Source organism: Drosophila suzukii, chromosome X (genome assembly GCF_043229965.1).
Source record: "Drosophila suzukii chromosome X, CBGP_Dsuzu_IsoJpt1.0, whole genome shotgun sequence".
NCBI classification, from domain to species: domain Eukaryota; kingdom Metazoa; phylum Arthropoda; class Insecta; order Diptera; family Drosophilidae; genus Drosophila; species Drosophila suzukii.
The window spans coordinates 15,836,040-15,951,775 of NC_092084.1; the positions used below are offsets into that span (position 1 = coordinate 15,836,040).

The 115,736-nt window shown below is 37.1% G+C and overlaps 10 protein-coding genes, 1 long non-coding RNA gene and 2 other non-coding genes across 17 annotated transcripts; 4 read left to right on the plus strand and 9 right to left on the minus strand.

Moving 5' to 3' along the window:
* Positions 1-755: 755 nt before the first annotated feature.
* LOC118878171 (uncharacterized) lies at positions 756-52,797 on the minus strand. 3 transcript variants are annotated; one of them, XR_011604812.1, is made up of 6 exons: positions 52,565-52,797; positions 48,047-48,349; positions 47,471-47,681; positions 22,974-23,059; positions 1,345-1,648; positions 756-1,196 (listed from the first exon to the last, which is right to left on the minus strand). It is a non-coding gene; the product is annotated as an uncharacterized protein (transcript). The 3 variants fall into 3 exon arrangements; XR_011604813.1 differs by lacking the exons at positions 756-1,196; positions 1,345-1,648; positions 22,974-23,059 and adding an exon at positions 45,672-45,966; XR_011604814.1 differs by lacking the exons at positions 756-1,196; positions 1,345-1,648; positions 22,974-23,059; positions 47,471-47,681 and adding an exon at positions 45,672-45,966.
* TRNAQ-UUG (transfer RNA glutamine (anticodon UUG)) lies at positions 20,391-20,462 on the minus strand. Its single transcript has one exon. It is a non-coding gene; the product is annotated as a tRNA-Gln (tRNA).
* Positions 30,493-31,612, minus strand: LOC108018975 (uncharacterized). The gene has a single exon (XM_017086578.4). It carries the CDS (start codon positions 31,383-31,385, stop codon positions 30,810-30,812), a length of 576 nt encoding a protein of 191 aa, XP_016942067.1. The 5' UTR covers positions 31,386-31,612; the 3' UTR covers positions 30,493-30,809.
* Positions 52,798-65,239: 12,442 nt separating the features above from the next.
* LOC108018999 (uncharacterized) lies at positions 65,240-66,089 on the minus strand. Its single transcript, XM_017086612.4, has one exon. The coding sequence runs from the start codon at positions 66,022-66,024 to the stop codon at positions 65,422-65,424; it is 603 nt and encodes a 200-aa protein (XP_016942101.1). The 5' UTR covers positions 66,025-66,089; the 3' UTR covers positions 65,240-65,421.
* A 1,053-nt stretch (positions 66,090-67,142) lies between these two features.
* LOC108019005 (uncharacterized) lies at positions 67,143-70,268 on the plus strand. Its single transcript, XM_017086619.4, has 3 exons — positions 67,143-68,022; positions 68,391-69,091; positions 69,549-70,268. The coding sequence occupies exons 1-3, from the start codon at positions 67,212-67,214 to the stop codon at positions 69,933-69,935; spliced, it is 1,899 nt and encodes a 632-aa protein (XP_016942108.4). The 5' UTR covers positions 67,143-67,211; the 3' UTR covers positions 69,936-70,268.
* An 80-nt stretch (positions 70,269-70,348) lies between these two features.
* Positions 70,349-71,960, minus strand: LOC108019001 (E3 ubiquitin-protein ligase MARCHF5). The gene has a single exon (XM_017086615.3). It carries the CDS (start codon positions 71,789-71,791, stop codon positions 70,559-70,561), a length of 1,233 nt encoding a protein of 410 aa, XP_016942104.2. The 5' UTR covers positions 71,792-71,960; the 3' UTR covers positions 70,349-70,558.
* A 1,219-nt stretch (positions 71,961-73,179) lies between these two features.
* Positions 73,180-85,576, minus strand: LOC108018942 (glutaredoxin domain-containing cysteine-rich protein CG12206). The gene is made up of 5 exons (XM_017086540.4): positions 85,219-85,576; positions 82,323-83,859; positions 74,568-74,801; positions 74,439-74,504; positions 73,180-73,626 (listed from the first exon to the last, which is right to left on the minus strand). Exons 2-5 carry the CDS (start codon positions 83,607-83,609, stop codon positions 73,453-73,455), a joined length of 1,761 nt encoding a protein of 586 aa, XP_016942029.2. The 5' UTR covers positions 83,610-83,859; positions 85,219-85,576; the 3' UTR covers positions 73,180-73,452.
* A 1,019-nt stretch (positions 85,577-86,595) lies between these two features.
* On the plus strand, positions 86,596-89,822 carry LOC136117277 (uncharacterized). The gene is made up of 2 exons (XR_010654733.2): positions 86,596-86,848; positions 89,661-89,822. It is a non-coding gene; the product is annotated as an uncharacterized lncRNA (long non-coding RNA).
* Positions 89,823-89,862: 40 nt separating this feature from the next.
* On the minus strand, positions 89,863-97,128 carry LOC108019178 (sodium-dependent neutral amino acid transporter B(0)AT3). Of its 3 annotated transcripts, none has more exons than XM_017086945.4 (7): positions 96,583-97,128; positions 95,132-95,615; positions 94,507-94,805; positions 93,034-93,991; positions 92,554-92,757; positions 92,014-92,435; positions 89,863-91,953 (listed from the first exon to the last, which is right to left on the minus strand). In XM_017086945.4, the coding sequence occupies exons 2-7, from the start codon at positions 95,219-95,221 to the stop codon at positions 91,755-91,757; spliced, it is 2,172 nt and encodes a 723-aa protein (XP_016942434.1). In that variant the 5' UTR covers positions 95,222-95,615; positions 96,583-97,128; the 3' UTR covers positions 89,863-91,754. The 3 variants fall into 3 exon arrangements, with proteins under 3 accessions (XP_016942434.1, XP_065723667.1, XP_065723666.1); XM_065867595.2 differs by having other exon boundaries at positions 95,132-95,208; positions 96,583-97,127; XM_065867594.2 differs by lacking the exon at positions 96,583-97,128 and having other exon boundaries at positions 95,132-95,754.
* A 635-nt stretch (positions 97,129-97,763) lies between these two features.
* LOC108018946 (alanyl-tRNA editing protein Aarsd1-A) lies at positions 97,764-99,387 on the plus strand. The gene is made up of 3 exons (XM_017086548.4): positions 97,764-97,923; positions 97,986-98,752; positions 98,811-99,387. Exons 1-3 carry the CDS (start codon positions 97,885-97,887, stop codon positions 99,316-99,318), a joined length of 1,314 nt encoding a protein of 437 aa, XP_016942037.2. The 5' UTR covers positions 97,764-97,884; the 3' UTR covers positions 99,319-99,387.
* A 42-nt stretch (positions 99,388-99,429) lies between these two features.
* On the minus strand, positions 99,430-100,182 carry LOC108018990 (mitochondrial import inner membrane translocase subunit Tim29). Its single transcript, XM_017086598.4, has one exon. The coding sequence runs from the start codon at positions 100,085-100,087 to the stop codon at positions 99,512-99,514; it is 576 nt and encodes a 191-aa protein (XP_016942087.2). The 5' UTR covers positions 100,088-100,182; the 3' UTR covers positions 99,430-99,511.
* Positions 100,183-100,711: 529 nt separating this feature from the next.
* On the plus strand, positions 100,712-106,593 carry LOC108019172 (uncharacterized). The gene is made up of 6 exons (XM_017086932.4): positions 100,712-101,106; positions 101,938-102,956; positions 103,033-103,156; positions 103,215-103,405; positions 103,468-103,649; positions 103,715-106,593. The coding sequence occupies exons 1-6, from the start codon at positions 100,923-100,925 to the stop codon at positions 103,854-103,856; spliced, it is 1,842 nt and encodes a 613-aa protein (XP_016942421.2). The 5' UTR covers positions 100,712-100,922; the 3' UTR covers positions 103,857-106,593.
* A 172-nt stretch (positions 106,594-106,765) lies between these two features.
* Positions 106,766-112,982, minus strand: Gas8 (Growth arrest specific protein 8). The gene is made up of 5 exons (XM_017086593.4): positions 112,668-112,982; positions 110,892-110,934; positions 109,159-109,323; positions 108,713-109,016; positions 106,766-108,421 (listed from the first exon to the last, which is right to left on the minus strand). The coding sequence occupies exons 1-5, from the start codon at positions 112,668-112,670 to the stop codon at positions 107,497-107,499; spliced, it is 1,440 nt and encodes a 479-aa protein (XP_016942082.1). The 5' UTR covers positions 112,671-112,982; the 3' UTR covers positions 106,766-107,496.
* Positions 112,983-115,736: the final 2,754 nt, after the last annotated feature.

The following is a 115,736-nucleotide window of genomic DNA, read 5'->3' on the forward strand; positions in this document are numbered from 1 at the left end:
GAAAGCAAAGAAACAAAAAACAAAAAAATGCGAAGCGAACAAAAAAAATCTCATATTATTTTGGCCTTCAAAAATTTTTGGCGGGCAATGAACCAACAACAACAGAGAGAGCACACACACACACACACACACACGCACACACCCGAGCCCAGACGGGCAGAAAGAGAGGGAGATAGTCGGAGGCAGCAGTTTACATACAAATGAAAGAGATAAAAGGGCGCGGGGGTGGGTGGTATTGAGTGATATTGGCGGTTGGGGGAGGGGGCCACATTCCCCAGTGTCGAGTGTGCACTGGAAAAAATGCAGTCTTGAATCCGGATACACGTACATTGGATATCTGGCATTTTATAAAGGTAATTGTTAAGAAATTTTATTCAAAATATCTAAAAAATATACTTACTTATATGAAGAACTGTAGGTTTTTGATATTTTAAATTTTTGGTTTTCACATATTGACACAATACAATTTCTCTTAAACATTAAAAACTAGAACAATCATACATAGCGCTCCACTAAAATATCATTTTATAAAGGTAATTGTTAAGTAAAATAACTCAAAAGATCTAAAAAAACTTTTTAAAATGAGTTTAGGTTTTGGATATTTAGATTTTTTTAGTTTTAAAATGTTTTCACAATACTATTTCTCTTAAACATCAAATAAAAAATTTTTTTTTTCTTTTAAGAAAACACAAATTTTTTATGTTTTTAACATCCACTTCATGTGAACTAAACATTTTATTAAATAAAAAAAAAATTTTTACCTTCTTTTTAATAAAGAGTTTACAAAATTGTAACATTAATATATTGTTATCCCTTTTCTTGTGTTTCTTACAGTGTAGCTGAAAGTGGCTCCATCCATTTAAGCAGCTAGCATCGTTCCAAAGTGACTCCAACTGCTCCCACCTCGACCCCCTCTATGAACCCTCTAAGCCTCTGCTTTGCACACCCCACACCCCCCTCAAAACGCATTGCGTGCAGACTTCCAAGTAGACAACAACATTATAAAGGGAGAGGAAGAGAGACAGAAAGAAGCCTCCTTCTTCTTGGCCCCACCTACCGCCCAATACCCCCTTTTTTGGCCCATGCAGCTTTCACACACACTCACACATTTTGGGTATACCGTGTCGCAAAATCGCGCACATAGGAATACTAAAAATGTTAGCAACGCGAATTCTTCAGGAAACATTTGGAAAAGTCTTAAATTTAAACGGAAATAAGAGGGAGATATTTTATTTTTATTTGTAGGATGGAACTATTCAAAGTAAGTTTTAGTATAGCTATAAGTTAACAACAAATATTCTTAAAATAGGTGTTCAAAAGTAATTAACTTTTTATGACCCTTACCTTTTTCAATCGTCCTTGCTCCACTGTGCCTTTTGGGTGGGGCAGACAGACACAGACATGGCCAAAAGGCTGCGAAGTGGTTGTGTTGGTGGTGCACCAAGGAACTTATGCCATCTCCATAAAAGTACAATGTGTGGTAATGAATTAGGGGGGCAGACCGGGCGGCCAGGATCTTCGGACAGCAGACAGGGGCGCGGAAGCGAGGGGGGTGGAGAGGGTTTTAGGGGGAGCAACAGAGACAGACGATGGCGGCATCGTTTCACACGGTCATGCTTTACATGGTAAGTAAATTTTGAGTGATGCGCTGGAATGAAAAGGGACTCAATAAGTACACTGAAAAAAGCCTCACCTAATTAAAATATTTTATTTTTATTTAAGACATAGGGTAATGCGTTCACCCATCCATAAATAAAGATGTGTTTTTTTTTTAATTTTGTTACAACCTTAACTTACAATTATTAGAAATGCCTTTACTAATAATTAATTTTGGAATTAATTTTTTATTGTAGAATCTTTTTTTAATGTTTTATAAAAGGTTATTAATCTTATTTATAAAACATTAGAAAAGGGTTTGTACTTGAGATATTTGTATGTGTTTTTTGAATAGGCCTGAAGACTTAGGCAATTTGTTTGCAGTGTATCGGTTCTTGAGGCCTGCAAAAACAACATCATCATCGTCATCAACGGGGCAGTGTCTACGAGTCCATCGCTCATCGTCGGCTCCACTTCACAAACCGTAAAAATGTTTAACTTGTGTCTAATTTGTGAATACAAAGTGAAGGAACTCTACTCTTCCTGCCGTGCATTTAAAAACCCCGACGATTCCAGAAATTCAAGGAGGCCCCCAGGGGGGCGTGGCAGCTGCAGCAACCTGTTGCCTCCACTTGGCGACGTACCACCGACTTATATACCGATATACCCATACCGATACCGATGGATTCCAGCCAGATATAAAAGCCTGGCTTTTAATGGAGCCATTGAAGCTGCTGCTTTTTGGCACTTAATTTCGGGTTCAGTTGCCGATGCTAAATATTCTTCCCTTTTTTTGGTTCTAGATCGAGAACAAGTTTGAGCTGTAGTTAGAAAAGATAACTCTTAAAAACAGTCGAAGTCTTATACAAATATTATGAAATTATAGTAAAAATATTTTATGAACTTAAATTTTCCGTTTTTATATTAATAATTATAATAACATCTTTAAATTTTCCGTTTTTATATTAATAATTATAATCACATCTTTAAAATGTACTTACTTTTCAGCTACTCTTTTAATGTAATGTATATTTAATTTCCAATTTTCATTTCCTCTTTTTTTACCAACAAGGTAATAGTATTATACCTAAAATTAGTAATTCTTGTGTTTTGACAAGTTTGAATGCCTAAGAGCCAAAGAAATAGAACGGCAGCCAACTGGGTAAAAGAGTTAAGCCCGCAAAAAAGAATAAAGGAATCATCATATGAAAGTCGGGGCACGCTCTGCTGGGCAAATGAACTTAAAATTCCGCTTACGTTTTGCCTGCTTAATAGGATTCCCTTTATTTCTCATTTTTTTCGGACTTTCTGCGCCTTCCTTTAAAAAACTGAAGAACGTAGAGGAGGTGGAGTGATCACTTCCAGCTCAAACTGTGAACCCAACTCAACGTTTTTTCGTTTGTTGGGGACTTACCTACGAAATTATTTGGAATTTTCTAGCGATAGCTTTTGTCCTCCAAATTGTTTAAGATTTTTCAAATTACTTGGGAAATATTCAATTCAGCTTTGGCCGACATTTTTAAGGGTACGCAGATAATGCAAAAAAAGTATAATTCATTTTAGAACCAATTTAATGCATTTTTTAAGGTTTTTGTAAAGATAATACTGTTTATTTCATTCATGAATTCGTTTTGTTAAAATTATAATTTCTGTGGTTTGATAAGAAACTGAAGCCCGCATTTATTCATTCAACTACCATTAATTACCTTACTTATAATTATAAGATAGAGCCTGAGTTTCAGCATTTCAAGTGACCTTTATGCCCATCGATGTGTGGCCTATTTTATTTCTTAAATTATTAACCGACCTGAACTGATAATAACATTTTTTAGGCCTAAGCAATGTATGTAATGAGGTGTTTATGTTGTTAATTAAGTAATCAAGCAATTATTATTTAAAACCTATTGCTTCATATTATATATTAGGTTTTCTTAAAGTATACCTTAATTAAAAACAAGCATTTTGGTAACAGATTTGATGGAGAATGTGATTTTATAACACTGTATCGCCTAATTTCAGTCCATAAATTTGATGTTGAGCAATATTTAAATGGCAATCACGTACATTTCTGCTCGAGTATAATTTTCCCATGTGCCCAAATCGAATAAAGTGAAATAATTGCCGATCTTTGTTATGTATTTCTCTTACCCAGCCTCTATTATATTTCTTTTTTTTATGTATTTATGTATTTCTTTTTTGCCATCTTGTGAGTCGCCAAAAGTCTTTATCACAGAGTTCGGCGATTGTCAAAGGCGGCGAAAAATAGCTGAAAATCAAATCAAATGGGCAATTAATCAATCAAAGACTAGAAACTACAACTGCGAACTTTGGAACAATTGTCACTTGATTCGGTGCCCGGCAAAAATTCCGAAAAAAAGAGAGAGATATGGCCAAAAGCAATTCGCTGCGGCCCAAACGAACTTAGGCCCAACAATTAGTTGGCAATTGTGAGTTGCCTGCTCACCCCCGAAAAATGTCAGAGAAATAGGCATTATTTTCCTGATTGCCAAGCGTGTCTAAAGCGATATGCGATTCTTGTTTTAGCCACTTGCTTGTATTTTTTTTATCGCCCTGCTCTCGATCTGAATCTCAATACCGAACAGATTTCAGATCGATTTCCAAGCGATTTGATCTGACTTGTTGCCAGGCCAACTTAACGGGTCGATTATTAGGCAAATTAAGGAATTTCAATGCATATGCTTAGCATATTCATCGCAACAGGTTGGTTTTTTGATTTTTGCTCTTCTGTCGGCATAAATCCATTGAACTCGATTTCTAGCGGTGTTGAACATTCAATCCAAATCCAAATATTATGTATTCGTGACTTTACAGAGCGCGATTCCATATGAAGTCATTACAGGTGTTCCCAAAAAGTTTAATCACTTTTCAAATATAATAATATATATATATATTATCTATGCATTTTTATTAAGTACTTCTATAACTATAAATTACGTTGAACAAACCGCTAATGATATTAAATCTTAACATTATCTGTAATATAATATTTCAATAGTTAAATACATTTACAATGTTTGCTAATAAATGTTTATTATTATAATTTAAATAAAGGTACATTTTCCACAAAGAAAAACATGATAATAGTATTTATATTCAAATCGAAAAATCTCTATAAGTAATTATGTTTTTTTTTTACCATTTATAGGACCGAATACTTAAGAGTTCCAATTGCAAATCGTGTCACGCTACCATCTCCTTTTTCATAGCGTTTTGTGCCGAGAAAATACAACAACGTTAATTCAATTCGATCGCTCGGATTAGATTGAGATTTCATTAATTAGTCGATGTGTTTGAATGCCTGTCGCTGCGATTTCGCCCGATATGCTCACCCAGTTGTTGTTGCCAAGGGGTCTTCGGATCTTCAGTCTTTAATCTACAGTCTTCAATCTTCTGGGGAAGACTCGATCCACCTGAGTCTGCGCGTCTGACTGTTGTCAAATCAATGCCATTTCAAACATTTCGTATGCAAATGAATCGTTTGAGGCGTCGCATAAATTATGAGCATAAAATGCCAACTACGAGTCGGGCGGAAAGAGATTTCAAATATTATTAACTGACCGCATAGCAGCAGCACGTGCGGTTGGAAAACGAGTTTTTTTTGGAGTGCTGGGGGCTGTCCGGGGAAAATTGGCATTTTGCGTAGGCCAAAAGAAGTTACTTTCAAGATATATGTGCGAAATGTTGCCACAATTCCCATAAAATCCGGCCAGAACACACAAAAAAAATAACCGAGTCGTGATAAAAAGCAGGAAAGAATTTGGTTCTTGGCTGAAAACAATACTCTCTATACTCTTTTATTGGAATTCATTAATGTACCGAATATTATTGGTTAACAATTGTCACAACTAATTTTAGCAAGGCAATGTGAAATTTTTAGAAAATGTTTTTAAATTTACAACATTAATGTATGGTTTTATAAATAACTAAGTAAGTCCATTAATTATTCTGGCTGATTAGGTGAATTCCACATAAGTAACTGAGTTTATGACACATATGGTATCATAACCACCGAACCCTTTTCGCAGAGTATCGAAAAAGGGTCGGCGGTCCTCGAAAATATCGGGCTTAAAAGCCTCCAGCCGCGGCATCATCGTCTTCAAGTTCAAAAGGAAACGCCAGAAAGATATGCGAGGAGTTTTGCGTTTTGTCTTCTTTCTTTTATTTTTTGGGGCCTTTGCTTTTTAGGGCAACAAGATTTCATTTCATTTTAACTGGAATCAAATTACGAAACCGACGACAATCATGAAGACGATGATGAGGGCTAGCGGCGAGTCGCCAAATAAAAAATTGTGAATGGAGCGTATCAAAATGGAGATTGTGGGAAAGGAGTAACTGACTTAAAAGGTTTTTTTGAAATAGGGGGAACATTTTTAAGAACTAAACGGAAATATATTTTATCTAGTATTTTAAAAATAAAAAACTTTTAAGCTTGGTAATATACAAATTTATTAAGATTAAAATATTAATATATGGTTTTGTACTAACCCAAGTTCTACTAGGGATTATAATAAAAAACTTGGTTCTCGTAATTCTTAGAACATGGTAATTAGTTAAGACCTAGTTTAGAAAATACAACTCAAAATAAATAAATTCTATATTTTAAAATATAACCTATGAATTGAATACGTAACATAAAGATACTTACATTGGATTTTCCGAATTCACTTATGTATATCTAATGCTGATAAAGAAACCTAGATACATATTTTTTAAAAACCATATAGCTAAGTTCAGTGATTATATATCAAACATATTGTTTCTTTTTTATATTACACAATTCCGAAATCCCGCAACATCGCAAAACCCAGCCCTTTTTTGTGTTAATTTTTCACAAAGTGAAAGTCTCTATTGGGTTGCCAAAAAAGGGGGGAGGGGAAAAAAAGAGTATTTCATGGTAACCCCATAATGAGATTTACCTAGGCCGCATTATTTCGCAGATCATGTGAGAAACACAAAAAGGTTGCGAGCATCTTAGTTATTTTTTTGTTTAATTCTTTTTTGGGGCAGGAAGCGAACTAAGATCGAGTTTTGGGATCTGGCGACCGTCACACATTTTTTGGCATTGACAACGGTGGCGTTCCCCACCCGGGAAAAAAGGGTTAAGAATGGCCGGCCAGGGGGGGCCGTCGAGGGGTTAAGGGAAGTCGAACGCCACGGGCATAAAGTTCACACTCGTAAGTAAATAAATTTAAATGGCGGCACTTCTGTTAATCTTCTTCTTCAGCTTGTATTTATTTTGATCTTTTTTTTTTTTTTGCTTTTTGTCTCTTGAGTTTTATTTATTTCTTCTTTTTCTTGTCTCTTGTGTATTTTTTTGTGTGATTTTTTCCTTTTGGATTTCTGTGAGCTTCGCGAAACGTTTTTCATAAGAAATTCAACAGGCAAGCTAAAGATTTCGTTTCTTCGGCGAGCTGGACATTAAGATTTTTATGGTTATTAATTTGCTAAGTAATACGAAGACGTTAAGAAAAGATCGTTGGGGCTGTGCAAAAATAAGAAAAATGAAGAAAACCAGGTTGAGACCACAAAGGGTCCCGAAAAAACAAAACACAATAAAAATAAAACCTGGGAGTTCTGTGAATGGAGAGCACTTTGCATTGAAGACAGGCATTTTTTTCGCCCGAAAATATCGCGCAGGAATTGTGCCTCATAAATAATCAGGAATAACAGAGAGGGTTAGCAATCCTGTCTAAGGTCAAAATACTCCAAAAACTTTTTAAAAAAATGATTTTATTAATATTTATTTTTATTATATGAGTATACCCATACTCTATAGAGTATAAAGAGTCCTGTAATCTTGATTTAAACTTAAAACAAAGTTTTTAAAATGCCTGTACAAATAAATGGGTATTTAAGTACTGCATTTGATATATGATAGGTCAACCTTTTGAAAGATATTAACTATGAAGCCGTTGTAAACTTGAGTATTTCATGGCTTTATAGTAGTATAGTAGTATAGTATTTAAATAGTTCTTCTTGGAGTATTTCCCTTGATCTTTCGATTTGCCAGATAACCCTTAAACATCTATGGCCTATTCCAAGTCATTAAGTTTGGATCTGATGGTGGGGCAAAGTGGGTTAATCCACACACGGCCACAAATCAAGTTTAAGTGGTTTTCAGCACGAAGTCTATCTAATTAAATTCTGAACGCAAATAACTTTCAATTTCCTTCGGGCCAAAAATAATAAAAAATAAAAAAAAAACCAATTTGGAAATGTGTACAAACATGAGCAAACACACAACATCTGTCCATATAATGGACTCGCTTGTCGCCGATAATAAATACATAAATAATTAAGTCAAAATAAAAAAAAAGAGAGAAACATAGCCCGAGGCCCAAAGTCGAGCCCAAAAATCGAGCCCTTCATTGTCAACCCGCTGTCGTTTGATTAGACCCCCTCCTTACTTTTATATAGGTATATATATATATATATATGCGTAAACCTGACAAATCAAGTTGGCTCACATTCCAGCAGAAAACAGAAAACCGAAACATCGCATAAAACAAAATTAAATTCAAAAGCAATAAAAAGTCTTTTATACGCACAGTGCTTGTGCGACTTCCCCTTTCGATTTTGGCCATGTTCATGTGGCCACATGACGATACGATCCAATCCAATCCGATCCGTTCCGATCCGAACCGATCCCGAGACCCCCAGCGATCCACCAAAAAAAAAAAGAGCAACCCAAGCGATCCAACTATCCAACACCCCGGGCTCCCAGATCCCCAAAAACCCCCTCGGTCGATCCTCGTGTGTGTGGGTCGAGTATGTAAATGGGTGTTTTAAATATTTATAAAATTTAATTGCGTTTGTTATGCGTATTTGCCGACTGCCTCCGAATGCTAGGCTACCTCAAACACGCACATTCTTTCCATATTCACACTTTGTCTCTGGCCACAGGCGACAAAATCGACGAAAGCCAACTCATTATGAACTCTGCAGCATACATCATTTATTAAAATAGTATTAATCATTTATCAACTGTTTCATCAAATAGCTTTTAAAAAAGAATTGCATTTTTATTCAATTTTTGGGTGTCATACACACATATCTGAAAACTATGGATAGATTATGTAGCTACTTAACTTACAAAGTTCCTTTATAAAGACGATTAGTTAGAATTTAAAAAATGTGCAGTTAAAATATACTGATAAAATATTATATATTTAAGCAGACAAAATATTAGGATAAATATCTGAAATGAGATTACTCATATATTTTATATATATATTTGTATTAATATTATTTTAAATAAATTATGACGTTTATATCCCTGCTATATTTGTAGTAATTAATTTAAGTATCTTTTAAGTGAGTAAGTAAAGAACTCAGCCTATGACACCTTTGTCACCTCCACCAATGTGTTAGAGTTCAGGTTGTGAGACCCCAGAGCGAAACAGAACTTAGATAGACCCCTCGATCCCCTGGATTCCCGTTTCGATTCATAGGAACCATTCATGGAGCAAGCCAATCTACTCAACAGAAATTTATGTAACTGCGCAGAAAGATTGTATTTCTTTTGCCTTTTTGGTTTCGGTTTATTTTTTTATTTTTTGCTCTTTTTGGGTTCCGAACAGCTGAGCATACGAGTGTTTAGAATCCAGTAACCAGTAACCATTACGCAGTTCCTATTCCTTTTGTTAATTGTAAGTGGCACTTTTAATAGGCCTTTTTTTTTGCTGTCGTTCCGTTCTTTTAATTTAATTATAATTTTGATACCCGCTTTTGTGGCCATTGTAATTTTGGCCAGATGTTCAAGGGGTTCTCGTTGATAGTAGATAATGTTATTCTAATGTTATGTAAAATATGTATTGCCTAAAATGCATTTCTTTTCCATAGCTATATGATATTCCTTCAATTGATTTTAAAGTTCATTGGCAGTCTTAAATAGTTTTTTTGCGCCTATTTGATGACTAAAATATTTTATTTCTTCGCGTTGTAATTTATGCAACCCCTAGGCCGTTGGCAGAGTTATAGGCGATTTTTTGGAGGAGACCTCGACTACCCTAATGATGAATAATCGTGTTGGGGCTTTGACAAATCGAACTTTTTAGATGAACGCGTGTCGCGAAGAGGGGGAGATAAATAGGTGTTGCCGGGCAATTTGAAATTCAAATCATCGTTGGCTTTCCCAAATATATAAATAAATATATATATTGCAGACGATTGTTCGCCTAGGGCCGCCGGCTGTTCGTACCCGCAGTTGGAATTGGATGGATAGATGGATGGATGACGCCACCAGGTTGGTCTTCTGGCTCGGGATTTGGGTCTGGATTTTGGTATTGTATTTTGGTTTTGGGTTTTGGCTTGGTTTTGGGTTTTGGTTTGGGGGCGTGAACGCCATACACTCCGGTTAACGTATCGATATTCACACGCCGCTTAATTGACTGCCACAACTTCGCCGAAGAAATCGTTTTCCAATCATTAGTTGCGCGTTTTTCAGACCATTCGGGCAACTCCTCCTCAGCGATCTACTTACACCCAAAGAAATGCAACGCAAAAGTTCCAATAAATGGCATATTTCTACATAAAAATAGATATAGGATAAGAAAAAAGGTATTGCATATGCAAAATGTATCTGAACTTATACTATATATTGTGACAATATTCTTTTTTTTTAAGTAAATCCTTTATTATATGAATTTTGGTAGTTTTTAAAAATTTCTTTAATTTCCTTATTAAAATTGGCCACCTTTAATAAATAAAAATTAATAATATTGTTTTATAACGAAGACTTTAGATATGATTAAATAAGATTTCTGGCACCATAAAAATTAACTATAATAATTTAGATACATTTATTAATTAATTAATTTATGATCCTTCATTCAAAGTCTCGGATCATTATAAAACACTTATATTTGTTTACATAGACTGGACCTCCATTCGGTTTTCTTTGAGTGCACAAATGAAGCAAGTACATCTACTGGGAAATATCGAGACGATGGCAAAAGTGCCAGGTCGCTAATTGTAGTTGGGGAAATTAGAGCGGTTCGTCTCTAGGATTTGTGTTAATTTCAGCTCACCCAGCTCGATTTGATTTTATTTTACCTTATTTTATTGCAGGTCCCAAGTGCTACCTGAAGGTTTTTTTTTCGTGGATTTTCGGGTTTGTTTCGGCTCTTGTTGGTCATTAGGCCTAGTTCACAGGTTCGCCGGCTGTATCTGTATCTGCCAGCTTATCTTTGCCTATAAATGTATCGGTTTTGGTAAAGCCATATAGGCATAGGTATCGGTTCGTTCGCACAATGTTTGCTCAAGCAATTCATTAATCATTGATAATTACATTAAATGTAGGCCTACCTGCGCATGCGTCGCCTAATGAACATCAGCCTCAACTCGAGACTTGGACTTCGACATCGACTTCGGATTCGGATTCGGATTCGGTTAGTTCCTGAACGTTTAGTTTCTAATTTTTCAACTTGTTGCCAGGCCGGCGGTCCGAACTAAACCGGGCTTTTGTTGTTTTTTTAATTGCCCGTGAATTATAGAAACACGGGACACTCGGACAGGCCCGGTTTTTTTTAAGTTGGAGCGTGTTTTCTGCTACGTGCAGGGGCATTATCAAGTCCGAATCTATTTCAGGCCCTTTTCTGCGAAAAGCGTTTCAGTTAAAAACTCCAAAAAACACTCGAAAGATTCAGCGAAACGATCGTGAAGACATTCGCACTTGAATGAAATTCACACAAGCTTGAATGTTGAATGGTATTTGGAAAAACTTGACATTTTTATTTAGCAAGCATTTTAATTAAAGAAATTTTAGTTTAAATGATTTGCATTAAATATTTCAGGGGTGCAGAGATCACTACGGTTTTGAAAACACTTGATAATGTCATTTTAGGTGTCTATTTGGTGGGTATTTATACCCGTTACTCTTAGAGTAAAAGGGTATACTAGATTCGTCGGAAAGTATGTAACAGGCAGAAGGAAGCGTTTCCGACACCATAAAGTATATATATTCTTGATCAGGATCACTAGCCATGTCCGTCTGTCTGTCCGGATGAACGCTGAGATCTCGAAAACTATAGCTAGGCTATAGAGATTTGGCGTTTGGCAAGTTTGTTTCATTTGGTCAAATATATACATTTTTTAGTGGTTTTTCAGTCGTAGCTTAGTGAAATCAAGGCGTACAGCTAAAAGACCGACTGTTTTGAGCAGCTTGCTACAAATGCTATCGATCCCCATCACTTGAACGAACATTTATTTTTTGACCCATTTTCGCATTTTTTGTAAGGGGGTAACTCGCTTATTTTTGGGATTCAGATTTTGGTCAAAAATACTCATTTTTAGTGGTTTTTCAGTCGTAGCTTAATGAAATCAAGGCGTACAGCTAAAAGACCGACTGTTTTGAGCAGCTTGCTACAAATGCTATCGATCCCCATCACTTGAACGAACATTTATTTTTTGACCCATTTTCGCATTTTTTGTAAGGGGGTAACTCGGTTATTTTTGGGATTCAGATTTTGGTCAAAAATACTCATTTTTAGTGGTTTTTCAGTCGTAGCTTAATGAAATCAAGGCGTACAGCTAAAAGACCGACTGTTTTGAGCAGCTTGCTACAAATGCTATCGATCCCCATCACTTTAACGAACATTTATTTTTTGACCCATTTTCGCATTTTTTGTAAGGGGGTACATCGGTTATTTTTGGGATTCAGATTTTGGTCAAAAATACTCATTTTTAGTGGTTTTTTAGTCGTAGCTTAGTCAAATCAAGGCGTACAGCTAAAAGACCGACTGTTTTGAGCAGCTTGCTTCAAATGCTATCGATCCCCATTACTTTAACGAACATTTATTTTTTGACCCATTTTCGCGTTTTTTGTAAGGATGTACATCGGTTACTTTTGGGATTCCGATTTTGGTCAAAAATAAACATTTTGTAGTGGTTTTTTAGCCGTAGCTTAGCCAAATCAAGGCGTACAGCTAAAAGACTGACTGTTTTGAGCAGCTTGCTACAAATGCTATCGATCCCCATCACTTTAACGAACATTTATTTTTTGACCCATTTTCGCATTTTTTGTAAGGGGGTACATCGGTTATTTTTGGGATTCAGATTTTGGTCAAAAATATACATTTTTTAGTGGTTTTTTAGTCGTAGCTTAGCCAAATCAAGGCGTACAGCTAAAAGACTGACTGTTTTGAGCAGCTTGCTACAAATGCTATCGATCCCCATCACTTTAACGAACATTTATTTTTTGACCCATTTTCGCATTTTTTGTAGGGGGTACATCGGTTATTTTTGGGATTCAGATTTTGGTCAAAAATATACATTTTTTAGTGGTTTTTTAGTCGTAGCTTAGCCAAATCAAGGCGTACAGCTAAAAGACCGACTGTTTTGAGCAGCTTGCTTCAAATGCTATCGATCCCCATCACTTTAACGAACATTTATTTTTTGACCCATTTTCGCATTTTTTGTAATGGGGCACATCGGTTATTTTTGGGATTCAGATTTTGGTCAAAAATATACATTTTTTAGTGGTTTTTTAGTCGTAGCTTAGCCAAATCAAGGCGTACAGCTAAAAGACTGACTGTTTTGAGCAGCTTGCTACAAATGCTATCGATCCCCATCACTTTAACGAACATTTATTTTTTGACCCATTTTCGCATTTTTTGTAAGGGGGTACATCGGTTATTTTTGGGATTCAGATTTTGGTCAAAAATATACATTTTTTAGTGGTTTTTTAGTCGTAGCTTAGCCAAATCAAGGCGTACAGCTAAAAGACCGACTGTTTTGAGCAGCTTGCTTCAAATGCTATCGATCCCCATCACTTTAACGAACATTTATTTTTTGACCCATTTTCGCATTTTTTGTAAGGGGGCACATCGGTTATTTTTGGGGTTCAGATTTTGGTCAAAAATATACATTTTTTAGTGGTTTTTTAGTCGTAGCTTAGCCAAATCAAGGCGTACAGCTAAAAGACCGACTGTTTTGAGCAGCTTGCTACAAATGCTATCGATCCCCATCACTTTAACGAACATTAATTTTTTGACCCATTTTCGCATTTTTTGTAAGGGGGTTCATCGGTTATTTTTGGGATTCAGATTTTGGTCAAAAATATACATTTTTTAGTGGTTTTTTAGTCGTAGCTTAGCCAAATCAAGGCGTACAGCTAAAAGACCGACTGTTTTGAGCAGCTTGCTTCAAATGCTATCGATCCCCATCACTTTAACGAACATTTATTTTTTGACCCATTTTCGCATTTTTTGTAATGGGGCACATCGGTTATTTTTGGGATTCAGATTTTGGTCAAAAATATACATTTTTTAGTGGTTTTTTAGTCGTAGCTTAGCCAAATCAAGGCGTACAGCTAAAAGACTGACTGTTTTGAGCAGCTTGCTACAAATGCTATCGATCCCCATCACTTTAACGAACATTTATTTTTTGACCCATTTTCGCATTTTTTGTAAGGGGGTACATCGATTATTTTTGGGATTCAGATTTTGGTCATAAATACTCATTTCTTAGTGGTTTTTCAGTCGTAGCTTAGTCAAATCAAGGCGTACAGCTAAAAGACCGACTGTTTTGAGCAGCTTGCTTCAAATGCTATCGATCCCCATCACTTTAACGAACATTTATTTTTCGACCCATTCTCGCATTTTTTGTAAGGGGGTACATCGGTTATTTTTGGGATTCAGATTTTGGTCAAAAATACTTATTTTTAGTGGTTTTTCAGTCGTAGCTTAGCCAAATCAAGGCGTACAGCTAAAAGACTGACTGTTTTGAGCAGCTTGCTACAAATGCTATCGATCCCCATCACTTTAAGGAACATTTATTTTTTGATCCATTTTCGCATTTTTTGTAAGGGGGTACATCGGTTATTTTTGGGATTCAGATTTTGGTCAAAAATATACATTTTTTAGTGGTTTTTTAGTCGTAGCTTAGTCAAATCAAGGCGTACAGCAAAAAGACCGACTGTTTTGAGCAGTTTGCTACTAATGCTATCGATCCCCATCATTTTCAGGAACATTTATTTTTTGACCCATTTTCGCATTTTTTGTAAGCTGCCCAAAACAGGTGGTGTTCTTGCTGTACGCCTTAATTTGGATAAATTACGATTAATACCATTTTCCGTCCATAAAATTAGTGTTCTGAATGGCATAATGCAATTTATTTAGAAAGAGAATCTTCATCACTCACTGCATACCTTTAAACACCTTAAGTTACGTTTAAAAGTGATTTGAAAACCTTAGTGATTTCTATGTCATCTTCTTATATATTTTTGTAGATCCCAGCTTAGATTATTCAGGAACTCACAATATATTTAACTAATCTTATTGTCTTTTATATGATTTGAAGCAAATTTGACCACAATAAATAGCCTGCATGTTGCAGAATGGCGCCACAGCCAATCCCATTTTTAGTCGCCATCCCAGATATTCCGTAGATACATCCACTTGAACTCCGGCCAGACAATAAAGCACTTGAGGAATTAACATGGATTTTGGGCCTGGTCGGCGAATTGGGGCCAAATGCACTGGCAATGGGAAAATCCATATGCCGGGGGCTCTTCCACTTGGCATTTTCTTGGTCTTTTTTTTCCTTTATTTTTCTTTTGCTGTTTTTTTTTTCTGCGACTGCCAGGGCATGAATCATACGCTGCGGCTAATGCATTTTCACGAGGCTGGCCAAAAGGAAAAACCTGCACACCGGGCCGAGGCCAAAAACGCAGACGATGTTGGCCAAATGCGTCGACAACGATGTCTTTAAGCAGCTTTTTAGTGTCTTGAGAGGGGATGGTATTGGGAGGGGCGGTCTTGAGAAGGGGGCGTTACGGGGGCCAAGGAAAAATCAGTGACAGCGTAGTTGCCCACCAGATGGCGTCATCGTTAGCGTCAACGCCACCGGCCGGCTTAGTCAGACTTTGGACATTGAATCGATATTCGCATAGGGTACTTTCCCGCGTACCGATGGGTAGATCGGTATTTAGGGTCTTACCGAAAAACAACCAATGGTATCAGAGGTCTCCTGGTGCTTAATTTGCTTAGAAATGATTTAAAAGGTATGATAGTGAGGAGGGTTTTGTAATAACTGCTTTCAATTTTTAAATCTATATAGATTCTTAAAACCACTGAAGTCACCATAGCTTTGAAATCGTTTCTAATGGGGTTTAAAAGTATGCAATAAAAATATCATTGTCTTTTGAAGAAGAATCCATTACACTTTCCGGCTTGAAGTATTTTGTTGCATACTTTTAGACACCTTTGAATGATTTTAAAACTTCCGATTGCTTTTAAATTATATACCCCTATGGGTTTCTGCTATCTTCCTCTTCTAATAATTTTCCCATTTAAAAGGAATTACTGGGTATCACCCCATCGACCCTATGTAATACCCACTTGTTCAATGACTCGCTGCGAGTTCACCAACTGTGTGGGCAGCCTGCAGTTCAACCGAATTGCAAAGTCATCGGCAAAGCAACTTGTACATGTATATATATATATTTTATACACACATTTGTATCTACTAATTGGCCGCTTCTAATCAACGCTCTCCCGCTCACTAAATCTGTTTTTAGACCACGAAAAGGCCCAAAAAGCTACAAAAAATTAAATCTGGTACATTGCGAATATTATGACACCAATGTCCAAAAGCGAGACCATCGGGCGGACAATTGGCGCCGTCGCCACTGCGGTCAGCCACCGAAATTCAGAAATTCCGAAATTATCCATAAGTGGTGCCATTCGCCAGTCGCTTTTTGGAAATTAACGCTGCAGCCACATTATGAATTATGCATCTGTTAATTTGTCTGGGGCTTTTGGCCATATAATTGAAACGTCCGCCGAAGAAGTGTCAAAGTGCCTACGGTAGCCCCAAAAACCAAAAACTCTGATTGATTCGTGGCGTTTTCAAGGCAGAGGGGCTTCTATGTAGTTTTTATTTAACCTAAAGCTAATTTAAGTAGTTAATGTTTTTACAGAATATTTATTAGGTTAAAAAAAATGTTGAAGACTATTTTCATGATTTAACTGTTTAAAAATGGTTGGTTCCTAATAAATACCTTTTAAATTTTAAAACTAAGAATAAAGTATTGGTTGCGAATAGAGTTTTATGTAAATTACTGTGCCCTAGAAAAAATGGCTAATGACTAAGGATTTATAAGTACCAAATTAACGAATCTGGTAAATGTTTAAGTGGAGTATTAAATCAAAGTGACAGAAAAGAAATCCCCCAAAGACTTAGGCCCCATATTCTTCACAGGAAGTGGGGTCTTAAATCAAAGCGCCTAACAAGATCTATTTAGGAATCAATTTTGCCAACTCGTCCACAGCTACAACACCCATAAATACCTATCTGGGCAGTCCATCTTCGTGTTTGGATCATCTTTGTCATTTTGGGTCACTTAGTGGGCCATGTAGGCCTTTCTGGGAATATCTCTTGTCGTGTTGCGATCGATATCTCTCTCTTTTTTGGGCAGTTGTTTGATGGTTTTGTTCCTCGATGGTCTGACAATTTAATTCCCGATGCCTTCATTCATGACCAGACTAGAGTTCCCCTCCCCGTTTACTGTTTAGTTTCCATTTAAATTTTGTTTTAATTTTTTGTTTCCACTTTTTTTTGTGTTGTCGAACATTTTCGAGTTTTTCTAAATTTTGTTGCTGCCGGCAATTAACACAAAAACATTAATTAAGTTACGAACTAATGTCTTTTGGACATCAGTATACCCGGCCCTGACAGACAGCCAGACGACATGACTATAAGTTCATATAGTATATGTACAGCAGAGGTCAAGGAAGCAGCAGTTTTTTGCCTGAGGAACTTTAATTTAACTTTTAAACCCATTTGAAATGTGTTTCTTAAGGGTTAAAGCTAAGAATAATATAGATATTTAAACCATTTATTTTATACATTTACAGGATGAAAATAGCAGGGCTTATATATTTTAAAAAACTACTGTATACATTTTTGTAATTCTTAATTTTTTATTTTTGACCACTACTATTTTGTCCACTGCTGTTTCCATTTAAGTTGGTGTGAATGAGTGGAGATGAGGCAAGAGACATATGTACGAACGATTTGTTTTAGGCCTGGCTGCCTGTTCCTTCTGGCTGGTAAAACAAATTTAAACATTTCAATGTTGAAATTCGTTATAAATGAATGGACATTGTAACGGGCAGACGCCACTGGCCACCGAAAGGGGGTAGGGGGGCCCAAATGGACAAAGGGGGGACACACGCGCAACAATTGTCTCTCAAGAAGGCCAAGAAAAAACCAAAAAAAAAAGCCTGGCCAACAAGTGTCTGGGATGTGGAATGGGGATGCTGCCACCGGCTTCTGCTGTCCATTTGTTAGTTTTCCAGTTCCAGTTTTTCTGGCCAATATCCAGTCGAGGGATACCAAATAAAGGTATACCTAGCTATAGCGCTATGTTAAACCTCGAGATCAAAGATGATCCAAAGTTCTGTGTCTTCACAATGATATTTCAATTTAAGTAACGTTCTAAAAATTCTATAAAGAAAATATATTTGATTTAGTATTATGGATGGTCAGAAAACGTCACCATAAATACTTATTACTATATTATTGTCACTTGGCCAGGATTTCCAGGGACTGGGCCTACAAGGTATTGCCATAGTTGATCATACTCCTTTGGTAATGGACGTGTGCCGACTTATAGTAAATGGCACATCCATAATGACCACCATCCATGTCCATGTCCAGTGGGCCAAAACCAACTGCCAAAAGCAGCTCGTAGGCATTTCGCTAATTGAGCCGCGACAAGTCCCCGTAAATATAAAAAAGATATATATATATTTAACTAAGCCCCACGTCCATCTGGCCGTACATCCATCCATCCATCGCTTGTGAAAATTTGTGTTAACATTTCCGGCCCGAGTGTTAGCTTTTGGCCATCTGTAGAATCGGACAACTTTTACTTTTCAGTTTTGGTTTTGCGTATTTCTTTTTGTATCTACAATTAAATTTCTTAGACTGCGTTTAATTTTTTGGCAAAGCCCTTCATGGGCCTCTGTTGCCAAGCGCTTCGAGTTAGCCACCATTAAAGGGCCGCTTAGCCAGCAAACCAACAAAAACAAGGGAGAACGCTATAGTCGAGTACCTCGACTATCAGATACCCGTTACTCAGCTATATGGAGATATGCAAGCAGCAAAGCGAGATTAAAATGCGCCACCTACCGGCGGTATACAGATTTAAGCGTTATGGGCGTTAGAGTGGGCGTGGCAAATTTTTTTTTGGATCAATCGATAGGTATTGACGAGACCAATACATTTTAGTTAAAATTTTTTATCTAGCATGAAAATTGTGGGCGTCACAGGGTTTTGCGGTTTGTGGGCGTTAAAGTGGGCGTGGCAAACTTTTTTTTGGGTCAATCGATAGGTATTGATGAGAACATTACATTTCAGTTAAAATTTTCTATCTAGCATCAAAACTGTAGGAGCCACAGTTTTGGGCGGCTTGTGGGCGTTAGAGTGGGCGTGGCAGTCTACTGAAACAAACTTGCGCTGCGTAGGAAGCTCAGGAATCTGCACGCCAAATCTCAATAGCCTAGCTCCCATAGTTTCCGAGATCTCAGCGTTCATCCGGACAGACAGACGGACAGACGGACAGACGGACAGACGGACAGACGGACATGGCTAGATCGACTCGGCTAGTGATCCTGATCAAGAATATATATACTTTATGGGGTCGGAAACGCTTCCTTCTGCCTGTTACATACTTTCCGACGAATCTAGTATACCCTTTTACTCTACGAGTAACGGGTATAAAAATTAATAGAAAAAGCCTAAGTGAAGGCCGGCACAGTTTAGGCCCCAAACATTTGCGCGTGTGGTCAAAAAAAAAAAAAAGAAACACAGAAACAAAATTTATTACGGAACCGCAGATTTCCAAATGGAGCCAAAACCAAAAGGAAAAAAATGAACGGAAAAAGTTTTTGTTTGACAAGCAAACACGAAAGGAAGCTTGAATCGAACGATAGCGAAGATTAGATGCCCTCAGTGAATCTATTTTGTCATCTACAGATGATAGACTGACTTTTCAGAATGGATCTGTCTATTTTAGGTATCTAATATTTAAATTTATAACTATTATTATTATTATTTTTCTTATAAAATATTTTCAAATTTCAGGCTTATTAGTTTTCCCCTCAATTCGATTTCTTCTTTTTATAAAATTTAAGAAGAAAAGTTATTAATTACCCGGTCTAATACTACATCATAATATCAAATATATTTAGAATTAGATATAAATTTAATTTTTCCTAAGTGGTTTTTCCATAATTCCATGATACTTTTTTCGCCTCCCACCACGTTTCCCGCTGGGTTAATGCCCTGTATAGACGACACACTCCGTACTTCGTTCGATTCCCAGTCTCTCACGATGACCATTCACAAAGATGTCATATCTCGCCCCCTGTCATATCACGTGACACAAATCAAATTCACACCGCAGTCACAGAAAAAAAAACAAAATAAAATGAAAAGTCGAGCTGGAATCATTTCGATGGGTTTTCTATCGCTCGGGGAAAGGGAGATGAGATGGTTCCGGGGTTGGCCTATGGCAATTGTGCAAATAGACGGACAAGTTTGTCGACTTGATTAACGAGATAATGACCAATGAAGTGCCGACTATTGACCAATCTACTCCCCCCTTTTTGGGATTCCTCAGCTATATAGTCAAATATCATCACCGTTTATGAGCCGAGAGTCCAAACCGCTGTCAATCATTTGCCATCCGATAAGCGACCCTCACTTAAATAGAAATTGGAAAAAAAACCGAAAACCCAGGCGTAAAAAAATATATTAATCGGCGTAGGTTCTACCGAGATTTGAACTCGGATCGCTGGATTCAAAGTCCAGAGTGCTAACCATTACACCATAGAACCAGATATATGCGGTGCTGCAAAATCCCAGCCAGGCGAAAATCGGCGCATCTGGGAGAGGGAGAGAGATGGAGCGCAGCTCAGGCCTGCGGTTCTATAAATAGCCCGCTCCTTCTCGCTCTCTCGCATTAGGCCTTCGATGGGGGTTAATGCACGCAGCGAAAAAACGGGGTCAAAGTAATGGGAGTATGTAAAATTTAAGATTTCAGAAAACCAATACAAAGTACAAGTTTTTAACTCATTTGAAAAGATTTATAGTAAGGATAAATATCAGAAAGAGCTGCAGAAAAAGCACATACTGGGTATAAAAAGAAATATAATAGCCCATGAAACCTACAAGTTTTAAAAATATTTATTATAAACTAATTTATAGTACAGTACTTAAAGAATCAGCCAGAATATAGTATTACTTAAACACTTATTCCATATAAAGTTTAATGAATTATATGTATTTAATAAATTATTAAAAAGAAGATAGATAGATAAGATTGGTATTTAACAAATGATGGGTTTTTTTAAAGATACAAAATATTTTGAAGCAAAAATATTAAAATATTTATTTGGAAATGTAAAATGAATCGTTTGAATATGGGATAAAAATATGGGAAAACTAAGACAAGAAATTCTTTTATGTGTAGAGAAAGAGAGAGCATCGGAGAGAGTGAGAGAGGATTGCATGCAGGAGCCAAGGACGTCATCCCAGTGGGTGTCCAAGGTCCCAAGTGGGTGAATGTGTGGGTGCCTATGGATATGAATGTCCTGCTGTGTGGGTGAATTTCGCCATTGAAAATCGGTATAAATGCACCTGCAAGTGACTCACTCATTTTGTCATTATAATTGCTAGATAAGCGGCTTAATTCCATTAAAAAGTTACTTTCATTGAAATGTCACCTGGTCTGCATAGGGCATTCATTAAATAAGCCTTTGCAGATACGTAATATAATTAGATAAAAAGGGAGGCTAGGAAATTGCTTATCTAATGAGAACTTGCATTTTAAAAGCTTTAGTCTACAAGAATAAAGAAAGAAATATTAAGCCATAACTAGCCATCACTGAATTCAAGAATAAATATTCTTTGCTCATTTTTTGCACTATTTATTTATTTGTATTTTCCTTCTTCAAATATTTACATTCTTTATTCTTTGGCTCTTGACAGGATAAGGGTCTTAGTGATCGAAATGTCGAGATAACCCTGGTTTTTTCAATTTGAGTGAGAATCTGCAGGACCAAAAAGTACAACAAACTTAAGATGCCACTTAGGGGAGGTCCTCGGAACCAGGATATTTGCGAACATCACGCGAACAGAAAACCCCTGGGATAAATACTTACATACTATGGTGTCCAAGTTAATAGCAGTAATCGTAGCTTGAATTTCAGGCTTTTAAAATAAAAAGAAAACACAACCAAATCTATATCAATAATAAATGACAGCAAAAACCTTTCCTTTTTGATATATAAAACAAAGGTTCTTATAAACTAATTTTTAAAATGATTTTTAAAAGAGAGTTTTAAAAATATTACATACACTGTTTGAAATAGCTTTGGAAATATTTATTTTCGCTTTTCAATACATTACCCTACATCTATTATTTTCATCGCAGATGTGTGCAGAACTAGGGGTGGTTCGTGGCACCCTTCTTAAAGAGAGGGTTCTTACAAACCAGCAACAGGCTGCGACATGTCTGCCCCCTGACAAGGGTCAATTATGCGCATCAATTAAACTGTATTCAAACTGAAATTAACAATTATGTCTGGCTCCTGCATTTGCGTTGTAACCCAAATAAAAGTGGTAATCAAATGTGGGGAGGGCTAAAAACTTTTGTTGCCGAAAGGAACAACCTCTAAAAATACAGACAATTACAATTACATTTATGGCGTCGCAATAAGACGCGTTTTTCGTTGTCTACACATTATCATAGTCACCACGCCGAAAATCAGGGCGTTGAATTATCAAAAGGTCGAGATTCTAGGGCCGCCGACGATCTGGTTTTACAAATAAAAAAAAAACTAAAAAAAAAACAGCAGGGTTTCTGTTCACGAAATTCAGACACGTAACTGTGAAACATAAAAATTGACAAATCGAAAACGAGTTGTCCGCACGCACCTCAACATATTTACACCTGATCATAGCCCCCTTTTTTCGACGCTTAATGGGTTTTGCGATCACTTCTTGGGCCCCACGGTCACCCATTGAATTCCTGATTCAGCACGTTCTTTTCAAACCATCTAGGGTAATAAAAATTCTCTTCGATTCTGCGACCCATACTAAAGACGGTCATTAGCATTTGGAATGGGATTGCGTCATTTAATGCAATGGAAAATGTCTGGGTGTATTTTTAGGTTTTACAGGGGGAAAATATCAGATGTCTACCAATCAGAAATATCAATATACCCTTGCTTAATATATGCGAATGCGAATTTACGAACATTTGTTAATAAAACTTACAAAATCGAGCAATTCGTTACTTAATCTGGAAATGCTCATATTGGGTCATAACTCTATTTAATGTTTACCTGGCTAGACAAGCAAAGTGTTGTATCACCGAAATGCTACGAAAAATTCCGGTGCTATCTTCCCCGATTTCATTCAACGATCCGGGCTGTAAATAAGAAAATATTTATATTTAATTTTCGGGGCAACTCACTGATAAACGACGTCAACTATTTAAAATTGAAGTTCATATATATATATTTTATGGCCATAAGCATTGGGTGCCACCCTCAGAGTTTGTCTGGGTAATATTTACACTTCTGATCGCCGGGGGCGATAAGTCCTTCTACGGCCCCTCAAAAATAAGTGGTCAGTTGAAGTTTGTATTGCAACTACAGTGGCCATTCGATGGGGTGACACTTAATCTTATCTTTTATTTGTATACAAATAAAATGTATACCTTAAAAGCACTTTCCGAATCATTCTATAATAATATAATAATAATTCTATAATATATAATAATCAGTAGAGATTATCAACTAAATTTGTTTTGCCTTTGTATAATAATAGTTTAAATAATAATAATAATAATTTAAAATAAAAATTTAAGCAATATTTCCAAACTTTTTTTGTATTTAGTAGAAATTATTACCTGAACAAAATTGGTTTTAACATATAATAAAATATAATTTAATGTATAAAATATAAGCCATATTGTTACATTTCTAAAATCTTTAAAATTCGTCTTTTGGAACCCTCACTCTATCGATCAAATACTATGTGACAAACGCGAAAATTACAAGAAACGCTTCTCATTCTTCGTTTGGAATGCGATAGGCACTCGACACTCGACTAATCTCCCGATAGACTTCATTTAGAAATAGAAGTTTATAAATTTCCAGCCAAAGACAAATTAATGGCTACCGGGGAAAATATTTGCCGCGTCACTCTGTCAAGTGGTATCCGATCTCAAAGCCTTTGGTGGGACTGTACCTTTTGATATTACTTACTTCTGGGCTTCCAAATTTCGGTTACCTACTCGATGCTACAAGGACAAGCTTCTCCTGTAAGAAGGATGAAAAGAAAAGGGGGTTCAACCACCTTTTTCGCCGAATCTGAATCTTTTTGTTTCCCGGGCCATTCATTATGCTTTGATTATTGTTTGCCTCCTGAATGAAAGTTTGTCCTTTTGAGTAGCACTTCAACTACTGGGCTCTACAGGTAAAAAGCCAGCCTTTGTCTTGGCTTTTTTAGGATTTTTTTGGTTTTTCGGGTTTTGAATTTCAGCCACGAACTTTGATTGGGATCGCCGAGAAGAGCGGTTCACAGGCCCGGCATTAAGACGCATATTATTCTATATATTATTTCGCATATTCTGTATTATTCTATACTATACCCGCGACCCACAAAACTGACAACTGAAAATGCTTTTCAAATGTTTTCCCCCTCCCTTTTTCCCTGGCGCGCTTTTCCGCTTTTCACATTCGTTTCTCTCTAAGTGCCGGCGAGTGGAAAATGTGTCAGACGACATTTGTGTAATGCCTAGCGACAGAGAATCGCTCGCAAGCACCGTCACTTGCCATATATAGTGCCGTCCAGAGCTAAAAAAAATCATTGCGAAATATTCGGCGAAATATAGGAGAATTTTCGGGTTGATTTGGGATACTTAAAACCTGATACTATTTAAGACATCTGTAAATAAATGGGATGTCTTTTCAGGTCTTCATTTTGGAATATATCATTATTATAGATAGATGTAATAGAATATAGTTCTTGAAAAAACTAAAAAGAAGACAAAAATCTTAGAAGTACAGACATTTTATGGACTAGCATATTTTATGGCTCCTCCAGATGACAGCCAAAAATTAAGATTTTATCTGTAAATAAGCAAATGTCCATCCAACCAAAATTTAAATACATAAATGCAGCACATATGCTAATAAAAACGTTTGAGAGGCTCGTCTGCCGAAGAGAAACCTAAACCTAAACCCAGCAAATCCAACCAAAGTCGGGTCAGCATTCTTAATGTGACAATCGTGGCGAGATAACTAATTTAATTAATGCATAACCATAACGATTATTATTATAATTATATACACACTCAGACGCCGATGAATATGCAAGAAGATGTGGCCAAAAAAAAGAGACTAGACAAAACTGGATATATATCTATGGAACTATAAAACCATAAAACTCGTTTGCTAAGTGTGGCCAACTAATGACGAACCGACTTTCAAGTTTAAGCCAACTTGGCGACAGGTGCAGGGCCCATCCCAAATCCTCTATAATCATGAAGTCATGCCCATCGCCGATTGTCAAAAAAGAAATACGTACACCCAGAGAAATACTGCAGACTTTTTCGGAATTTATGGATGTAGTATAACTTCTGTTATGGGACTAAAATGCAAAGCGTCGAAAACGATGTCTAAAGTAGTGTTTCATATTTTTTTAATGGTATTTGGAATCATATAGCATTATTATCATTTATAGGCACATAATATTTATTATATCTAGTACAACTATAATCTAGTATATATCTTATATATAATACTAGATACTAATATATATATTAATATATACTAAGTTTTTAGACTTCTTTTTTAAAGACTAAGAACTTGTTTTAAACGTTTTCCTTTAATATGTTTAAATATTTTTGATCTAGCAAGGAATAAGAAGTATAAGAACGTAAATGAAGTTGTATGAATTTAAACTTTAAATTTAAATTTAATTATTTATATTCATAAAATGATTTTATATGAATATATACAAAAAATGTTTTTATATCTTAAACGAAACATTTTAAAAACCAAATCGTGAAAAGTATTGATTTTCTCTTTGCTTACCTTTTTTATAGATCCAGTTTTTTTTAGTGGACTTTTGAGAAAACTTTTTTGAGCGGCCAATTCAAATAGGCATTCAGATATGAATTAAGTTTAATCAATGCAAATGATTTGCACTAATTTAGCAACAAGTTTTTCGGTGTCAGTTTGCTTAACTTCCTAGTTTGCCGAGCACAGTGTTCCCTCGTTAACGGGCCCCTCATAATGAGCTACGGAAATGTTTGCCAAGCGAAGGCGAAGTGGAGATCGCAATTAACAAGTTCTTATTGCCCGGACCTAACTCATCTGCTAATTGGCAGTGCATTTCGCTCAGCGCCTTTGTTTTTTCGATTTGGGAATCGACAGCGCTTTTCAAGGACCAAAAAGGTATCGAGTATCTGGTTTCTGGGGTCCAAAGATCCAGAGATCTCGAGAAAAATGTGATTCACCGTCGCTGTGTAACAAGCCGCTTGGAATTTCTTAGAACCATTTCGCGTTGTTGTTTATTCAGCACAGCCAACAAATCGAGCGAATCTGTTTCAGAAAAATTCTCTGATTCATCTTTCTATGCCGTAGAATATTAGCATATAAAGTAATAGCAAAACGCATCCTGTTTGTAAATAGCTGAATTTTTAATCTTTTGTTTCTATGGAGATTTTTATTGAAACGGTCAAACCCAAATTTGTTGAGCAAACATTTGATTGAAAATTAATTCAGACTTAAACTATAATTTTGTAGAGGTATGGCACTTTGAAATAAGTCTAAAATGAATAGAGGTATGGACTTAGAAAGGCAGTTTTATGGTTAACCTTTTAGAAAACATATATAATTTACAAATTTTAACCCAAAAGCAAAAATATAAACCTAAATGCAAAATATGTGTGCTTTATGAGGCTTTAAACTAAATATCTGGCCAACATTTTTAACATTTGCAAATCTATCTTTTAGCAAATCTTTTTCATTCGTCAAAAAGTTAAGATCATTAAAATGGCCAGAAATAAAATCAAAATTAAATTTATAATGTAGCTTATTAATGAGCAGCACAGTTTAGTGAATGATTCATGGCCATTATCGAGATCGAGACTTTACAACCGATTTTTCTGGGCCGGGCAGAAATACCGCATCGAATCGGTCAAGTTAGTTGACCCACAATTGGACTCATTCGCCGCATTGCCATTCCATTCACAATCACCTAAAGTAATCCCCCGAAAACCGTTGCACACAGATCCATATCGGCACTATATAGATATAGTGGCCCATTCACTTGCAATTGCCAGTTTGCCGGCATCGTGATCTGACAATCAATTTAGCTGCATTTCGTAGTTCTGCGAATCGAGTGATTCACTCGTATTCTCGTATACATATAGTATTATATCGTACACATCATTCATACGAATGCAGCTCTAGTTTTTGGTCTCTCCCACGCCGCCGGGAATGTCTGAATGTGTGTGTTTGAGTCACTGCGGCTGTAACGGGTTTTCAACACTGCGAGAAAATATTCAACGAAATTCGTAGTGCCAAAAAGCTTAAGTTCTTATTAAGGAATTTTTCAAAGGTGTTCATAAAACAAAGTAAGATTCATGCAAGTTAATTAATATTGAATATTTTTGCTATGAAAAATTATATTTTATAGAAGATCCCATACTCTTTAATAGTCTTTATGGTTTCATTAAACATAGATCATATGTTTTTAGAAAAAATTCATTCTTATTTTGTACTTAACGTTGAATTCATTAATATATTGCTAAAATCCTTATGACATAGCATTTTGTTTAATAATTATTATTTCTTATATAATTAACGCAAAAATGCATTTTTATTTTATATTTTACGTTGACATAATTAAATAAAAATTGCAAGTTTCCATACATTTGATTTTAAAATTTTAGAAATTTTATAACAACTATCTGATGATTTTTGCTCAGTGCAAGTTCGATCATTTCGCAATTATTGATTTTGCCCATGCAAATAGATGGCGAGCTGTGATTTCTGAGCCGCGTTTTTGTGTGTGCGCACAATATTTGAACGGACGACGCCTTTCGTGGTAATTTAAAACATTTTGTGTACACAGTTTGTTAAGATTCGTAAACAAATCACGTTCAACAACAATGCGCAGGCGCAGCAGCGTCAGCTTTGCAGCTTTTTTGAATTTCGCGCCGTTGCCAAACATGCAATACAGATGCGATCGAGCATATATATATATATTTATGTACTTTATGGCTATATGTACCATATATCGAAAGTTGCCGGTTGCGTTGGCGTCGCCTCGCATTTTGACCGTTTCTTTTTGAACACATTGGCGGGCACTCATTAAAGATATGGCGACTACTATAGGGAAAATCGGGGTTTATCCAATATACGGATCAGTTGGTGAAGGTTAAAAAGGAACGCATTATTTGTCATCTGATAATGTGACCTTTGAAACTAAATACAACAAATAATTGAAAATAAGGTGTTACAGAAATTTATAAAAATAAAGAATTAAAAAAATTTTATTTTTTATTTTTTTATTTTTAAATAACTTTTTTATTATTTTAGGTAAGTTGAATGTCATAAACATTTGTCTTTTTTTCAATATCAAATTCGATTTAAAATTGATTTTTAAATACATTTTATTTTTGAATTCGAATACCTATATTGTATCTCAAAGTTTTATCTTTTTTTTTTGAGTTTATAAAAAGGTAAAGATTACTCAGACTTTGTAAGAATCAATGAATGGATATTAATTTTAGTTTTTGCTGTTTATGAAAGAGTGTTTAAAGTGAGTGGCTAGGCTTTTGAAAACTTTGCATTTGTGGTCTCTGTGTTCCATTTCGCATTCATTAGCAGTATTCGCACTCTTTTCGTCTCTCCAATGTCCGCATTCATTTTGCATGCATCGTTTTTTTTATTTTATTTTTATTTTATTTTGTATTATTCTTTTTGCTTAACGACGCCGCTGTCTGCCGATCGGTTTTATTTTTTTTTTAATAAACACGCCAAGACGACAACAGAAAAAGAGCAAAAGGTGGCAGCGCCGGCAACAGCGGAAAAAATGCAAAAATAAAATAAGAAAATAAGAGGAATAAAAAAGCGGAGACTGCGCCAATGCCGGCCGGCTTTTTTAGCCGACTGAGTCACTGCAGGTTTTTGAACTTGCTAAAATCGCTGCGCAGGCGCATTCGGCGTGCAATTTCCAGCGCGCGCTTTTTTATTTGGTTTTTTAGGCCGCTTCCTTTTTGCGGTTTCTGTTTTGTTTCGTTGCTTCTCGCTGTTGATTTTTAGTTTGATTTTTTTTTTTAAACATTTTTTGAATGTTTTAACGTTTACAACCGTCTAAATACAGGGCTCAGTCGATAGAGTGGAATTCCCTTGAGGCAGACACAAAAGTATCTACGCCGTGCATTGTATTATTGTCGGTTGGAAAATGTCATGTATAATGATTTACCATTTATTTAATGTTAAAAATTCTTATTTTGCTTGAGTTGAAAAGCTACAAATTATATAACATTTTCGTATTTATTTATTTATAGGAATTCCTGGAGCAACAACCTCATGCTTATAATTTATAGAACTAGTCGTTAGATAGTGACTAAAATCTAATTTTATAAATACTTTCAATATGATTTCCTTAATTAAATGTTACAAATTGTAACCCTTCACAGTCTAATTTAAATAAAAAATCCATTATGAAAGACTAGCTACTTTGAATTTTTAATAAATATAAATAATAAGTATACGAAGTGTAGGCACAGAGCATATTTTCAGACATTAAAGTTTTTCGTTTAGAACCATATTTTTTCTATTGAATAAATTGTGTTATTATTTATTTATTTTTATAAATGTAATATTAAAATAATATGTTTTAATATTTTTAAAATCCTAACAAATTAAAGGCAATACTGTATTTCCTTGGCATTATCTGCGATATTTCCTCTTTCACTTTTTCGATGCGCCGAGCTTTGATTCATAAAATAAATGGATCGTCTTTTAACTGCACAAATGAATTTGTCTGTTGTGCCGAGCATCCGCATAGTCCCCCCGATTTCCTCGGTATCCCCTTAATCCCCGTGAAATGCAAATGACGACATGATTAGCCCCAAGGGGGGGCCTCAAGGGGGGCTCTACAATCCGATCTCCGATCTGCGATCTCTCAGAGCCATCATAAAAACCCGGCGACGGGGTCCCACAACTGGCAATTAATTAAAATGCATAAATTATAACCCATCCGCCGTGTTCGCGGCTCTTTTCCGCACATTTGTTGGTCGTTTTAATGGCGCCGTTTCATTAGTAGTCCGCCACCGAGATTCACGCCTCCCGAGCGCCGAAAACTAGGCCACATTTTTCCCGCGTTGTCCTTGATCCGCTCCTGAACTTATTCATAGAATTTATCGAGGTTCTTTAGTCACAATGGGTATCTGACTCTTTTTTATTAATTTTTAATGTTTTTTTATTCTAAAAATAGCAGCATTTCCTTATTGAAGATTTTTTGTACCCATGTCCATCATTTTTGAAAAGGTCTAAGAATTTTTAAAATAGTTTTTTGGGCTCAATTGAATATTTCGGTACTTTGACTATCCTAAACCAATTTATCAATTTTTGATTACTTTTTAGTGTTTTTTATTTAATTTGTACTGGAATTTCCATAATTAAAATTTATTTATTGTTGTTTCAATATTTTTAAAGATTATAATCTTTTATATTTATCAATTTATGGGTTTAATTGAATATTTCGGTACTTTGACCATCTTAAATCAAGCATTTTATCCTGTTTTTTGTATTTTTATTTTTTTATCTCATTTGGCAACGATTCCTCGCCGCTGACGTTGTAAATTGAAGCTAAAATGTTATCCCCAGCTGGATCTCCCGGGAACTCTGAATCTCTGGATGATGGAGATTTGGATTCGAGACAAAGGGGAAGACAAAAGAGATGAAGACACTTAATTCTTCTTTTTTTTTTGGTCGTGCTGCGAGTGTGACAAAACAATTAATGTTTATTTTTGCATTTTAATTTGCCAACATTAATTGCAAGTTTATTGAGCTGGAAGCCAACGAACCGAACCGCTGGCCTTGGATTTTGGATGGTTTGGGGTTATCCTCATCTACTGGGAGGTTGATCCCTCATAATTTGGCCGAGAGGGTCATGGTCATCAGGACGACGAACATGGAGTGGGCCAGCAGGGTGAAATCGGCCCCAAGTCCTTCCCAATAATAGTCTAGGATTACGGATCCGTAGCGGGCTCCAAAGGCGATGGCCGCCATGCCGCCGTAAAGATTGCTGGACTGATTGACGCCCAGGAAGAGTAGGGATACCACGTTGCCCAGCAGAGTGAGTTCCTTGAGGGTCTCCGTGGAAGTGTCCTCATTGTCACCCATCTTGGCCATCAAATCGTACACCAGGGGCACCACGAAACTGCCATGGGCCAGGGCCAAGCCGGGATTACTCGACTTCAGATACAGCTCGATATTGGTCAGGGGCAGCGGTACTATCTCCATGATCCCCGACGTTATCAATCGCACCCGATTGCACTCATCATCGTCGTTGCTCGCCGCCCGCACCACCCCCAAGAGGCCATGGACCAGGCTCAAGGCCGCCGTTGCATAACCGTAGGGCGTTTCCAGGGGGTGGAGGGTGTACATCGCATAGCCGGAACTGACCACCAACAGGCTGTTGAACAATGCGTCCATCAGCAGCATTTCGATCTCTACAATTTTCACTGATATTTCAGGTATTTCTATCTCTCTGTCATAGTTTTATCCAGATTTTTAGATTTTCGACTGTGAAAACTGCTAATTTAGTGTTGATCAACTCGTTTTGGAACCATTTCAATGGAAGTTATGACAGAAGGGTCAGGGCTAACTGTGGGGCTTTCGTTTTCCAACACCTTTATAAATTAGTTACCTTTAAAAAAGCTTAAGCCATTTACCTATGTTATAATACCATTTACCAATAAAAAATAATATACAACATTTTGAGAGATAATAAACTGTTATATCTGTGTTAAAAAAGTACACTTTTGGGTATATTTTTTTTGGAATAACTTAAAAATTGAGAAAAATTCATAATTTTTGAGAATTGAACCATAAGCGCTTATTGGTCATCCAAAGAAGATCGCTTAAAGTGTCGGATTAGTAAAATTGTACGACTAGCTTTTAGTTCTGCACTTTGGATAGTGCTTGTAATGGATTCACTTAGATGCGATGAACCACGCCGGACAACTTCTCATCTGGCTGAGCACTGGGCACTGAGCATGGGCCCAATGTCCCCGTTGATTTATGGCATCAAGGGTGGGCAGCTTAATCCACTCGCATCCACCTGCCGGCGGCAGATGGCCCAAAGTACGAAGTTCCAAGTCCAAAGACCAGGAATTGAAGACCACAGACGGAAGACTGAAGACGAAAGGCCGGGCACCACAACCACAGGCCCGCTTTAATTATTAATTTAAATCGCACCGTTTATATGATAAAGACACTGGGACGTGCCGCTGAGCATTAGTGCATGTTGCAAGTGAAGTGGCAAGTGCAGAAAGAGGACAGGAGCGGATCAAGGGTTAAATTGCCATATTTTTTACAAGGTAGTATCACATCTTGACCCATGTATGAGTTAAAGAATCATATTACCCCTTATTATTTTAAAGACTTCTCAGAATATAATTATTATACAGAATATAATGTGTTATGATATTTTTGTATTATTATATTATATTATATTATATTATATTATATTATATTATATTATATAATATTATATTATATTATATTATATTATATTATATATTATATTATATTATTTTATTATAAGGTCCTTAAAAATATTTAAAGCATTTTTTTACTAAGCAACCATAAATTTATCTGTTCAGATAATCCCAACCTTCTGAACCGCTCCTTTTTTCGACCGGACTGAGTGGCGTGACAAAAGTTGTTGCTCGAATGCCTCCCCCTTTGCAGACCCGCCCCTGACCCCGGCCCCGCCCCTTTTTGGGCAACTGCCCCCTGCCCGCACAGACAATATATACGTATATGTATAAACAATATGAAGTCTGCAGGCGAACTCTGCAAGCGTAAAAATATGAAAAAAGCCGCAAGTGCAACAAGTGCAATAAGAAAAAAACTTTAAAAAAAAAACACAAGTGCAAGTGCAGGCAACTCGGCTCAGACACTCAATTCATAATTAATCAGGCTATTCTTTCCACTTTCTGTGGCAAGCTTAACACTTCGCCTGGACACACTGAGCGAAAATGGGAATTTTAATTGGACATTATTCCATAATATCCGGCTGTGCCACACAAATCAATAAGCCTTTGAAAAAACTTTTAAATGTAATTGATGGTGTCTAAAAGTATGCAGTAAAAAAATGGTCTTTTTTTAGTATGAATTCATTTAGTCCTGAGTTTCTAATATTTTGTTGCATACTTAAAGACACTCAGAATTACATTTAAAATGATTTCGAAACTTTGGTGATATGTTTCTTCTAAAAATGGTATTTTATTGTATCTTGAAACTATCTTATTGAACTATTTAAATCAAAAGTGGACATATCCCTAAGTTCCAACATTTAAAGTGATATTTTATAGGACTTTTAGTGGTTAAAAATGTATAAGAAATGTGTCTATTTTTAAAAGGTTATATAAATGATGAGAACTTCTCTTTTTAAATGTAGTTCCCCCCATTGGTAATCAATTACCAATAGGACCCCCTATTTTGTGGCAGTGCAGGGACAGCCCTCAACCCTCGACGGACTTTCCTGACTGTGCGCCAAGGTTGAGCGAGCATTCGTGATCCCAACCTGGCGGGGAATAGACCATACTATATGGCAGACCAGACCATCTCGAAGACCTCGTACGAAGACCCTCTGCAGCTGGCTTTGAGCTTGATATTTTGGGTTCCGTTCTGGGCCAGTCTGCAGTTTCCAGTTTCAATTTTCCACTTGTGGCTCGTGTGGCAGCAAAGGCGGCCCATTGATTTATGGCCAACTCGGCGCCCCAGCTAATCAGCGGCATTTGCATGCAGATCGCAGCTAAGTTTTTGGCCAAAATGTTTAATGAGCAACGCACCGAAGACAAAAAACCTGCGTGGCCAAATATTTTCCGGCTAACAAAACCAAACCAAATCGAAACGAGTCAAACAAAAAAAATGGACAAATGGAAATTGATACAGGAGTCGATCAGCAAAGTACTCTCCGTCCGTTTAAATTTTTAAAAATTTGATTTAATGATAATTAAATTATTTAAAAAAAAAAAAATGCATAGGGACATGTTTAAGTAAAATAGTCCATATATTTTCATAATTTTAATAATTAAGACAATTAATTTATAAAAATATTAACAACATTTGTAAGAGCATTTATATAAAACATTTAAAAACTAAAATGAAAAAAAAAAAAAAAGTCTTACATTTTAAAAATAAATTTTTAATATTCTTAAAAAGAAAATTAAATATTAGATTTAAAACTTTGAGGGGAATTTACATGACAATCATTTTTAAAAGCTTATTATATTATACCACTTTTTTTAAGAATTGCGAAAATGGTGTTTCAATACTATCAGAAAACTTAATCAGGCACTTTGGAAACACATATACCTGCCATTTGATTTCGATTTGATTGCCAAATTCGAGATACCCTTGACTTTGAGAGTATCTGAAGAGAAGACGCCTCGACCAAATTGAACAGCGCAGTCCAAAAAAAGTGCGTGAGCGATGCGCAAATATTTGGCCGGAGTTTTGGGAGTGAAATAAATGAAATGCGTTGCGTTTGGGGCTCTTGAGCTGCTTGAAATGCGCGCCAGAAACCCTACGCACTTCATAAATTATTTAGCAGCTGCCCTGGCCAATTTTTGTGGGTTATCGAGGGGGTTTCTGGGGGGAGGGATGGGGACGGGGGCGGTGACCAGCGGAAGGGGACCAATTTTAATTGCCGGCTACATGACAATGACAACACACCACCGCACGCACTTTTTGGAGGCCGATCGAGTCAGCAATCCGAAATCAAAAAACCAGGCAGAAAAAAAAAAGAGGAAAAAATCCAAGCCGAAGCGACGCAGAAATGTGCGAATTTTTGACAACTGCAAAACGAAGTCGAGGCATGTACAACATGGCTTTGTACACGATTGTCGCCCCGCCTGATTTATGGCAAATGCCCCGGACAAGTTTTCAGATCTAAGCGATCCGTGATTCATATATAACATACAGATTGCCTCATTCGGTTACTGGGAGAATGGGTTTTCTGCCGATGGAAATATAGTACTTACAAAACATATAAAACACTTGCCCTCGCCGCTAAAAAAAAGTGTGTCCAAAATCGTTGAAGATCGTGCGATATGATGGATTGTTTGATGGTGCTAACAGATGGGTGTAGTAATATGACAGGAAATTGTCAACTAATACTTACAGACTAAAATCTCGTAATCAAGGTATTCCGTTGATAAATATTTGATCAGTTGGGTAATTAATGCTTTTTGTGGTATAGTAATGAGAATACACGAATAACAAACAGATTGGCTTTATTATTTACAGGTTATAATGGTTCTATCAATGTATTAATGTATTAGGAGAAGCATTAATCTATGATCTAACTAACTAGATTTATTTCACTGCTAAGCACGGAGTTCTTTGATGTTTTGAGCGATTTAATTGATTTTATATAAGAATGTATACTTTAAATGTCAAGTAGGGGCAGAATCATCCCATAAAATAGAACACACATCGTATTTACCAAACTGGTTCAAATACCATTTTAATTATTAGGATGTTAGAAGTAATTCAAGCTATTTCTATACAGAACATCTCCGCTGGCCGAATTAATCATTCAACTGCTCGACCATCTTCAGTTTAACTAGTTCATAATGGGGCGGTAGTTCCTCATTCCAGATTTGTTGGGGAATCTCCCTGATCTTTCGATACATAGCGCCAGTTCCAAGATCAAAATAAACCGAACAATGCGATGGGTTTCAATTTAATGGACTTGCCTCTAGCCTAATTGCACAATATGCGGATGTGTATGGCACTATGGAAATCCAACATTTTTTCGGGGGCTTTATTTTCGCATTTGATTTGATTTATTTTGCTTTGTCGGCTGCTCAAGGATCGGACAGATTATTATTTTGATAATTTATGGCACTTCTACGAGCCCCAAACATCCCCATTCAAATTCCCATGGCTGCCGACCATAAACTATAGTTCAAGTGCCCCGGAGATCCATTTCCAGGAAGTCTTATGCTGCCTCAAAACGGAAGTCAAGAGTGTTAAATTCTGCGAAAAATCAGCTTCGAATTTCTACTTAATTTTGATAAGCTGAAAAGAAACTCGATTAATTGTGGTTCTTTTTTTAATATTTGCTTTTTATTATTTTATCAGATTACGCTTATCATACAATGGAAAACCTCATATCTTATTTACTGAAAAAAATACACTATTTAGAGTTTATAAAAGCTTACAAAATTAAAACTATAAAATAATACATTTAATTTTTTTCAACTTTAAAAATATATGTATATGCATTTTGGTTCTTAAAATTGTGAAAGAGTGAAAGCGAAAGAATAAGCCTCTTTAAAATGTACCAACATGTCCCTTGTAGTTACTGATTAAATATTAATGCATTTAAATGTAAGAGTTAAATGTGTTTTCCTATGCATTTAATTAACAGAAATTTAATTTCTGCCAACAATTTGACACTTCCGAGTCCGTTAATTTGAATTCTTGGCAGACGCAGATTCCCCGACTATTTCCCCTCACTTAATTTGACAGGAGTATCTGTCAAAAGTGCAGGGCACAAAGAACAAAAAAGTTCCATCATCGAAATGAGCGATTTGAGTTGGGTTTGCCAGCAAAAAATAAAATAACAAGAAAGCACCGAAAATTTGCTTTTTGACGCTGCATAAAATTAAGGCAGTGGGGGTGGCGATATATATATATATAAATATATATATGATATATACATAAATAAATGGTCTGCCTGCCTGTCAAATGTCAATGATGTACACTTAAGCCTTTCATTCGCTATCTGCGACTGGATCCCCTGTACAGTCTGTACAGTCTGCCCTCCATTGGGAGTCTCGGCAGGCAGCAGACAGTGGGACATTGAGACAGTAAGACAGTCGATTTCTTTATTTTCGGGCCAAAAGAAGTCATTAAAAATGCACAGAATGTCAATGTAAAACGCTGATAATACGCAATTATGCATCCGCCAGATAAATAACACGGCCGAAGGAAGCTAATGACAGTTGGCAGGAATATAAAAAATGATGATGATGCCGCGGATGGAGATGTCTGGCTGCATGGGAACATATATTTATGTGGTGGGCCCACATAAGCGAACAAAACTTTCAACATAATCAAAAAGTCGTTGGCATTGACGGGCAACGAAAAAAAGACTCAAAGATTTGGCAAATAAGAAATAATTGTGTTTAAAAAGTATTTCGGGCTGCGTGTACTTCCAAATGAATAAAGATAATTAAGAAAATGTATCTGTATAATAATAAAATTACCAAAAGCAAATCCGTAAATTTAATTCATTCGAAACATTTGAAACTGAAACAAGAAAAATGGGAAAATGTTTCAGAACTTCAATAATATTTTTGGTTTAAATTATAAATATACTTTTCTATGTATTACCCTTTGATTTTAAACACAAAATTAATAAATTAAAAAGCCCAATATTATTAACTCAATCGTCTTAGTGTAATTTTTTCTTTTATTTCTAAAACCTTAAGTGAACATTTTAATTGATTAAAATTCAAAATGATTTCACGCCGCACATAATTAACAATAAATTTGAATAATGCGCCGAAAAAAATTTGCACACGCGTCGATGGCGTCAATTTCGGGGTGATGTAAACATGGCACCACCCGCACCACCCATCATTTCCCCACGCCACCCATCCGGTCATCCGCCCACCTCCCAACCATCCAACCACCCAACCACCCACGAGTGCCAAACACGAGCCACTGGCATGTGCGATTAAAAATGTTTTACGCAGTTTCCAACCGGCAACATTGTAAGGCAAAGTATTTAAATAGTTTCACTGCCTCCGCAATCGTGTGCATATATACTCGTATACCATATATATGCCGGTGGGTGTGCGTTATTTCTCCGAGTGTATGTAAGCGTTACACGTGCGAGACCTCTACCGCATTACAACTAGGCAACAACAGAAACACACAAAACCCACAACAACTAAAAAAGCAAAGCAGCAGCCGGCGTCGCATTTTCCGCGCATTTTGCATTTAATGGGGAAAATAAACATAAACGAGTGGCTAGCCAAGTGGGTCGAAGCCCCAGATACTCTGATATTTTCCCCTTAATATTCCAATTATTTGTTATTCATATTTTTCTATAAAAATGTGTTGCAAATTTAGCACTTTTTCGCGACGCCTATTAGAGGTGTAAGACATGAAAGATCATATATATAACATGTATCAACATAAAACATCACATTATAATATATATTATAATATAACATTTTCATAAGATTTATATGTTTAGTTCCCTAAACGGTATGGTTAATAATAGTGCGGTAGGGGTTTGCAGAAATATGAGAGAATAAACAAAATGCATTTGGTGTAACGTTTACTAATGGTGGTTCCCTGGGGGTTTTGGGTTCGGGGTTCTCGGTTCTCGGTTCGGGTTTTCGAGGTTTTCTGGGGGATTCGAGGGGTTCGTACGCATCATTTGCATAATGCAAATCGAGCTAGCCGGCGCCTTTCGCGTAATTCTCGTTGCTGTTTCGCAATCACTCATCCATTCAGTCAGTCATTTAGTCATTCATTCGCTTTTCGAAACAAAAGCATAAATGAGTACCCGCAGAAATTGTGTTTTTGTCACCCATTTATAGTGGGTTATCTATTAATGGCTATGCAATTACGAGTGGGTGTTTCCCGGCATAAATATGGTTTAAAGTTCGAACTTAACTGGGTTTAAACTAGATGTTTTTTAAAATATTCTTTTTATTGCCTTAACCTTTGAATAGTTTAGCATAATTGTGGGCCAGTGCGATTTCTTGCAGAACTTATAGATGCACTTTAAAAGACTTGGTTCCTTACAGATCTATTTTTTAATGAAAATATATTCAAACTGTTGTAGATCATAAGCAAATAAATAATACATATTAAAATATTAAGTACTATGTCATTATGCTTTCCATTTACCGATCGTTTCCTAATAGGGCATCGCAAAACACTTAAGCGACAATCGAAAGTCTTTTTGGGATCCAGACTTCTGCGGTCCTACGAATTGGGTACACCGACCTATCCCAGAGCTATTGGATTTCATGGGCAGACGGCGATATTTTCATGTTTTTTTTTTTACGAGCCACGATTCTGGCGACCGGCAGTAATCAGTAATCTTATTTATGGGCCTCTATATACCTAAGTGGTGTATATACGCACGGTGGCTATGTGCTGGGCGATTATAGAAAATAAACTGGGTCACACGAGTTCTTCCGCTTTCACTCTTACTGTTCTTCACTTTTTATTTTCTTTTCATTTCACTAGTTTCTGTCGAGGATATAGATATTGATCTTTGCGAGAATCGTGCGTCAGGCCATCGTGAAACTGAACCCGTTCTACGGGGTGGCGAATCCATATAGTACATGTATAGTATACCACATATAATGGTTCGATCCGTGGCGAAAAGTGCGTATCGGTATCAAGTGTTCTGGCAAATGGAGCGTATGAGCAATCATTATTATATTCCCTCTATCGCCAAAAGTAATTTGTTGTAATTCGCTGTAACTCTGGGTTGCGAATTAGCAACAAATGATGAGTGTATGCAAATGAGTCGTGGGTCTGATAAGAACTGCCGTTGATTGTGAAACGAGGCGGTAGAAAAGAACAGATGTCATTTAATGGCGATAATAATGACGACTAACTGCTACCCTTCAAATTGCAGGATTGTATTCTTAATAATAATATCAATAATATATAGTTCTTGAATATTTTAGTATTCATCCCCATGTTTATAGAAAGGTAAGAACTGTACTATAACTAAAAGAAATATATAAAAAAAAACTGAGATTCGGAATTTTTTTGCTGCCAACAGGGAACCAAAAACGATTTGTTGGCATTTGGAAAATAATTTATACTGAACACCCTCTTAAATCGATTTGTAAACAATGTTTTTTTTTCTTGAGAGTGAATTAATGAGTTCATTACGAACATATAGAGGAGATTCATTCACACTGACACCCATTCAGCTGGCTGGGGAAAGGGCGAAGGGCAAGACCAAATAGTCCATGGGGCAGGGGCTCCATTATCAGCAACATTATCGCACCATTATGGACCCTCGATTCGCTTCGATCCGTTCGACATTCAACATTCGATTGCGGCAATTCAATTTCGCCAGCCCGAAAAAAGATGATTTCAATTAAGCAGCAGCGAGATTTATATTTATGCCATGCATTAGAGCAGTGACAGATACGGAGCCACATGCGATCTCAGAGGTCAGGATCCATTCCATCCATTACCGAATCGAACTGAAAACGGAATAGAAATCGGAATGCGAATGGGAATATGAATCGGAATCGGAATCTGGCAAAAACCAACGGACAGTGGATTGCCCCATGTTGTAATCAGGAATCTCGCAACCTGTCAGCGTTCGCAATTCCACTTCAAATGGCGCCAAATGGCTTATCACTTATCACTTGGCTATAACATTATTCACTGATCGGGGCGGGGAAATTCACCGCCTACCTCAAAGGTTCATTGCAAAGTTTGTGGTCTTTTTTTTAAGATTAAGCATAATATATTAATAATATATTATCAAGAATTTTCAATGACTTTTAGTTTATGACTTTCGTGAGATTAAAGATAATACCAAAGAGGTTTGAAATCAAAACTTGCTATAAAAGAACTATTTAGAAAATATTAAGGAAGTTAGTCTAGTTTTCTTTAGTTATTTAAGTTCCTTTTCAGATCATATGTAAGCTCAAACAACAATGATGTAAGCAATGATGTAATTATGGCTATTTCTCTTGTAAGAATACAATTGTTATCATTTTGTTGGTACTTATATTTTCTTATTAAATAAAAATGAATATTGTATGCTATTTAAGTACAATAAATTAAATTGTGATAACAAACCGTGACTAGCAAGTTTTCTGATGAATTGCAAAATGAGTTTAAGGCTATCTTGTAACTCAAAGATACTTGACAATTTTTCTCAAAATTTCAAAAACTATAGTCTTATTAAACAGTAACAACAACAATACATGTATATACCTCAGAAGCAATAATTATAATATATTTTGTATCTGATGGATTCATTTTTTTTAGATAAAGACCGCCTAATTTATCTAAAAAAAATGTATCCATCAGGTGGTGAATCACTCCCACCCCAAGAGTTGTGCAAGTGGGCGGAGTGGGAGGTGTGGGGCTGATAAGGGACTGATAACGGTGACGTTTACCCATCTTGTCGTCGGTTGCCAAGACTGAAATTATAATTATATTATAATCAGCTGCCCGGCGTTATCAGAAATATTTACGCAAGCGGCCACTCTCTACACTTGAGATTATTTTTATAAATTCTATTTGCGCATACCCGTGCGTAGCTTTCGTGCGTAACGTAATCAGCAGCCCCTTTTACCTAAACCGAAAAAAAAACAACGAAAACGAACTGTTTTTTTTTTTGGCACGGCAACGGTGCGTATGAGTAACGAGAAATTAGGAAATTTCGATTCCGTATATTGGTAGCGATAGGCGCGCATGTAATTAATGGGAAACAGCTGATAATTTGACAGACGGCCGAGCACTTGAGGCACGCGATTAACTTGGCCAACAATAAACTGCCTCCAACCTACGATTATATTACTCTCTTTTTTTTTTGTGGGCTCTCCACACTTGAAGGAGGAATTTCACAATAGTTTCTGGATGATGCGACACTTTGTCGACCGGCTGGAAGTCCTAAGACTTTTGCGAAGAGCGTGTGGCTCTCAGCCGATAAGGCCCATAACTATAACTATCCGGGGGCCTTTTTTTCGAGGGGTACGTGGTCGAAAAGTCGGCCTGGCAACCATATCTGCACCACCGCGAATACATTGCTGCAGATTGTTCAGCTGACCGCCGGATATGAGTCGATATGGGCGACTTTATACCCTGAAATCTCGAGTTTTAATCTTATAATGCTTCAGAATAAATACGCATAGTTTAATGTTAACGACAAACAAAATGGATTACATTCTTAATGCTCACCAGTTTAACGGTTATTTATTTTAAAATATTTTGTTTGGAATTCAAATAAAAAAATCCTTGGTCTATACCTAAATTATTACATGTTATTATGACGTAGTAGGTACCTTGTATGATCAAATAAGAATAATGATTACATAAGTGAGCTTTATTAAATCAAAGCTCAAAAGTATCTTCATACTTAAAATATTTTAAACATTCATCATCTTTTTAAAAAACTGAACATAATCAACGTTTTTATAAACCTCATGTAGAAAATAACTTTAAAATCAAATTATGACTTCCCTCAAGATAAATATCTGTTAAATGCGTTATAATGTTTAGTATATTGTTTTACTTTGAATTAAGTCAATGCTCAAGTATATTTCGAATTTATAATTAAGAGCCCACCAAATTTTCCAAACAGTTAAAGATAATTTTAAACTATTTATCGTTTTCAGGAATCGTTTGGTTAAATCTTAAGTCTTAAATGCATTTCAATTACTTTTCGGAAATACAAAACTAAAAAAATCTATTTTAAAGTGATAAATGACTAGCATTTATTTTAGCTAGATTTTTTTTTAATTTCGACTGTACATTTCAAATATATGTAGCTTTCGATAATTCGGAACTATCAATCATTTCCACGAATCGTTAGTTAATTGTTCGCATATTCCAGAAATGGCGCATAAAAAATCTATCTGAATTACTTTTGGGAAATTCCAAACTTAAAAATCATTTTAAGTGATTAAATTCAGAATTGACTTTCGCCGAGGTTATCGTTCAATAAAAAAAAAGTAAGTATGAGATTAAATATCAAGGAAACCTCTTCAAACCAAACAAGAAAATCCCCAACTTTGGCACGAGATTTATATGCCCGGAAAATGATCACCAATCAAGATTCATTATTTGGCGCATGTGACCGCTATCTGTGTGCGTGGGCCTATAAATAATAGTGTACTATAGCTATACCGTTATCTCAATTAGCAGGCGCATTGCAAAAATATTTTATCTGCCCACAGAAACTATCACAAAATCAATGTTAAGGAACTTTTTCATTTTTTTGCAAGTTTGCAACAAAATTCAACAAAGTATTTGCACACTGAAAAAAAAATTATTCCAGCTAAGGACATTAAAGAAATTGAATTTATTTGTAATCTTTATATAGATTTTATATTCTAAGAAAGGTTGTTTTATTGATTCCTAATGATAGGGTTTTGGAAAGTTTGTTTTCTGGCATTTCAATATTTATTTTAAAATGATTTTAATGATATTTTAAAAGCAGTTGTTAGTAGACATCAGATTATATAAATATATATACAGTTATTTTTCAAAAAAATTCTAATTTGTTTCAGCTTAGTTATGAAGTGAAGAGGAAAATGTAACCATTATTTACTTTTGCTTATAATCGAATCTTTAGGATATGGTTTTGCATATAGACCGATGCCTAGTTTTTTGTAATCTTAACAAAGGATATTTTGAGTATTACGAACTCGTGTGGCACTCGAAAGTCCAAATATTTTCAAATAGCTCAGTTTGGTTTTACTGTGCAAAGGTGATTGTCGCGCACACGGCAACCACTCGACGCCGCTCAAGGAGAACTGATTTGTTTCGTTTTTGTAGTTGGGGCCCACTGATAAGACCCGGGTTCTTATCACCCAAACAGACGTAACCTCCCCCCGCCAAACGACCCGCCAAAAGGCGAATGGCAACAAAGTTGGCGCTGCCATAAATTGCTAACGCCTTTGTTTCGTTTTTTTTTTTGCGTTCTACCGGTAACTAATCAACAAAAAGTGCCTACATCAAGTTTGACCTAATTTTGATAAGCGGAGACTTTGCGAAGAAATAAAAGAAATTAGAAATAAGTAAAAGAATGCGGAAAAGGAGCGATGGCAAAGTGACTAACCCCAATAAAATTAATTGCCGCCACGTGTGATAGGTTTACCCACGGATCTTTGGGTTCGGGAATTGATACAGTCACCTTATCTGGCGATTTGTGTGTTGCCACCTTATAAAGTGATATAATACCGAACAGAATCTACATAATTGCCCTCGCTTGACACAAGCTCTTATTTTATTCACCGCTGTCATTGGCGCCTTATCAAAATGAAGGCTACTAAGAGCATTTAGAAAGCGCATCGGATCGGGAATATTATTTCTATATATAATGTAAAAACGGAAGCAACGATAGCAACAGCAGCATCTGTTGTGTAAAACATAGTATTCCGAGGTGAGAGGTCCCCATAGATTAGTGTTAGGAACCTTGCTGATTACATTCGTCAAACATTTTTTGGTGTTAATTGAGTGCTAGATTGTTTCAAATACTAATCAAGAGAATTCCATTTTCCACTGTAATCTAAAATGGTACCCTATTTTATAGGGTATATATAATATTTGTTAATAAACACACGTGTCTTCTGTCACTTCCTGAAATCAGGTAATCGAACTTCCATTTCCACATAAAAAAAATAAACAGTGGAAATCGCTGTTTTGGCATAGGTTCGCCACAGGCATCATGTGAATGTAAATATTTACCTATAAGTCATTCAGTTCATTTCATTCATTTATTAGCGAACGCAATGGCAATGACTGGGCGGCTTTTATAGGGAATTTTAATTGTGGCGACTTACAGCTAAATCGTATATCTTCCCCGCCCCTAGAAATGCATAGATAAGTCTATCTTTAGACCGATCAAATACAACTTATGCATATCACATCGCAGGGTTCAAAGAGCCTTTCGGAGGGGAGCCAACAGCTAATTGTGTGAGTTTTTTCCCCGGAATGCAGTGAGTAAACCATCATTCCCCTCCGACTCGCCCCCGATTTCCCATATACCATAATATTCACACCTCAACTTGTCGGAGAATTATCGCAAAACGCCGGCAAGACAGGCGCCAGTTTCTATTATCTGGGAAAGTAGTTTCCACGAAACCTTTTCGCGGGGAAATCACCCAAACTCCCCGTAACTACCGAAACGATCGCTCACCGAGATAGGGGTTTAAATTAATTTATAACTTGATGATTTACATACTCTACTTTTAAGCCAGGGAAAACGGAAAAACGTAATATATGCAGTTGCCTTATCATAAGAGTAAAATATATTTAATATGCATAGAAGTTAACATTAAAATTTAATTTTATTATTTATTTATTTATCGTATTGCATATTGTATTTTTATTTTAAGTCCTTATACTAAGTAAATAAACTTAGAATTATTGCATTATTAGAACTTAATTATAATATTACAATAAAAAACTCAATCTTTATAGATGCTGTTGTCGTTCCAATAAAGATATATATATTAAATTTAGATCTTTAAATATATTTTAAACTGTATTTTCCTGTATTATATATTATATTACACTTTAAATGTTCTTATATGTAGTAAATTCATTAAGAATATTAGCAAATAACAAAATAAATAAATAAATATTTCTGTTCTTCGCAGTTAAGAACCTTTGGTACAACTTGGATGATAACTTATAATAATGATAATAAAATTTATAGATAATTGCATTTCATATCTGATTTCGCTGACTCGATTTAATTATTCGCATTCGCTACTACTTGAGTTCGATCAGATAGGGCCTAATTATTTCTCAATCTGCATCTGGATCGATCGCCCATATCGAGGACCCCAGTGGGAGTGCAGGCCAATTATTGGCCCGCCATAAAACACTCGTAAACAAAAGGCCAAAAGCAAAACAAATGGGTGGAGAATGGGGAGCCGGGAAAAAAATTAAAAAAGAGAAGTCGAATAAAACACAAACACTGTCGACAGACCCCCCCGATTTCCCCCACATTACTCTTTCTTTTTTGCACACTTTTTTTTTGCACTCTTTTCGCGCTATTTTACTAGGCATGTTTACTTTGTTTTCTGCTGTTCTTTTTCGTTTCTGTTTTTTTTTTTTCGTTGCCCCTTTTGTTGAAAAAACCTTGAAAATTGAAATTATGAACTTGACTTTGGTTGTATTTGTGTTGTAGCTGGCCCAGAGATAAAAGAGTTACAGCAAACAGCAGCGAAAGCATCAACAATTAGTAGTCAAATGCTGTTTGCCAAATTGTTTTCCTATTCCCAAGAACGCAAAAAAGAATCTAAAAGAGAGAACAGAAGAACACCTGTAGAACGGAGAACGGAGAACGAAGAACGGGTTTTATAAATGTTCGAAGTTTATTTTTTCGGTAGTCAGAAGATTATTAAAAGTTTTTAGGATTTAAACATAAATAGTGTCTATAGAAAATAAGTGTTCCTTATAAATATTTTTTTAATATTCCCCAGCTGCTTTTAACAAATTGATAGAATCCACACGTCCACACAGCAATTAAAAGGAGTAGGAATTTTGACCTAATCAGGGAATGACCAAAATTTTTGAGTGGGGAAACTCTCTTGGGGGAACTGTCCCCCATGGAAAAGGGAGAATTGACTGACGTTTCCGATTAATTCGTACTTATCGGTCAACATTTCAATACTTAAGTTAAATACACACAGAAAAAACTAAAATACACTTTCTTAAATCTTAAAAATCTTAATCACAAATGAGGTATTCAGTATAAGTGCCTATAGAAAAAAAGAGTTTACGATACCTATTCAGTTATAATATCAGATCATTTCTATGATATAAATTCGAGATACTTAAATATTTGTTGCCATTATTAGACTTCAAAACTGTATGTATTTATACACTGAAAAACGATAGAAAAATAAAAATAAATATCTGCATAATAAATTCTTACATTCGAAATACATATTTAAATTAAATACAAAAACGTTACCTTTAAGACAAATCATATTAAACTTCTTAATTTAATCTGAAAATATTCAAATCAACTATGGAAATATTTGATATGATGTACTTTAAATATTTTCTGTCAACTAATCAATGCCTTAAACATTAAAATTAACAATGATTTTTAAGTTTGAAAACTTCAAAAACTAAGCGAAAAATGTTAAGTTTAAATATCCCTCGCTCTGTTTTTCATCCATTGAGGTTTTTATTTACTTTAAATATGGAAATATTAAATTAAGCAATTATAGTTAATTCAAATATTTTAAACATCGATTGAATGACAGAAAATATTTAAAGCAAATATGAATAGCATGGTATCAAATATCTTCTGACTTGACTTAAATATTTTCAAATTAAATCAAGCATTTTAATATGATTTGTACTAAAAGGTACGTTTATGTATTTAATTTAAACAAGTAATACGACACCTTAAATTCAATTTTCCATCGTTTTTTCGGTGTAATAATATAATTATAATAGAGTATTAAAATAATATTATATGTCGTTCTAAAAGGAAAAAGCCTAATAAATATATGTTCGGATTTTAGTTTTTAACTTTAGCAAGCAGTATGTAAAGAAAAAACATGTTCGGATTTAAGAAAACTACCATTGAAAAGGGGATTGGGTAAGATTCTGTAATGACTACAATAATATATCTTTTAAATGTTTCTAGCAGTGCACCACTTCAGTTTTGCACTCCTTGAAAAGCGGCATTTGCATGCGATTAGGTGAGCATATTATGCACATGCATATTCATTTGCATTTGCATATGTGCAAAACGGCAAGAACTGCTCGTGCAAATGCAATAACAAATGCGATTATTAAGCGCTTCTTACCTGGCACTTTCAGCTTATCGGCGTAACTGTAAACTGTACTACGGCGACGGGGCCGCCGGAGGGTTAAAGGGGGTCCAAAAAGCCCGCGCTCCCCAAATGAGAGCAAATGGCGCCAAGCCAAAGCTCCATAAAAAATAAAAATAAAGCCACGTGCATGGCTAATTAACAGATGTCCTCTCACTGCGGCCTTATCAGCTGCACTGCGCGAAAACTTGCACTTGCAATGCGATGCTGAATATTTGCAATACAAATTGTGTAAAATTAGATTTATTGGGGTGCTACAAAAATCACTAGGTGCTTTGAAATCATTTTAAAGTGCAATTTTAGGTGCCTAGAAGTATGCAACAATATATTTTAATTCAGAAGTACATTGCATTTATTCAGAAAGAAGGATATCCCCAATTAACTGCATACTTTTAGACACCTTATACGATATTTAAAATTTATTTAAATACCCTATTGAAGTTTTCATTTAAAAACTTTAATTTTTCTTAAAAAATTGAAATATTTTTGTATTTTTTTACTCTAAAATATTTATAGTTATAAAAATAAATATTCTTATATTTAATAACTTACCAAAATAATTCTCTTCGTGTCAACTGTTGCGCTTTGGGAAATTTGTTTTGCCCTAGAATTTGTTTAGGCGTCCCACTGTCGCCACGCCCTTCGGTGGAAGTGGTGGGCGGGTAGGCGGGGGGCGGGGCCCGTCTGTGGTTCCCACATTTGAAATGCTGATAAAGCGACTGAAACAAAGGGAAAACTGCAAGTAATGAGTGGCCAGTAAGGAGATACCCTGGCATTGTGTTCGTATACGTATCCCTGTGGAAAATGGCAAGCACAAAAAATAAACAATCACAAGTGATGCGACTGGAAAATGACCTGGAAAAAGAATATAAAAAAAATAAACCAGTGTTAAAAAAAAATTGTCGGTACATAGTGCTTAATATTAGAAAACATACAAAATATTTATAAATATATGTAGACATTCATTACTAATATTTGGTATTTAATGTATCAAAGATAAAAAGCTTAAAAATAATATATATTATCTATCTTAAATTTACATAATGGTAAATATTATAGTGCAAAATAAAAGGTAAATAAAACTATTTATTTGTTATTAAAATGTAATTTTAATTTAAAATTATTTTAATTTTTTTAATAAGATAACGTAGGATGTGTTCAAAGTTTATCAAGACATTAAAAGCACACTTTTACATTAAAAAAAATTTCTTTATAAAGATCATAATTCCCAGAGCTAGAATTACAATCAATGGGTGCCATGAAAACAAACAGAAATTTACGATAACTGCACCTCTTGCGTTGACATTTTACACCAACGGTAGAAGGGGCTGCGCAGCGAAGCTAATTTGCCAAATGCACACAAAAAAAAAATATAGAAAAAAAATAAACAGAAAAAATAGCAGGAAAAAAACAGAAAGCGACTGATAGACGGTGACAAAGTGCAGGGAAAAGTAGAAGGCGAAATGAAATTACGTAAAAATGCTAAACAAACGCTGCAAATAGAAAATAGAAAATAGCAGGGCGGCGGGCAAAAACAAAAATATAAACAAAGACGCAGCCAAGACATAATAATAATAATACTACAAACTGCAGCAAAAACAAGTAAACACAAAAATCTGGAGGGTGTATCAAATGTCAGAGTCCCGATCTTTTATTGTGCTTTCGATTGGCAAATAAAAAAATAATAACAAACGTAGAAACTTGAGTGTAAATTCCACGAACACTCGCTATATTGATAAAACGCATGTACGTATGTACATGTATATTTTTGCATGAGTTATGGGAAATCGGTAATAGCAGATATGAAATTATTTTATTTTTGGTTGTACTGTTTCCGAGACTATGAGATCATGCATTTGTATTATCAGGTTTTCAGTATACTGCAGCAATTTGGAATATATGTATGTATATATAACATGACGGAACTGAAGATAAGACCAGGATTCAATTCTGCTACCAGAAATAGATTCATTTATTATTGCAACCATATAATGCTTTTATAGCCATTATTTCATATAGGCGTAGTAATAAATAAATAATTTCAGTCAATCCAGTGAAGTACTCTCCATTATATAATCATCATAACGGACTGATACTCCACTTTCTACGTTGTTACCTGTCACTCATCTTTATTAGTTCTTCTATATGAATACTTTATCTCTCTAGATCTGTAATCTTATCTGCGAAGTCTGCTTTTTTTATTGCTACTTTTATCCAAAACCAAGTGCTGGAAACTACCCCAAGGTTTAGTCATATCCTAGGAATGTCCTGAGTTAGAAGAATGTTTGTCCCCTAAATGTTAAGTTCTAACAATTTGGTAGTCGTATCCCACTTTTCGAAGCCGGAACTGACGAACTTTAGACATAATCCCATTAGCCATAGCATCATAATCTTTAGCTTAAGCTCGACTTGAGGGCCAAGGGCACGATTTGCGAGTGTGCAAATTCTGTACGTCACTCGCAATTTTTTACGACGACAGAAACCGTGCACATATTCGTTTACTGACACTTTTATTTCAAAGTTTTTAGAGTTTTTAGACCAACTTTACGACCTGTTTTCCCATGTTTCACAGCATGTTTAAAGACACAACGGACTTATACGAGCATTTAATTTTATAGAGAGCTTCGTGCGCCGAGAAATATCAAATAAAATAAATTTTAACTGCAGTTGACAAAGTTCGGGGACGGAAGTTGGACGGGCAATAAAGCGAAAAAAGTGTACGCGAAATGTGAAATTAAAATAAGTAAATCAGTAAAGCATGGGGAGAAATCTCGACTTCGAATGCACGATAATGGACTCTCGTGTATATGGCATATATTACTATATAGTACGTATAGTATGTGTCTGGTGTGCATTTGTCTGTGTAATTTATGTATGCTGCTGAATAATCAGCAAAATTTTGCACTTTATGGCTCTTCCCTGTCTCTAAGCCGAATGCGAATTTCGCATTAATCGCCACTCGGAAATATAGTATAATTATTCGCATTTTATAGTGCCAACTGGGCGTGCAATGAGTGGAAGCACGTGTGCCTCCCAGAATTCCGGGGGCTATCGGAATCCTGTTTAGTACCTTGAATTGTATTCATATTTCTTTTTGTCCAAATTTGGTAAAAGTACAAAAAGTCAATCCATAGGTCTTCAAAAGATTATAATCTTATACTACTACAAAATGATTATTAACATTACTTTACTTCATTATAAAAATATATTATATATATATATATAATTATATATTATATATTATATATATTCATTGTTCACATTGTGTATTACAAAACATATACATCATCTATCAATCTAGAGTAAGACCAATATTCGATTATCGATATTAAGAAAATTGAAATAGTTAAAAAACATATATTTAAACATAACAAATGAGTGATATATGTAGCAACCACTCTTCGTAATATTTATTATCTGTATTTTAAACTATAATAAATGACCCACCGAAGAAAAAGAGCCCACAGAATCGTGTAATTGTGGTTATTTCTGTGGAAGACTCTTCAATCAATTTCAAGATCACGAACTCCATTCTTCCCGCCCAAGTTTATCTAATTGAGTCAAAAAAAGCGGAGCCATAAATGTCGCAAATGAATTAAGTGACCGGGAGGAAAATATGAAACAGAAAAAAAAAAATTGGGAGACCAGACAAGTTAGGGGTTGTTGTCGACGCCAGTTTTAATCAAAAATTAACGTAATAAATAATCATAAAGAATGCATAAATGTCAAATTATAAATTTGGACAAGTTTTACGACGACAACGCACCGATCTCTATCTTTATCCGGCTGTAACATAAATATTCGCACAGCCAACTGGGCGTGGCGGTCGCGGAAAAAATCAATAGATCTCCATACTCCCCCCCTTTACGTATTTTAGGTCGCCGCCGCAATTAAATTTGTCTGGGTCCCTCGTCTTCTTTTCTCCTATTTCTATTTTTCTGTTTTGGAACCATTATGTTGGTAACGGTGATGCCGAATGGCAACCACTTTTCCTTTCACTCACGTCCGATGGAAAATCGGGTGGAAAAGCGGGAAATTCGCAGACATTTTGGACGACGCCCTCGCCGAAGGCACTGTCACATGCGTCGGCGAAGGGGGGTCCTAAGATCTATGCATAATACACCCAGTTCAATACTTTGATATTGTCACAATACCTAACTTAAAAATGTAATAACTTTTTTTTATGAATATTTAAAATGTATTCATTAAAAAATACTCATATCTATTTATTTATTTGTATATATCCCAGCACTACCAGTTTCTAAACTTATAAATTATTTCGTTAGTCGCTATGATATCATAAACAATTTGAAACTGACCATCTTTTGAAATACACATAGTAGTGGTATTGTTAGAGCAATTTATTTTTAGGAATTCTTTTTCTTTTATTTATGAATATTTTATTTTCTATTCCTAAATATACATATACTCATATTTATTTATTTTTTTGGATATATCCCAACGTTACCAGTTTCAAAACTTATAAATTATTTCGCTAGTCGCTATGATATCATAGATCATTGAAAACTGGCAATGTTTTAAAATACACATAATAGCTTATATAGGTATTACTTGTAATAAATTAAATTTATGTTTTAATTGTTAGAGCTATTTATTTTTAGGAATTCCTTTACTTTTATTTTAAACTGATCAGCACTTGTTATTGTTTTAAGAAAATCAGGCAGTTTGTTTCCTTTTTAAAATCCTATGATTTTTATCTTACTAAATTTTGTAATAAATAAATAATTGCAATACCAAATTAAAGGCCCCAACCCCTATTTATACGCCCCTGAACACACAACCGCAACACAGAGATACAAACACAATTGTGCGCGAAATAGTAGCACTAAATATGTACATATGTATGTATACATATGCTGGTCGTAAATTACTGGAATACAAACTTAAGAATTCGCCAATGACAACGATAAAACAGGACAGTTTATAGACATTGTCGTTTCAGGTGGAATGTTAATACATATGCAAGAAAATACATATACTTATAAATGTTTATGCATTAACATTAATTTATTTTTAAACATGTATACTTTTATAAAAGAAAATACTCACATAGTTGTAATACAACCGTATATTACTAATTCCTAGAATACTGACCGCAACTTTTCCCAAGAGCAGGGTTCAAATACAAAAAAAAAACACAATATTCTGCGAATGAGCGAGAGAAATACTACGCTACGACTCTTTTACTCAGAAAGTGAGTGAATGATATAGTAAATATAAACACCCCGCGATATTCGTACTGCCCTAGCCCAAAAGAGATTTCGATTTCGTTTTCTTCGCGCCAAATTGTGAAACTCTGGAAAGCTTTTTTGCCGGTTGAGCTATTTCAATTTGTTCGCCAAACACAAGCCCAGTTCTCTCTCTCAATCTCACCGCTCTCACTCTCTCGCTCTCTTGAGTGATATCTCTTTGAGTGTTTTGCATTGTCTTTGCTTTTTGAGTCTGTCTCCCTTGCTTAGACACATTGTTGCTGCAACAAATATTGCAGATATTTTGGCAACTTTGTTGCCATGCATGGGAATTTCTTAGTTTAAGATGTATTATATTAAATATAAAATATTAAGGAAAATAATAATGGTAATGGGAACTTAGAACTTTCCTCAGAATAACACTCCCAAACTGCTGGCAAACATGCCATTGGCACTAATGCCCTTCTCTACCCATTTAAAGTGATTAGCATATCGACATTCCAGAATGCAACCAGTGAATAATCGCATTTGAACGCGCCCGAAGAGTTATTTATGCGACCGATTCGCTATGGTTGCCAAGTGGTCCGCAGTCCTGATTAAAATATGGGTTAAACGATTCCACAAAATAATATTTTAGAATAAGCAACAGGAAAAAAAAGCAAGCAAAACAAATTTCCATAATTAAATATTTTGTATCACCTTATTTGTATTTAAAGAGGAAAGGTCTTCTAATTTTCAATGGTTTAAACATTAACCTTATTTTTATTTAAAAAAGGAAATGTCTTCTCATTTTCAATAGCTTAAACATTAACCAGGAAATTGGAATTCTAAAAAAGTCCTTTAACAAAAATGATTACTCACTTAATTTGTATGTGTTTAAGTTTAACTCATTTTATAAAACAATGTTTTTTTTTTTTAATTTTTCAGATATTAATTGCTTTTTAATTAAGTCTTAAACCCTATTTTATAATATTCTAATTTTTCTTATTAAGGCTATTTTAAATATTTAATAAAAATTAACATTACACATATCGCCTACAATTTACTATCAATTATTATTATAAACAAACTTATGACTATGCATTATCCATCCAAATATTTTCTTGAATGCAATTTTCCTGCGAATTCGCCTTGGCATATTGCATATTGACATCGATGGTAACTGAAGTTCGCAATTCATTGGCAATGTGTCAAAGCCAAGTGACATTTGCGCACTTTGCTCAATGAACCTCTGGACCCCGCCGCCCCCCTTGCAGTGCACTTACGTCACGAGTTACGCTGCAAGCAAACTGCAACGACGAAAGAAACAAAGGTGGGGAAAAATACACTTTAATAAGCCGGGGTTCACATACCCTCCCAATAAAAATATAATAATTATAAGATGCCACTTTAATTTATTTTAAAATTAATACACTATATTATACTTTTCTGAAATGAAAATGCATTTAAAAAACCTATCTTTGGTTTTAAAAATTATTTAAAAAGTGTATTGCACATTTTTCAAAACAAACACTTATATATTCTGGAATCACAGCCAATCAAATGTAAAATTTATATTTTTTTTGAAACAAAATAAATTGAAAACAATATATATCTAAGAATTGTAGGCTATAGTTTATACACAATTTCCTAAAACAATACTACAAAACTACTACTACTAATGCAGATTGGAAATATATATATATGTATATGTTATATTTTAAATTAATTGAATTCCAAATCCCTAACTAAATTGCAGTACCCTCTGCAAGAGTATAATAAAACAAGAAATTCCGCGCTGGAAAAAAGAGGCCAAGCCGGGTTGCATGGCCAGTTTTCCGTCTCTTTCAGATTTGCATGCAGTTGACAATTGAATCCCCTCACCGCCCCCCCTTTTCCACCCCCTGTAGATTTTCCGATGAAAAGCTGAAAATGCAGCACGAGGTCAGGAATGGGAACGAAAACGAAAGACTTTGGCCACAAACTCAAAGTCAGCGGTGCGTTAAATCAGCGGCGCGCGTCTCCTGCTGTCTCTTTCGCACCGCCTCGTCCCGTCTCTCTTGCACGATCCGAGTGCCGTCGTTACGTCACTTCCGCTTACCGGGGACTCTTCAATTAACTATTTTTAATACACTTTTTACGAGACTTTTATTATTTTATTTGTTAAGAAAAAGAGTCATTTATACAAAATAATTAAAAATGTGCAGTTGTTAACTAAATATAAAAAAATAAATAAATATCAGTAGTGAAAATGAATAATGTTAAAGATTAGAGAAATAACTGTTTTTAATTTATACACATTTTTTATTGTTTTGAATTAGTTGACTTTAAGGAAGAGCATTCAAAACTGTGCTGCAAAAGTGTTTTAAAATTTCAATTTCATGAATGAAATCCTATGTGGCGCCAAAGTGAGCAAAAAACTGGGAAAAATGTTAGTTTTTCAGTCATTTTGTTTTGCTTAACCCTTTTGTGGCTGACGTCCGTTCAGTTAACCCACACATGAACATCAATTGATACGCTCTCTGATTTCCCGATCAATGCAATTGCATGCGGCTAACTAATATCTCAAAAAAGTTTTCTGTGTTTACCTTTTTGGTCAATTATTGAAATCATTTTTCATTGCATTTGTTGCTATTTTCTGTTGTTGTTTTTTTTTGCTGTTGTCGTTGTAGTTGCCATTGTTGTTGGCGGTAATTTAGCAATTATCTCTTTGTGAATTGTCATGTCGGTTTAATTAAATTATCGCACTCAGGGACGGGGAATTTCGGGCAGATAAATGAAAAAACGTGGCGTTGTAGAATGTGATGGGTTAAGAACGATGGCACAGGAGGGTTAAGGGGGCGTTGCGAAATTTGTGCGGGGAAATGTCACTTGGGAATGAAATAAATTACAAATACAGCATTAAATTTAAAATGGGTTCTTAAATTAAATACTCAATAAAAAGAAAGTTGTACAAGTTAGAAACATACATTTTTTTTATTAGTAATCAAAAATCAACAATTTAACGGCGAACATTAATATTTAATAATCTATCTATTACAAACAATATATTAATTCAATTTATATAGTTGGAATGTAGCATTTTTAATTGCAATAATATTAACCAATTAAAGTAACAGTTTAAAAATACACTGAACTAATTTTTTTGATACTTCGAAATACAAACAATGTCTTATAGGAATTTAGTTAGTTTGAATTTAAGTTTAAGAAACAGTTAAACATACACTTAAAAAAAATTTTCTAGCATCTCAAAATGTGGAAATAACTGTTGTATAATTTTTAAAATAATAATAGTAATAATACCAATTTTTTTTGAACTTAACTAGTTCGGATTTTTACGAACGTATCTAAGCATATCTCAAAATGTGGAAAGAACTGTTGTATAATTTTTAAAATAATAATGGTGATAATATATACTTATTAAAAATAAAATTAACAAATAAGAATACATAGAAAATCGTATTTGATATAAAATATGTATGCCTTTATAATTTGTATGTAGTATATTTATTAATTACAATCGATTTCTATGCAAATGCCTTGACAAATCCAGCAATTATAATTGGCAGCTATTAGATTTAAGAAACTTTTGCCCCTGCCGTTGAAAATACACACTTAGAATGCGGCTGGCACTCGATCAGATCGGATCGCATCGGATTTTGAGGCTCGCAACTTGCACAAACGGACTCAATTCCACTCCATTCCATTCAATTCAATCAAAACTGTGTCACTGGGTTACGAGTTGGAGGCAATTGTTGTTGCTGCTGTAGCTGTTGCTGCCGTAGCTGTTGCTGCTGCAATTGTCGATGTTGCTGGTGTAACAATGTTGCTGCTGCACTTCGAGAGGCACGGCACCGCAGCAACAAGTTTTGCCAGCGGCAACAGGCAGCATCAGCGGCCAAAACTCTTGCCGTTTCCCTTTGGGCCAGGCCAAAGCGGCCAATTAACTTATCTGATGCATAGAAAAAGATATAGAAAAACCCCGACTTCAGCTGCAACTACAGCGATCACAACTACAAGCCATAACAATTCACGGCGCTTTTGTCTGCGATCCTCAATCGCTGCCTACGTACAAAAATTCAGGCAAGTCTCGAACTACACTCAAAGAAAATTGTCATTCTATTGGAACAGTGTTTCTTAAATTATGATTTTATTTTAAATTTATAAAATTTTTTATATATATTCACCGATAATGTAATAACTTCACATACTTCGTATTAAACCTAAAAATGTTTGGGTATATTTTCCATCTAGTGCGGTTTTCATTGTTTTTGATGGTTTCATGATTTAAATTTTGGATTTAATTATGAAATTTTTTTGATTTAGTGACTTAAAATGCTTAAAGTTATTTTAACTAACATCCTACACATCTAATATTTGTTACCTTGATTAAAATATTTTTAAATGATATCCCTTTTATATGTTTTGTCTTTATTAAGCATGCAATGCAACACATTGATTTCAATATGCCCATATTTATTTCTAACATTTTATTATTTCTCACTTGTAGTTTAATAGTTAAAGTTTAAATAAATTCTGGCTTTTTGATATACTTATTTTGATATAAAGCCGTATTTTCCTTTTTGATATTTTCGCATCTCTAAGTTCTTTCCTTGTTTTTCCGATTTAAGTGGTTGCTCCTCTGTTTCTCGCAGTGCAATCAGCCTTCAGCTAGTGTATTTTGTTTTTAATGCCATTCATTGAGTTTTTCCGACTACAGCCGTCTCTTTCTTTTCGTTAGAGCCCGTCTCTTTCGCACCCAGCATCCGCATTCGCGCAGACGCGCTGTCTGGTTGGCAACGGAACGAAATGGCACGGAACGAAACGGAATCGGCTGAAACGGATCAAATCGGAATGGATCGGATAAACGAGTTTTTCGGGAGATTGGAAAATATGTTTATTATGCGCCGTGCCATACAGTTTTTCCAGGTCGGTTAAGTATTTCACTTTCAACGGCCCGCAGACATTGTGGGTGGCCTCCCCTTTTTTTTGCCTGGAAAATGCTACAAAGGCTTGGCCAGGAAAATACTGGGAAAGCGGGTGGGCCCATGAAATATTTGCCATAGAAATTTGGCCAGGAATGGCCGAAAGGGGGAATTTTTATAGGAAGGGGGACTTAAAGTGTCAGCACGATTTAGATATAAAACAAAAACCCGAATTTTTTATTTATTTATTTTATTTTAACAAATTAAAGCTAGTATATAATACTTAAATTATTATTTGAAAAAGAAGGGGCTCTGGAAGCTAAAGTCCTTTGGCCCAGCCCCCGAATGTTTTAATAAAATAGGTCAATATGTAAAGTTTAGGGGTTCTGAGAAATACCGATGAAAAAGTTTACAAGACAATAGTTATATACATACATTGATAATATTTACACTTAATTAACTTAATTTAACTTAATTTGTATTGTTTTTTATTTTGTATCTACTTTTAAATTCTTATATCTTATTAACATTAACTTTAAAAATAAGTTTATATCCCCAAAAATTTTAAACTTAATTATTCTTTTGTTTACTATTTTAAAGAATGTTTATCATATCCCAACTGATTTCAGAAATATTACCATGCAGTTATGTTTAAAGCAATTTGTCCTATAAATTCTTTAAAAATTCCCAAAACGCCTTCCTAGTACCATCTTGTTTTTGATGTTTTCTCTTCACTTTTGGATTGCCCAACTCGAATATCAAAGCAGAAAATGGGGAAAATTCTTGAAAAATTGCTGGAAACCTGGAAGTCGCACTTGGCATGCCAAAATGTGGGCAGCACTCGGCTGCTGTCAATCAATGTTGCATTTTTCTTTTCAATTTTCCGAGACCCCCGACCACCGACCGTCGCCTCTTCCCCCCATTTCCCCCATTTCCCAGTCGAATGGAAAGCGCTGGGGCCAAACCGGAAAAGCGTGTGTTAATAGGAAAACTTCAAAAGCCGAAAGGGGTGGAAAACATACCGTATTGCATTTGCAGTCGTTGTCACAGCAAGGCATTAATTATGCCATCAGCAAACCGACGGCGACAACGGAGCAGACATATCCTGTTGACAGCCCCCAACCCCCCTCGTGATTTTCCAACCCCCCTACCCCCCAACCCACCAACCCCCCACCAATTTTCCCAGGGGCGGGGTAAAAGTTTTTCGCATGGCAACGGAAGTCACGTCGGAGTTTTTCCACTGAAAATGCTCAACACTCGCAATTATTTAATAACACATGTACACTGCATTTTGATCGCAGAAAACAAAAAACAAGGGGTTAAGGTGGGCGTTCAGGTGTGGCCTGAGTTGGGGGCGTGGCCAGATTAAAGTGCCGGCATAGCAAAGCGAGTGCAAAAAACAAAGCCCAACACTAAACGGCAAAAAATAAAATAATTTTCTAGTTTTTTGTCGGAATTAACAAATGTTTTTCAAAATTACAACACTTGTACTACAGGTAATTAAAAAATGATAATAAATCAAATACAACTAATTTCAAATTATTGATTAATAACATTTAAATTACACACTTAATTACCAAAAAAAACTAAATAACAAAACAATAAAACATTCGAAACCCAAATAGTTCCCCTTAATTACATGAAATATCCCCCATTAATTTATTAGTCAGCAACCCTGTTGACCAGTGTATTCCAAGGCGCCATCAACGTATTTCTTTAAAAAAAAAACAGAGGGGAAAATGTAGCCCCGTTTTCGTACAAATATTTGGCTGTATAAAAATAAAATAGACCGTTTTCAAATGGGGAAAACTCACTGAGAGGTGTATCTATGAGATGTCGCCGCTGACAAATAGAAAATTCCATGCAAGTGTAAAAATAAACTTGGGGCAATGTTAGCTTTTCCTAGCTGCGGAATTTTTTTTTCCCCCGGAGATAAGAAAATTGTCCCCATAAATGTCAATTAATTTATGTGCGTCCTATGGCAACTAGACGTTTGCCCGGCCAACTGAAGATTGAAGTTCGGCCAAATGAAAAGCGGGATAGGAATAGGAATATGAATTTGGAATCGGTATCGAAATCGGAATCTGAAAATGTAAGCTGTAAAATGGAGAGTGGAAAATGGAAAAGTGGGAACGACTGCGACTGCGTTGGTGGCCTTTGGCGACGTTGTCAGCGTTCTAGGCGATTAGTTGCCCCAAAAATAGACTCAGACATGCGGAAGAAAGAACGAAGAGGTTCTCTGCACTCGAAAAAATAATAATAAATTATTCAAAAGGTGTAAATCCAAATTAAACAATTTTTACAAGCACTCCAAAGCAAAAAGTTGGATCAGAGGTTTATTTATACACACACAAAAATTGTATGGGTCAAATTTACTAATACGGAGTACGTATTACGGATAGTAACGTAACTGGGAAAAAAGGTTAAGAACTATTCAAAATTGTAACGCGTATTTTATTGTTGCTTTGGTTTCCATTTAATAGTAAAAATAAAATTTTTTTTAAATTATAGTAAAGTTTACAAAACTAACACTAACGTAGAAGGTGTAGGATATCTTAACCTAACCTTTTTTTTAAATTTTAATTTATGATTTAAAATTTTTTTATATTACATATAATGAGAAAATTTTAATTCACGTTTCTAGATGTTATGATATAATTTTATAGCTTATACAAATTTAATGTTTTCTGATGAGGGGTTTCTTAGGATCTGTATGGCTATGGAGGGGCATAAATTGTCTATGATTTTCACCTGAAATTTCAATGAGCATCAGAAAACTGAATCACATTTTTAATACAAGAAATTAATTTATAAAGATTATTTTTCCTCTCAGTGCCCTCTGTTGTCAGGCGACATCTTCATCCCATCTCTCCGCATCTCATCCATCCAATCCCATCCCATCCCGCCCACTCTTTTCCACCTCCTCGACGGGTCGGTTCGCTTTGGTTCTGTCTGGCTGTCCGTTTAAAAATATTCCCACTAATCCTACACGAAAAACTATTTCGGTGTTAATAATCTGCTTGAGAAACTCATAGCTATGCGATCCAGGCATCCAAATTGCTCCGAGCTGCTCCTTTGTATACAAATTCACTTACCTCGAAAAAGTGTGGGATTAAAGTCGCCTAAATTGTTAACGCTTGCTGAAATGTGTGGAAATATTTTTTTAGAATTTTCTTGACGCTTTCGGTTTTATTTATTGTTATACAGGCATTTCACAGATCCCTTAAATGTTCAACTATTAAGTAGATTGGGTAAATATTATTACCATTGAGACATTTTAAATTTAATATTTTATATGAAAGCAAACTTAAGATTATATTTGTATTATTAACACCCAGAAATATCGGTTACCTCTTAGAGACTAAATTTCCGGATCTCACATCCGTGTCCCCATGAAAAATTCCACCCATTTGAGGTTCCATCTGACTTTTAGCCGTCTGGCGTTAATTTGCCTGCCAGCTTTACCGCAATGGGCTATATGCGGCAATGGTAATATTTGCACAGTCAGCCCAAGGGTCTCGGCCTCGGTCTGGGTCTCGGTCTCTCTCTGCGGGTATTTCCTTTCTGCATCATATAGGTGTACCTCATATATATGCGAGTATATCTGCTTTCTTGAACGTATCGTGCAGAGCTAATTTTCATGCAGTCATTCCTCATTCATTAAAACGTCGCATGGCGTCCGCAGAAGAAAGAAAGACGGCGAAGAATGGTGAAGAATGGCGAAGACGCAGCAGCAGAAGACTGCTCAGCAGAAGACTGGGCAAGATGAAGAAGAAGAAGAAACCAAAGAAGCGGACGGGGGACTTTTGGCATGGCATTAACCCGTAGAACTCCTTTCACTTTACATTCTAATTCCAAAAGTTCCAGCATTCGCATACCAAGACCCTGTTACCTTGGCGAGGGGCTTGGCGGGGGAGGCCGGCATTCTTCGCTCCGGCTCCGGCGAAACCTGAATGCCCGATGAATGCTAATGCTAATACCTCGTACCTGGCCAATTTTCCCCTCGGGCGGCCTATAAAATATGTATGTGTGCAAGCGCACACGGTGCAAAAAAGCAAAATGTAAAAAGTATCACCAAAATCGGTCATTAGCTTGATGCTTTTCCGTGTCAAAACAGTTGTTATCGGTGGCATAACGACATGAAAATTGGTATGTGCCTAGCTAAACCACCCATTATCTCGAAAAACTAGCAGGAAAATATATCACTTTTATTTTGAGTTCGAAATATAAGTTTAAACATCATATTTTTACCTTTTGTTTGTCCATTATTACTCGGAATAAATTGATTTGAAATAAATTTGGCTAACCAACATGAAATAAAAATATTCTTATAATATCCAATGTTAATCTTTTATCTATTATTTATTTTATGCATCTTGGATTATTATTTTGAAATATGAGTTTAAAGATTATATCTCCTACATCTAATTTTGTGGTATTACTCTAAATTCATGTTTTATGTTTATAAGCACCAGTAAAGTACCAAAACCAAATACAAAATATTTTTCTCTGTGCAGCTCCATAAAAGAATTCCCAACTAAAAAGAGCAAGCTATCGATCGAAGTTCGAAAAGGCGGCCAAATCGATGACACAAATAAAATATTAAATTGCCCCCAACCACTATGCATTATTAAGTAACTGGGAAGCGTGGATGAAATATAAACAATGGCACTATCTGCAGCTAAGTGTTTACACCCAGTTAAATAAGCTCAGTCTGTCAAATGGAAATTTAAATCGGAATTGAAATTTCTTGTCTCCAAAGTGAGTTCTTTAACTGGAACATAAGTGATAAGGTCTCAGGCGGAAAACTAGGCATTGATAGGGAAAATAACCCTAATAACATATGAAGAGTGTAGAAAGCGAAGTTCTTAAACTTCATTGTCAATCAATTACAAAATCATTGGCTTTTAAACGGGACAGGAAATGCATCTTAAATTACATTTTTGTAGAAATTGGAAAAAAAGCTAAATTTAAATTTTTAGAAACTACTTACTTTTTAAACAAAAATGTATTATAGCTATTTTTATATTACAAGTGTTTTTGAGAAATAAAAAACATAAATGTTTTTAGGAATCGAAACGTACAGAAAATATAAGCATCAATATATAATAATGGTTTTTAAGAAATCGAATAACAAATAAAATAATTTTAAATATTATTATGTAGTTAAACTATTTAAATATTACCCACTATCATATATTATTAAATAAATTAAAAACTTATTTTGTAAAACCTTCTAAACTGTTCTAAACTGAATAGTAGTCGTTTCGACAGAGCATTGCTCTTGGGCCATTGATATATATACCGGCTATACAGATAAGTTTTGGGCCCAAGAGGGCGTTGACAGCTGAAACTGGGGGGTGGTATATATATAAACACACCTACATAGTAAATGCAGCAGGTGCGATAAGGGCCATAAGGGATTGGGATTTCGAAATGGGCTGGACATCGATATGATCGGGAAGCAGTGCTATAAATATTACCCAAAAAAGTCCACAACTGATACTGATAGACAGACTCAATGGCTGCGCCACTCGAAGTCTTTCGCTGCCAAAAAGCGATTAATCATCTCCACCGCCTGTTTAGACCACAACAATAACAAGAGATTAATATAGCCGATGTCTGAGGCTGATTCTGATTCTGATTTTGGTTCAGATTCAAGCCCCGATGCTGTGGGAAACACCACAAAGGAGTACTTGTACACTAAGCCAAAAATTGTATAGGAAATCTAGGGGGTTATTTGTTAAAACCATATATGGTATTTGATTAGTTTGGCAACCTATTTTTAATACATCTACTTTCTTATTGCATATGAATTTTCCTAAATAATTGTGTAACTCATATTAATAATAAATATATTTTTTAATAATTTTAAATTATAGTAAAAAGTAGTAACAATTTTCTAATAAAATAAGATCTTTGGTGGATTATCTCAGTGCATTTTTAGGCATGTGGAACCACTGAAGGGGCCACCGGCTCATCTGGAGTGCCACTTGCCACTGCCGCAAATTCCCTTAATCATCGCCTGGTGTAATAAATCTAATTTCCCCCAGAGCAGCCATCAATCGATCGATCTACATATGCGGACACAAAAACCAATCAACTTACTGCCCATATCTCCACTCCATTCCAGGGCACTTCAATTCATATTCAAAAGCGTTGGATACAAAAAATCGGAGAAGAAAACGAGCGACAAGACTTGATAGATAATTCAACTATAAATATAAAATACATATGCCAATCGATGGCACTTGAAACTAAATAAGTTATTGAACTCCAAACTATAAGAATGTGTATGCATGAAATATATGTTATAATAAATTTAATAAATATTAAATATAATATTCTAATGAAGTAATGTATCATCATATTGCAAAAGTTTTATAATTTATAAAGTAGTTTATTTTTATAGTACAACTTAGCCACCTCAAAGGCTAAAAGGCTCATTAAATTATATATGTAAATAAACCAATTTTCTTGCATATGATTAGGTTTTATTAGACTTTTGAAACAAATTAGCCAGATCTAAGGTGATTCTGTCTATTAAAATATTTTATTCTTTGCTAGCGGATGTGATTGGCAGAAAGCAAAGCCCGATGGTCCCTGATCTCCAAATCTTGTCCAATGCCACGAATTTTGGAGCGGGGAAAAGCGATAGAAAAATAAACAATGCCAGCCAATTACCAGCGATAACACAAATATTTCTGTAACAACCAGTTCTGGGGCCCAGTTTTCAGTTTTAAGTTTTCAGTTTCGATTTCGTCAGTCGGCCAGAAATTAGCACGTAACTTCGGTTCGAGCCCCACCCCACCCAAAAAAAAAAAACCGAAAACCCATTGGCACTAAGTCATAAAAATAACAATGAACAAGACACAAGACACGGCCCAAAAATGTACAACAATTTTTATGATATCTTTTCTTTTTCTGTATTTTTTGTTTTGGTTTTTTTTTTGTTTTGTGGCTGTCATGCTCATTGAGCACGCTTTTTGCTTTTCGGCCTAAGACAAGGGGAGGCTGCCCTAGTAGCCGGGCTTCACTGTTCGGATTGTGCGTGCCCCTACTTGCTGGCGATTTGTTGACATTAGGTCTTAAAATTTATTAGTTCTTATTGTCAACGGTTGGTGTAGGCCTTTTTTTTGGTAATTTTTTTTTGGGGGGAGGCAAGCCCTGGGCGTGGCCAATGGGATTTCGGTTGCCTAATGCCGCGGTCACAATCGAATCGATTCGAGCGGAATGCAATGCCATAACAATTAAATTAGTGACAATTAAAAGTGGTCTCTCTTTATTACCCAGATGAAGTGCTCCAGGTTCTGTCCGACAGTAAGTTCAAAGTAAAACCCTTTGCCTGGTCTCTACAAATCATCGAACTTTTGCTTTCGCCAATAAGTTATTACAAAATCTGAAACCCTAAATTAATTAATGATATTTACCATATTTTAAAATTGTTTTTTATTTTAACTTTCGCATTTTTAAGTAGAATATGTTTCAATATAAGGAACCTTTTATAATTTTAGATATATATTACGAACATAAAATATTCAAAAAACAGTCAAAAACGAACTAAATTAAATTACTTACATCCCCAATCATTTTGTTGTCCCAATAAATCATAAATCAAATACAAAATAAAATTGGCACTCGAAAATATATATATTTCTTGATAATGGAAGCCAAAAAGTTAAGAATTAAGGAATCGTCGCATCATTAGGCCAATAATTTATTCATCACTTTGCTCGTCCAAGGTCGAATGGATTGGGGTCCGGAAATTGCTAGGTAAGTTTCGAAAAAAGGGTATATCCTGTGATCTGAGGATCTACTTTTCGCCCGTGGTGGCCAAGGCGGTGAGGACGTAGAAGCCCGACCAACTCAAATAGGTCACCGGCTCGCCGCTGCCCTCGCTGATCTGCTCCTCAAAGAATTTGGCCCCGAACTTGGCCATGAAGGCCAGGAAGGCCATGCCGGCCAGATTCCAGCTGCTCTCGTTGATCGATAGGTATAGTAGCGAAGTGATGTTACCCAAAATGGTGAGGGTCTTCAGGGTGTCCAGGGCACTACCCTCGCCTTCATCGCCGCTTTCGCCCTTGAAGAGACTGAGAATCACACTTACGGCCAGGGGCACTATAAATAGTCCATGGCCCAGGGCAATGTTGTTGCTCTCGGCAGCCAAATAGAGATCCACATTGACCAGCGGCAGCGGTAAGATCTCCATGATCGAGGTGGTCGTGTCCGTGACCTTCTTGGCATTCTCATCCCCAGTCAGGCTGCTCACCAGGCCGAAGAGTCCATGGCAGAATCCAAACACACAGGCGGTGAAGGCATACGGATGCTCGCTGGGCCCAATCTTGTAGAACCCAAAGCCAGTGGCTCCGCAGAGCAGAACGTTGAGCACGGTGCTCACAGCCGAGTTGTCCGACATCTTGATAGAGTTACTACTCTATAGATCTAATAGAAAGTTCTAACTAAAAGTTCTAACTTTCTTTATACCAAGATTCTGTTAGAATTAGGAACTTAGTATCTCAGATAAGATAAACTGCTTGATTTGAAAACTACTTATAATTGCTTGATCTAGCTTTGTGCTTTCTTGCTTTTCAGCTGAAAACTTTACTGAGATGTTCTTAATGGTTTTCAAAGTTCCAACTTCCTTTATATTAAGATTCTATTAAAGTTAGGAACCCACTTTCTCATAGATGATAAACTTGCTCTTTGGGCACACTGCTTGCTTTACAAACTACTGCTTATTGCTTTGTGCTTTCTTGCTTTTTAGCCAAAATGCTTTGTTTCATTTGTCTGGTAACTGAACTGCTTAAATTCTGTCAAATAGAAATTACAAATATTTTTTTGTTAAATTCTGGCTTGGCTATTGGCTTAACATGCAATCTGCTTTTATGCTTTGTGAGCAAGATGAGGACCTATGCTTTTCTGCTAGTTTACTTTGTAAGCAAGATCAGAACCACTGCTTTACTTCTGCTTTCGATTGGTTGCTCAAGTCAGGTAACTTAAGAGATTAATTGGCTTTGGCTACTCACTTTTGTGCTTTCTAAGCAAGTTGATGACTCCTTCTTGCTGGCTTGGCCCCGGGCTTCAGTTCATTGACGGTTTTCAACGGAATTTCATCGAAAGAGAACGCAAAACTTATTAAAATGTTACAGGATACAATTTACAATTTGAATTTGTTCTGGATTTACGAATAGGTGCCTCAGTTTGACTCGAGAATGTGTCGACCGAAACGTTGAACGAGCTGTGTGATAATGATCCAAACGAAGCACTGACAAATCTGGAGAGCCCAAAGTTAATGTCAACGCCTGCTGCCAGTTGGGAAAAACTTGGTCTTTTCCTGTGAAAACCCTAATTATTAAATATTAATTCCTGAATTATTGTTATCGCTGAGGAAATTTGAAAATTGCAAGGGGTACTTGAGGTTTTCTAATTTAAAACATTGATTTTTGAATATATAAGATAAATACTCCATTAAAAAATATGAAAGTAGGCCTTGGAAAATCTTTTTAAATTACTATTCCATTTCCATTTTATTCATCATCTAATGTATTAGTATAATATTATAATATTTTGTCTTACAAATTTGTATATTTTTCAAAAGAAATCATGATTTTGATAAAGCCAAAGAAACATAAAGAAAAGAAAGAAAAAAAAGAAAAGAAAGAAAAGAAAGAAAAGAAAGAAAAGCAAGAAAATATTGAAAACATTGAAAATTTTGAACATGTTGAAAAAAAGGAAAATATAGAAAATATTGAAAGAAAGGAACATATTGAAAGATTGGAAAATATTGAAAGAACGGAAAAAAGGGAGAGGAAAGAAAGGGTAAAAACTATCAAGGATGTCGAGAAGAAGCCCAGTCTGCTGGCGGATCCCAACAAATTGCTAACGCCCAGTTGGTTCTGGAACGAATATATAAACCGCCAGATTGTACCGCCCCCTGTGGCCCATCCCTTGTTGAATGTCGCCGATCCCCAGTTGTCATCGCCCATATCCAATTGCTCCAAGCTTGATATTCAAGACAATAGTGGCGTTGCGGCCGTCACTTCGGTTTGTGGGGAAATGTCACCATGTCCGCCGCCACCGATTTTGTATCCGAATTACATGAGTTCCGATTTCGCTGACATTATAACCATTGCCCGGCAAAGACGTCTTCGAAGTGCGGGCAAAGCCTTTAGTATCGAGGATATTATGCCCAAAGAGGAGGAAACAGAAGAAATAAAGCCAGAGCCAGAGAAAAAAACTTCAAGGGAATGGCTCGAGGTTCCAGATCGTACACCTCCTGCTGTGGATCGCATGCTCACCGATGGGGTCACCGCCAATGATTTCGAGATCGTTTGGAAATCGGATAGTCTGGCCAATATGGATCGGCATTTATCCTGTGCCGAGATAATTCTAAACAAAGCAAATCGCAAGCTAGGTAAGTTTGAAAGATAATTATTAAGCCCAAAAAAAGCTATAGTCTCTTTGTAAATAAATTTCTGGGTAATGCTTGTTTTACCAGGGAAGTTTATAAACCTCTCTTTTTCAACACTATATTTCAAAGAGTTAACACAAAAATAATGAAGCTAAAATAGGACATGTATATTTTTAAAGAATATACAAGAAAGAACTCAATACGCGCAATAGTTTCAATTAAATACAAAAATGTAATATCTAAAACTCATGATTTAATTTTGAAGTACATAAAAGTAAAATATGTTTAAAAAAAGGATTCCGATCATTGAAAAAAAACAGTGAAAAATAGGATAAGTCCTATATATACATTAAAATTCCCCCCTTCCCCAGCTATCCATGAAATCATATGGGAGGCGATCAAGAACTGCTGGTATGACGACCTGGAGATTCAGATCGAGTCGAGGTTCTACTATGTGGACCGCTATCTGTTTACCCACTACGCCCGTAACTTTCGCAGCTGTTCGAGTTCGTTTTTGCAATTCCCAGGGCAAAAGGTGCAGATGGGGATGCTGGTGCGCATCTACGAATGGATGCTGGGCGATGATTTGGCTTTCCCCATTGGCAACGAACTGATACCCTTCTTTTCTGCGGCCAAGTTCCTGGGCGTGAAGAAATTGTTGGAACAGTATTGGGGCACCTTTTCGAAGCGCGGCGATCGCGGCATTTGGGAGCTAAACGCCTTTCACACCTACCTGATGGCCAGGGAGTTCCATTGTCAGGACATCATGACCGTAATGCTGTCGCGCCTGCGCAAGTGCCTTCTGCCCCTGGTGGCATCCCGGGAGTTCCTCGAGTTCGATGTCAATGAGGTGGCCTGTTTGCTGGGCCAGGATATGTTGTGTGTTAACAGTGAGGATGAGCTGTTTTTCGCCGCCGTCTATTGGTTGAATTTCGCATGGGAGGAACGCAAGAAACACGCAGTCAATCTGATGAGCAAAGTGCGTTTTTGCTTTCTATCACCCTGGTTACTCCGATCCATGGACAACAACCCGGAAAACGCTTGCATCGGCGAAATCGCCCAGATGCCAGAGGTGAGTATACAAAGCTGGTTCTAAGAAACACAAATTTCCAATTGAAATCACTGAAGAATTCGCGTTTGCATATTAGTTAATTCAAAGGACTGGAGTGCATTGTAAGCAAGTTAAATAAGTCGATTAAAGATTATCTAAGAGCATTTAGAGTAAGAAAATTTTAAGTTGCATTATATTAACCATGGAAACAGCTAAAGAATTCGCCTTGTCTACAAGTATTTAAAGCTAAAGAATTCGCGGTTGCCCTATAATTAGCATGAGAAAATTCGAAACTGAAGAATTCACGTTTTCACTTTCATGCTCAACTTAAACCGGAAAATGCGAGTATACCAGTATTACAGTTCACAGAAAAGCTTGTTAAGAATCACATGAGCCCGAAGAATTCCGTGTTTAGTTATAGTACATTTTTGAAACTCAATTTTACAAATTCCATTATGAAATATTGTTTTTATTACAGGTTTGTCGCTGGATGTGGGAGAGCGCCATGTTCTGTACTGCCCGCCGGGCTAATTCGCGGAGTAAAAGGCATAAGGGAAAGATCGTTATGGATATGTTGCAGCCGTACCACAACCAAAAGATCGCCGAGCGATATTGGACCTTCTGCCCTGGCGTGCCGCACCATCATGACCTAAAATGCCCGCGCTTTCGCGAACTGACTTTCGAGAGCTTCAAAAGATTCCTACACCGCCTCCATTCACATGGCCAGCAATTTATGGACGACCTGCAGTTCGTCCCGAATAAGAACTACCACACGTATCGCTGCTGCGTCGATGTCGAGTTCATTTCGATTAACGATCGGACTTGTCCCAGACCGGGCTTCTACGAAATGAACATTCCCGAATAATTAAATGTTTGTTTATAATTTGCTAGTAAAGACTCAACGTCTAGCATTACAATTTGCCGAGGCATGTCTGTATAAAATTCGGATAAATTACATAATTTAGAGATTTAAGCATATTTATAAAATGAAAGGAAGCTAACATGTTATTAACATGACATATATTTACCTGCAAAAAACTTGTTTATTGTAAAAAACTTAGCCTACCTTAAGGCGTAAAAAAAATTTTACATTTTTTACAATTACACCTATTTAAAAATACTTTCATCGACGGACTGAAAAATCATTGTGATCAAGAATACAAATGTATACTTTATAAAGTCATATATGTCATTTTTACCATTTTTCCAAAAGATATACAAATGAAAAGCAATCTTTATACATATATATTCAATATTTGTAAAATAAAAGCACTTAACTCATTTTAAAATATAATTTTTTTTAATAAATATAAATTTTTTCAATTTAAAACAAAATCTTGGTAAACACATAACATTCCCTATAGTCGTTTTTATGTTTTTAACACAGAACTTCTGATCACTGCGCGTTTCCAACTTCAATTACCCTTTGGCTGTCCTTTATGTTCCCTTTTGCTTTTCTCTGATTTAAGGAAAATTATATATTTATGACTAGTCCTGTGGATCAGCCGTGTGTATTTCGGCCTCAATGCTCCCAGCCGCTTGTATGTTCTCGTCGTCTGGGTCACCACCTTCGGAGCCAGTGGTGACCGCACTGGATATGTCCTCGTAGTGCTCATCATAACCGGCAAATTGTCTGGCATTTCCTGCTCTTTGATTGTTGTTATCATTGGCATCAGGCTGTGGATTCTGGGGATTCTGGGCAGGGGCCTCCCTGATCTGACCACCCATATATTGCCACACATTCTCATCGGTGTAGTTCACAATGCGACGTCTCCTTCGGCGTATGTAGAGCTTCTGACGGAGATAGATCTTCAGGAGTCCCTTCACCCCAATATAGGTCATACCACCGTAGATGGTGCGCTGCAGTGGATCCTCCAAGCTCCTGAAGCACAAATTTCCCACCGCGGTAGCCAAGGTGGGCAGAAAGACGGCTCCGCAAAAGAGCCGTGAGACGTAGAGGGGATCGGTCATGGTCGGGGCATTTTGAAGGGGTGGCAAATTGTTCGAACTATCGCTGAGATCGCCCAAATCTCCCCCGGTGTCGGGTTCACCAGCCCAGTGGAAAAAAGGCAACTTTCGGAAAATGTTGTACCTACTGCGCATGGCCTTCAGAATGGCATCCTCCCAGCGAACCAGGCGCGAGAGGACCAATCCCACCGGAATAAATGGAAGACCCACCAGCAGAAAGACCTCGCTCTCCATGAGCTCAAGGCCCCTTTTCTGGCCCATCACCTGGATGACGGTGATGGCACCATATGTGATCGCAGTCCAGTAGACACAGCACATGAACATTCCGGCCGCCAGATAGGGACATGTCCTCCTCACCGTAAAATCCAACCATTCCATCGCTTCGGCCATGAAACTCATCCGGGGAAAGACAATGATATACTGCGTCTGGCATTGCTGGCAAACCACCGATCGGCGGTGGTTGCCCCGCTGCTTCTCGTCGATCCAGCGGTACAGGCAGCTCTGATGAACCCACTTGGTGACCCCGCGGCAGCGGCACGGCTGCACCCACTTGGCCAGCGGGTTCTCCTCCTCGCCGGCGAAGCATATCCAGCAGGTACGATCCATATCCGCTTCCGAGTACTGATTCGATCCTCCGCTGCCACGCGGAGTGGCCAATTCATCGGGATCTGCAAGATCGTACGGCAGATCCGACTGGGAGCCATCCACCTGACCATCCGACTGGTAGTACACCTCCAGATCCGCTTCCATCATATCGCGAAGTGATACACCCAATGGGCCAATGGTTTCAAAAATATCAAATAGGGAAGACGCCTCTCGTCGAAGAACACGCACAACAAATTTGGTACGAATCAAACAGAAATTATAACGACTCTAAAAGCACAAGCTCTAAAACGAGCTGTGAGCAAGGAGTGAACTGTATGGCACAGATCAGGTGATCGATAAAAAGAACCTACTACTTCCTACTATCAATAACCATATTTTTTGAGGCTTTCAAAAACCATTGATCGCATGAGGATTACTTATTTAAATTAAAAATTATTTAATTATTATTTTCTTAGTAGTTATTTATAAAAACACGTGTTTACCTTTCTTAAAAAGGCAAAACTTCTTTACAAACATTTAATAAGCATTTATTATTGTGATTTATGGTTTATCACTTATTTAAATGAAATTCAATATTGCAAATTATTTAATTATCAATTTGTGAATGTGAATCATGGAAACATGGATTTACATTTCATAAAAGGCAAAATATGTTCATATGCATTAAATAAACATTTATTATTTTTATTTAGAGTTTATCACTTATTTAAAGGGAATTTAATATTACGAATTATTCAATAATCATTTTTAGAATGAATAGTCATGAAAACATAAATTTTCATTCCTTAAAAACTCAAAATATGTTCATAAACATTTAATAAGCATTTATTATTGTGATTTATGGTTTATTTCAGTTAACCACATTTTGTTGCCTACTTTTCTGCGAGGGACTTCCCCTTGAGCTTTTGTAATGTGTTGCCTATATTTGAGGGCAAACAAATAATATTGTGCTCTTACTATTTTCTTTTTATACCTATGCATTTTATAATGCTGCTGTCATTTATAAAGCCAGTTTCAGATTAGCATAACGTTGGAAAACAGGGTTCCAATTTTTGCTTGTAAGTATCTATTACATTGTTGCCAGATAACATAAATATTATTGCAGATCACATTTCCGCTTTTTAATACAATCACAAGGTTCTGGGATAATTTTAATAGCTGAGAATTATTTTTAAAAATACTGCAAGGTGCTTATAATAAATCGATTAAGTGTGAAAATGTAAGAACAATTGTATTCAATCAGCACACTTCTGGAATTTTCCACCTTTTTCTAAGTATGAAATCGAAGATTTCACAATCATTGGATCTTCTCTGCTTTTTTGGGCAAATACGCCTTTACTAGAAAACTAGATAATACATCATTATACAGAAATGTTTGCTGGAATTTATAAAACTTAAGCTCATTTTACTTTAATAAAATATTTAAAAGCCCAAAAATATGCAATGCATTTTTAGAATACATAAGGTACAAATAACGTGTTCTTAAAAATTTTCGCCCAAAAGCTCGCTTTAAAGACCCACAAAAATAAAAATCATAAAATGCAGCTTACGTTTTATTCGTTATCTCTTCAATTCACATATGTATGAATAGGTTGTTTTCTTTTGTGTGGGTGTGTGTTTGTGTCATTTCCGTTCCGTTCCCTTTCGTTTCGCTTCCGTTTCGGCCACTCGTTTCCGGCTCAAACTGCTCTCAAATATCACAACTGTTAATAATAGCGACTACAAGAATTGCGCAAAAAAAAATCTCTTCGATATAGATACAAAAAAAAGCACTACATATAGAAAAATCGGTAGGGGGCCCATTTTCCTCAGCAGTTGGGGCACTTGACCAGCCCGACTTCGTCGCAATTCATGCACTTCAGGGCCACGAACTCCGCCGTAAAGTGGTTCCGGTGCACCGACTTCTTGGATCCGCTGCACGAGGGACACGGCAGCAGGCGGTATCCGCCGCACGTCTGGCACGTATACGCAGTGGCAATCGACTGGAAAACATTAATGGGCACTCGATTAATTAAGTCTTCATGGCAGCGATAATAAAATAATTATATATGTTTATGTGTGAGGTATTGGCGTTGAAAAGCCATTATTAAACACATTTTTATAGCCTTTTTTAATACCGAAAATGTGTTGAAAAATATAAGCGATTCAAAATGTAATTTCGAGGCTAACAGTGTAGTGGAAAAATTTTTGGTTGATTTTGAAATATCAGTATTATTATATAATGTTAAGAAGTAAAATCTTTTGAAGAGTTATGAGCAGAAAAATATAATTTTTAAATTTTTAATTGATCACTGAATTAAAAAAAAATCTCTTGTGTAAACAAATTGTAATAAAATTTATAAATGAGTCTAAACAAAAATCTGATGGCGTATAACAAATTTGGCCAATTAAAAGAATATATCTGTATACAAAATTTTAATTTGAGCAAGTATTATTATTACATTACGTTAAAGGGTAAATTACATTTAAAAACAATTTTAACATGATGCATATATAGGTATTAACAAGAATCTTTCAGTGTAAATACAAATTCCTTTGAAATATTTCGTTTAAGGGTATTGAAATATAATAATATTTAAATATCATATACATTAAATCACGTCAAAAGCTTAGATGTATTCAAAAACAATTTTTAGATAGTACATATAGGAGTATCAACAAAAGTCTTTAAGTGTAAATAAAAATTCTTTGAAATATTTCGTACCCTTAGTTATTGAAATAAAATAATATTTAATTATAATATTCATTATCTAAACAATAAACCTTTTATTTATTGATTCTATTCTCAGCTTACTTTGTACGGTTTCAGCAGCTGCCGTAGTTCTCCACTCTCATTCAGTCGTTCCACAACGTCGGCATCCTGTAAATGCACATAATTCTTATTAATATATTTAATTATATTACTATATTTTCAGTATCTTACCCCGATGTGCTGGCCCTCGACGAAAAGCTGTGGCACCCGGATGGTCTCGTCGTGCATCCGCTCCCGCATCTCCTGCTGGTACTCCACGCTCATGAAGACATCCCGCTCCTCGAACTTAATTAGCAGGGTGCGCAGGATTTGCTTGACATTGGCGCACTTGGCATACGTTTCCCTGATGATTCCCATGCTGGTGGTGTACAGAACCACCTTGCCCAAGTCCTTTTCCATGTAGTTCTGCAATTAAATGGGGGAAAACTAAAGTTAGAAAATTCTAAAAAAAAGGGTAAGAGCATCCCTTTTAGAATGTTTTTATATATTATAGATTGTACTATGCATTTATGATATTTATAATAATTAATAAACTAGACCGAGCCATTTAAACATTTTTATAAAATGTCTAGAGTATTTGTAGTTTATTTTTTGTTATATTTTAAATACCTTAAAATTCGAAGTACATTTTAAAACAATTTTGAATAAAAACACATATTTATAGAATACATAAACGACCATTTAAAATAATATTTTTGTGTAAACAAATGGAAATTTGAAGTTTCTGCTTAAGGGGTCTAAAATACTATAGAAATATCATATACAAAACTTAATACCAATGAATTACGAATTAAGCTCCATTTTTTTTAGCATGCAAATGCGACTATTGTGTTGAAGCCAGCTGTGTGTGATATCTGGCACTTGATCGCTGATTCACACCCCAAAATTAGATGTTTGTTACAATAAGCCAACTTGTACATATCTTGGCCAATGGATCGAGGGCATCTTCGGCTTGCTTCATCGCCAAAGCTGCGTCGCCTTTGTTTTTAACCTTCCCCCCCACGGAGTGAGAAAAATGGTAACAGCCTTGGCCGAAACACTTGAGCCACATGAAGAATTGTGGTTACAAATTGCCCGCTAATTGCCAAGCGAAAATACTTGTTAAACGAAACCGAGCCAGCTTCTTTGCCAGACTCATTAGCGGATCCCACTTAAGACCGGGAACAGAGCATTCTTTCAGACGGGTTCTCTCAGTGCCAGCCATTATTATCCATTGATACCAATACCGCAGACACATACTGCAATCACAACGGCTGCAATTGAAAATTACGCATAGCCAATTTGTGTAAATGGCAAATGAATGTCCGAAGTGAAAACTGTGCACAATGCGATATGTGAAATATTTTTTTCTCCATTCGTTGGACTTGTTTATATATCTATTTTTTGGTCGGACAGTATGGAGTGGGGGGCTCTTCCGTTAGTCAGCCTGATTAACTAGATTTCCATCGGCGAAGACAGCCGATACCTTAAACTCGATCGTATTTCCCGCGGCGACCAGTTGCCTCAGTGAGTTGTCAAATTTTGCCATGATTTATTGTTATGAGAAACATAAATTAATAGAGCAGGACATCTGGCAACTATCCAAAGAGTTATGATGGTGAAATGTGATCTGAACATGAGAAATGGTATCAAATTAATTGTGTCTCTCGCTCTTTGATCGCGCACACAAGGGAATTATTTTGCATTAACCATCGGGAGTGCGTAATTAAAAACAAATGAAAGCTATTAATTTCATTAACGACATCGATAAATTTTGAAATATTAGAGGAAAAGGATGGTCTATAAAGTAAGTCAATGTTTAAGATCTACAATTCAAAGAGAAACTAAATAAATGTGGTAATAAGTAATCATTTAAAGTAGTTTAGATACGTCATTTATTCAATTAGTTTAGTACACCTATACAAAAATTTGAATTTACTAAATATGATATAATATCATCTATGTTTTTTAGGAATGTTTTTCCCTAATATACATCTATGAAAATAAAGGTAATATTGGGTTTAGTTTGAAAAACTTCATTAATATAAAATATTCTTTATATTACTTTATTTTCAACTTATTATATTATTGTTCTTTTGAAAAGACGTTTTAAAAAAAATCAAATTATTGCATTTGTAAAAACTAAATATTCATTTTTTAAGATCAAATAAAATGAAAGTAATGAAGTTATATTTATTTCATGAAAGATAATTCAAAAATACCTACACCCTCTTCCTTAAGCCTTATAAAAGGTATCTACCAAGTCGACCCTCATATGATTTCCCGACTTGCATCGGCGCATTGCACTTGCATAAGCTGCAGTCCGTGTCGAATCCCCAGGCCCCATCCACTTTATCAGGTGGCCCCCAATGGATCCCAGTCGCAAAATCGCCTCAGGTGGCGGTTATTTAATATATGGCATATAATAACCAAACATAACGCCGCTTGGGAGAGACGTAAACAAATGTAAAGCTGGTAAACTGGTACATTAATAGTTGCCATTTGCCATTAAGCGTCATTTGTCGCTCCTCCGACGAGGGTTCAAAGCCATCGAATGTAATGAACATGTTCATGAGAATAAAAAAAACAGATTGCCAACGAAATGGGCATGAATATGAATGAGGCTGTGAACCGCGGGCCAAATAACTTAAAACTCTGAAAATAAAAATACTAGAAAAAATGAAGAACACGAGTATGAATACGAATGTAAACAAGGCTGTGAACTGTGAACCGCAGGCCAAATGACAACTCAAAAATCTGGCCATCTTCAACAGAACCCAAAAAACACTCGAAAAACACTGAAAAATCAGCATCTTGAACAGTTTTTCAAGAGCCGCAAAAGAGAAAGCAGGTCAGTTGTTCGGCAAAGGAGGGGCTTTTGGCAATCGCTAGCTTTTGATCTGGGTCTGGGGCTTCAAGGAGCCCCGAAAGATACATATGCCCATATGCCCATATGCCCAACAGAGAAACAGAAAAAACTCAATTAATACGTCACACGTTGCGTTACATAACCCTTTGTTTCAGACTTTCGGACGACCAGAAAGTGCGTTTCTCGATGCCGATCGATGGATATTTATTTTTATTTCATTTCTTTGGGCAGCGCCGCATAATCATGGGAACGAATTTCGAACGTCCAATGGGTTTTTTTAGGTGCGAAATGAGGGATAAAATAAAAAAGGTTGCTTGCAATGTTGTATTAATTTTGGATAGAGAATTACTTGAAATATATGTTGTTTTTAAAATTTGTAAACCATTTTTTATTTAATTTGATATCTTTTTTATTCCTAAAAAAGTTGTTCAAATATTTTACTACAATTTAAAGTTTAAATTTAAGTATTTAATATGATGGACTTTAATTTTTTTAAATATTTTTATAAGCTTTTGTCTTAGTAAATATTTGTATCTTTGATTATTTTTGTTTTGCTTAATTTAATTGCAATTTCAAGCTAAGCAGTAGAAAATATGTTTCTTAAATTTTTTATTTTATTTCTATTTTTTTTCTATCTTATTTTCAATTTAAGGCCAAAACGCACTGAATGCATTTGCTTTTTGGTATTGAAGGGGGCTGTCGACTTTTTGCGGTTAAGATAGCGCCATGATCTGTCTGCAAGTCGGTTCTCACACCCAGCTATACCGATATATATACCTATATATACATCGCCTTACCCCCCCTTGTCAATGCCCCTTTCTTTTGCATAAATTCACACACGTACGTGTGCGGAGTGGAAACATTTCACTTTCGTTTCTTTTGGTTTTGAGTCTCGGCTTTTTGTTTTCAGACTTTGGTATTTTTTTGTATTTTCTGCCATGCCCTGAACGAGCTTCAATTTGGCAATAATTGGATATTTTAATAAGCCCATTTCTGTGGCGGCTCTTGCGGCTTTCTTTTGGCCCTGAATGCAAATTGAAATTAAAATGCAGCTAACGCCCCACGAGCTTTTGTTGCCTAATTGCTTGACAGAAATGTATCTTTATTTATTGTACTCTCGTACTCTGTTAAAGATCGCCCAAAAATGCCATAAATCTGCAGCGCAGTCACGTATATTTTCGTTTTCAATTTCACTTTTGTTTGAAGGTAAATAGAAATAGTAACTTTTTCCAAGTAAAAAGGTATCTAAAGGTGGTAAAATATATGAGTTTACGCTTAAAAAACAGTTTCTAAAAAATATTTCTGCAAAATATAGATGGTTTGATTTTGTATGACATTGGTTTCCATGTTTTTAGAAATTATCTGCCAAAATATTACATCTCAACATATCTGAAATTTTTTTTTGTATGATAGATTTTGTTTATGTATTATATCACTGCCTTGTTTGTTTACTGTATGATCTTGAAAAAAGAGATTCTGAAAAATACTCATTGGAAAAGAAATGGTTTGACTTTGTATGGCATTGTTTTTCATATTTTAAACAATTTCAAAATACTTTAAAATTGCTGTTATAAAAATAAATGCTATTTGCCAAAATATTGCATTATGATGTCTGTTGTTTATTTTTGTCATTAAGGTTTTCTTTATGTACTGCTTCTCTGTTTTTTAATGATTACCATTTGTGACCCGAAATCACTTCTTTGTTTGCATAAAATTCGCTTGTTTAATAGGGCAGTAAAAATGTTTTATAAGCAATTAAAAAATATGCGAAAGAGGAGGACTGCTTGCAAATAAGTGGTAAGGACAGGTCAGCAATTTTAAGGTAATTTTTAGGCAAACAACCTGTTGAAGGGTGTTTTCCCCACCTTTGCTGTTTTTGTCGAACATTACAAGGGCAATTTCGGGGGAAAATCATTCGATTTCAATCTTTTGCAAGGGGACTTTCGTGTGTAAGTGGGCTTGTCATCGGGTCATTGCACACAGATAAACTTTCATTTTCTGGCAATACCGATTAGTGCTCAAACTTAGACACGAATGTGCACCAACATACTCGTATACATGTGCTCAAACTCAAATTAGCTAAATGATATTTTAATGACACCACTCCAAACGCGAGAGAAAAACTCGTCTCTGAAACAAAAGCCAAAAGGAATCGACTGCGGCCCATAAAATATAATTCGATCTGTCTGCTCAGTATATCCGATTTGTGTTGTTGTTGCATAATTAACGCATTAGTCGCTCTTTATTATGATAATTTGTGTGTTTCTTGAAAAATTATGCAAGCTGTTTTTAGCCAAATAATTTGGTTTCCTTCGTTTTTTTCGTATGTCGTTTTTTTTTTGGCAATAATTATATATTGATTTTGGTTTCAAGGTTGGCTTTGCTAATTTGACTGAAAAACGCAGAAGACAAAAAACTTTTGAGTCGTCCAAGAAGTTGACATTTAATCTGATGAGGCAGTAAAACTTTTGATTGAATCGCGGATGAGAAATTAATGAGTTTCAGGGGTCATCCGAAGATGACAGCCCTATGATATACATGTCGAATTTTAAATTAATTCGCGAAGGTTGTTGAAAGCGGCTTTGGTATTTTAAGTAGCTATTTTTGGGATGATATAGGTTACGGTTCATCAATTTAAAATCTAAGACAGATGTGTTAATCATCAGTCATAATATCAAATAAAAAATGTTTCTATAACTATATTTACCTCTACATTTCTACTTGAAAATTAAAATAAATATGTTGTAGAACTAAAGTTCTTCCAATAATAAACAAATCCCATTGCACCTAGCCAACCAGATCGGAGTATTGGATATTTGTAAATATATTGCACAACGTCCAGGGTTAATTCGATACCTCCAGTCTGGTAAATTGATTTCGCAAAATCACATAAAAAGGGCGTCTTAAATAGTAAAAAAAAGACGATATACAATAGCCCAGATCAACCTGATGACAAGGCAAAAATCGAGGGTATTTCGGAGGTGCGAGCGTGGCCAATTCGGGCTCAATAAAACTGCGATTCGACGCGCTCCCCCCACCGAAAAATAGGTCAATTAATTTCGTTTTTTTTGTTTGGTGATTTTGGATTTTTTTTTTGGATCCCCCCCGTCAGAAGAGAACTTTCCCAAAAGAGAAAACAGAAATCAAAAGTAGGAGAAAAAAAAAGCAGAGAGACAAAAAGACACTTGCAATTAGTCAAGTGGCGGACCATTTAAGCCGGCATTTATCTAACTTATCTAGCCGACTATCTGGCTTCGTACTTCCGTCAGCTTTTCAGCTTTCTTTTGCCTTTTCAGATTTGGATTTGGAACCATATAGAGATGAAGGGCGTATGTGACATATTAAGCCACTTAACGGCGATTCGAGACAACAACAAGTTCCGCAAATAGACAGCGGCAGTCAGGTGTTAATTGTCTTTCGAGAAAGAAATTTCTCAAAAAAAGTAATCATAATGAAATAAAAAGAAATATTAAGACCCAAAAAAAAGCCGAGATGAATCACAGAAAAGTCTGGATTCACTTTCACACAGGCCAACAAACGAGCCCTCACATGCAATACAAATATATATATATTGGCATTGCATAATGCCGTCTGACTGCATCTGTATCTTTAGTTTCGGCTGCATCTGTATCTTTTTATCCGCCAGTGTGGGTGTGCAAAAGTCAGCGACCCAAAGACAAAAGTTAAACACAAAATATACAAAAAAATGCTAAAAACTTGCACACACAAAATATAAAAAAGAAATCCATAACGAAACCGAAAACTTTCTCAATGAATAACACCCACATGCGATTGAATGAGTGTTTGTGTGAATCATCTGGACAAACGGAATATTCAAAGTAGCCACATAATAGTTTGAATATTTTGTGGCATTCAATTACGCCTTGTGGAATTTCCCATGTGCTAATTAAATGCAAACTAATAAAACGCATATTTGAAGAAATGGGTTTTAATCCAAAGTTCACAGGGGAGCATGAATAAACTTGTTTAAATATCTATTCGGAATTTCCACTGCCAATAAAATATTTATGTATGAATTCGCATAGTTTGATAACTGTGAACTTTAGTTTTGTTCTTTAAAGAACTGCCGTGAATATATCTTTATCTCAAATATTTTTAATCTGTCTTATACTTTCCCAAAGAAACGTTTTATATTCTTTTATTTCTTTATAATATAATATTAAAGATTTAAAATATTTCATATTTTGAAAGACACTTTTCTTAAAGCGTAAACTTTTTCGAAAGTATACCTACATTTACTCAACAATAAGTATAGACATAATCACTAGATTAAGCACACTCAATTTGAAATACATATAATTGCTCAACTTGGCTGAGACTTTAATTGCAGTTGTCAAGGCTTCCGAGAAGTCACATTCTAAAATGTTTATTTAACCTTAAAATAAAACAGAATAATTGATGGAAGTTGATTTGACAACTTCACTACTATCTTACTTGATAAATTTCTTTTGCTAGCGGTGAGTGCAAGTGAATTCAATTACTTTCATTGCTGAAATATCTTTCATTTAACAAAGAAATGTATTAAATTATTCAGCTGCAATTAATAAATTCACTTGATGTAGCCATTCACCGAATACATTTGCAGACTGCACTTTTCCATGGCATTTGATTGTTTAAGGGGTTTTGTTTAAGAGTCTGGTATTTGTTTTTTAATATTGTTACTATATGAAGAGACCATATTGTAAACCTTTTGGGCTTCTTATGTTTATATTTAATGTAATTATTCAATTATTTAATTGCGTTGATATTTGATTGGTTATATTTGAATATATTTAAGTCAAGGTAACAAATGTTAAAAGCAATTAGTTTTATTTACCCCAAACACTTTACGTCATTAAAAAGGGTAATATCATATTGAAATCAAAGCTTAGTAAATTTAAATTAGGTATAATTGTCTAATTATTTTTTTCCTAATCTTAAGTTAACAAAAATCACTTTGGATAAACAATACAAAAATTGAAGAAAAATCTTTGCAATTTCTACTTTATTTTTTCCGATGTTGGAGATTAAATTTTTTGAGATACTCTTTATTTAGTCTATTTTATTTAAGAACTCACCTTGACATTGGGCTGTTGCAGTTGCAAGAAGGTGGCTACTCCATTGCGCACACGATTCTTGACGCCCCTGACGGTTCCCTTGGCGGATCGAATCGTGGAGTTGCCGGACCGCTTGCCCTCCGTCCGGACATCCCGGTAGCCGGCGAAGTCCTCGTCCTGCGGCTCCTCCGGAAAGGCCTGCGCCTCATACTCGTTCGAAGAGTTCGAGCCGAAGCTGCGGAAGTTCTCGTGCTCGTGGACATGGAAGGTGTAGTATCCATCCGCCTCGTATTGCAGGGGTCTTCCATCGATTTTGGTGACCAAGGGACCGGAGGACTCCCTCTCCCTCAGCCGGATATCCCGGAGCAGGGAGGTGGGCAGGAGACCCCCAGAGTGCAGTGAATCGCAGCTCAGCGAGGAGTTGCTACTCTCATCACACTCTTCGCTGTCATCGGTGAGGCTGTAGGCCCGCTGGGGAATCGAAATCGGATTCGGATTCGGGGTCACCAGGGGGCAATCCTCTTCCTCCTCCTCCTCCTCCGCCTCCTCCTTGACCTTCAGCCGCGTGGTCTGCAGATGCAACTCCAAGTGCTGCGGTGACTTTAGTTGTTGCAGCTGCTGCTGATGCGACACCTGCTGCTGCTGGTGACCTTCCAAATCGCTGCCCGTCCCACTGTCCAATGTCTCGCATGGCGAGTACTGACCACTGGTGGCCACCGGTGTCCACTGCATCTCCTCCACGCCCTCGTTCAGTTTCACCACACTGATCTGCTTGCCCAGAATTCGCGGCTGACCCTGGCTTTCAATCTGTATCTTCACCGTATTATTATGTTGCAATGTTGCCGCTGTGTCCGCTGCTGTTGCTGCTGGCTGACTGGCAGCAATTTCACCATTGCAACTGATTATGGTCGGTGATGTTGCTGCTGTAGTGGTTGGTGTTGCTATTGCTGTTGCACCGGCAATTTCTCCGCCAATGCGCAGCAGCAATTGTGGATAGATTTTGGTGGTCGCTGGTGTTGCTGTTGCTGCTGATGCTGCTGTTGCTGTTGCTGCTGATGTTGCTGCTGTGTCGTAACTAGTTTCCAAATTATCTTTGGTTGTTGCTGCTGCTGCTGGTGTGTCGCCAAATGCCAGCAACATGCCAGCCTGGGACTTGAGCGACATTTCAGTGTTGCTGTTGCTCTTGGCAGTTGTTGCTACTTGTGTTGCTGCCGTTGCTGTTGCTGTTGCCACTTCTGGCGATTCGATGATTATGGAAATACCGCGCATTGGCTCCAATCGCGACACATTGCTGGTGATTGCCGCCATGGTTCTACAGCATTTGGCTGTCTATATCCGATTTCAGATATCAAATGCCTATATCTTATGGCTCTAAGTTGATGCAATCAAATACCGCCGCCTAATGATGTTGCTGCTGTGCGTTCCACTTGTTGCTGCTTTTGCTGCTGACCGTTGCCAAGTGCTTTACAGTTAGACGACCGCATGTAGATTGCTGCAATTGCTGTTGCTGTTGCAGTTGCTGGTGTTGTTGATGTTGCTGTTGCTGCTGATGTTGCTGCTGCAAAGAAGAAGCAAACCAGAATTGCATTAGGGAGACAGACACAAAAATTTCGGACTACGACCAAAGATGAGTTTTCCAGAACATTTTTTCTGATTTCTATTGTTTTTACAAAAATGACTTAAAAAACTAAGGTAAATGCATTGTCAAAAATAATGGTTTTCTTTTCAAGTTATAAAATAAAAGCTGCAATCACTTGAGAAAATATAGATACCTTTTAAGTATGTATAATTAATTCTAGCCTCATATTTTTTCGAGTGTGTAAGCCGCCACACGAGCTTGACATTTAAACCGAAGATGATGCCGAATAAATGTTAAAAGCTTTGCCAGCGTTCAGAAAAATATAAAAAAGAACAGATGGGAAACCAGAAAAAACAATAATCATAATAATGATAAACACGAAACCGCAAAAAGCTGGCAGAACAGGCAGAAGAATGCCATAAACAAAAGGGAGACCCTGAATACCCTGAAATTCAAGAAGGTGACGCCACCTGGCGGCTTAGGTGTCGCCACCTAGCGGTATTCGATTTCCTGGGACAGGAACTTTCTATTTATTGTTATTATAAAACAAAACAGTTTGTAAATAATATAAATATCCATGATTCTTTTATGTTTTGTTGAACGTCTTGAGGATGATTAATCTAACAAGATTTCATTTCTGATTTATGCTAAGTCCCTTGGAAAATTATTTGTTCAATCACATATTACATCTATTTTTATTAAATGAGCAACATGAATGAAATCTATAATTTTTTTATGATCTTATACAAAGGAAAGTATTAGTTGAATCAAAGTTATAAACAGATAAAAAATAATTAACAAGTTGTTAAATATTGGAAGCCTTCATTTCCAACTTCTGTGAAATTTGTATAGCCACATACATAGAATACACATGGTATCAAGATTTCTATAAAGTAACAGAACAAAATATTAAGTTTCAATTAACAGTAATCCCCAACTTTTTTACAAACAACCTGCAACATGTGTTTGATATACTTAATTGCACAAACAACAGGTGCATAAGAAGCTCTGTTTACTTTCTTGTTGATCTTTTTACTCATCATATTTCCAATTCAAGTTGATCTTGTGACACCCATTGTACCCACAGTGGGCCCAGCCAGATCAATTAGTGTAGCAACTTCTTTTTTTGGACAGGGAATGTTCTTCGGAGGAAAGAACAAGTCGGGATTTACATTTGAATAGCTGGGGAACTTGAAATATTGGGCGCGCTCTGCCTGCGGCATTTTTTCGGTTTTTTCCGATTTTTTCTTTCTTGTTGGAATCTGGAAACTGGTTACACTTGAACCTGGTATTTCTCCCTCTTTTTTTGTTGTTTGGAAATATTTGAGCGGCGCTTACCCGTTGTTGTTGTTGCTGTTGTTGCTGCTGCTGGCCTGCATTCGCCGCTTATTGCACACAATTTTCATTTGGCAGCCAACCACACACACACATTGAAAAAATAAAACAAAAATCAGAAATCAGAAAATTCGAAAAAAACAGTTTTGCACTTTGGAAGATTTTTTTATTGGGGTATATTTTCCATATATTGCACACGCACGCTGACGGTTTTTTTTCCAACGGTTTATTTGATTTCTGTTTTTAGTGGCCTATTGTATTTCTTCGGATTTTTGAGATATGATATCTCTATTGGTTTGGAAATATTTTCGAGTACTCGCCGCGCGTACAACCCATTCAAAATCGCGCTGGCAACTGAAAACCGCAGCAACAAAGTCGCTTTGGGTTGGCGTGTTTCGCCAGGGATTGTTTTTTACTTCTTCTTCTCCATGTAGCGCCCTCTCTTTCCGCCGCCCATTCGCCGTCTCTTTCTGAAGCCAGTTGTTGTGGTTTTTTAATTTTTGCTTTCAAGAAACCCACAAAAAAGCAGCAGACGCAGAAATTACCTGAAACAAAAACAACAGAGCTGCACTTTAGCAGAGCGAAGACTTAACTACACTTTCAATTCCTTAAAAGAAATTTAAGTTGAGATATTTTTAATTTAAAAATTTTATTAAATAAATCACTTTATTTAATCAAAGTATAAAATACTTTTCTAGCAAATTTTTAGTGTTAGACACAAAATATCCTCTTTTATATAATTTTATATAATTATTATTATATTATTTTTGGTTTCAATTATGTATCGACTTTACCATTAAAATATTAAAATTTATATATTTTTAAACATTTGTATTTGTTTAAACTAATGTAAAATTAAAAAATAAGCAGACTATATTTTAAAATCATATCTTTCTGCTCTATTTCTTAAAATAAAAATAAAGATTTAGCTTAAAAGTATTATTATAGTGCCACATTTATAACATTTTCATCCATTTATTAAAATTTCTATGTTAAAAATATAAGAAAACATTATTTAAAATTTGTATGCTTTGAGTTGCTTTAAAAACATTAACACTTAGAATTTAAAATTATCTGTAGCTAAGACCAAAAAGCTTAAAAATGACCATAGCTATTCAAATTATTTGATATTTCCAAGTGAAGAGTTCAAGAAAAATACTTTGAATAGTTTATGTTCCAAGTTGGTTGAAAAAACATGAATACCCTTTCGAAAAGTACAACAAATATGCGGCGCTGAGAATTTGTTTACGTGCGCATGCGCAGCCGCAGTCTGCGTCGCTGCCTCTGCCTCTGCCGCAGTCGCTGCCTCAGTCGACGGCGACGTCGGCACTTGTCCGCCGCTTTTATTATTGTTATTGTTGCTAGCTTTGTTGGTGTTGTTGGTGTTGCTGGTGGCGCAGTACTCGTTTGTTGCCAAAGTTAATTGTTTGCTGCCGCAGCTGCCGCACAGTGGAACATCGAGCAGCGCGCGGGGCACAGTGGGCAGTGGCCGTCCGCAGTTTGCTGGCTGGAATGTGGCAAGGCCTCAAACTGGTTTCCAGTTTTAGGGGCTCAGGTGCGACGATGCCGCCGATTGAGACTTCAACTCTAGAGCAGGAATTCCGATTCCGCTGGCAATCAAAACAACTCGCAGGTAAGATTGGTCGAGTTCGAACCCAGAAATATGGATGGAGTAAATATCAGTTAGGAAACGCTTACAGGCTTGACAATCCATGTCAAACAAATGTTTTTACCGGCCATTTCTTTACAAAAAAATAAAAGTAAATTTGTTTCCAATATTTTGTAACGTTTTTATACAAGATATTGACAAAACTTATTATAATACAAATGAAAGAAATTTTTTTTTATTTGAACATTAAAAAAAATTTACATTTTACGATGAAATTGAAAATGTTAACTTCTGAAAAATAATTATTCATATTCTTAAGTCTAATAGCTTGTTTATATTTTCCAATTTTTTGTTTTAAGGTACAGTAAGTTAATTGTTTTATAGATTCAAAGATTGTCTTAAATAAAATACTCACCAGTAGTCCGTCGAAGGCTTAGCAGTTGATTATTTACAAAAACGAGAGTGGGCCAAGTAGTTCATTGGCACTTGATTTTTATTTTAATTAATGCTTTTTGACCTAGTAGCTCTCCACTTCCCACGCATTTCAGCCCACTGTGCATGCCACTGGCGGTCGCATAAACGTCTTTGGTTTTTTTGTGGCTGTGGCTGCATTATATTTTTTTTTGGCTTAGCTATTTCATTTTTTAGCTATGCATATCTTTCTATCTTTATCTTCACTGCTATCCCTATCTCTGTTTCTTGGGCTCTCTTTCTTGCCTTTTCATCTAACAAAGTTGAATGCTTTGTTACCTACGATTTTCTATCCCTTGCAGAGGGTACTAAAATATTTCAGCATTGTGATTTATTCGATAAAAGTTTTTAAGGCTGGAGTATTTTTAAAAATGTAACACATCATTTTTATTTATTTGCAAGGCTTTAACTATTTTTGGTGAATATATACTTAGATGTATTGCTCGTTAGTACCTTTTTCCAATTCCATTGTTATTAATAATAACATTTTTGTGTGTAATTTCTCATTAAAATACTTTTGTAATATAAATTGGAATAAATATCATTAATATTATTTTTGGTCGTATATATTTATTGGAATATGTATCTTAATGGGGCCTTCAGTACCTTGTACCCGATCTTTGGTGTCACCACTTCTATGCCCATAATATGAAACCGAAATTTCCGCTTTGAAGTATAAAAAACAAACAACAACTTTCCTCCAAGTGGCTCCGTTGGCTGAACAATTGCCAATGGATTTCTGCTTTTAATTATATTTAATACCAAAGTGTTTATGCAAAGGAAAAGAAGAAACCGAAAGAAAGACGCCTCGAATTTGTGTGTGCAATCAGCGGAATGTAAAGCTGCACTTGCAGTATGCAGAAAGTACGAGTGCAGCAGCAACATGCAACCTGTTGCATTGCAGCTTGTAATTTACCGCTAATTCGATGCAGTGAGACGTCCGACGATGACGACTATATACGAACGTACCGCCACCCGTACCGCCCCCTTGTACCGCTCGTACCGCCCAGCTCCGTGGCCGGTCACTTGGCCAGTTTGTTTCCGCCTGTTGCGCTCCGCTGGAACCACAAGGGCTGCTGCAGGCGTTGCCCAATGAGATTACCGTTGCACATGCGCACACACTCACGTGCACTGAAAGAATAAAAGTGTTACACAGAGAAAACTATCTAAGAACATTGTTCTTGAATTGAGCACATTGTTCTTGAATTGAGAACATTGTTCTTGAATTGAGAACATTCGTTCTTAAAAACCGTGTAAGTACATTTTGGTATCAATATAAGAACGAAATGGTGAGAAGAGAAAAGTTAAATTGAGTTTATTTAACAATTTTTTGATAAGTATACACTAAGGACTGAACTAATAGTTTATTTGTATAAACAATTTACTTAAATACCGCCAATTCAACTTGATTGGAGCAAAATAAAAACATTTTCACTTAAAAATGTCGTTCTATTTTTAAGAACATTTTCAACTCAGATTAGAACGTCAGAATTTTCTCTGTGTACATTTCATTTTTAATAAAGGTCGATGTTTGAGACTTCTTTTAAGATATTGCCCATCAATATAAGACAGTATTGACTAAAGCAGTGGTCGGCAGCGGCCTATCTAGTGAGCATAGGGAAGTGTTCTGCCCATCCTCTGCTCGCTCACGTATAACGTACATGTTCGTGTGACTTCGGCATGGGTCTTCGGGTCATTTTTTCTCAACTTCGGCGCGCTTTTTTGTTGCTGTGGCAGAGGATCTCAGTGCAAAGCAGAGAAACGTCTCGCTACAGCACGCCGCGCGCAAACTTCGTGTTTGTTACACTCACACTAATGCAAGGCAAACTTGTGATGATATGTGTGTGCCGACCACTGGACTAAAGTTACAAATGTTTTAATAAAGAGTCCACAGCGTTTCTGAAAAAACATTTAATTAATTTTTGAAAAATTTTAACAAGATTTTTCTTTACTGTTTTTAATAATTTCAATGCAGGTTGATTAATTTACAATAATTAAAAAGCAAAAAAAAGGTTTTAAAAAAAAAAACAAATTATTTTGTAACAGGTTTTAATATTTTCAATACAGTATCTGTATCTGATCGACTTGCTTACAATATTTTAAATACAAACAAACAATAATTTTGTTAAAGAATATAAAAGACTTATATTCTAAAAAAGCAATTGGGACTCACATACTTGATACGACATAAATAAATTGAATTTTTTCATTTGCTGCCATGATATTATAAATATTATTAAATGTATTACGTATTTTTATAGTCCATAAATATATAACTTGAATCATTTTTTTACTTTACTTCTTACCTTATTAAAACTTTGGCCTAGCACTTGGATGACATTTGTTTCCAGTGTATTCTTTACAGTTACTTACTGGAAAGAAACTATCCAAGCTTCACAGAACTTGGTGAAGTTCTAAGGAAATTTATACGTTGTTATAAATTCTGGACATTCTAATTGTTGAATAAGTACAGAAAATGTAGCAAACTTAAATTTAACTTTAAGACAAAAAGAAACCATAAGAAAAAGCCCAACAATTTATAATTCCAATTGAAATACCACCTGAACTTCAGTTTTATATTGTTTATTGTCATTTAGTTGGAATTTTTTGCATTATTTATCGTTTGCGAATTTAACATTAATAAATTATGATACGTGGTATTAACTTTATCATCATTTCATGTGTTCAGTACGAATGAGTGAATTTTACATCAATTACGAGACCTTAAGAGGGAGCAAAACAATGATAAGAATACAATAATTATAATCGAATCTCTTCTGGTATTTATATAATTATTGCTTTGCCGTAAATATATTTATGCTTTTTATCATACTCCATTTGGATTTTCGCAAACTGTGGGTTGTGTCTGTGTTCTTTTTGGGTAGTAGAAGGTTGTCTATATATCTCATCTGTTTCGTTTGGGTTAAAAACTCGTTTCGTAGGGGTTTCTTTATTGTCAACATCAATAACACTTAATACATGTATAATATATCTGTTTTCCTTTCATTCTAAATAGATGTATATAATATATCGATGTATATGTATAAATATACCATAAAGAAATGTAGAATTTATAATACAGTGAAATTAATTGCTATTTGGGGGAGTGAATTGATTTTAAAGAGTTTTTTCCGCTCGATTTAAAAACGGTCAAGTAGTGTCCATGTTTTCAGAAAAGTAAACGCAATCTGATAATTTAAAACGAATTCACACACCCATTAGCTGAATTTCAACACACATAAATATATGTATATATATATCCGTTTATTTGTATAATAATAGTTCTCCAATGCGATGATATCGTGGGTCGATAAACCTTAAGCTGCCTTCTCCAGTTATGTATATGTATATCTATATAGAGTTCCTTTTCCACCTATTTGAACGGTTGCGTTTGCGATTTGTTAATGTTAATGTAAATGTATAACTACAGATATACCCCCTATATAGATCATAAGTACAATGGAGTGGAGTGGAGGTGGAGTGCCTTGATCATTGGTTATTAACAAGTAATTTTTATCGTATAACTTTCGATTGGGCAAAACATAACGCATTTCCAATATATCTTCCCTCCTTTTTTTGCTCTATAACATTTAGACGTTAAAGTTGTGTTTTCGTTTTAGCTTTTAAGCATAGTTGTGGATGTGATATGATTTCGTGATTTCGATTTCGATTTCGCCTGCACGAGCAACATTATCCTCGATAAACAACAGTAAACACAGAAAGCCGAGCTGATCACAACAGAGAATGAACTGTGGTAGGTATAGTTACTATATAGTTATATATCTCTTATAGGTGGTGCCCCATGCTCGCATGATATGGTCAAATTAAACAGTTAAGTCTAGAATACAGCGTAGTTATCATATATAGTTATCGTATATATCGTTTATAGTCAGCAAGTTGTGGTTTCTCTTTGTATGATAGCGAAATCGGATATGTAGACCCTATAAGGGTGTCCAAGTAACAACTCTACACTCTCTCTGCCCTTTTCGGAAAAGAAACGCGAATGAAGAAAGGCAATGGAAAATAATAATCGCGTACCTATATATAAATACTTAATGGCCACATGCTAATGAAGTTATACGGAAATATTTCCATTGATTTCGGCCGCTGTATTTTTATGCTTTTCTATAGCTTTCTGCTTGAATGAAACCGCGCATCCAGCGTCGAGTTTTTACCTAGTATTGCTATTTTCCTATTTTCCTTGTTGTGGTTGCTTTGCATTATTAATATGGCTTTTTTTGGTTTTCTATTATCTTCGAACAGTCTTTGGGACCATATATATAGGAGTGTTGATATCGACGCCGCCTAACATCGGTGAGTTATGCTTAGTTATTGTCCATATTTACATCGAGAATCATCATATATTTCACCCGTTTCTATTTCGGTTTGGTTTCGGTTTCGGTTTTCTTTCATTTATTGTCGTTGTTGTCTATTTTACTTTCAGGTATCCCCTGGCATCCTACTCCTCCTCTTCAAGAGACTTTTCGGGTAACCCGTACTTCGGGCAGCACATACCCTCCGTTCCATCCATGTTGAAGCAGAAAATGCTGCGCTCCAATTCGGTTGGTTCGTGTGGCACGATGCCGTGGACTTCCCTGAGTTCCGCCTCGGGGAACCAGGCGGGGTCCGAGTCCTCCACCACCTTGATGCCACACAGACTGAAAGTCGAAATGGATTAAATATCCCAGAAATATAATCTATATCAGCCAATCTCTTACCGCAACACCGCCACAATCGGGATCCACAGGATGGACGAGAGGATGAGGAAAAAGGCCACGACGATGCACCAGTGGGGCCACTCCATCTTCTCGGAGGCGCCCTTGGCTCCAATCCAGGCCGGATAGCTACTGCCCTCGGTCAGCAGTTGGTAGAAGGAGGCCAGCAGGATGGTGACCATCGCACAGGGCGACAGGTACTTCCAGCAGAACATCCAGTAGAAGCTCGGCCGCGATCCGGTCATCATCTCTATATCGTCCGAGAATCGGCGCACCCCGTAGATATAGCTGATCGACAGGCACTCGAAAAGTGCGATAATCAGCAGTGGGAAATTGCCCGCGAAACTGTCCATCAATTGAAATATATAACTCCCAGCTCCATTCGCAAAGCACATGGAAATCAGGCAGCAGGAGAAGCAGAGGACCTGGAAAAAAAGGAACCATTATAAGGATTATACTTATAAGGAAAATTTTAAGATATAACAAAACAAAGGATTGAAGAAGGAAATTATTTTAGAAGTACATTATAGTTCATATTCTCACCCCCACAATATATTCCTTGGGCAGATTGGGAAACAGCTTCATGTCCACCAGCGAGGTGACCACGCCCTCCAGAGTGCCGAACTGAGAGTCGATTCCCAGAGTGAAGAGCATCAGGAAGAAGAGCACGGCCCAGAGTTGAGCCCCCGGAAACTGATTGATCGCCTCCGTGAAGATAATGAAGGCCAATCCCGTACCCGAGGCACTCTGAAAAGTACATTAAAGAATATTATTAATTTATTAAAAATACTTTCAATAAAACAATTTATAATATTTCTAATATTTAAGAAAATGATTCAAACGAATCGAATTAGAAGTATTTTCCTTTATGGAAATATAAAAATGTTTTTCATGTAAATTCATGTTATGGGAAGATCCTGAAGAATTCGCGGTTGCATGTTCTCACAAAGGTTTTACCATACCAAGAACATACTCATTATTTTTCAGTTCCTTATAGAACTTGGTTATAATAGTTAAACTCACATTGGCCAGTTCCGTTTGGAGATCGCAGACGGGCAGGTTGTGCGTCCTGTTCTGGGCCATCAAACTATTCCGCTCCTCGGTGCAGCGGTCAAAGGTCGCCGTGGCCTTGAACCCAATGACCGAGAAGACCACCACCCCGGCGAACATGGAGGTCCCACAATTCGTCATTGACACAAGTATGGCGTCCCTGTAGCAATTATTATTGGCCGGATTGTACGAGCTGAAGGCTATCAGACCGCCGAAGGCCAATCCCAGCGAGAAGAAGATCTGAGTGCCGGCCTCCAGCCAAACGACTGGATCCAAGAGGGTCTCCCATCGAGGGGTGAACAAGTGGGCCACCCCATCGGCCGCTCCCTTTAGGGTAATGCCCCGGAAGAAGAATATTATGAGCACCACATAGGGGAAGATGGCGGTCATATAGACGATCTTGCCCGACGACGTGATGCCCTGGACCATGCAGATGTAGACCAGGAACCAGGAAACGATCAGCGCAATGGCCATGTGATAATTGAAGTTCTCCGGCAGATCCACACTCTCCGAGCACTGCAGTGTGGTGCGATACCAGTAGAACTGCGTCGGCGAGGAGGCCACACACTCCGGCTCATGATCGTAGGTAAAGTTCTTGTACAGCCTCGTCGGGCAGTCCGCCCAGGGCAGTGGCGACTCGAAGCTGTGCAGCAGATAGATCAGGCACCAGGCGATTATGGTGTTGTAGTACAGAGCCACTATATAGCTAACTACCGCCGAGGAGATCCCGATACCGCCCAGGTACGGCGACACCTGGCTCCAAACGCCGATGGCTCCCTTTCGCAGTCGCTGGCCAATGGCCAGTTCCAGGTAGAAGATCGGTATGCCCTGGATGCACAGCATTATGAAGTAGGGCACCAGGAAGGCTCCTCCGCCGTTCTTCTGAGCCAAGTAGGGGAAACGCCACACATTTCCCAGGCCAACAGCATAGCTGTGGGTTGAAAAATTATTGATAGTGACTGGAATTTCACAAAAAAGCCTCGTTTTCAAGCTAGCAAAACTGAAATGCCACAAACGGTAAAGTAAATAACTATAACCGAGAGACAAAATATATGATATTTTCTTATAAACTCAAGGAAGTGCTCTCGGGTAAATTTAATTTAGAAAAGGAATTTTCCAAAATATACATAGGTGCCATAGAAAGCCTTAGGATTTAAAAATCACTTATAAGTGTCGTCCTAGGTGTCTAAAAGTATGCAACAATATATTTAAAGCTTGGAAGTACAATGAACTCATTCAGGGAGACGGCTATCCTTATTCACTGCATACTTTTGGATACCACGCATTAATCCCACAAAATACCATTGATTTTAATAAATATGCAGAATTGCAAATACAAAATATACAAAAAAAAAATCCTATAAAATAAACATTTGAATATTATATTTTTTGTTAGGCAAGTTTTTGGCTAGCTTGAATACGAAGGCCTACTAAAGCTTAACATACCCAATGGTGGCCAGCAGGAACATGATCTTGCTGTCCCAGCTCTCCCGCTCCTCGCCCTCCTTCTCGCCCTCGACGATGTCCTGCTGATCCGCGTTGGCCACCAACTCGGCCTTGGCCTTGGAGGTGCTCGCCTCCGATCCGAAGGGCGGCGGGTCCTGCTCCAGTTCCGAGGACTCGTCGAAGGCGTCGGACATGAAGCCCTGGTTTGTGGCCCCATAGAGCGGCTGGTGGTGGTGCAGCGATGTGTGATGGTGGTGGCTGACGCCATGTTCCTTCGTCACCAGGCGACCTCGCAGCTCCTGGGAAAAGTAATTCAGTTCAGATATGTTGTAAAAAAAAATACCTCTATATACGGTAGTGCCACACAAATCAGTAGGATTCTGAAATCACTTTTAAATGCCATTTTTAGACGTCAAAAGTATGCAAAAATACATTTAAAGCTCAGAAGTACAAAGCATTCTTACAGAAAGGCCACTATCATTTATTCACTGCGTACTTTTAGACACTCCACAATTACATTTTAAAGTGTTTTCAAGACAAATAGTTCACCAACTAAATAAAAATATATTATACATATAATAAAAATATATATATTAATAAGTCCAATCTAATCCCCTCGACTTACCCTCAATTCCAACTGATCGATGCTCTTCTGGCTTTTGAGCACTATATCCCGGGAGCTTTGGCGACGCAATAACTGAGCTGTGTTGGCCATGATTGCGTTTTATTATTATTTCGACTTATTACAAACTTTTATATGTGTGCGTGTGGGTGCTGTGTGGGTTTGTGTGTGTGCCCGTATGGGTGCCTAGTGTGCTCTATGTCACTTCCGTTTCCGTTTCTCCAAACTTTTGCTCTGCTTGTACTTTCCTCGGCGCCACCTGGTGTTGCGTTCAGGTAACTAGCAACTCACTGGACATTTTTCGTAGCATACTTTTATGGTTGGCTAAATAAATCGCATTTTAACCCCTTGTTGCTGTGCTTTTAGTTTTGGCTTAGCTGATTTCTGAATTTTTTTGTGGCTTTTACTGTGGTTTGGTGCTTTTGTTAGTGCTTAATTGCAGGTGATAACGGTGCATTAGTAGTAGACGCCATCGCAGTGCCGCTATCTGCTTTTTCCAAGTGAAATAGGTATTACTAAAAGTTGTATACAACTCGCATGCACAGAGAGAAATTAGTATTTAAATGTCTAGCTTGCAAAAGTCGTGGACAATTCCCATTCATGATAATAATAAGTTAGATAGGGAAATTATGAAAAACGAGGTTGAAGAATTTTCTGGTACTAATATTATTATTTAATATTATATTTTCTTTAATTTTATAATTCAATAAAAAAGAAAACATGAAATAAAGTAAGAACAATTTATTACGGATTTAAGGACTTGTTAAGGCTTTAAGAATATTATTAAATTAATGCATTTTGTTCAGTTTTATAGTACTTATTACTTAAATCAAATACCTTAAAACGTTAAAACATAAAAGACTTATTTTTCTTTACGAAAAATTGTTCTTAATTTTTAAATCTATTCAATAAGATACTAATAAAATTTATAAAACAAATGCAAATTTCCTTGATCAATCCATTTAGTATTTATAATAACCGAAAAACCCGACGTTAGAGTAAATAAGTTTTAGATAAAAAGTAAATGCAAAAAGATATCGAAAACTCAAAGTATTAAGTGTTTAATTATGATAGTAATCATTCAATATTGGTAGGGGACATTTTTTCACGTGTGCTTTCCATCAATCAAATCATGCAAAAGAAAGGACCCACACACACTGAGACATCTATGGGGCTTGCGTGACTAGGTCCACACAATAAATCAATCAACTCTAAGTAACCCTTAACCCACATCTCCCCCCTGCACATTTTCCGCCCACTCACTAATGCAGTGTAATGGAATTAACTTTCTTTTTCGACCTGCAATTAGTCTAGGCTTAGTTTCCCAGGGCGATGGAGGTTATTTTCAACAGAAGGTGGAGTGAAATTTGCTGCCATGGAGACCTACATTTTTACTCTATATTAGCATGCTTTTAGGGATAATTTTTGGGTGAAGCTTCGGCTTAAAACATTACTTTTTCTTGGCCTGTTTCAATGGCGGGGGAAATCGCGTTGATTGGGTTTGATTGTAAGCCTTTTTTGTGGCCCAACAAATTCTCACTTATATAACCGAAGAACACACTCGCGAAAAAAATGAAGTCGCACTAAAAAAAAACAACGAAATAACGGTTAAGTCCGACCGATAACGGTGAAGGACCTGCAGGGGACTATTGTCCGAATATCCCTGGATTAACGGTTGCAGGTGGTTGCATTAAAACCTATTTAAAGACCGATTCCGTCGCTCCAATCGCTATCCCGTTATTCTGATTGGAATAACGTAACGGTGTGTCGTAACGGGACGTTGGCAGGAAACTGTTGAGCAGCAAAGGACGTAATACCCGAATGGCAGGACGAAAAGGATAACGGTTAACGGGAGGCGATAAAACGGGAGCAAACGGGAGAGCAAAAACGAAAAGAGCAGCGCAGACGCAGCATCACATCGCATGGGTGCGAGCGAGACGGAGGATCGCGAATCCGAGCGAGAGGGAAGATGGTAAACAGTAGAGGGAGGAAAACAAGGCAACAAAAAAGCCAATTAACCAGCAAATTAGCTGTTATTTATGGCTTTTTTGTAATCCTTTAATATATTAATTGTATTTACAGCCTAAGCTAATTATTTGTTTTATCAATTTGATCAATAATTGGTATTTTATTCCACGTTTAAAATTTCATTCATTTTCAACTGCCGATAGCTAGAGGCGTTAGTGCCTTTTAAGCAGTTAGTTTTTCGCGTTAGTATTTTTTTATAAAAGTGCTGCACAGAGTCGGGATAAGCTTTTCGATTAACCGAGTGTAAACAGTGACTGCGAAACAAGAACATAAAATATTTAAAGCATTGTGACTCAAAATAAATTTTAATCTGTAAATGCACCATTTAAACCAGTATGCACCAAATGAATTTGGAAATATTTAGCTTATATTATAAGTAATCGGAAAGTTTTTGTTATTATTTTTATGAAAAGATTTAAATGCGCAAATATATTTACTTATAAACAAATTTCTAAATCTAGCTAAGAAAAAAAATGTTAAGTATAAGAATTAAGTCTTAAATACTAAGTAATTATTAAATTTCCGATATATAGTTTAAGAAATGCAATGTATATTGGAGGATACCAATTTCGAACCAAACCGTGACCGCTCCCTGTTAAATATCTGGGCATCTCTAGAATGAACTGGCGGTGAACTAGCCGCCAAATGAACACTTGTTGACAGAACCTCTCATAAATTGTTTATTATTTCGATAAGGGGTCTAGGAATTGCGTGGATTGAATGAGAAGATGGTTTTCAAGTGCCAGGAGGACAGTTTCCTGAAGCAGGTTGGTCCTCGAATAAATTCGAAACCGTTTAATTACATAATTTGTAACCTAATTTGCTGCAGTTCAAGACGAAAGTCGTCAGCAGCGAGTTTGCCACCTTGGATTGGACGGATCCCAGTGGAAAAGTCGAAAAACTGAAGGGCTTCAATGTGATCTGCGAGGATACGATATTATTTCCCGAGGGCGGTGGTCAGCCCTGCGATTACGGAACACTGGGTGGATATTCCGTGAAGAATGTCCAGAGGAAGGGCACCACTGCCGTTCATTTTGTGGAGTCCCCCACGAGCTTTGAGCAGGATGCCGAGGTTCTTCAGACTCTGGACTTTCAGAGAAGGCTGGACCACATGCAACAGCACTCGGGACAGCACCTTATCACCGCCCTGTTCGACAGGGAGTTCAAGTACGATACCACCTCCTGGTCCCTGGGATCCAGTGTCTCCTACATCCAATTGAGTACGCCTCATTTGATAAGTCGCGAATCGCTGGACCTCATCGAACGGCAGGCCAACGATCTGATACGGGAGGGCCGTGAGGTTACGGTGGTACTGGTGGATCCCGAAGTGGCGCAGGAGTTCCAAGATGCCAGGGCCCCCAGGGGTTTGCCAAAGGATCACGAGGGCCTGGCCAGGGTGGTGCGCATCGAGGGCATCGAGAGCAACATGTGCTGCGGCACCCATGTCACGAATCTCTCCCAGCTGCAGTGCATCAAGCTGCTCTACGCCGAGAAGGTCAAGACCAATGTCTTGGTTCACTTTGTCGTGGGCGAGAGGGTGCTTGGAAAACTGGGCGAGGTTTTTCAGCGCGAGCAGCAGCTCACCCAGGCTTTGAAGTGAGTTTCTCTAGTATAGTTCCCATTTCATATTAGTCTATATCACCTTGGTTTCCAGAGGTGGTCCCGGCCAGCACTTGGAGCTTGTCCAGAAGCTGCAACAGAATGTGAAGGGGAATCGGAAGTACTTCCAGCAGCTGCTTAAGGACTTTGCCACCGCCGAGGCCGAACGACTGGAAGATCTGCCGAAGAAGGAGCGTCCCAAGTACTTCGCCCTCCATCGACGAGATGGCATCGAGGTGGACTTCATCAACACATTCTTGCGGGTGGCTCCCGAGGGTATCTTCTACTTCCTGACCGTTTCCGAGGGCGTTGCCGCCGGCAGCAGTGCCAAGGGACACCTGGTGCTGCGCGGAGATCCGGAGATTGTCGAGAAGCTCGGTCCCCAGTTTATGGAACTCCTCGAGGGCAAGGGCAATGGCAAGGAGGGCAGTTTCCAGGGCAAGATTAACAATCTGGCTGGACTGCAGGACTGCCACGAGCTGCTGGATGCGCAATTCAAGCCAAAGAAGATCGTTGAAACCCCAAAGCCTGCAAATGGAGCTCCGCTGGAGAATGAGGAGTAAATCAGCTCGGTAGTGAGACATCCAATATACAACATTTGTATGGTATTAAAATAATATTCGCGAATAAAAGTTGCCTATTTTTAAAGAACGAAAGAAAAGATAGTATCATAGTACCTGTACTAAAAACATACATATATTGGTATTTCCTCGAGGGACTTTAACAGTGAACATGGTATGAGGAAGAAGGGAGGGATCACAGGTAGTTGACATCGTAGTTGCGCATCTTCCATTTGAGTCGCCAGTACTGATTCCAGAAGCCCACGTCGATGATCCGCTCGTGGAAGTTGAGCAGGCCCACGGTTGTGTATTCGCAGATGGCCGGATATGTGCAGTCGTCCTCGTCGTAGAGATCCACCCAGAGGATGGTGCAAATGCCCAGCGAAAGGAGTCGCAGTTTCTTCTGATTGATGGCCCTCTCCAGGGTTAGCAGATAGTCGGCGGACACTGGATTCTGGAGTTCCGGCGGCACAGTGATCATCCGGTTTGTGGCTCCCCTCAGCAGAGTCATAAAGGCCTCGTCGTCGGGATTATTTAGACCGGCCTGGTAGAGGAACAGCATTCCGGTTCCATAGAGTAGGGCCTTTTTGGGCTTCGTGTAGGACTCGCGTACCACGCCGACCGCCACCTCCGAGTAGTCCCTGACCAGGCCGTTCCAGTACTGCACCCACTTCTCCACCACCGTGCCTTTGAAGCGCTCCGGCATCTGGATCCTGTCGGTCAATCTCTGGCGCAATGCCGTTATACGGCCACCCACGCGGAGGAACTGCATCTCCTGGCGGGTTTTCAGTGATCAATTTGGAAAAAACCAGGTGGACTCGAAATCCCAGTGTTATGTTATCAAACGGAACAGCTGATTTGTTGGTATGACCGTGGGCGGTCAGGCAGTGCCGCCGATAACGATATATCGCAATAATATCCAGGAAATAATGAAAAAGGGTTTTAAAAAATAGCAAATTAAATGCTGAGATCCGAAATGTAAAATCCTTCCAGTTTAAAAATATGTTTAATTCATCGCAATTGTCAGCCAAAACACTAACTTTTTTTGGGCGTAAAAATACGAATATCAAAAAAATACGCAAAACAAAAATGTCAAGTTTTTCTCAAATACCATGAAATGAAAAATGCCATAAAATAAAATACTTCTCAACAAATTTAGCCTTTAAAAATCATTGCATGAACTCGGCTAATTTTAATTTTGTTTTTGGTTTGGATTCAGTTACTTCCAGACCAAGTATTTGCGGGAAGATTAATTATTTTGCTTGCTTTGTTTTAGTGTGAAATCATTGAATTCGGGATGAAAGTCATTTTGTCAGTTGGTCACACCGATAGGTTCGTATAACGCCTCCAAATATCGCGCTGCCAAGGCACCCGATAGGTTTGGAAAATATCGATAACCAAACATACAAATAATTGTTTTCATTGCGAATCGCCAGCGCTCTGTAAAACTTATGCATAAAACTCGCTAAAACGCAAATAAGGACAAGTAGAGCTGTTCAAAGAGAGAAGGTGGGCCAATCGAAACAACCAGGGCGTGCAAATCGAGATTGAGAGGCGTGGAATCCCCAGAAAGTGCGGTGTGAGCGTAAAATGCAATAGTTGCTGCCATGCCAAAGGCCAAGGGATCAAGCTCCCTTGGATCGAAGGGACCATCCCGGAGAATATCTTCGGCAGACGTGGTGCCCCGGGGACCGTCGGGATCGGGAGGATCGGCGGAAGTGGCGGTGCCGCTCCAGAACTCCAAGCAGAAGCAGCCGGAGAAGAAGAAGGACTCGCTGGCAGCCAAGGAATGTGAGTACTACGCACTTCCCCCTCCAAAACGGCACATGTGCTCATTCCCGTACACGCACAGTGGCGGGCAAAAAAATACCACCACCATTATGCAGGATCACCATAGTTGATATCAAATTAGTGATTTACGATTTTATCAAAGTATAAAAATCGCATTTACTTTAGGGAAGTTGGGATACATGTGCTCATTTCCTTGCAATCACAGAAGCGGGCAAACAAAACGTGATTACCTTAATTAAAGTGGTTTTTATTTAATTCAGAAAACAAGTCAAGACGCATATTATTTATGGGTTATTATTTTACTAAGTAACTTCAGGAAAATTAGGATACATGTGCCTATTCCCTTGCGAATTATGAAAACATCTTCATTTTGAGTGCGTTTAATGTTTATTTCTGAAAACTAGTTAAAAATAATAATTTTTACCATTAAACAAAGCTAAATACGTCTTATATATTGAAAAAAATATAATAAAAAATATCGTATTTAAATTATAACTGTGCTAACCCATGCTAACACAATTGCGGGCAAGAAAATTTATTAAAAAATATATATTTTGACTTAGCTAAATAATTAATAAAAAAGAAACTAGTCATTTACATTCAGGCCTTTTTTTAAGAACACCACAATGTTGAGAGATGCAATGTTTTTCACACCTAACATTAAATTGTGAAATTCTTAAACCTATTTGTTTTGCGAACCTATTGGTAGTTTAAGCCACATGTACAGCTTAATGTTATTTTTCCATTTTAACGAATGGTATTTAGGCGAACTTCTGAAAAACCTCATATCTTTCTTAGCTAAATTTTAATGTTATATTTCCTCGTTTCCAGCTGCAATTAAGAACAAGGAACCTTTGAAGAAGGAGCCTGTGAAAAATGAGCCCGTGCAGGAGCCGTCCACTGCCATCTCCTCCATCCCGGCGGTTGACAAGCTGCGCCGCTTCTGTTTTATTGGCTCCGCGGACGAGCCCGTCTATGCCACGCCCACGCTGGACCTCGCCGTCGAGACCAGCTTCGCGTCGCTGAAGGACCTCTGCTCTCAAGTGACCGAAGTAGAGCTGGCCGAGTGCCTGACGAGTGTCCTGGGCAGCGGGCCGAATGCTGAGCACCTGCCGCGCCCAGACGAGCCCCTCCTCATCCTGGCCGTCTATCTCACCACGCGCGACGACGAAAAGGAGCGCAAGTTGGTGCGAAACAGGTTCGCCGATCTGATTACCGGCGAATCGCACCTGCTGCTGTTCGTCCAGCTGGTGAAGCGAGTCCAGAAACTGCTCGATCGCAAGACGCCCTTCAATCGCACGGTGCGCAAGGCCATTCTCGACTGGTATGGCAAGCAGCCATTGGACCGCCTCCTTCACCTGTGGTCGGTGGGCGACGGAACTCGTTGGTCGGCGCATCGCGATCTGCTGCACCGTTGTCACTTTCGGGATGGCGATTTTCGACCGGAAATCATGGCTGCCTTGCGGTTGCTCTCAACGTCGCCCAAGGAGCTATCGAATTGGCCCGCTTTCCTGACGCCTTTAAGCAGTAGCCGCGGAATTATCGAGGGTGTGGTGAAGCTGCGTCTTCTGCAGGATCCCGAACAAGCTCTGCCCATTGTCAAGAAGCTCTCGCTGAGCTGGGAGCATGTGCCGCTCCAGCTGTTCAACGATCCCGGTCTGGCCAAGTTTCTTATACCGCGCATGAGCTACGAGCAGCTCCTCCGCAGCTGGCCACGCCTCTCACGAATGCAGCACCAGGTGCGCCCCTTCGCCGAGCAGCTACTGGACGAGAAGAAGCTCAAGGCGGGAAATGTCCCGCCCGTTCGTTTGCTGCTGGAGGACATGCGTCTGAGGAAGCCCAGGAAGTTGGTGAGTGAGCAAGGGTCCCAGGTTCTAAATATTTATTTATGATCTTTACACTTAATAATGAATGCAACTTGTTTAGTATCCAACTTGTTTGCGGAAAGCGAGTTTTCTGCATAGCGTTTACGAGATATCCTTTGGCAAGAACAAGGCTCTCGGCAGGCGTCTGCACATCACCCTTAATCTGGAGCAGCACTACCTAGGCAGTGAGTTCTGTCGCATCCCATTAAACTCCAAGAATATACCATTCCCATCCGCTTTTAGAATACCTTACCGGTCGCTGTCGTATGCTTAAATACATAGATGGCCTGGTGGCAATGGCCTTTGGTTACTTCCGTAGCGATCCCAAGGTGACGGTGCAGTTCTGGCACGATCGCAGTGGCCAGCTAAAGACGCTGCCCTGGACAAAGGAGATGACCGTGGCAGAGGCCACGTCCTGCTGCGTGGATCAGAAGGTAACAGCTTGGCGAAATCAATAATAAAACCCTATACGTAACCGTTTCCTCCTCTTCCGCAGGTGCTTAAGATCAAGCAGTCGCTGACGGATATTTTGGACAGAGCGCTGGAGGATGAAAAGAACACGTACGATGTGTTTTTAGTGCTGGTGCCGGGAGCCGGGCGGGGAAATCCGGCTAACAGTTCCAAGAGCTTGGCTGCCCTGATGGATGAATACCGCGAGAAGCGCAGCTCCAATGCCAAGTGAGTGTTTAATATATCTTTAATAGCAAAAAATCTACTTCATAAATCACCCTTCCTTTTTCCAGGTTCATAATTGTGAGCCTGCGGCAGCACCACGGCTCCATGACCTATTCCGGCGAACGAAACGAGAACCTGTTGGAGTTGTGCAGCCTGGACGAGCACACGCCGCGGCTGATTAACGCCTTTGCTCGCAGAAAGTTCTACTAGACGTGGTAGAGGAGCAGCCTTTCGAATCACCGACGAATCCCAAATAATCGCACAGCTGCCAGCGCAAATCAGTACCATTTGTTGAAGGACGGTGGCCATCGGTTCGTTGCCATCGGCCATCTCTCTCGCTTTCATAGACGCTAGGGCGCTCGGTCCACCCACTCCCGTTCAGAATAGCTTTCATGTAACATATATATAGGTCCATGGTGTGTAATCATCGTAGAGCCAGGCCAACTTAATGCTACATACTTATGTACTAATAATGGTAATAGTTACACCCCGGAATCCAGAATTGCAATCGGGTTAGTTAGATATTTTTAACGCTCGTTTTGTGTAATCACCTTTGTATTCGTATTTGTATTTGTACCAGATTTGGTGGATTTATTTTTTGAAATCAAACTGAATCAACTGAACTGAACTCAATCTAAATTCAATTTGGATTAAAAACAATCTCAAAGCAAAAGCAAACGCAAGCGCAAACAACAAACAAAACAAAAAAGAAAAAAAAACGAAAAAACCGAAGAACAACAAATTGCCTTACAAACAAAAATGTTAGTAAAACTTTCATTTTAGTTTAGACTTTTTCAAAAATCGAATACTGGAACTGAAACTGAAACACAAATTATGGCATTTAGATAAAGTTAAAGTTAAACGTAAACTAATCATATGGCCTATGTATTGAATATTGAATATTAATCTAAAGTAACTTAAAATAGTCCAAGTCAAAGCAATAATCACCAACAACTAAGCAAATCCAGTTATAGCCTCAGATCGATCATAGATTTATGTTGTGCTCGAATAGAATCGAATTAAATTAGCTAAATAGTCAAAACGCGTACAAGGAAAAAAAGATAAAAAGAAAATGGAAAATGAAAACTCCCAATGTGCCATACACACCACCACAAAATCACACAACCAAACTTACACACCCCATACACTCGATCAGTATATTTATTAGGATTGTGAAAAAACGCCGAACCGAAAACATATAGAGAACAATAAAGAAACGACGAGCAAACGCTACCAATTTGACTAAAATTAGTTAAGTGAAATTATACTCAAATTACGATTAAATTACATTTACTTGTATAGAAAGCATAGCAACCAATTTGGAAGTTAAGCAAAATCCAACCGAAAATAGGGAAATCGAAAACGAAATTAATTAACCAGAAATCGAAACGATACAAAAGAAAATAGGAAATATTTCCACGGACATTTCTAACCAAATGTTTCCACACGCGTCTGTGAAGTAAACCGTTGTGATCGCTTTAAATTTTGATTTAAACAAAACATAAATACAAAACAGGAAACTACTGAATACAAAATGCAGAAAAGTCGGAACACAAACCGCGAACAGGCAGCTCTAAGTTATTCTATATAGTTTGTGAACTCAAAATCAGTAGGAGCGTAACCGAAAAGTACCTATACAACAAAAGCTAAACTAAAACTGAAACTTATACTGCAGAGCCAACCAATTGAACTCCAAAAATCCAGCAGAACTACACAAGAAGTATTCAACTAAACCGCGCTGCCTGAGAAAAATCGAGGATAAGGTAGATCAAAGGAGCTGAATTGGAAGAAAGGATCTACGGACTACCGCAGAATGTATACACTTTACAGATTGTTGAGGAGAAATCTGATTTGAATTTATTGTTACTAATATTAAGGCTCATTTGTGCCCTCTTTGAAAGAGGATTAACCATAAGGAAAATTGAAAGAGACCCAACCTAAACCACTGTGAAATGTGTCACAACTCCTATGTTTTTTCCCCTTATTAAAGGGTCTCTTCTTATAATTTTATTTTACATTCACTTTAGTTTAAGATTCTAAAATTTGTTTATCGGCTTAAGCACACAAAATTTTGTGGTCCGAAGTATATAAGTTATCTCTACGTATGAATTTACGCATTCCAATTTGAATATTTTTCATTATTTTTGTATTATTAGACTTAAAACCATTATACCTTTATTGTTACCACATAAGTGAACATTTCAGTTTGTAAAGTGTATCCCACACAGAAACGCAAACCAAACAGTTGAAACAGTAAAGTTACCGAAAAGTTGAACAGTGAAAAATAAGTTAAACAATAAAAACATATGCCAAGGAAACACATTTCAGTTAAAGGAAATTTAAATAAGAAAAATTATTGTTGTTGATCAAATCAAATAAATTTAAAGGAAACTAAAAATAAAACGAACACGAAAACTAAAACTGAAACTGAAATCGAAATCGACTCGAAACGAAACGAATTGAATTAAATCCGTAGTAAAACAGCAACAAGAAGCAAAACATCATGTGATATCTATTTCAAAAATAAATCAATTGACAAACTAAAGAGAAACCCTAACCATAACAAAAGCAGAATATAGTAAAATTAGCCTAAAGCCACGAAGCGTTCAGAAAGCAGAGTTTCGAAGATAAAGATTCTTATCATTTCCCGTTGAAGAGTTACGTAAGATCCCGAACCACAGATCCATATTGATTACTAAAACACACACATCAGCAATACATGGCTCGACTTTGACTCTCTATCTATCTCTTTCTCGCCCCCGCACTCTATCTCTTTCTGTCTGTAGTGTTAGTCGAAATTCGGATTGTACGCGCGTTCCCAAAATGTTCAACTCCTTGCTAACGTATTCCAGAAGGTTTTTTATAAGCATATACATAAACGTATACATACTTCTTATACACTAATCTAGGCTAACGTTGAATAAATTCTGAATGATTCGAACAGCAATCGCCATTAGCATTTACTGGGTGGTATTGGTAATTAATTTTGTATCCCTAGGTTGGTGGGATTCTGGTAAGATCCTTTTTCCTTTTGTACAATCTGTATTATGGATTATTTTATTATTAAAGAAGTATAATAAGGATTTATTATGTTGGTCAAATTTTTATTGTGCCCAAAAATATTTCAGAACATTTTTAATAATACACAGACATCTTATACATTAATCTAGGCAAGTATACCTAAAGATCTGAACAGCACTTACAATTTACTTTTATTCGGGCTATGATGGCGGGACTTTTTTTGCTTTTCTTCTTTGCCTATCTTTGATTTGATTTGACTACATAAATCTCCATTTGTATTGATCATTAAATATATTCTCCCTTATCTTCCCTCTCTTTCCATTCCATGATTATATTTTGTCCTGATTTTTGAAAAATATATAATACGATAATCCTTTTGTGAATTTTCGTTTTTAATCTACCATTTTTTCGTCTCCTCCTTTGGTTTATTCTTGCCTTTTTAAAGATATGGTAGTCTTACTGATATAGATCAAATAAAATAAGCCATCTTATTTTTTTAAAAAATCAAAATACCTTTGAAACTAAAATTTCTTTTTAGTCTTTTTTTTGTGATAGTTTTACCGTCTACTTCTTTTACATAGAGAATCGGTTAGACTTCTCCTTTTTTCCTGGGGTATATCTTCTTGTGTTATCATTTTTGAAGAGAGGCTTGGTATCACTGGAGTTTTTTGATTTGTTTTGTCTGTTTTACCATTTTTTTCTTTGTATCTGATATATTTTTGTGATATAATCAAGGAAATGTGACTTTGATTAATGATCCTTTTTTTCTTCCTATTCTCGAAATTCATTTGTAATACAACTTTTGAAGATGAGCCTATTGAGGAAGAGCCTACTTATTCTCCGTGATTATACCAGCTGGTCCGCAAACGTATAGCTGCTGTTGGTCCCGATCCCTGAGGGGCTTGAAGCCCAGCTCGTCGGTGGGCACGCCGTACTGCTTGAGCTTGCACTCGTAGGTCTCCAGCAGGTCGTCGTGGGCCTTACGGGCCTTGGCCACCTCGTAGCGCAGGTCCAGGATGATCTTGTTCTTCTCATCGACAATGTTGCCCACCCGTTCGTCCAAGCTGGTCAGCTTCTCAGCGAAATTCGGGGCACAAGTGGCGATCGTTTCGTGCAGGACAATGCTGCGCTTTTCGTCCTCGCGCATCAGGGCGGCGATCTTGCGCTCCAGAAGGACATTCTTCAGCCCGGTCTTCTGCTGCAGCTCCACGATGACGTCGTTGAAGCGCTCCTTGAGTCCCTCGCGTTCCGCCACCAAAGAATCGTTGCGCAGGATCAGGGTCTCCGCCTCCCACGTGAGACCCTTGACCTTCTTCTCCAGCCGCGTGTTGCGCACCTTGAGGCGGCTCAATTGCTGTTTGTCCCGCTCGTAGAACTCCAGCTTGCGGCGGTACTCGTTCAGCTGGATGTTGGCATGCTCCAGCGGCTCCTTCAATCGCCGGTTCTCCGCCGCCGTGTCCGCTGCGATCCTGTCCGATCTCTCCGCCTGCTTGCGCAGATGCTCCAGCTGCTCCTTCATGCTGCCAATCAGCGCCAGGTTGTTCAGCGTGATGTCGTTGTAGTAGTTCTTCATGTCGTTGAAGGCCAGGTCGTGGTGGTCCTGCAGGTCCTTGATCTGCTGGTTCTTGCGCTCCTCCACCTCGAACATCTGGGTGCCGTAGAAGAGGTCCAGCTTGGCCTTCTGCTCGATCATCTTCTCCTCGTGCAGCATCTCGTTGTCCTTGCGCTCGCGCTCGAACGTGATGCGCTGCTCCCTGTCAGGATGCAAATAATAATTAATTTGGAAAAAATTTAGTGTTTATTTCAAAATTTTGAAGGCCTTAGAAATGCAAGGCAGTCGAAAAACGAAACATTGGGGGCGGATTTTGACCTAGACAAAATATTTGACCTGCACTCCTTATTAATTAGTTTGACTTTAAATATTATTAATAAACATTAAATATTTCAACATTTACTAACAATTTATTTCAAGAAAAAACTGAAAATTTGGCTGTCAGATGTGGGATAGATCGATCTGGGATTAGTGTTTTTGAGAGGGTACCCACAGCAGCTTCTCGTTGAAATGGGCCTCCATTTGGCGCAGCTGCATCTCGCTCATCTCCATCCTTTCGCGAAGCATCCTGCGCAGCTGGCGCTTGTCCCTTTGCAGCTCGTTCTCCTGAAGGACATGGTGCTCCTGGGCCAACTTCAGCTGGGTCATCGCCTCAGCCCGAACCTCGCCCAGTTTATTGTGGTTCTCGAACTGCAGATGCTTCATCTGTTGCATCACATGCTTGGTATCGATGTCAGCAAGGTCCTGTGTGGCCTCAATCTCCTTGTCCTTCTGCTGCAGCTCGTAGCGGGTTTCATCTAAATGGAGCAATTATTGTTTTAATAATCTACAAGTAAAATATATGTTCTTTTGATGAGTGCTAAGAGACGCATTTTAGTACTACCATTGTCAGAAACCGGAACAAGAAGGGTAAACCCATCAGTGATATCCAAAACTCACCCAGCTGCTGGCGCGTGATCTCCCAAAAAGTGCGGATCTTGTCCCGCTCCAACTGGAAGTAGTTCCGCTCCTCCCGCTCCCGATCCATTTCCGCCTTCAGCCGGAGGGCAAAGGCCTCCAGCTGGTCGCGGGTCATCGCCGAGGTGTCCACGCCATCGATGAGCACTGAGAATGGGTTTAAAAGTGGTTATAATCAGATTTCAAATATCAGAATGAATACTTCACAATGGCATAAAAAATAAATGAGACAATTTCAATTTGTAAATATAGTTTGTTAGATATTTTTGGGAAATCGCAGCCACAGTATAATTGACTTTCTTGATTTCTAATGTTTCGGAAAAGTGAAAAGTGGGTGAGTGAAAAATGTTTGTCCGCATTTTTGGGGTTCCCTGCTTTATGGCAATTTAATGAGAACGGCACGCCTGGGTACCCCTCTACTTCCCCATTTCCGCCATTTTTGCCCCTGCCACGCCCCTTTTCCTTAGCCACTGCCCGCATATGTGGCCCAGCAGCAGACCGTGTTGTAATTGTTTTCTGTAATTGGCATCGTTGGCCGGCTGGTGCCAGGACTCGCACTAGGAGTGACTACTAGGACTACCAGGACTAGGTCTCAAACTAGAAAGCACTCGGCATAAAAACGCCTAATAACATGGATTTCATTAGGGAAAAAATAATATTTTAGTTGTTAGATAGTTGTTTGAATTTTTTTTCGAATTTGGTAAGACAGATACAAGCTAAATTTGAATGTTGAACAAATATTACATAACCAGTTAGTCACCTAGACTTATTTTATCATCATATATGTCCTTTAAAAGAAAAATAAGAAAAGTAAAACAAAAACCTAAATGGTTGGCAGTGGTTTGATTATAATAAACCAACGACTTGATTTCTATTTAAATTATGAAAAATGTTAATTAAAACTAGATCCTTTTTATGTATTGTTGAAAATTTTGCCAAAAAAATTGTTTTGAGCTTTGAAAACTTAATCTTAGAGAAATAAAAAATAGCCAAAAACCCTTGTTTCTCCTTATTTAAGAATCTAAAGTAAAAGGAAATCCTTGTTATTAACTCTACAAGCAATAGGTATACAATTCTGATATTCTCCCAGTGCATGCATAGAAACAATTATGTGCGTTAGATGTCCTCGGGAGTGGTGTGGGGTCAGGGGTCAGGGGTTAGGGGTCGGGGGTCGGGGCAAAATGCAGTGTGTTCACTCGTGGAAATTAAGTGGACAGTTTGGCCCCCCATTTTTTCCCTTTTAATTTTTGGGCTGCAAGGCTCCGCCAGAGCAATTGCATCGGGCATTTCTTGTCCACAGTTCTCCCCCGGCTCCTCCTGCCCCATTTTGGCCACTGCTTCCCTCCTCACGCAGATTATCGTTATTTACTAATTGTTTTGCTTGGCCTTTTTAAATTGCCCTGAATGACCAATGTCCGCCATTCCAGCTGCCCAGCTACCCAACTACCCAACTACCCAGTGGCACCCTGCTGCCATTAATGTTCCGAAAATGAATTGCCAGGCAGGCCTCGTCCTTGTTCCGTTTGTCTCCTCGTTGGGAGAGGCTTTAACAGCCGGAGTCCTTAAAGCGGACCCAGGATAAATTCTGGAATGACTCACTAATTGCGTATCTAACATGCGAGAAGGGTAACCATTATTTTTTATGGCTTCTTACAAATATTTCAATTGGAATTTGGCAATACAATTTAATCTAACTATGATTTAGCTTTACTTACCTGGCAATTTTTTGCCCTTCTTGCCCTTTTTACCCTTTGGCGGCTGTAATACAATAATATTATAATTAGAATTAATTATAGACATTCAAATTAATTAATGGTCATACCATTATCAAAATGCACAATATTAGCTTACTTGTTCTATATTATTAGAATTAAAGTAAATATTCCCTGCACAGTACTACACATCAATAAATAAAGATACAAAAGACAACCAGTTCAATTAAAGTGAATAATCCCTTCACAGTACTAATATAAATAAAGATACATACGACATCCTGTAAGTATAAGCTGTTTCTTCATCATTAAATTTAAAGTGAATAATCCCTGCCCAGTGCATTAATAAATAAAGACTCAAAAGCCAACCTGTAAGTCCTAAAATGCAACTAAAATAAATTCTGAAAAATGAAATAAAAAATCTAAGACCCCAGCTGAGCTGGAATCTGGAAGTTGAAGTCGCCGCTGAACTTGCCCCAAAGAATTTCCACATTTGTCTATGCAAATTGAATGAGTTCTCCCCGCAGGAGAATGAAAATGAAAATGGGGGCTTGCGCAATTGTCGTCTGCAGCTCGCAACTATTTTTCGCACTTTAAATCCTTTAACAACGTTTAATTCGATTCCCTTCACGTGGGAGAAAGGCGGAGAAATGCGGAGAAAGCGGGGAGCTGCCATCGTCGCTTTAAATAATGTGATGGCGCGGCTTTCAAAACAATTTCGCAACAGCTGTTGGCTGTTGGATGCTGGCTTATTGCATATTTTATGACTGCAAATTATTCAAAAATTTTCGAAGCCGCCTGCGCCCGTCGTCGACCGCGCTTTTGCCATGTCCAAAGGCGTAAAGTATATATACATATAAATATAAATATATGTAGCGGATGGAAAAAAGGCGGATATGTATATGTTGGGGGCAGGTCTATACATAAACAAATGATCGAAAATAGACAACCAGCGGAAGAATGGGAGTCCAGGGGGCTCGAAGGACTCCTGCTTGGCTGCAATAAACGCACAGTGGAGCTATGCTAACACAAAAACTCTGAGCCAAAATAAAATTACCAGATAAAATTACTGAAATCAATTTTCAATAAGTGTTATGTTGTATCTAAATGAATGGCTGTTTCTTTCCTATGTTTATATGACAGAAGATCTCCAAGGACTTATAAACTTTTTTTGGTTATGATTTTACCTACGTTAAAAAATGAAAAAATGTTTTTTGTTTATTTTTTAATAAACAAATAAGGATGTTTGAGGCTTCATTAACAGGCTTTCATTTTCAAAGTTCATATCTGATGAGCAGATTTATTTTTTATGATCTTACCAAAATGAAAACATTAAAATGAAATGATACTTTCTTCACAAAAGAATTTTTTTTAGCTCGGTTACACATTAGTTTTTTAAAGTTTTTGTAAAAAAAGATCAATTGTTAGTGTGTAAAGGCATTATTCGATTTTTCTCAAGGCTGAAGGCTACTCAATTTTGTTGGCCAGTGGTAAATTACCGCCGAGGCTTCACTGTTTGCCCACTCGCAAAGTGCAGTTTGTATATGCAGCAACAGCAACAGCCTGGCTTGGCATGAAAAATTGAATGCGCCGCTTGCAGTGCAACTGAAACTGGGAAACTGAAAAACTGTAAAGCTGAAAAACTGAGACTGAAGGGAGCAGCGGAACGGAACGGAACCGGAAATCGGAAATCGGAAGGAGGCGGAAGCTGCTGGCCAAGCAGTGCGCCCATAAGGATGCACTGCTTTTGTTGATGTGATTTAACAACTTATTACTCACCATGCTGTTCGCGGTGCTCCCTCTTTATGATTCTTTTGCCGAAAGTAGAAGACCGCCTTCCTCTGGTTTTTACGGCCAACTAAGCCGTTGATGTCCTGTCGTCCAGCAACAAAACAAATGTATCGATAAAGCAGTTGACAATGTGTGGGTGTTGGTGTAAGTGTAACCGGGCAACCGAAAGCAAAGGTTAAAGGTTAAAAACGTTGTTTTTTCGGGCTCACTCTTCTCTCGATTATTTTCCGGGGGAGCGAAAGGGAAAGAGCTGGAAAAAATGAAAAAGTTATGGGGAATTTTTACAGTTATCACCTGGGTTTCTGGGGGGAACAATTTTTGGATGCGTAAAGCCTTTTAATCACGAGAAGAATGTCATTCCAAAATGTGGATCTTGAAAAACAGGAAATCCCAACTAATATAATATACATATATAATATATAATATTCTTGTAAATATTATAGCTTGTATTATGTATACCTAAATACAGAATAGGAGTCTAAATTGACCAGAATAAACTTTAACCACTTTTGTTGGTACTCTCGTGCTTTATATAGTGCCCGGCATTAGTTTGCTGCCCAAGCCAGTGAAAACCGAAAAGCCAAGCCAGACCAGACTCTTTCTCTTATCGCCGTCTGCTGTCTGCTTCCTATAAATGGTCTCTTGAATTTTCCCCCCACTTTTCCATTCACCCCCCACCCCCCGGAGTTTCCACCCTGCATTTCCCTTGCATCTGTTTGTTTATTCGCCCGTTTGTTTGGCGGACTTTAAATGCTGGTGGCACTGCAGTCTCTGCTCTTGACTGGCTAATTTGATGATTTCGTGAAATACGATACTATCAGGAAGCTGGCAGATCCTCGGCTCCTTTGAGCACTGCTTGATGGTCCCGAAAATCTCGCTCGAATCAACTTTATTAGTCCGTTGAATAACATGGCACCTATGGCCTGGCAATTCCCCCAGAAACTCTGCCATTTTCTCGCCTTAATTAATGTTGGCTGTGGGCGGGGCTGGTTGGGCAAACAAAGGGCGGTGGGCGCTCCGGTTAAATGCTTTAATTGAAATTAATAACCGCAGCCAGTTTCGGCCAGTTGGCCAGTCGAGCAGTTTGAGCAGTCGGCTGTTGAGAAGAGAACCCCGTGGCTTTCGCATGGAACAACATTTTGGGACCCGGCACGCAGACACCGAGAATTTTCAATTGTTTTCATTAAAAGTCAATTTCTGATAGCGAAGATGCTGCGGCTGGTGCACAGAGAGAAAAACAAAAAAAATATTCACATTATAAATACATTTATCATAAAAAAGAAAAATTTAAGGGACAATCAAAAAATCGTGCATATCCCTATTTCATCTAATATTTAAAAAATTTATTAAAATCTGAATGATGGAATAAAAATAAAACACTTTAAGTATCAACACTTTTCTTGCTAAAAATACATTTTTTAAACGGTTACTTTATAAGGTAAATAGTAAGAACAGTATTTATTTTAAAATAAATAGTACAAAATCTAATAAAATTGTAATTTTAATTGAGGTTTTTTTTCTGTGTACCTTTACCCCTTTTTGCCACTTTTCCTTCTGCCCCGCATAATTTTTGTTTCATTTTATTCTGGCCAACGGCTGCGGTCGGTCATGGCCCATTGAGTTCCGTAACGGCTGTCAAGGGTTAAGGCGGGCGGCAATCGGGGGAGGGGCTGGGGAAAGCACTGATTGAAAGTGAAAGTATTTAAAATATGATTAGAAAATTTGCTTATCGAGGTCGAGGTGTGGTTCGCTTTAAGGCGATTTCTTTAAAGGGCAGCCGAATTCAATTAGGCTACTAAATAAGTCCTTAAAAATGTAATGGTTTGTACTTAAAAAAAAAGTATTTGCTATACTGAGCACATATGTAGAAACAATTAAAGAAAACATTTAGAATTCTTTTTTTAAACCGATTAACGAACAAATCTGAAATGAATGATTCTGTATTTATTTACTTACGTTATTAAGTTGAAGGTGCGATCGTCACTATTTCTTACCTCGTCCAGAGCTGTTTTTGTTTAATATTATTTTAGCCAACTATTTAGGTCCGTTTTTTCGTACGCATCTTAAGCTAAATATAGGAGTTAATCCTAAAAAACGTATGAAAAATTAGATTTTAAATCCTGCTTTCAATTTAACACGAGGACGAAAACGGGTATTTTAGTATTTTAACTTTAGGCTATAAAGCAACCATAACCTTCAATTTCTATTAGGGTGATCAGGTTTATTAGCGTGTGTATTTAGCCTAAAAATTCCATTTATTAACATGTTCAGGGATTATTGCGTAATGATGATGAATGTCAACCCAGTTGATGCAACTGCAGATGAACCTTTGGACAGATATATATACTTGGGTGTGTGCAAACTCACAGGATTTTCCGGGAGGTGGAAAGGGGGGGGGGCGGTTAGGAATGGCCTCCTATTGCAGTGCTCATTGCGGTGGCAAAAGTTATTTGCTGTGTTATTTTCACAACAACTTCCGCTCGGCGCAGAAACGGATATCCTGCCTCTGAGTGAGAGATCCAGATATGTACGAGCTTATATAGATATAGATGTATATACGTACAGCTGTGGGTGGGGAAAAGTTGTTGGTGCAGCTGGTCGGACGCCTTGTCTTGTCTGTTGTTAGCTGGAAAACCCCTCGACCGCCCCTCGCCATATGCAAAACTGTGCTTTTACAACTCCTCGGCCCAAACTTTGACTTGCGACCCGAACCCTGGCAATTTAAACTTTCTGATTAATTTTAATAAATATATTTTTGTCCTTTATTTGTAGAATTTGTTCGTTTACCATATAATATATATAATTTGTCTTGTATATATATGCTTGTTTATTTATTATATATATAAGATATACTTTACTTTATGCGTTTACTGCTGGTTTATATAGAGCGGCTCTCCATTTTTCAGGGGGATTATCGAGAGAACTTTGATTAAGCTTCAGTTTTATGTTTTTTTTTTTGTTTTGGGTGAACTTCTTTGATCGATACTTAAATCCATCCTAAATACACATTACATTTTATCCTCGTTGGCTATATACATTTTATTTTTAGCTTTAACT

Coding starts and splice junctions, on each gene's coding strand:
- LOC108018975 (XM_017086578.4), bottom strand. CDS start 31,385: ATGCTGCTGATGGACGCATTGTTCAACAGCCTGTTGGTGGTCAGTTCC.
- LOC108018999 (XM_017086612.4), bottom strand. CDS start 66,024: ATGTCGGACAACTCGGCTGTGAGCACCGTGCTCAACGTTCTGCTCTGC.
- LOC108019005 (XM_017086619.4), top strand. CDS start 67,212: ATGATTTTGATAAAGCCAAAGAAACATAAAGAAAAGAAAGAAAAAAAA. Junction 68,023..68,390: donor CAAAGCAAATCGCAAGCTAG/GTAAGTTTGAAA, acceptor CCCCTTCCCCAG/CTATCCATGAAATCATATGG. Junction 69,092..69,548: donor AAATCGCCCAGATGCCAGAG/GTGAGTATACAA, acceptor TTTTTATTACAG/GTTTGTCGCTGGATGTGGGA.
- LOC108019001 (XM_017086615.3), bottom strand. CDS start 71,791: ATGATGGAAGCGGATCTGGAGGTGTACTACCAGTCGGATGGTCAGGTG.
- LOC108018942 (XM_017086540.4), bottom strand. CDS start 83,609: ATGGCGGCAATCACCAGCAATGTGTCGCGATTGGAGCCAATGCGCGGT. Junction 74,802..82,322: donor TGCAACAGCCCAATGTCAAG/GTGAGTTCTTAA, acceptor ATTTAATTGCAG/AACTACATGGAAAAGGACTT. Junction 73,627..74,438: donor AGCTGCTGAAACCGTACAAA/GTAAGCTGAGAA, acceptor AATGTTTTCCAG/TCGATTGCCACTGCGTATAC.
- LOC108019178 (XM_017086945.4), bottom strand. CDS start 95,221: ATGGCCAACACAGCTCAGTTATTGCGTCGCCAAAGCTCCCGGGATATA. Junction 94,806..95,131: donor TCGATCAGTTGGAATTGAGG/GTAAGTCGAGGG, acceptor TACTTTTCCCAG/GAGCTGCGAGGTCGCCTGGT. Junction 91,954..92,013: donor CCGATTGTGGCGGTGTTGCG/GTAAGAGATTGG, acceptor TTCGACTTTCAG/TCTGTGTGGCATCAAGGTGG.
- LOC108018946 (XM_017086548.4), top strand. CDS start 97,885: ATGGTTTTCAAGTGCCAGGAGGACAGTTTCCTGAAGCAG. Junction 97,924..97,985: donor AGGACAGTTTCCTGAAGCAG/GTTGGTCCTCGA, acceptor AATTTGCTGCAG/TTCAAGACGAAAGTCGTCAG. Junction 98,753..98,810: donor CAGCTCACCCAGGCTTTGAA/GTGAGTTTCTCT, acceptor CTTGGTTTCCAG/AGGTGGTCCCGGCCAGCACT.
- LOC108018990 (XM_017086598.4), bottom strand. CDS start 100,087: ATGCAGTTCCTCCGCGTGGGTGGCCGTATAACGGCATTGCGCCAGAGA.
- LOC108019172 (XM_017086932.4), top strand. CDS start 100,923: ATGCCAAAGGCCAAGGGATCAAGCTCCCTTGGATCGAAGGGACCATCC. Junction 103,157..103,214: donor GGAGCAGCACTACCTAGGCA/GTGAGTTCTGTC, acceptor ATCCGCTTTTAG/AATACCTTACCGGTCGCTGT. Junction 103,406..103,467: donor CCTGCTGCGTGGATCAGAAG/GTAACAGCTTGG, acceptor CCTCTTCCGCAG/GTGCTTAAGATCAAGCAGTC.
- Gas8 (XM_017086593.4), bottom strand. Junction 109,017..109,158: donor GATCACGCGCCAGCAGCTGG/GTGAGTTTTGGA, acceptor TGCTCCATTTAG/ATGAAACCCGCTACGAGCTG. Junction 108,422..108,712: donor CATTTCAACGAGAAGCTGCT/GTGGGTACCCTC, acceptor GCATCCTGACAG/GGAGCAGCGCATCACGTTCG.